Source organism: Carcharodon carcharias, chromosome 15, assembly GCF_017639515.1.
Source record: "Carcharodon carcharias isolate sCarCar2 chromosome 15, sCarCar2.pri, whole genome shotgun sequence".
Taxonomy (NCBI): domain Eukaryota; kingdom Metazoa; phylum Chordata; class Chondrichthyes; order Lamniformes; family Lamnidae; genus Carcharodon; species Carcharodon carcharias.
The window spans coordinates 30,518,324-30,657,458 of NC_054481.1; the positions used below are offsets into that span (position 1 = coordinate 30,518,324).

At 48.9% G+C, this 139,135-nt stretch overlaps 2 protein-coding genes across 4 annotated transcripts; one reads left to right on the forward strand and one right to left on the reverse strand.

Moving 5' to 3' along the window:
• Positions 1-1,136: 1,136 nt before the first annotated feature.
• On the forward strand, positions 1,137-121,022 carry mcrip2 (MAPK regulated corepressor interacting protein 2). Of its 3 annotated transcripts, none has more exons than XM_041206714.1 (5): positions 1,137-1,471; positions 1,547-1,607; positions 96,837-96,964; positions 114,753-114,863; positions 118,707-119,113. In XM_041206714.1, exons 1-5 carry the CDS (start codon positions 1,420-1,422, stop codon positions 118,853-118,855), a joined length of 501 nt encoding a protein of 166 aa, XP_041062648.1. In that variant the 5' UTR covers positions 1,137-1,419; the 3' UTR covers positions 118,856-119,113. The 3 variants fall into 3 exon arrangements, with proteins under 3 accessions (XP_041062648.1, XP_041062650.1, XP_041062649.1); XM_041206716.1 differs by lacking the exon at positions 118,707-119,113 and adding an exon at positions 120,772-121,022 and having other exon boundaries at positions 1,144-1,471; XM_041206715.1 differs by lacking the exon at positions 118,707-119,113 and adding an exon at positions 116,016-116,317 and having other exon boundaries at positions 1,167-1,471.
• Positions 121,023-124,258: 3,236 nt separating this feature from the next.
• c15h8orf33 (chromosome 15 C8orf33 homolog) lies at positions 124,259-136,542 on the reverse strand. Its single transcript, XM_041207444.1, has 6 exons — positions 136,505-136,542; positions 133,333-133,423; positions 131,235-131,818; positions 126,529-126,619; positions 125,484-125,630; positions 124,259-125,229 (listed from the first exon to the last, which is right to left on the reverse strand). The coding sequence occupies exons 2-6, from the start codon at positions 133,406-133,408 to the stop codon at positions 125,036-125,038; spliced, it is 1,092 nt and encodes a 363-aa protein (XP_041063378.1). The 5' UTR covers positions 133,409-133,423; positions 136,505-136,542; the 3' UTR covers positions 124,259-125,035.
• Between the last annotated feature and the right edge of the window lie 2,593 nt (positions 136,543-139,135).

Sequence of the window (139,135 nt, forward strand, 5' to 3'; positions counted from 1 at the left end):
CAACATCGTGACTAATCAGAGTTGACTTCCCAACCAATCAGCACCCTTTTATCCTGCAGTATAAATTGTTGTGATAGTTTGAAGTCTGGCATTCTTGCATTTGTCCTGATGAGGGCAAGATGAAAAGCTTTGGTAACATGTCTCCCTTTCCAACAATATTCAAGTTCTGTCCTACCAAGCAACTGTTATTCAAAAATTATAACTGATACCTTTACAAGTGATGCAAACTCTTAATAGTTCTTTTCAAACAATTAAATTCACAAGGCATTTTAAAATCATTTCAAATTTTCCTCATTGTTACTGCTTCTGGGTCAAAGACCATCACAATATCACATGGAGTGGATGTAATTGGCTGAAGGGTATCATCTGTGATGTCGGAGTTCTGAGGAGGTGGCTAAGATGGGTCACACACACACACTTCTGGCTGAAGATGGCTGCAGACACTTCTGCATTGTTTCTTTAACTTGTGCTGGGTTCTGCCATCATTGACGATGGGATTGTTCATGGACCCTTCTGCCATTAGTTGGTTAATTGTCCAACACCATTCACGACAGAATGTGGCAGCACTGTAGAGCTTTGATCTAATCAGTTGGTCGTGGGATCACTTAGCTTTGTCTGTGACATGCTGCTTCCACTGTTCAACATGCATGTAATCCTGAGTTGTGGCTTCACCAGGCTGGGTTCTCGTTTTTTAGGTATGCCTGGTGCTGCTCCTGACATAATCCCCAACTCCTCTCATTGAAACAGTGTTAGTCCCCCACTTTGATGGTAATGGTAGAATGAGGAATATGCCAGGTCTTGAGGTTACAGATTGTGGTGGGATGCAATTCTGCTGCTGCTAGACCTGTTCTGAATGTATCCCACTTAGTGATAGTACCATACAACACACTGGAGTGTATCGTCAGTGTGAAAACAGGACTTTGTCTCCATAAGGGCTGTGCAGTGGTCACTCCTACCAATACTGTAATGGACAAATGGTCCTGGACTGATGGGTTAAGCCGAGGTGATGGATTTGATTGGGTTGGGTGGTGCCCAGGAACGAGAATTGGGGTTGGTGGTTCTGGGGGTTGGATTGGGTGCTCCTAAGGTGACGAATTAAATGGTTCCAGAACCTTGGATTGGATTGGGTGGTCCCGGAATAATGGGTTAGGTCGGGTGATCCGGGTTGATGGGTTGGGTGGCCCTCGGCGTTGGATTGGGTTGGAGTTTGGGGGGTCCCGGAAGGATGCGTTGGGTGGTCTCAGGGAGTGGAACTGAGCTGGGGTTAGGTGTTCTTCGGTTGACGTTTAGAGTTCCCGAGAGCTGGCTTTAGGGGCGGGTCTCGGTGAGGCTGGTCAGGGGGTGGGTCCCTGTCAGCCGGGGAGGTGCTGACTCTGTCCGGGCCCGGACTGCGTTGCAGTAGAGAGGCTGACGCTGACCATGTACACCATTACCCGGGGACCCAGCAGGCTGGCAACACAGCGTCGGACGGGTAAGAAGTCGCGCAGCACTCGGCCCAGCTCACAGGTCCGTCTCCGTCTCTCTCACTGTCTCTCCCTCTCCGCAGGTCCATCCCAGCAGATCGAAGCCAAATCCAGCTGCGACCTCAAGCAGAAGCCGGCGGGGAGGTGAGTTGAGTTGAGCTGCGGTTTGGAGTTTGGGCGGCCGCTGACAGTCCGGCTCGGTGACCTTGCAATGAAGGTGACACTTGGACTGTGGAGCGCGGCACGGGAGAGCCGGCAGCCTGGCCCCAGCTTTCCATTCCCTTGTGGGGAGGATTGCATATCAGAGACCATCAACCAGCCAGATGTGAACAGTGGTGTTGGTGTGTGTGTGTGTTGTATAATGTGGAGCAGTATATCCCTTGCCTGTTTTATAAACGTGGAGCGGTGTGCTTGTGTCTTCTAATGTGGAGCGGTGTGCTCAGGGTGTGTGTGTGTTGTACAATGTGCTCAGGGTGTATGTTGTATAATGTGGAGCGGTGTGCTCAGGGTGTGTGTGTTGTATAATGTGGAGCGGTGTGCTCAGGGTGTGTGTGTTGTATAATGTGGAGCGGTGTGCTCAGGGTGTGTGTGTTGTATAATGTGGAGCGGTGTGCTCGGTGTGTGTGTTGTATAATGTGGAGCGGTGTGCTCGGTGTGTGTGTTGTATAATGTGGAGCGGTGTGCTCAGGGTGTGTGTGTTGTATAATGTGGAGCGGTGTGCTCAGGGTGTGTGTGTTGTATAATGTGGAGCGGTGTGCTCAGGGTGTGTGTGTTGTATAATGTGGAGCGGTGTGCTCAGGGTGTGTGTGTTGTATAATGTGGAGCGGTGTGCTCAGGGTGTGTGTGTTGTATAATGTGGAGCGGTGTGCTCGGTGTGTGTGTGTTGTATAATGTGGAGCGGTGTGCTCAGGGTGTGTGTGTGTTGTATAATGTGGAGCGGTGTGCTCAGGGTGTGTGTGTTGTATAATGTGGAGCGGTGTGCTCAGGGTGTGTGTGTTGTATAATGTGGAGCGGTGTGCTCAGGATGTGTGTGTTGTATAATGTGGAGCGGTGTGCTCAGGGTGTGTGTGTTGTATAATGTGGAGCGGTGTGCTCAGGGTGTGTGTGTTGTATAATGTGGAGCGGTGTGCTCAGGGTGTGTGTGTGTTGTATAATGTGGAGCGGTGTGCTCAGGGTGTGTGTGTTGTATAATGTGGAGCGGTGTGCTCAGGGTGTGTGTGTTGTATAATGTGGAGCGGTGTGCTCAGGGTGTGTGTGTTGTATAATGTGGAGCGGTGTGCTCAGGGTGTATGTGTGTTGTATAATGTGGAGCGGTGTGCTCAGGGTGTGTGTGTTGTATAATGTGCTCAGGGTGTATGTGTTGTATAATGTGCTCAGGGTGTGTGTGTTGTATAATGTGCTCAGGGTGTGTGTGTTGTATAATGTGCTCAGGGTGTGTGTGTTGTATAATGTGCTCAGGGTGTGTGTGTTGTATAATGTGCTCAGGGTGTGTGTGTTGTACAATGTGCTCAGGGTGTGTGTGTGTTGTATAATGTGGAGCGGTGTGCTCAGGGTGTGTGTGTTGTATAATGTGGAGCGGTGTGCTCAGGGTGTGTGTGTTGTATAATGTGGAGCGGTGTGCTCAGGATGTGTGTGTGTTGTATAATGTGGAGCGGTGTGCTCAGGGTGTGTGTGTGTTGTATAATGTGGAGCGGTGTGCTCAGGGTGTGTGTGTTGTATAATGTGGAGCGGTGTGCTCAGGGTGTGTGTGTGTTGTACAATGTGCTCAGGGTGTGTGTGTTGTATAATGTGGAGCGGTGTGCTCAGGATGTGTGTGTTGTATAATGTGGAGCGGTGTGCTCAGGGTGTGTGTGTTGTATAATGTGGAGCGGTGTGCTCAGGGTGTGTGTGTGTTGTATAATGTGGAGCGGTGTGCTCAGGGTGTGTGTGTTGTATAATGTGGAGCGGTGTGCTCAGGGTGTGTGTGTTGTATAATGTGGAGCGGTGTGCTCAGGGTGTGTGTGTGTTGTATAATGTGGAGCGGTGTGCTCAGGGTGTGTGTGTTGTATAATGTGGAGCGGAGTGCTCAGGGTGTGTGTGTTGTATAATGTGGAGCGGTGTGCTCAGGGTGTGTGTGTTGTATAATGTGGAGCGGTGTGCTCAGGGTGTATGTGTGTTGTATAATGTGGAGCGGTGTGCTCAGGGTGTGTGTGTTGTATAATGTGCTCAGGGTGTGTGTGTTGTATAATGTGCTCAGGGTGTGTGTGTTGTACAATGTGCTCAGGGTGTGTGTGTTGTATAATGTGCTCAGGGTGTGTGTGTTGTATAATGTGCTCAGGGTGTGTGTGTTGTATAATGTGCTCAGGGTGTGTGTGTTGTACAATGTGCTCAGGGTGTGTGTGTGTTGTATAATGTGGAGCGGTGTGCTCAGGGTGTGTGTGTTGTATAATGTGGAGCGGTGTGCTCAGGATGTGTGTGTTGAATAATGTGGAGCGGTGTGCTCAGGGTGTGTGTGTGTTGTATAATGTGGAGCGGTGTGCTCAGGGTGTGTGTGTTGTATAATGTGGAGCGGTGTGCTCAGGGTGTGTGTGTTGTATAATGTGGAGCGGTGTGCTCAGGGTGTGTGTGTGTTGTACAATGTGCTCAGGGTGTGTGTGTTGTATAATGTGGAGCGGTGTGCTCAGGGTGTGTGTGTTGTATAATGTGGAGCGGTGTGCTCAGGATGTGTGTGTGTTGTATAATGTGGAGCCGTGTGCTCAGGATGTGTGTGTTGTATAATGTGGAGCGGTGTGCTCAGGGTGTGTGTGTTGTATAATGTGGAGCGGTGTGCTCAGGATGTGTGTGTTGTATAATGTGGAGCGGTGTGCTCAGGATGTGTGTGTTGTATAATGTGGAGCGGTGTGCTCGGTGTGTGTGTGTTGTATAATGTGGAGCGGTGTGCTCAGGGTGTGTGTGTGTTGTATAATGTGGAGCGGTGTGCTCAGGGTGTGTGTGTTGTATAATGTGGAGCGGTGTGCTCAGGGTGTGTGTGTGTTGTACAATGTGCTCAGGGTGTGTGTGTTGTATAATGTGGAGCGGTGTGCTCAGGGTGTGTGTGTTGTATAATGTGGAGCGGTGTGCTCAGGATGTGTGTGTGTTGTATAATGTGGAGCCGTGTGCTCAGGATGTGTGTGTTGTATAATGTGGAGCGGTGTGCTCAGGGTGTGTGTGTTGTATAATGTGGAGCGGTGTGCTCAGGGTGTGTGTGTGTTGTATAATGTGGAGCGGTGTGCTCAGGGTGTGTGTGTGTTGTATAATGTGGAGCGGTGTGCTCAGGGTGTGTGTGTTGTATAATGTGGAGCGGTGTGCTCAGGATGTGTGTGTTGTATAATGTGGAGCGGTGTGCTCGGTGTGTGTGTGTTGTATAATGTGGAGCGGTGTGCTCAGGGTGTGTGTGTGTTGTATAATGTGGAGCGGTGTGCTCAGGGTGTGTGTGTTGTATAATGTGGAGCGGTGTGCTCAGGGTGTGTGTGTGTTGTACAATGTGCTCAGGGTGTGTGTGTTGTATAATGTGGAGCGGTGTGCTCAGGGTGTGTGTGTTGTATAATGTGGAGCAGTGTGCTCAGGATGTGTGTGTGTTGTATAATGTGGAGCGGTGTGCTCGGTGTGTGTGTGTTGTATAATGTGGAGCGGTGTGCTCAGGGTGTGTGTGTGTTGTATAATGTGGAGCGGTGTGCTCAGGGTGTGTGTGTGTTGTACAATGTGCTCAGGGTGTGTGTGTTGTATAATGTGGAGCGGTGTGCTCAGGGTGTATGTGTGTTGTATAATGTGGAGCGGTGTGCTCAGGGTGTGTGTGTGTTGTATAATGTGGAGCGGTGTGCTCAGGGTGTATGTGTGTTGTATAATGTGGAGCGGTGTGCTCAGGGTGTGTGTGTTGTATAATGTGGAGCGGTGTGCTCAGGGTGTGTGTGTGTTGTATAATGTGGAGCGGTGTGCTCAGGGTGTATGTGTGTTGTATAATGTGGAGCGGTGTGCTCAGGGTGTGTGTGTGTTGTATAATGTGGAGCGGTGTGCTCAGGGTGTGTGTGTGTTGTATAATGTGGAGCGGTGTGCTCAGGGTGTGTGTGTGTTGTATAATGTGGAGCGGTGTGCTCGGTGTGTGTGTGTTGTATAATGTGGAGCGGTGTGCTCAGGATGTGTGTGTGTTGTATAATGTGGAGCGGTGTGCTCGGTGTGTGTGTGTTGTATAATGTGGAGCGGTGTGCTCAGGATGTGTGTGTTGTATAATGTGGAGCGGTGTGCTCAGGGTGTGTGTGTTGTATAATGTGGAGCGGTGTGCTCAGGGTGTGTGTGTGTTGTATAATGTGGAGCGGTGTGCTCAGGGTGTGTGTGTGTTGTATAATGTGGAGCGGTGTGCTCAGGGTGTGTGTGTGTTGTATAATGTGGAGCGGTGTGCTCAGGGTGTGTGTGTGTTGTATAATGTGGAGCGGTGTGCTCAGGGTGTGTGTGTTGTATAATGTGGAGCGGTGTGCTCAGGGTGTGTGTGTGTTGTATAATGTGGAGCGGTGTGCTCAGGGTGTGTGTGTGTTGTATAATGTGGAGCGGTGTGCTCAGGGTGTGTGTGTGTTGTATAATGTGGAGCGGTGTGCTCAGGGTGTGTGTGTGTTGTATAATGTGGAGCGGTGTGCTCAGGGTGTGTGTGTGTTGTATAATGTGGAGCGGTGTGCTCAGGGTGTGTGTGTGTTGTATAATGTGGAGCGGTGTGCTCAGGGTGTGTGTGTGTTGTATAATGTGGAGCGGTGTGCTCAGGGTGTGTGTGTGTTGTATAATGTGGAGCGGTGTGCTCAGGGTGTGTGTGTTGTATAATGTGGAGCGGTGTGCTCAGGGTGTGTGTGTTGTATAATGTGGAGCGGTGTGCTCAGGGTGTGTGTGTGTTGTATAATGTGGAGCGGTGTGCTCAGGGTGTGTGTGTGTTGTATAATGTGGAGCGGTGTGCTCAGGAGTGTGTGTGTTGTATAATGTGGAGCGGTGTGCTCAGGGTGTGTGTGTTGTATAATGTGGAGCGGTGTGCTCAGGGTGTGTGTGTTGTATAATGTGGAGCGGTGTGCTCAGGGTGTGTGTGTGTTGTATAATGTGGAGCGGTGTGCTCAGGGTGTGTGTGTGTTGTATAATGTGGAGCGGTGTGCTCAGGGTGTGTGTGTGTTGTATAATGTGGAGCGGTGTGCTCGGTGTGTGTGTGTGTTGTATAATGTGGAGCGGTGTGCTCAGGGTGTGTGTGTTGTATAATGTGGAGCGGTGTGCTCAGGGTGTGTGTGTGTTGTATAATGTGGAGCGGTGTGCTCAGGGTGTGTGTGTGTTGTATAATGTGGAGCGGTGTGCTCAGGGTGTGTGTGTGTTGTATAATGTGGAGCGGTGTGCTCAGGGTGTGTGTGTGTTGTATAATGTGGAGCGGTGTGCTCAGGGTGTGTGTGTTGTATAATGTGGAGCGGTGTGCTCAGGGTGTGTGTGTTGTATAATGTGGAGCGGTGTGCTCAGGGTGTGTGTGTGTTGTATAATGTGGAGCGGTGTGCTCAGGGTGTGTGTGTTGTATAATGTGGAGCGGTGTGCTCAGGGTGTGTGTGTGTTGTATAATGTGGAGCGGTGTGCTCAGGGTGTGTGTGTTGTATAATGTGGAGCGGTGTGCTCAGGGTGTGTGTGTTGTATAATGTGGAGCGGTGTGCTCAGGGTGTGTGTGTTGTATAATGTGGAGCGGTGTGCTCAGGGTGTGTGTGTTGTATAATGTGGAGCGGTGTGCTCAGGGTGTGTGTGTGTTGTACAATGTGCTCAGGGTGTGTGTGTTGTATAATGTGGAGCGGTGTGCTCAGGGTGTGTGTGTTGTATAATGTGGAGCGGTGTGCTCAGGGTGTGTGTGTGTTGTACAATGTGCTCAGGGTGTGTGTGTTGTATAATGTGGAGCGGTGTGCTCGGTGTGTGTGTGTTGTATAATGAGGAGCGGTGTGCTCAGGGTGTGTGTGTTGTATAATGTGGAGCGGTGTGCTCAGGGTGTGTGTGTTGTATAATGTGCTCAGGGTGTGTGTGTTGTATAATGTGGAGCGGTGTGCTCAGGGTGTGTGTGTTGTATAATGTGGAGCGGTGTGCTCAGGGTGTGTGTGTTGTATAATGTGGAGCGGTGTGCTCAGGGTGTGTGTGTTGTATAATGTGGAGCGGTGTGCTCAGGGTGTGTGTGTGTTGTATAATGTGGAGCGGTGTGCTCAGGGTGTGTGTGTGTTGTATAATGTGGAGCGGTGTGCTCAGGGTGTGTGTGTTGTATAATGTGGAGCGGTGTGCTCAGGGTGTGTGTGTGTTGTATAATGTGGAGCGGTGTGCTCAGGGTGTGTGTGTGTTGTATAATGTGGAGCGGTGTGCTCAGGGTGTGTGTGTTGTATAATGTGGAGCGGTGTGCTCAGGGTGTGTGTGTTGTATAATGTGGAGCGGTGTGCTCAGGGTGTGTGTGTTGTATAATGTGGAGCGGTGTGCTCAGGGTGTGTGTGTTGTATAATGTGGAGCGGTGTGCTCAGGGTGTGTGTGTGTTGTATAATGTGGAGCGGTGTGCTCAGGGTGTGTGTGTGTTGTATAATGTGGAGCGGTGTGCTCAGGGTGTGTGTGTTGTATAATGTGGAGCGGTGTGCTCAGGGTGTGTGTGTGTTGTATAATGTGGAGCGGTGTGCTCAGGGTGTGTGTGTGTTGTATAATGTGGAGCGGTGTGCTCAGGGTGTGTGTGTTGTATAATGTGGAGCGGTGTGCTCAGGGTGTGTGTGTTGTATAATGTGGAGCGGTGTGCTCAGGGTGTGTGTGTTGTATAATGTGGAGCGGTGTGCTCAGGGTGTGTGTGTGTTGTATAATGTGGAGCGGTGTGCTCAGGGTGTGTGTGTTGTATAATGTGGAGCGGTGTGCTCAGGGTGTGTGTGTTGTATAATGTGGAGCGGTGTGCTCAGGGTGTGTGTGTTGTATAATGTGGAGCGGTGTGCTCAGGGTGTGTGTGTTGTATAATGTGGAGCGGTGTGCTCAGGGTGTGTGTGTTGTATAATGTGGAGCGGTGTGCTCAGGGTGTGTGTGTGTTGTATAATGTGGAGCGGTGTGCTCAGGGTGTGTGTGTGTTGTATAATGTGGAGCGGTGTGCTCAGGGTGTGTGTGTTGTATAATGTGGAGCGGTGTGCTCAGGGTGTGTGTGTTGTATAATGAGCGGTGTGCTCAGGGTGTGTGTGTTGTATAATGTGGAGCGGTGTGCTCAGGGTGTGTGTGTTGTATAATGTGGAGCGGTGTGCTCAGGGTGTGTGTGTGTTGTATAATGTGGAGCGGTGTGCTCAGGGTGTGTGTGTTGTATAATGTGGAGCGGTGTGCTCAGGGTGTGTGTGTGTTGTATAATGTGGAGCGGTGTGCTCAGGGTGTGTGTGTGTTGTATAATGTGGAGCGGTGTGCTCAGGGTGTGTGTGTTGTATAATGTGGAGCGGTGTGCTCAGGGTGTGTGTGTTGTATAATGTGGAGCGGTGTGCTCAGGTGTGTGTGTGTTGTATAATGTGGAGCGGTGTGCTCAGGGTGTGTGTGTGTTGTATAATGTGGAGCGGTGTGCTCAGGGTGTGTGTGTTGTATAATGTGGAGCGGTGTGCTCAGGGTGTGTGTGTTGTATAATGTGGAGCGGTGTGCTCAGGGTGTGTGTGTTGTATAATGTGGAGCGGTGTGCTCAGGGTGTGTGTGTTGTATAATGTGAGCGGTGTGCTCAGGGTGTGTGTGTGTTGTATAATGTGGAGCGGTGTGCTCAGGGTGTGTGTGTGTTGTATAATGTGGAGCGGTGTGCTCAGGGTGTGTGTGTGTTGTATAATGTGGAGCGGTGTGCTCAGGGTGTGTGTGTGTTGTATAATGTGGAGCGGTGTGCTCAGGGTGTGTGTGTTGTATAATGTGGAGCGGTGTGCTCAGGGTGTGTGTGTTGTATAATGTGGAGCGGTGTGCTCAGGGTGTGTGTGTTGTATAATGTGGAGCGGTGTGCTCAGGGTGTGTGTGTTGTATAATGTGGAGCGGTGTGCTCAGGGTGTGTGTGTTGTATAATGTGGAGCGGTGTGCTCAGGGTGTGTGTGTTGTATAATGTGGAGCGGTGTGCTCAGGGTGTGTGTGTGTTGTATAATGTGGAGCGGTGTGCTCAGGGTGTGTGTGTGTTGTATAATGTGGAGCGGTGTGCTCAGGGTGTGTGTGTGTTGTATAATGTGGAGCGGTGTGCTCAGGGTGTGTGTGTGTTGTATAATGTGGAGCGGTGTGCTCAGGGTGTGTGTGTGTTGTATAATGTGGAGCGGTGTGCTCAGGGTGTGTGTGTGTTGTATAATGTGGAGCGGTGTGCTCAGGGTGTGTGTGTTGTATAATGTGGAGCGGTGTGCTCAGGGTGTGTGTGTTGTATAATGTGGAGCGGTGTGCTCAGGGTGTGTGTGTTGTATAATGTGGAGCGGTGTGCTCAGGGTGTGTGTGTTGTATAATGTGGAGCGGTGTGCTCAGGGTGTGTGTGTTGTATAATGTGGAGCGGTGTGCTCAGGGTGTGTGTGTTGTATAATGTGGAGCGGTGTGCTCAGGGTGTGTGTGTTGTATAATGTGGAGCGGTGTGCTCAGGGTGTGTGTGTTGTATAATGTGGAGCGGTGTGCTCAGGGTGTGTGTGTGTTGTATAATGTGGAGCGGTGTGCTCAGGGTGTGTGTGTGTTGTATAATGTGGAGCGGTGTGCTCAGGGTGTGTGTGTTGTATAATGTGGAGCGGTGTGCTCAGGGTGTGTGTGTGTTGTATAATGTGGAGCGGTGTGCTCAGGGTGTGTGTGTTGTATAATGTGGAGCGGTGTGCTCAGGGTGTGTGTGTTGTATAATGTGGAGCGGTGTGCTCAGGGTGTGTGTGTTGTATAATGTGGAGCGGTGTGCTCAGGGTGTGTGTGTTGTATAATGTGGAGCGGTGTGCTCAGGGTGTGTGTGTGTTGTATAATGTGGAGCGGTGTGCTCAGGGTGTGTGTGTTGTATAATGTGGAGCGGTGTGCTCAGGGTGTGTGTGTTGTATAATGTGGAGCGGTGTGCTCAGGGTGTGTGTGTTGTATAATGTGGAGCGGTGTGCTCAGGGTGTGTGTGTTGTATAATGTGGAGCGGTGTGCTCAGGGTGTGTGTGTGTTGTATAATGTGGAGCGGTGTGCTCAGGGTGTGTGTGTTGTATAATGTGGAGCGGTGTGCTCAGGGTGTGTGTGTTGTATAATGTGGAGCGGTGTGCTCAGGGTGTGTGTGTTGTATAATGTGGAGCGGTGTGCTCAGGGTGTGTGTGTGTTGTATAATGTGGAGCGGTGTGCTCAGGGTGTGTGTGTGTTGTATAATGTGGAGCGGTGTGCTCAGGGTGTGTGTGTTGTATAATGTGGAGCGGTGTGCTCAGGGTGTGTGTGTTGTATAATGTGGAGCGGTGTGCTCAGGGTGTGTGTGTTGTATAATGTGGAGCGGTGTGCTCAGGGTGTGTGTGTTGTATAATGTGGAGCGGTGTGCTCAGGGTGTGTGTGTGTTGTATAATGTGGAGCGGTGTGCTCAGGGTGTGTGTGTGTTGTATAATGTGGAGCGGTGTGCTCAGGGTGTGTGTGTGTTGTATAATGTGGAGCGGTGTGCTCAGGGTGTGTGTGTTGTATAATGTGGAGCGGTGTGCTCAGGGTGTGTGTGTTGTATAATGTGGAGCGGTGTGCTCAGGGTGTGTGTGTTGTATAATGTGGAGCGGTGTGCTCAGGGTGTGTGTGTGTTGTATAATGTGGAGCGGTGTGCTCAGGGTGTGTGTGTTGTATAATGTGGAGCGGTGTGCTCAGGGTGTGTGTGTTGTATAATGTGGAGCGGTGTGCTCAGGGTGTGTGTGTGTTGTATAATGTGGAGCGGTGTGCTCAGGGTGTGTGTGTGTTGTATAATGTGGAGCGGTGTGCTCAGGGTGTGTGTGTTGTATAATGTGGAGCGGTGTGCTCAGGGTGTGTGTGTTGTATAATGTGGAGCGGTGTGCTCAGGGTGTGTGTGTGTTGTATAATGTGGAGCGGTGTGCTCAGGGTGTGTGTGTGTTGTATAATGTGGAGCGGTGTGCTCAGGGTGTGTGTGTGTTGTATAATGTGGAGCGGTGTGCTCAGGGTGTGTGTGTGTTGTATAATGTGGAGCGGTGTGCTCAGGGTGTGTGTGTGTTGTATAATGTGGAGCGGTGTGCTCAGGGTGTGTGTGTTGTATAATGTGGAGCGGTGTGCTCAGGGTGTGTGTGTTGTATAATGTGGAGCGGTGTGCTCAGGGTGTGTGTGTTGTATAATGTGGAGCGGTGTGCTCAGGGTGTGTGTGTTGTATAATGTGGAGCGGTGTGCTCAGGGTGTGTGTGTGTTGTATAATGTGGAGCGGTGTGCTCAGGGTGTGTGTGTTGTATAATGTGGAGCGGTGTGCTCAGGGTGTGTGTGTGTTGTATAATGTGGAGCGGTGTGCTCAGGGTGTGTGTGTGTTGTATAATGTGGAGCGGTGTGCTCAGGGTGTGTGTGTTGTATAATGTGGAGCGGTGTGCTCAGGGTGTGTGTGTTGTATAATGTGGAGCGGTGTGCTCAGGGTGTGTGTGTGTTGTATAATGTGGAGCGGTGTGCTCAGGGTGTGTGTGTTGTATAATGTGGAGCGGTGTGCTCAGGGTGTGTGTGTTGTATAATGTGGAGCGGTGTGCTCAGGGTGTGTGTGTTGTATAATGTGGAGCGGTGTGCTCAGGGTGTGTGTGTGTTGTATAATGTGGAGCGGTGTGCTCAGGGTGTGTGTGTTGTATAATGTGGAGCGGTGTGCTCAGGGTGTGTGTGTGTTGTATAATGTGGAGCGGTGTGCTCAGGGTGTGTGTGTTGTATAATGTGGAGCGGTGTGCTCAGGGTGTGTGTGTGTTGTATAATGTGGAGCGGTGTGCTCAGGGTGTGTGTGTTGTATAATGTGGAGCGGTGTGCTCAGGGTGTGTGTGTGTTGTATAATGTGGAGCGGTGTGCTCAGGGTGTGTGTGTTGTATAATGTGGAGCGGTGTGCTCAGGGTGTGTGTGTGTTGTATAATGTGGAGCGGTGTGCTCAGGGTGTGTGTGTTGTATAATGTGGAGCGGTGTGCTCAGGGTGTGTGTGTTGTATAATGTGGAGCGGTGTGCTCAGGGTGTGTGTGTTGTATAATGTGGAGCGGTGTGCTCAGGGTGTGTGTGTTGTATAATGTGGAGCGGTGTGCTCAGGGTGTGTGTGTGTTGTATAATGTGGAGCGGTGTGCTCAGGGTGTGTGTGTGTTGTATAATGTGGAGCGGTGTGCTCAGGGTGTGTGTGTTGTATAATGTGGAGCGGTGTGCTCAGGGTGTGTGTGTTGTATAATGTGGAGCGGTGTGCTCAGGGTGTGTGTGTTGTATAATGTGGAGCGGTGTGCTCAGGGTGTGTGTGTTGTATAATGTGGAGCGGTGTGCTCAGGGTGTGTGTGTGTTGTATAATGTGGAGCGGTGTGCTCAGGGTGTGTGTGTTGTATAATGTGGAGCGGTGTGCTCAGGGTGTGTGTGTGTTGTATAATGTGGAGCGGTGTGCTCAGGGTGTGTGTGTTGTATAATGTGGAGCGGTGTGCTCAGGGTGTGTGTGTTGTATAATGTGGAGCGGTGTGCTCAGGGTGTGTGTGTTGTATAATGTGGAGCGGTGTGCTCAGGGTGTGTGTGTGTTGTATAATGTGGAGCGGTGTGCTCAGGGTGTGTGTGTTGTATAATGTGGAGCGGTGTGCTCAGGGTGTGTGTGTGTTGTATAATGTGGAGCGGTGTGCTCAGGGTGTGTGTGTGTTGTATAATGTGGAGCGGTGTGCTCAGGGTGTGTGTGTGTTGTATAATGTGGAGCGGTGTGCTCAGGGTGTGTGTGTTGTATAATGTGGAGCGGTGTGCTCAGGGTGTGTGTGTGTTGTATAATGTGGAGCGGTGTGCTCAGGGTGTGTGTGTTGTATAATGTGGAGCGGTGTGCTCAGGGTGTGTGTGTGTTGTATAATGTGGAGCGGTGTGCTCAGGGTGTGTGTGTTGTATAATGTGGAGCGGTGTGCTCAGGGTGTGTGTGTTGTATAATGTGGAGCGGTGTGCTCAGGGTGTGTGTGTTGTATAATGTGGAGCGGTGTGCTCAGGGTGTGTGTGTTGTATAATGTGGAGCGGTGTGCTCAGGGTGTGTGTGTTGTATAATGTGGAGCGGTGTGCTCAGGGTGTGTGTGTTGTATAATGTGGAGCGGTGTGCTCAGGGTGTGTGTGATGTATAATGTGGAGCGGTGTGCTCAGGGTGTGGTGTGTTGTATAATGTGGAGCGGTGTGCTCAGGGTGTGTGTGTTGTATAATGTGGAGCGGTGTGCTCAGGGTGTGTGTGTTGTATAATGTGGAGCGGTGTGCTCAGGGTGTGTGTGTTGTATAATGTGGAGCGGTGTGCTCAGGGTGTGTGTGTTGTATAATGTGGAGCGGTGTGCTCAGGGTGTGTGTGTTGTATAATGTGGAGCGGTGTGCTCAGGGTGTGTGTGTGTTGTATAATGTGGAGCGGTGTGCTCAGGGTGTGTGTGTTGTATAATGTGGAGCGGTGTGCTCAGGGTGTGTGTGTGTTGTATAATGTGGAGCGGTGTGCTCAGGGTGTGTGTGTTGTATAATGTGGAGCGGTGTGCTCAGGGTGTGTGTGTTGTATAATGTGGAGCGGTGTGCTCAGGGTGTGTGTGTGTTGTATAATGTGGAGCGGTGTGCTCAGGGTGTGTGTGTGTTGTATAATGTGGAGCGGTGTGCTCAGGGTGTGTGTGTGTTGTATAATGTGGAGCGGTGTGCTCAGGTGTGTGTGTGTTGTATAATGTGGAGCGGTGTGCTCAGGGTGTGTGTGTGTTGTATAATGTGGAGCGGTGTGCTCAGGGTGTGTGTGTTGTATAATGTGGAGCGGTGTGCTCAGGGTGTGTGTGTTGTATAATGTGGAGCGGTGTGCTCAGGGTGTGTGTGTTGTATAATGTGGAGCGGTGTGCTCAGGGTGTGTGTGTTGTATAATGTGGAGCGGTGTGCTCAGGGTGTGTGTGTTGTATAATGTGGAGCGGTGTGCTCAGGGTGTGTGTGTGTTGTATAATGTGGAGCGGTGTGCTCAGGTGTGTGTGTGTTGTATAATGTGGAGCGGTGTGCTCAGGGTGTGTGTGTGTTGTATAATGTGGAGCGGTGTGCTCAGGGTGTGTGTGTGTTGTATAATGTGGAGCGGTGTGCTCAGGGTGTGTGTGTGTTGTATAATGTGGAGCGGTGTGCTCAGGGTGTGTGTGTGTTGTATAATGTGGAGCGGTGTGCTCAGGGTGTGTGTGTTGTATAATGTGGAGCGGTGTGCTCAGGGTGTGTGTGTGTTGTATAATGTGGAGCGGTGTGCTCAGGGTGTGTGTGTGTTGTATAATGTGGAGCGGTGTGCTCAGGGTGTGTGTGTTGTATAATGTGGAGCGGTGTGCTCAGGGTGTGTGTGTTGTATAATGTGGAGCGGTGTGCTCAGGGTGTGTGTGTTGTATAATGTGGAGCGGTGTGCTCAGGGTGTGTGTGTTGTATAATGTGGAGCGGTGTGCTCAGGGTGTGTGTGTTGTATAATGTGGAGCGGTGTGCTCAGGGTGTGTGTGTGTTGTATAATGTGGAGCGGTGTGCTCAGGGTGTGTGTGTGTTGTATAATGTGGAGCGGTGTGCTCAGGGTGTGTGTGTTGTATAATGTGGAGCGGTGTGCTCAGGGTGTGTGTGTGTTGTATAATGTGGAGCGGTGTGCTCAGGGTGTGTGTGTTGTATAATGTGGAGCGGTGTGCTCAGGGTGTGTGTGTTGTATAATGTGGAGCGGTGTGCTCAGGGTGTGTGTGTTGTATAATGTGGAGCGGTGTGCTCAGGGTGTGTGTGTGTTGTATAATGTGGAGCGGTGTGCTCAGGGTGTGTGTGTTGTATAATGTGGAGCGGTGTGCTCAGGGTGTGTGTGTTGTATAATGTGGAGCGGTGTGCTCAGGGTGTGTGTGTTGTATAATGTGGAGCGGTGTGCTCAGGGTGTGTGTGTTGTATAATGTGGAGCGGTGTGCTCAGGGTGTGTGTGTTGTATAATGTGGAGCGGTGTGCTCAGGGTGTGTGTGTGTTGTATAATGTGGAGCGGTGTGCTCAGGGTGTGTGTGTGTTGTATAATGTGGAGCGGTGTGCTCAGGGTGTGTGTGTTGTATAATGTGGAGCGGTGTGCTCAGGGTGTGTGTGTTGTATAATGTGGAGCGGTGTGCTCAGGGTGTGTGTGTGTTGTATAATGTGGAGCGGTGTGCTCAGGGTGTGTGTGTGTTGTATAATGTGGAGCGGTGTGCTCAGGGGTGTGTGTGTTGTATAATGTGGAGCGGTGTGCTCAGGGTGTGTGTGTGTTGTATAATGTGGAGCGGTGTGCTCAGGGTGTGTGTGTGTTGTATAATGTGGAGCGGTGTGCTCAGGGTGTGTGTGTGTTGTATAATGTGGAGCGGTGTGCTCAGGGTGTGTGTGTTGTATAATGTGGAGCGGTGTGCTCAGGGTGTGTGTGTGTTGTATAATGTGGAGCGGTGTGCTCAGGGTGTGTGTGTGTTGTATAATGTGGAGCGGTGTGCTCAGGGTGTGTGTGTTGTATAATGTGGAGCGGTGTGCTCAGGGTGTGTGTGTTGTATAATGTGGAGCGGTGTGCTCAGGGTGTGTGTGTGTTGTATAATGTGGAGCGGTGTGCTCAGGGTGTGTGTGTGTTGTATAATGTGGAGCGGTGTGCTCAGGTGTGTGTGTGTTGTATAATGTGGAGCGGTGTGCTCAGGGTGTGTGTGTGTTGTATAATGTGGAGCGGTGTGCTCAGGGTGTGTGTGTGTTGTATAATGTGGAGCGGTGTGCTCAGGGTGTGTGTGTGTTGTATAATGTGGAGCGGTGTGCTCAGGTGTGTGTGTGTTGTATAATGTGGAGCGGTGTGCTCAGGGTGTGTGTGTTGTATAATGTGGAGCGGTGTGCTCAGGGTGTGTGTGTTGTATAATGTGGAGCGGTGTGCTCAGGGTGTGTGTGTTGTATAATGTGGAGCGGTGTGCTCAGGGTGTGTGTGTGTTGTATAATGTGGAGCGGTGTGCTCAGGGTGTGTGTGTGTTGTATAATGTGGAGCGGTGTGCTCAGGGTGTGTGTGTTGTATAATGTGGAGCGGTGTGCTCAGGGTGTGTGTGTGTTGTATAATGTGGAGCGGTGTGCTCAGGGTGTGTGTGTTGTATAATGTGGAGCGGTGTGCTCAGGTGTGTGTGTTGTATAATGTGGAGCGGTGTGCTCAGGGGTGTGTGTGTTGTATAATGTGGAGCGGTGTGCTCAGGGTGTGTGTGTGTTGTATAATGTGGAGCGGTGTGCTCAGGTGTGTGTGTGTTGTATAATGTGGAGCGGTGTGCTCAGGGTGTGTGTGTTGTATAATGTGGAGCGGTGTGCTCAGGGTGTGTGTGTTGTATAATGTGGAGCGGTGTGCTCAGGGTGTGTGTGTGTTGTATAATGTGGAGCGGTGTGCTCAGGGTGTGTGTGTGTTGTATAATGTGGAGCGGTGTGCTCAGGGTGTGTGTGTTGTATAATGTGGAGCGGTGTGCTCAGGGTGTGTGTGTTGTATAATGTGGAGCGGTGTGCTCAGGGTGTGTGTGTTGTATAATGTGGAGCGGTGTGCTCAGGGTGTGTGTGTTGTATAATGTGGAGCGGTGTGCTCAGGGTGTGTGTGTGTTGTATAATGTGGAGCGGTGTGCTCAGGGTGTGTGTGTGTTGTATAATGTGGAGCGGTGTGCTCAGGGTGTGTGTGTGTTGTATAATGTGGAGCGGTGTGCTCAGGGTGTGTGTGTGTTGTATAATGTGGAGCGGTGTGCTCAGGGTGTGTGTGTTGTATAATGTGGAGCGGTGTGCTCAGGGTGTGTGTGTTGTATAATGTGGAGCGGTGTGCTCAGGGTGTGTGTGTTGTATAATGTGGAGCGGTGTGCTCAGGGTGTGTGTGTGTTGTATAATGTGGAGCGGTGTGCTCAGGGTGTGTGTGTTGTATAATGTGGAGCGGTGTGCTCAGGGTGTGTGTGTGTTGTATAATGTGGAGCGGTGTGCTCAGGGTGTGTGTGTTGTATAATGTGGAGCGGTGTGCTCAGGGTGTGTGTGTTGTATAATGTGGAGCGGTGTGCTCAGGGTGTGTGTGTTGTATAATGTGGAGCGGTGTGCTCAGGGTGTGTGTGTTGTATAATGTGGAGCGGTGTGCTCAGGGTGTGTGTGTGTTGTATAATGTGGAGCGGTGTGCTCAGGGTGTGTGTGTTGTATAATGTGGAGCGGTGTGCTCAGGGTGTGTGTGTGTTGTATAATGTGGAGCGGTGTGCTCAGGGTGTGTGTGTGTTGTATAATGTGGAGCGGTGTGCTCAGGGTGTGTGTGTGTTGTATAATGTGGAGCGGTGTGCTCAGGGTGTGTGTGTGTTGTATAATGTGGAGCGGTGTGCTCAGGGTGTGTGTGTTGTATAATGTGGAGCGGTGTGCTCAGGGTGTGTGTGTTGTATAATGTGGAGCGGTGTGCTCAGGGTGTGTGTGTGTTGTATAATGTGGAGCGGTGTGCTCAGGGTGTGTGTGTTGTATAATGTGGAGCGGTGTGCTCAGGGTGTGTGTGTGTTGTATAATGTGGAGCGGTGTGCTCAGGGTGTGTGTGTGTTGTATAATGTGGAGCGGTGTGCTCAGGGTGTGTGTGTTGTATAATGTGGAGCGGTGTGCTCAGGGTGTGTGTGTTGTATAATGTGGAGCGGTGTGCTCAGGGTGTGTGTGTGTTGTATAATGTGGAGCGGTGTGCTCAGGGTGTGTGTGTTGTATAATGTGGAGCGGTGTGCTCAGGGTGTGTGTGTTGTATAATGTGGAGCGGTGTGCTCAGGGTGTGTGTGTTGTATAATGTGGAGCGGTGTGCTCAGGGTGTGTGTGTTGTATAATGTGGAGCGGTGTGCTCAGGGTGTGTGTGTTGTATAATGTGGAGCGGTGTGCTCAGGGTGTGTGTGTTGTATAATGTGGAGCGGTGTGCTCAGGGTGTGTGTGTTGTATAATGTGGAGCGGTGTGCTCAGGGTGTGTGTGTTGTATAATGTGGAGCGGTGTGCTCAGGGTGTGTGTGTGTTGTATAATGTGGAGCGGTGTGCTCAGGGTGTGTGTGTGTTGTATAATGTGGAGCGGTGTGCTCAGGGTGTGTGTGTTGTATAATGTGGAGCGGTGTGCTCAGGGTGTGTGTGTTGTATAATGTGGAGCGGTGTGCTCAGGGTGTGTGTGTTGTATAATGTGGAGCGGTGTGCTCAGGGTGTGTGTGTTGTATAATGTGGAGCGGTGTGCTCAGGGTGTGTGTGTTGTATAATGTGGAGCGGTGTGCTCAGGGTGTGTGTGTGTTGTATAATGTGGAGCGGTGTGCTCAGGGTGTGTGTGTTGTATAATGTGGAGCGGTGTGCTCAGGTGTGTGTGTGTTGTATAATGTGGAGCGGTGTGCTCAGGGTGTGTGTGTGTTGTATAATGTGGAGCGGTGTGCTCAGGGTGTGTGTGTGTTGTATAATGTGGAGCGGTGTGCTCAGGGTGTGTGTGTTGTATAATGTGGAGCGGTGTGCTCAGGGTGTGTGTGTTGTATAATGTGGAGCGGTGTGCTCAGGGTGTGTGTGTGTTGTATAATGTGGAGCGGTGTGCTCAGGGTGTGTGTGTTGTATAATGTGGAGCGGTGTGCTCAGGGTGTGTGTGTTGTATAATGTGGAGCGGTGTGCTCAGGGTGTGTGTGTTGTATAATGTGGAGCGGTGTGCTCAGGTGTGTGTGTGTTGTATAATGTGGAGCGGTGTGCTCAGGGTGTGTGTGTGTTGTATAATGTGGAGCGGTGTGCTCAGGGTGTGTGTGTGTTGTATAATGTGGAGCGGTGTGCTCAGGGTGTGTTGTGTTGTATAATGTGGAGCGGTGTGCTCAGGGTGTGTGTGTTGTATAATGTGGAGCGGTGTGCTCAGGGTGTGTGTGTGTTGTATAATGTGGAGCGGTGTGCTCAGGGTGTGTGTGTGTTGTATAATGTGGAGCGGTGTGCTCAGGGTGTGTGTGTGTTGTATAATGTGGAGCGGTGTGCTCAGGGTGTGTGTGTGTTGTATAATGTGGAGCGGTGTGCTCAGGGTGTGTGTGTTGTATAATGTGGAGCGGTGTGCTCAGGGTGTGTGTGTGTTGTATAATGTGGAGCGGTGTGCTCAGGGTGTGTGTGTGTTGTATAATGTGGAGCGGTGTGCTCAGGGTGTGTGTGTTGTAAAATGTGGAGCGGTGTGCTCAGGTGTGTGTGTTGTATAATGTGGAGCGGTGTGCTCAGGGTGTGTGTGTTGTATAATGTGGAGCGGTGTGCTCAGGGTGTGTGTGTGTTGTATAATGTGGAGCGGTGTGCTCAGGGTGTGTGTGTGTTGTATAATGTGGAGCGGTGTGCTCAGGGTGTGTGTGTTGTATAATGTGGAGCGGTGTGCTCAGGGTGTGTGTGTGTTGTATAATGTGGAGCGGTGTGCTCAGGGTGTGTGTGTGTTGTATAATGTGGAGCGGTGTGCTCAGGGTGTGTGTGTGTTGTATAATGTGGAGCGGTGTGCTCAGGGTGTGTGTGTGTTGTATAATGTGGAGCGGTGTGCTCAGGTGTGTGTGTGTTGTATAATGTGGAGCGGTGTGCTCAGGGTGTGTGTGTTGTATAATGTGGAGCGGTGTGCTCAGGGTGTGTGTGTTGTATAATGTGGAGCGGTGTGCTCAGGGTGTGTGTGTTGTATAATGTGGAGCGGTGTGCTCAGGGTGTGTGTGTGTTGTATAATGTGGAGCGGTGTGCTCAGGTGTGTGTGTGTTGTATAATGTGGAGCGGTGTGCTCAGGGTGTGTGTGTTGTATAATGTGGAGCGGTGTGCTCAGGGTGTGTGTGTTGTATAATGTGGAGCGGTGTGCTCAGGGTGTGTGTGTTGTATAATGTGGAGCGGTGTGCTCAGGGTGTGTGTGTTGTATAATGTGGAGCGGTGTGCTCAGGGTGTGTGTGTTGTATAATGTGGAGCGGTGTGCTCAGGGTGTGTGTGTTGTATAATGTGGAGCGGTGTGCTCAGGGTGTGTGTGTTGTATAATGTGGAGCGGTGTGCTCAGGGTGTGTGTGTTGTATAATGTGGAGCGGTGTGCTCAGGGTGTGTGTGTGTTGTATAATGTGGAGCGGTGTGCTCAGGGTGTGTGTGTTGTATAATGTGGAGCGGTGTGCTCAGGGTGTGTGTGTTGTATAATGTGGAGCGGTGTGCTCAGGGTGTGTGTGTGTTGTATAATGTGGAGCGGTGTGCTCAGGGTGTGTGTGTTGTATAATGTGGAGCGGTGTGCTCAGGGTGTGTGTGTTGTATAATGTGGAGCGGTGTGCTCAGGGTGTGTGTGTTGTATAATGTGGAGCGGTGTGCTCAGGGTGTGTGTGTTGTATAATGTGGAGCGGTGTGCTCAGGGTGTGTGTGTTGTATAATGTGGAGCGGTGTGCTCAGGGTGTGTGTGTTGTATAATGTGGAGCGGTGTGCTCAGGGTGTGTGTGTGTTGTATAATGTGGAGCGGTGTGCTCAGGGTGTGTGTGTTGTATAATGTGGAGCGGTGTGCTCAGGGTGTGTGTGTTGTATAATGTGGAGCGGTGTGCTCAGGGTGTGTGTGTTGTATAATGTGGAGCGGTGTGCTCAGGTGTGTGTGTGTTGTATAATGTGGAGCGGTGTGCTCAGGGTGTGTGTGTTGTATAATGTGGAGCGGTGTGCTCAGGGTGTGTGTGTTGTATAATGTGGAGCGGTGTGCTCAGGGTGTGTGTGTTGTATAATGTGGAGCGGTGTGCTCAGGGTGTGTGTGTTGTATAATGTGGAGCGGTGTGCTCAGGGTGTGTGTGTTGTATAATGTGGAGCGGTGTGCTCAGGTGTGTGTGTGTTGTATAATGTGGAGCGGTGTGCTCAGGGTGTGTGTGTGTTGTATAATGTGGAGCGGTGTGCTCAGGGTGTGTGTGTGTTGTATAATGTGGAGCGGTGTGCTCAGGGTGTGTGTGTGTTGTATAATGTGGAGCGGTGTGCTCAGGTGTGTGTGTGTTGTATAATGGAGCGGTGTGCTCAGGGTGTGTGTGTGTTGTATAATGTGGAGCGGTGTGCTCGGTGTGTGTGTTGTATAATGTGGAGCGGTGTGCTCAGGGTGTGTGTGTGTTGTATAATGTGGAGCGGTGTGCTCAGGGTGTGTGTGTGTTGTATAATGTGGAGCGGTGTGCTCAGGTGTGTGTGTGTTGTATAATGTGGAGCGGTGTGCTCAGGGTGTGTGTGTGTTTAATGTGGAGCGGTGTGCTCAGGGTGTGTGTGTGTTGTATAATGTGGAGCGGTGTGCTCAGGGTGTGTGTGTTGTATAATGTGGAGCGGTGTGCTCAGGGTGTGTGTTTGTTGTATAATGTGGAGCGGTGTGCTCAGGGTGTGTGTGTGTTGTATAATGTGGAGCGGTGTGCTCAGGTGTGTGTGTGTTGTATAATGTGGAGCGGTGTGCTCAGGTGTGTGTGTGTTGTATAATGTGGAGCGGTGTGCTCAGGGTGTGTGTGTGTTGTATAATGTGGAGCGGTGTGCTCAGGGTGTGTGTGTTGTATAATGTGGAGCGGTGTGCTCAGGGTGTGTGTGTGTTGTATAATGTGGAGCGGTGTGCTCAGGGTGTGTGTGTGTTGTATAATGTGGAGCGGTGTGCTCAGGGTGTGTGTGTTGTATAATGTGGAGCGGTGTGCTCAGGGTGTGTGTGTGTTGTATAATGTGGAGCGGTGTGCTCAGGGTGTGTGTGTTGTATAATGTGGAGCGGTGTGCTCAGGGTGTGTGTGTGTTGTATAATGTGGAGCGGTGTGCTCAGGGTGTGTGTGTTGTATAATGTGGAGCGGTGTGCTCAGGGTGTGTGTGTTGTATAATGTGGAGCGGTGTGCTCAGGGTGTGTGTGTGTTGTATAATGTGGAGCGGTGTGCTCAGGTGTGTGTGTGTTGTATAATGTGGAGCGGTGTGCTCAGGGTGTGTGTGTTGTATAATGTGGAGCGGTGTGCTCAGGGTGTGTGTGTGTTGTATAATGTGGAGCGGTGTGCTCAGGGTGTGTGTGTTGTATAATGTGGAGCGGTGTGCTCAGGGTGTGTGTGTTGTATAATGTGGAGCGGTGTGCTCAGGGTGTGTGTGTGTTGTATAATGTGGAGCGGTGTGCTCAGGGTGTGTGTGTGTTGTATAATGTGGAGCGGTGTGCTCAGGGTGTGTGTGTTGTATAATGTGGAGCGGTGTGCTCAGGGTGTGTGTGTTGTATAATGTGGAGCGGTGTGCTCAGGGTGTGTGTGTGTTGTATAATGTGGAGCGGTGTGCTCAGGGTGTGTGTGTGTTGTATAATGTGGAGCGGTGTGCTCAGGGTGTGTGTGTGTTGTATAATGTGGAGCGGTGTGCTCAGGGTGTGTGTGTGTTGTATAATGTGGAGCGGTGTGCTCAGGGTGTGTGTGTGTTGTATAATGTGGAGCGGTGTGCTCAGGGTGTGTGTGTTGTATAATGTGGAGCGGTGTGCTCAGGGTGTGTGTGTTGTATAATGTGGAGCGGTGTGCTCAGGGTGTGTGTGTTGTATAATGTGGAGCGGTGTGCTCAGGGTGTGTGTGTGTTGTATAATGTGGAGCGGTGTGCTCAGGGTGTGTGTGTGTTGTATAATGTGGAGCGGTGTGCTCAGGGTGTGTGTGTGTTGTATAATGTGGAGCGGTGTGCTCAGGGTGTGTGGTGTTGTATAATGTGGAGCGGTGTGCTCAGGGTGTGTGTGTTGTATAATGTGGAGCGGTGTGCTCAGGGTGTGTGTGTGTTGTATAATGTGGAGCGGTGTGCTCAGGGTGTGTGTGTGTTGTATAATGTGGAGCGGTGTGCTCAGGGTGTGTGTGTGTTGTATAATGTGGAGCGGTGTGCTCAGGGTGTGTGTGTTGTATAATGTGGAGCGGTGTGCTCAGGGTGTGTGTGTGTTGTATAATGTGGAGCGGTGTGCTCAGGGTGTGTGTGTGTTGTATAATGTGGAGCGGTGTGCTCAGGGTGTGTGTGTTGTATAATGTGGAGCGGTGTGCTCAGGGTGTGTGTGTGTTGTATAATGTGGAGCGGTGTGCTCAGGGTGTGTGTGTTGTATAATGTGGAGCGGTGTGCTCAGGGTGTGTGTGTGTTGTATAATGTGGAGCGGTGTGCTCAGGGTGTGTGTGTTGTATAATGTGGAGCGGTGTGCTCAGGGTGTGTGTGTGTTGTATAATGTGGAGCGGTGTGCTCGGTGTGTGTGTGTGTTGTATAATGTGGAGCGGTGTGCTCGGTGTGTGTGTGTTGTATAATGTGGAGCGGTGTGCTCAGGGTGTGTGTGTGTTGTATAATGTGGAGCGGTGTGCTCAGGGTGTGTGTGTGTTGTATAATGTGGAGCGGTGTGCTCAGGGTGTGTGTGTGTTGTATAATGTGGAGCGGTGTGCTCGGTGTGTGTGTGTTGTATAATGTGGAGCGGTGTGCTCAGGGTGTGTGTGTTGTATAATGTGGAGCGGTGTGCTCAGGGTGTGTGTGTGTTGTATAATGTGGAGCGGTGTGCTCAGGGTGTGTGTGTTGTATAATGTGGAGCGGTGTGCTCAGGGTGTGTGTGTTGTATAATGTGGAGCGGTGTGCTCAGGGTGTGTGTGTGTTGTATAATGTGGAGCGGTGTGCTCAGGGGTGTGTGTGTTGTATAATGTGGAGCGGTGTGCTCAGGGTGTGTGTGTTGTATAATGTGGAGCGGTGTGCTCAGGGTGTGTGTGTGTTGTATAATGTGGAGCGGTGTGCTCAGGGTGTGTGTGTTGTATAATGTGGAGCGGTGTGCTCAGGGTGTGTGTGTTGTATAATGTGGAGCGGTGTGCTCAGGGTGTGTGTGTTGTATAATGTGGAGCGGTGTGCTCAGGGTGTGTGTGTTGTATAATGTGGAGCGGTGTGCTCAGGTGTGTGTGTTGTATAATGTGGAGCGGTGTGCTCAGGGTGTGTGTGTTGTATAATGTGGAGCGGTGTGCTCAGGGTGTGTGTGTTGTATAATGTGGAGCGGTGTGCTCAGGGTGTGTGTGTTGTATAATGTGGAGCGGTGTGCTCAGGGTGTGTGTGTTGTATAATGTGGAGCGGTGTGCTCAGGGTGTGTGTGTTGTATAATGTGGAGCGGTGTGCTCAGGGTGTGTGTGTTGTATAATGTGGAGCGGTGTGCTCAGGGTGTGTGTGTTGTATAATGTGGAGCGGTGTGCTCAGGGTGTGTGTGTTGTATAATGTGGAGCGGTGTGCTCAGGGTGTGTGTGTTGTATAATGTGGAGCGGTGTGCTCAGGGTGTGTGTGTTGTATAATGTGGAGCGGTGTGCTCAGGGTGTGTGTGTGTTGTATAATGTGGAGCGGTGTGCTCAGGGTGTGTGTGTGTTGTATAATGTGGAGCGGTGTGCTCAGGGTGTGTGTGTTGTATAATGTGGAGCGGTGTGCTCAGGGTGTGTGTGTTGTATAATGTGGAGCGGTGTGCTCAGGGTGTGTGTGTTGTATAATGTGGAGCGGTGTGCTCAGGGTGTGTGTGTTGTATAATGTGGAGCGGTGTGCTCAGGGTGTGTGTGTTGTATAATGTGGAGCGGTGTGCTCAGGGTGTGTGTGTTGTATAATGTGGAGCGGTGTGCTCAGGGTGTGTGTGTGTTGTATAATGTGGAGCGGTGTGCTCAGGGTGTGTGTGTTGTATAATGTGGAGCGGTGTGCTCAGGGTGTGTGTGTTGTATAATGTGGAGCGGTGTGCTCAGGGTGTGTGTGTTGTATAATGTGGAGCGGTGTGCTCAGGTGTGTGTGTGTTGTATAATGTGGAGCGGTGTGCTCAGGGTGTGTGTGTTGTATAATGTGGAGCGGTGTGCTCAGGGTGTGTGTGTTGTATAATGTGGAGCGGTGTGCTCAGGGTGTGTGTGTTGTATAATGTGGAGCGGTGTGCTCAGGGTGTGTGTGTTGTATAATGTGGAGCGGTGTGCTCAGGGTGTGTGTGTTGTATAATGTGGAGCGGTGTGCTCAGGGTGTGTGTGTTGTATAATGTGGAGCGGTGTGCTCAGGGTGTGTGTGTTGTATAATGTGGAGCGGTGTGCTCAGGGTGTGTGTGTGTTGTATAATGTGGAGCGGTGTGCTCAGGGTGTGTGTGTGTTGTATAATGTGGAGCGGTGTGCTCAGGGTGTGTGTGTTGTATAATGTGGAGCGGTGTGCTCAGGGTGTGGTGTGTTGTATAATGTGGAGCGGTGTGCTCAGGTGTGTGTGTGTTGTATAATGTGGAGCGGTGTGCTCAGGGTGTGTGTGTGTTGTATAATGTGGAGCGGTGTGCTCAGGGTGTGTGTGTGTTGTATAATGTGGAGCGGTGTGCTCAGGGTGTGTGTGTTGTATAATGTGGAGCGGTGTGCTCAGGGTGTGTGTGTGTTGTATAATGTGGAGCGGTGTGCTCAGGGTGTGTGTGTTGTATAATGTGGAGCGGTGTGCTCAGGGTGTGTGTGTTGTATAATGTGGAGCGGTGTGCTCAGGGTGTGTGTGTGTTGTATAATGTGGAGCGGTGTGCTCAGGGTGTGTGTGTGTTGTATAATGTGGAGCGGTGTGCTCAGGGTGTGTGTGTTGTATAATGTGGAGCGGTGTGCTCAGGGTGTGTGTGTTGTATAATGTGGAGCGGTGTGCTCAGGGTGTGTGTGTGTTGTATAATGTGGAGCGGTGTGCTCAGGGTGTGTGTGTGTTGTATAATGTGGAGCGGTGTGCTCAGGGTGTGTGTGTGTTGTATAATGTGGAGCGGTGTGCTCAGGGTGTGTGTGTTGTATAATGTGGAGCGGTGTGCTCAGGGTGTGTGTGTGTTGTATAATGTGGAGCGGTGTGCTCAGGGTGTGTGTGTTGTATAATGTGGAGCGGTGTGCTCAGGGTGTGTGTGTGTTGTATAATGTGGAGCGGTGTGCTCAGGGTGTGTGTGTTGTATAATGTGGAGCGGTGTGCTCAGGGTGTGTGTGTTGTATAATGTGGAGCGGTGTGCTCAGGGTGTGTGTGTGTTGTATAATGTGGAGCGGTGTGCTCAGGGTGTGTGTGTTGTATAATGTGGAGCGGTGTGCTCAGGGTGTGTGTGTGTTGTATAATGTGGAGCGGTGTGCTCAGGTGTGTGTGTGTTGTATAATGTGGAGCGGTGTGCTCAGGGTGTGTGTGTTGTATAATGTGGAGCGGTGTGCTCAGGGTGTGTGTGTGTTGTATAATGTGGAGCGGTGTGCTCAGGGTGTGTGTGTTGTATAATGTGGAGCGGTGTGCTCAGGGTGTGTGTGTTGTATAATGTGGAGCGGTGTGCTCAGGGTGTGGTGTGTTGTATAATGTGGAGCGGTGTGCTCAGGTGTGTGTGTGTTGTATAATGTGGAGCGGTGTGCTCAGGGTGTGTGTGTGTGTATAATGTGGAGCGGTGTGCTCAGGGTGTGTGTGTTGTATAATGTGGAGCGGTGTGCTCAGGGTGTGTGTGTTGTATAATGTGGAGCGGTGTGCTCAGGGTGTGTGTGTGTTGTATAATGTGGAGCGGTGTGCTCAGGGTGTGTGTGTGTTGTATAATGTGGAGCGGTGTGCTCAGGGTGTGTGTGTTGTATAATGTGGAGCGGTGTGCTCAGGGTGTGTGTGTGTTGTATAATGTGGAGCGGTGTGCTCAGGGTGTGTGTGTGTTGTATAATGTGGAGCGGTGTGCTCAGGGTGTGTGTGTTGTATAATGTGGAGCGGTGTGCTCAGGGTGTGTGTGTGTTGTATAATGTGGAGCGGTGTGCTCAGGGTGTGTGTGTTGTATAATGTGGAGCGGTGTGCTCAGGGTGTGTGTGTTGTATAATGTGGAGCGGTGTGCTCAGGGTGTGTGTGTTGTATAATGTGGAGCGGTGTGCTCAGGGTGTGTGTGTTGTATAATGTGGAGCGGTGTGCTCAGGGTGTGTGTGTTGTATAATGTGGAGCGGTGTGCTCAGGGTGTGTGTGTGTTGTATAATGTGGAGCGGTGTGCTCAGGGTGTGTGTGTGTTGTATAATGTGGAGCGGTGTGCTCAGGGTGTGTGTGTGTTGTATAATGTGGAGCGGTGTGCTCAGGGTGTGTGTGTGTTGTATAATGTGGAGCGGTGTGCTCAGGGTGTGTGTGTGTTGTATAATGTGGAGCGGTGTGCTCAGGGTGTGTGTGTGTTGTATAATGTGGAGCGGTGTGCTCAGGGTGTGTGTGTTGTATAATGTGGAGCGGTGTGCTCAGGGTGTGTGTGTTGTATAATGTGGAGCGGTGTGCTCAGGGTGTGTGTGTGTTGTATAATGTGGAGCGGTGTGCTCAGGGTGTGTGTGTTGTATAATGTGGAGCGGTGTGCTCAGGGTGTGTGTGTGTTGTATAATGTGGAGCGGTGTGCTCAGGGTGTGTGTGTTGTATAATGTGGAGCGGTGTGCTCAGGGTGTGTGTGTGTTGTATAATGTGGAGCGGTGTGCTCAGGGTGTGTGTGTTGTATAATGTGGAGCGGTGTGCTCAGGGTGTGTGTGTGTTGTATAATGTGGAGCGGTGTGCTCAGGGTGTGTGTGTTGTATAATGTGGAGCGGTGTGCTCAGGGTGTGTGGTGTTGTATAATGTGGAGCGGTGTGCTCAGGGTGTGTGTGTGTTGTATAATGTGGAGCGGTGTGCTCAGGGTGTGTGTGTTGTATAATGTGGAGCGGTGTGCTCAGGGTGTGTGTGTTGTATAATGTGGAGCGGTGTGCTCAGGGTGTGTGTGTGTTGTATAATGTGGAGCGGTGTGCTCAGGGTGTGTGTGTGTTGTATAATGTGGAGCGGTGTGCTCAGGGTGTGTGTGTGTTTAATGTGGAGCGGTGTGCTCAGGGTGTGTGTGTGTTGTATAATGTGGAGCGGTGTGCTCAGGGTGAGTGTGTGTGTTTAATGTGGAGCGGTGTGCTCAGGGTGTGGTGTGTTGTATAATGTGGAGCGGTGTGCTCAGGGTGTGTGTGTTGTATAATGTGGAGCGGTGTGCTCAGGGTGTGTGTGTTGTATAATGTGGAGCGGTGTGCTCAGGGTGTGTGTGTGTTGTATAATGTGGAGCGGTGTGCTCAGGGTGTGTGTGTGTTGTATAATGTGGAGCGGTGTGCTCAGGGTGTGTGTGTGTTGTATAATGTGGAGCGGTGTGCTCAGGGTGTGTGTGTTGTATAATGTGGAGCGGTGTGCTCAGGGTGTGTGTGTGTTGTATAATGTGGAGCGGTGTGCTCAGGGTGTGTGTGTGTTGTATAATGTGGAGCGGTGTGCTCAGGGTGTGTGTGTTGTATAATGTGGAGCGGTGTGCTCAGGGTGTGTGTGTTGTATAATGTGGAGCGGTGTGCTCAGGGTGTGTGTGTGTTGTATAATGTGGAGCGGTGTGCTCAGGGTGTGTGTGTGTTGTATAATGTGGAGCGGTGTGCTCAGGGTGTGTGTGTGTTGTATAATGTGGAGCGGTGTGCTCAGGGTGTGTGTGTTGTATAATGTGGAGCGGTGTGCTCAGGGTGTGTGTGTTGTATAATGTGGAGCGGTGTGCTCAGGGTGTGTGTGTTGTATAATGTGGAGCGGTGTGCTCAGGGTGTGTGTGTTGTATAATGTGGAGCGGTGTGCTCAGGGTGTGTGTGTGTTGTATAATGTGGAGCGGTGTGCTCAGGGTGTGTGTGTTGTATAATGTGGAGCGGTGTGCTCAGGGTGTGTGTGTTGTATAATGTGGAGCGGTGTGCTCAGGTGTGTGTGTGTTGTATAATGTGGAGCGGTGTGCTCAGGGTGTGTGTGTGTTGTATAATGTGGAGCGGTGTGCTCAGGGTGTGTGTGTTGTATAATGTGGAGCGGTGTGCTCAGGGTGTGTGTGTTGTATAATGTGGAGCGGTGTGCTCAGGTGTGTGTGTGTTGTATAATGTGGAGCGGTGTGCTCAGGGTGTGTGGTGTTGTATAATGTGGAGCGGTGTGCTCAGGGTGTGTGTGTTGTATAATGTGGAGCGGTGTGCTCAGGGGTGTGTGTGTTGTATAATGTGGAGCGGTGTGCTCAGGTGTGTGTGTGTTGTATAATGTGGAGCGGTGTGCTCGGGTGTGTGTGTTGTATAATGTGGAGCGGTGTGCTCAGGGTGTGTGTGTTGTATAATGTGGAGCGGTGTGCTCAGGTGTGTGTGTGTTGTATAATGTGGAGCGGTGTGCTCAGGGTGTGTGTGTGTTGTATAATGTGGAGCGGTGTGCTCAGGGTGTGTGTGTGTTGTATAATGTGGAGCGGTTGTGCTCAGGGTGTGTGTGTTGTATAATGTGGAGCGGTGTGCTCAGGGTGTGTGTGTGTTGTATAATGTGGAGCGGTGTGCTCAGGGTGTGTGTGTGTTGTATAATGTGGAGCGGTGTGCTCAGGGTGTGTGTGTTGTATAATGTGGAGCGGTGTGCTCAGGGTGTGTGTGTTGTATAATGTGGAGCGGTGTGCTCAGGTGTGTGTGTGTTGTATAATGTGGAGCGGTGTGCTCAGGGTGTGTGTGTTGTATAATGTGGAGCGGTGTGCTCAGGGTGTGTGTGTTGTATAATGTGGAGCGGTGTGCTCAGGGTGTGTGTGTTGTATAATGTGGAGCGGTGTGCTCAGGGTGTGTGTGTTGTATAATGTGGAGCGGTGTGCTCAGGGTGTGTGTGTGTTGTATAATGTGGAGCGGTGTGCTCAGGGTGTGTGTGTGTTGTATAATGTGGAGCGGTGTGCTCAGGGTGTGTGTGTGTGTTGTATAATGTGGAGCGGTGTGCTCAGGGTGTGTGTGTTGTATAATGTGGAGCGGTGTGCTCAGGGTGTGTGTTGTATAATGTGGAGCGGTGTGCTCAGTGTGTGTGTGTTGTATAATGTGGAGCGGTGTGCTCAGGGTGTGTGTGTGTTGTATAATGTGGAGCGGTGTGCTCAGGGTGTGTGTGTTGTATAATGTGGAGCGGTGTGCTCAGGGTGTGTGTGTGTTGTATAATGTGGAGCGGTGTGCTCAGGGTGTGTGTGTTGTATAATGTGGAGCGGTGTGCTCAGGGTGTGTGTGTTGTATAATGTGGAGCGGTGTGCTCAGGGTGTGTGTGTGTTGTATAATGTGGAGCGGTGTGCTCAGGGTGTGTGTGTGTTTAATGTGGAGCGGTGTGCTCAGGGTGTGTGTGTGTGTTTAATGTGGAGCGGTGTGCTCAGGGTGTGTGTGTGTTTAATGTGGAGCGGTGTGCTCAGGGTGTGTGTGTGTTGTATAATGTGGAGCGGTGTGCTCAGGGTGTGTGTGTGTTGTATAATGTGGAGCGGTGTGCTCAGGGTGTGTGTGTGTTGTATAATGTGGAGCGGTGTGCTCAGGGTGTGTGTGTGTTGTATAATGTGGAGCGGTGTGCTCAGGGTGTGTGTGTTGTATAATGTGGAGCGGTGTGCTCAGGGTGTGTGTGTGTTGTATAATGTGGAGCGGTGTGCTCAGGGTGTGTGTGTGTTGTATAATGTGGAGCGGTGTGCTCAGGGTGTGTGTGTGTTGTATAATGTGGAGCGGTGTGCTCAGGGTGTGTGTGTGTTGTATAATGTGGAGCGGTGTGCTCAGGGTGTGTGTGTTGTATAATGTGGAGCGGTGTGCTCAGGGTGTGTGTGTGTTGTATAATGTGGAGCGGTGTGCTCAGGGTGTGTGTTGTGTTGTATAATGTGGAGCGGTGTGCTCAGGGTGTGTGTGTTGTATAATGTGGAGCGGTGTGCTCAGGGTGTGTGTGTGTTGTATAATGTGGAGCGGTGTGCTCAGGGTGTGTGTGTGTTGTATAATGTGGAGCGGTGTGCTCAGGGTGTGTGTGTTGTATAATGTGGAGCGGTGTGCTCAGGGTGTGTGTGTGTTGTATAATGTGGAGCGGTGTGCTCAGGGTGTGTGTGTGTTGTATAATGTGGAGCGGTGTGCTCAGGGTGTGTGTGTTGTATAATGTGGAGCGGTGTGCTCAGGGTGTGTGTGTTGTATAATGTGGAGCGGTGTGCTCAGGGTGTGTGTGTTGTATAATGTGGAGCGGTGTGCTCAGGGTGTGTGTGTGTTGTATAATGTGGAGCGGTGTGCTCAGGGTGTGTGTGTGTTGTATAATGTGGAGCGGTGTGCTCAGGGGTGTGTGTGTTGTATAATGTGGAGCGGTGTGCTCAGGGTGTGTGTGTGTTGTATAATGTGGAGCGGTGTGCTCAGGGTGTGTGTGTGTTGTATAATGTGGAGCGGTGTGCTCAGGGTGTGTGTGTTGTATAATGTGGAGCGGTGTGCTCAGGGTGTGTGTGTGTTGTATAATGTGAGCGGTGTGCTCAGGGTGTGTGTGTGTTGTATAATGTGGAGCGGTGTGCTCAGGGTGTGTGTGTGTTGTATAATGTGGAGCGGGTGTGCTCAGGGTGTGTGTGTGTTGTATAATGTGGAGCGGTGTGCTCAGGGTGTGTGTGTGTTGTATAATGTGGAGCGGTGTGCTCAGGGTGTGTGTGTGTTGTATAATGTGGAGCGGTGTGCTCAGGGTGTGTGTGTTGTATAATGTGGAGCGGTGTGCTCAGGGTGTGTGTGTGTTGTATAATGTGGAGCGGTGTGCTCAGGGTGTGTGTGTGTTGTATAATGTGGAGCGGTGTGCTCAGGGGTGTGTGTGTTGTATAATGTGGAGCGGTGTGCTCAGGGTGTGTGTGTGTTGTATAATGTGGAGCGGTGTGCTCAGGGTGTGTGTGTGTTGTATAATGTGGAGCGGTGTGCTCAGGGTGTGTGTGTGTTGTATAATGTGGAGCGGTGTGCTCAGGGTGTGTGTGTGTTGTATAATGTGGAGCGGTGTGCTCAGGGTGTGTGTGTGTTGTATAATGTGGAGCGGTGTGCTCAGGGTGTGTGTGTTGTATAATGTGGAGCGGTGTGCTCAGGGTGTGTGTGTTGTATAATGTGGAGCGGTGTGCTCAGGGTGTGTGTGTTGTATAATGTGAGCGGTGTGCTCAGGGTGTGTGTGTTGTATAATGTGGAGCGGTGTGCTCAGGGTGTGTGTGTGTTGTATAATGTGGAGCGGTGTGCTCAGGGTGTGTGTGTTGTATAATGTGGAGCGGTGTGCTCAGGGTGTGTGTGTTGTATAATGTGGAGCGGTGTGCTCAGGGTGTGTGTGTGTTGTATAATGTGGAGCGGTGTGCTCAGGGTTGTGTGTGTTGTATAATGTGGAGCGGTGTGCTCAGGGTGTGTGTGTTGTATAATGTGGAGCGGTGTGCTCAGGGTGTGTGTGTGTTGTATAATGTGGAGCGGTGTGCTCAGGGTGTGTGTGTTGTATAATGTGGAGCGGTGTGCTCAGGGTGTGTGTGTGTTGTATAATGTGGAGCGGTGTGCTCAGGGTGTGTGTGTTGTATAATGTGGAGCGGTGTGCTCAGGTGTGTGTGTGTTGTATAATGTGGAGCGGTGTGCTCAGGGTGTGTGTGTGTTGTATAATGTGGAGCGGTGTGCTCAGGGTGTGTGTGTGTTGTATAATGTGGAGCGGTGTGCTCAGGGTGTGTGTGTGTTGTATAATGTGGAGCGGTGTGCTCAGGGTGTGTGTGTGTTGTATAATGTGGAGCGGTGTGCTCAGGGTGTGTGTGTTGTATAATGTGGAGCGGTGTGCTCAGGGTGTGTGTGTGTTGTATAATGTGGAGCGGTGTGCTCAGGGTGTGTGTGTTGTATAATGTGGAGCGGTGTGCTCAGGGTGTGTGTGTTGTATAATGTGGAGCGGTGTGCTCAGGGTGTGTGTGTTGTATAATGTGGAGCGGTGTGCTCAGGGTGTGTGTGTTGTATAATGTGGAGCGGTGTGCTCAGGGTGTGTGTGTGTTGTATAATGTGGAGCGGTGTGCTCAGGGTGTGTGTGTTGTATAATGTGGAGCGGTGTGCTCAGGGTGTGTGTGTTGTATAATGTGGAGCGGTGTGCTCAGGGTGTGTGTGTTGTATAATGTGGAGCGGTGTGCTCAGGGTGTGTGTGTTTGTATAATGTGGAGCGGTGTGCTCAGGGTGTGTGTGTGTTGTATAATGTGGAGCGGTGTGCTCAGGGTGTGTGTGTTGTATAATGTGGAGCGGTGTGCTCAGGGTGTGTGTGTTGTATAATGTGGAGCGGTGTGCTCAGGGTGTGTGTGTTGTATAATGTGGAGCGGTGTGCTCAGGGTGTGTGTGTGTTGTATAATGTGGAGCGGTGTGCTCAGGGTGTGTGTGTGTTGTATAATGTGGAGCGGTGTGCTCAGGGTGTGTGTGTGTTGTATAATGTGGAGCGGTGTGCTCAGGGTGTGTGTGTTGTATAATGTGGAGCGGTGTGCTCAGGGTGTGTGTGTGTTGTATAATGTGGAGCGGTGTGCTCAGGGTGTGTCTGTTGTATAATGTGGAGCGGTGTGCTCAGGGTGTGTGTGTGTTGTATAATGTGGAGCGGTGTGCTCAGGGTGTGTGTGTGTTGTATAATGTGGAGCGGTGTGCTCAGGTGTGTGTGTGTTGTATAATGTGGAGCGGTGTGCTCAGGTGTGTGTGTGTTGTATAATGTGGAGCGGTGTGCTCAGGGTGTGTGTGTGTTGTATAATGTGGAGCGGTGTGCTCAGGTGTGTGTGTGTTGTATAATGTGGAGCGGTGTGCTCAGGGTGTGTGTGTGTTGTATAATGTGGAGCGGTGTGCTCAGGTGTGTGTGTGTTGTATAATGTGGAGCGGTGTGCTCAGGGTGTGTGTGTGTTGTATAATGTGGAGCGGTGTGCTCAGGGTGTGTGTGTGTTGTATAATGTGGAGCGGTGTGCTCAGGTGTGTGTGTGTTGTATAATGTGGAGCGGTGTGCTCAGGGTGTGTGTGTGTTGTATAATGTGGAGCGGTGTGCTCAGGGTGTGTGTGTGTTGTATAATGTGGAGCGGTGTGCTCAGGTGTGTGTGTGTTGTATAATGTGGAGCGGTGTGCTCAGGGTGTGTGTGTTGTATAATGTGGAGCGGTGTGCTCAGGGGTGTGTGTGTGTTGTATAATGTGGGAGCGTGTGCTCAGGGTGTGTGTGTGTTGTATAATGTGGAGCGGTGTGCTCAGGTGTGTGTGTGTTGTATAATGTGGAGCGGTGTGCTCAGGTGTGTGTGTGTTGTATAATGTGGAGCGGTGTGCTCAGGGTGTGTGTGTTGTATAATGTGGAGCGGTGTGCTCAGGGTGTGTGTGTGTTGTATAATGTGGAGCGGTGTGCTCAGGGTGTGTGTGTGTTGTATAATGTGGAGCGGTGTGCTCAGGGTGTGGTGTGTTGTATAATGTGGAGCGGTGTGCTCAGGGTGTGTGTGTGTTGTATAATGTGGAGCGGTGTGCTCAGGGTGTGTGTGTGTTGTATAATGTGGAGCGTGTGCTCAGGGTGTGTGTGTTGTATAATGTGGAGCGGTGTGCTCAGGGTGTGTGTGTTGTATAATGTGGAGCGGTGTGCTCAGGGTGTGTGTGTTGTATAATGTGGAGCGGTGTGCTCAGGGTGTGTGTGTTGTATAATGTGGAGCGGTGTGCTCAGGGTGTGTGTGTTGTATAATGTGGAGCGGTGTGCTCAGGGTGTGTGTGTTGTATAATGTGGAGCGGTGTGCTCAGGTGTGTGTGTTGTATAATGTGGAGCGGTGTGCTCAGGGTGTGTGTGTTGTATAATGTGGAGCGGTGTGCTCAGGGTTGTGTGTGTTGTATAATGTGGAGCGGTGTGCTCAGGGTGTGTGTGTGTTGTATAATGTGGAGCGGTGTGCTCAGGGTGTGTGTGTGTTGTATAATGTGGAGCGGTGTGCTCAGGGTGTGTGTGTTGTATAATGTGGAGCGGTGTGCTCAGGGTGTGTGTGTGTTGTATAATGTGGAGCGGTTGTGCTCAGGGTGTGTGTGTGTTGTATAATGTGGAGCGGTGTGCTCAGGGTGTGTGTGTTGTATAATGTGGAGCGGTGTGCTCAGGGTGTGTGTGTGTTGTATAATGTGGAGCGGTGTGCTCAGGGTGGTGTGTGTTGTATAATGTGGAGCGGTGTGCTCAGGGTGTGTGTGTTGTATAATGTGGAGCGGTGTGCTCAGGGTGTGTGTGTGTTGTATAATGTGGAGCGGTGTGCTCAGGGTGTGTGTGTGTTGTATAATGTGGAGCGGTGTGCTCAGGGTGTGTGTGTTGTATAATGTGGAGCGGTGTGCTCAGGGTGTGTGTGTTGTATATGTGGAGCGGTGTGCTCAGGTGTGTGTGTGTTGTATAATGTGGAGCGGTGTGCTCAGGGTGTGTGTGTGTTGTATAATGTGGAGCGGTGTGCTCAGGGTGTGTGTGTTGTATAATGTGGAGCGGTGTGCTCAGGGTGTGTGTGTTGTATAATGTGGAGCGGTGTGCTCAGGGTGTGTGTGTGTTGTATAATGTGGAGCGGTGTGCTCAGGGTGTGTGTGTGTTGTATAATGTGGAGCGGTGTGCTCAGGGTGTGTGTGTGTTGTATAATGTGGAGCGGTGTGCTCAGGGTGTGTGTGTGTTGTATAATGTGGAGCGGTGTGCTCAGGGTGTGTGTGTGTTGTATAATGTGGAGCGGTGTGCTCAGGGTGTGTGTGGTTGTATAATGTGGAGCGGTGTGCTCAGGGTGTGTGTGTTGTATAATGTGGAGCGGTGTGCTCAGGGTGTGTGTGTTGTATAATGTGGAGCGGTGTGCTCGGGTGTGTGTGTTGTATAATGTGGAGCGGTGTGCTCAGGGTGTGTGTGTGTTGTATAATGTGGAGCGGTGTGCTCAGGTGTGTGTGTGTTGTATAATGTGGAGCGGTGTGCTCAGGGTGTGTGTGTGTTGTATAATGTGGAGCGGTGTGCTCAGGGTGTGTGTGTTGTATAATGTGGAGCGGTGTGCTCAGGGTGTGTGTGTGTTGTATAATGTGGAGCGGTGTGCTCAGGGTGTGTGTGTTGTATAATGTGGAGCGGTGTGCTCAGGGTGTGTGTGTGTTGTATAATGTGGAGCGGTGTGCTCAGGGTGTGTGTGTTGTAATGTGGAGCGGTGTGCTCAGGGTGTGTGTGTTGTATAATGTGGAGCGGTGTGCTCAGGGTGTGTGTGTTGTATAATGTGGAGCGGTGTGCTCAGGGTGTGTGTGTGTTGTATAATGTGGAGCGGTGTGCTCAGGGTGTGTGTGTTGTATAATGTGGAGCGGTGTGCTCAGGGTGTGTGTGTGTTGTATAATGTGGAGCGGTGTGCTCAGGGTGTGTGTGTTGTATAATGTGGAGCGGTGTGCTCAGGGTGTGTGTGTGTTGTATAATGTGGAGCGGTGTGCTCAGGGTGTGTGTGTTGTATAATGTGGAGCGGTGTGCTCAGGGTGTGTGTGTGTTGTATAATGTGGAGCGGTGTGCTCAGGGTGGTGTGTGTTGTATAATGTGGAGCGGTGTGCTCAGGGTGTGTGTGTTGTATAATGTGGAGCGGTGTGCTCAGGGGTGTGTGTGTTGTATAATGTGGAGCGGTGTGCTCAGGGTGTGTGTGTGTTGTATAATGTGGAGCGGTGTGCTCAGGGTGTGTGTGTTGTATAATGTGGAGCGGTGTGCTCAGGGTGTGTGTGTGTTGTATAATGTGGAGCGGTGTGCTCAGGGTGTGTGTGTTGTATAATGTGGAGCGGTGTGCTCAGGGTGTGTGTGTTGTATAATGTGGAGCGGTGTGCTCAGGGTGTGTGTGTGTGTATAATGTGGAGCGGTGTGCTCAGGGTGTGTGTGTGTTGTATAATGTGGAGCGGTGTGCTCAGGGGTGTGTGTGTTGTATAATGTGGAGCGGTGTGCTCAGGGTGTGTGTGTGTTGTATAATGTGGAGCGGTGTGCTCAGGGGTGTGTGTGTTGTATAATGTGGAGCGGTGTGCTCAGGTGTGTGTGTGTTGTATAATGTGGAGCGGTGTGCTCAGGGTGTGTGTGTGTTGTATAATGTGGAGCGGTGTGCTCAGGGTGTGTGTGTGTTGTATAATGTGGAGCGGTGTGCTCAGGGTGTGTGTGTTGTATAATGTGGAGCGGTGTGCTCAGGGTGTGTGTGTTGTATAATGTGGAGCGGTGTGCTCAGGGTGTGTGGTGTTGTATAATGTGGAGCGGTGTGCTCAGGGTGTGTGTGTTGTATAATGTGGAGCGGTGTGCTCAGGGTGTGTGTGTGTTGTATAATGTGGAGCGGTGTGCTCAGGGTGTGTGTGTTGTATAATGTGGAGCGGTGTGCTCAGGGTGTGTGTGTGTTGTATAATGTGGAGCGGTGTGCTCAGGGTGTGTGTGTGTTGTATAATGTGGAGCGGTGTGCTCAGGGTGTGTGTGTGTTGTATAATGTGGAGCGGTGTGCTCAGGGTGTGTGTGTTGTATAATGTGGAGCGGTGTGCTCAGGGTGTGGTGTGTTGTATAATGTGGAGCGGTGTGCTCAGGGTGTGTGTGTTGTATAATGTGGAGCGGTGTGCTCAGGGGTGTGTGTGTTGTATAATGTGGAGCGGTGTGCTCAGGGTGTGTGTGTGTTGTATAATGTGGAGCGGTGTGCTCAGGGTGTGTGTGTTGTATAATGTGGAGCGGTGTGCTCAGGGTGTGTGTGTTGTATAATGTGGAGCGGTGTGCTCAGGGTGTGTGTGTGTTGTATAATGTGGAGCGGTGTGCTCAGGGTGTGTGTGTTGTATAATGTGGAGCGGTGTGCTCAGGTGTGTGTGTGTTGTATAATGTGGAGCGGTGTGCTCAGGGTGTGTGTGTTGTATAATGTGGAGCGGTGTGCTCAGGGTGTGTGTGTTGTATAATGTGGAGCGGTGTGCTCAGGGTGTGTGTGTGTTGTATAATGTGGAGCGGTGTGCTCAGGGTGTGTGTGTTGTATAATGTGGAGCGGTGTGCTCAGGGTGTGTGTGTTGTATAATGTGGAGCGGTGTGCTCAGGGTGTGTGTGTTGTATAATGTGGAGCGGTGTGCTCAGGGTGTGTGTGTTGTATAATGTGGAGCGGGTGTGCTCAGGGTGTGTGTGTTGTATAATGTGGAGCGGTGTGCTCAGGGTTGTGTGTGTGTTGTATAATGTGGAGCGGTGTGCTCAGGTGTGTGTGTGTTGTATAATGTGGAGCGGTGTGCTCAGGGTGTGTGTGTGTTGTATAATGTGGAGCGGTGTGCTCAGGGGTGTGTGTGTTGTATAATGTGGAGCGGTGTGCTCAGGGTGTGTGTGTTGTATAATGTGAGCGGTGTGCTCAGGGTGTGTGTGTGTTGTATAATGTGGAGCGGTGTGCTCAGGGTGTGTGTGTTGTATAATGTGGAGCGGTGTGCTCAGGGTGTGTGTGTTGTATAATGTGGAGCGGTGTGCTCAGGGTGTGTGTGTGTTGTATAATGTGGAGCGGTGTGCTCAGGGTGTGTGTGTGTTGTATAATGTGGAGCGGTGTGCTCAGGGTGTGTGTGTTGTATAATGTGGAGCGGTGTGCTCAGGGTGTGTGTGTGTTGTATAATGTGGAGCGGCTGTGCTCAGGGTGTGTGTGTTGTATAATGTGGAGCGGTGTGCTCAGGGTGTGTGTGTGTTGTATAATGTGGAGCGGTGTGCTCAGGGTGTGTGTGTGTTGTATAATGTGGAGCGGTGTGCTCAGGGTGTGTGTGTGTTGTATAATGTGGAGCGGTGTGCTCAGGGTGTGTGTGTGTTGTATAATGTGGAGCGGTGTGCTCAGGGTTGTGTGTGTTGTATAATGTGGAGCGGTGTGCTCAGGGTGTGTGTGTGTTGTATAATGTGGAGCGGTGTGCTCAGGGTGTGTGTGTGTTGTATAATGTGGAGCGGTGTGCTCAGGGTGTGTGTGTGTTGTATAATGTGGAGGCGGTGTGCTCAGGGTGTGTGTGTGTTGTATAATGTGGAGCGGTGTGCTCAGGGTGTGTGTGTTGTATAATGTGAGCGGTGTGCTCAGGGTGTGTGTGTGTGTATAATGTGGAGCGGTGTGCTCAGGGTGGTGTGTGTTGTATAATGTGGAGCGGTGTGCTCAGGGTGTGTGTGTTGTATAATGTGGAGCGGTGTGCTCAGGGTGTGTGTGGTTGTATAATGTGGAGCGGTGTGCTCAGGGTGTGTGTGTTGTATAATGTGGAGCGGTGTGCTCAGGGTGTGTGTGTTGTATAATGTGGAGCGGTGTGCTCAGGGTGTGTGTGTTGTATAATGTGGAGCGGTGTGCTCAGGGTGTGTGTGTTGTATAATGTGGAGCGGTGTGCTCAGGGTGTGTGTGTTGTATAATGTGGAGCGGTGTGCTCAGGGTGTGGGTGTTGTATAATGTGGAGCGGTGTGCTCAGGGTGTGTGTGTTGTATAATGTGGAGCGGTGTGCTCAGGGTGTGTGTGTGTTGTATAATGTGGAGCGGTGTGCTCAGGGGTGTGTGTGTTGTATAATGTGGAGCGGTGTGCTCAGGGTGTGTGTGTTGTATAATGTGGAGCGGTGTGCTCAGGGTGTGTGTGTTGTATAATGTGGAGCGGTGTGCTCAGGGTGTGTGTGTTGTATAATGTGGAGCGGTGTGCTCAGGGTGTGTGTGTGTTGTATAATGTGGAGCGGTGTGCTCAGGGTGTATGTGTTGTATAATGTGGAGCGGTGTGCTCAGGGTGTGTGTGTTGTATAATGTGGAGCGGTGTGCTCAGGGTGTGTGTGTGTTGTATAATGAGGAGCGGTGTGCTCAGGGTGTGTGTGTTGTATAATGTGGAGCGGTGTGCTCAGGGTGTGTGTGTTGATAATGTGGAGCGGTGTGCTCAGGGTGTGTGTGTGTTGTATAATGTGGAGCGGTGTGCTCAGGGTGAGTGTGTGTTGTATATGTGGAGCGGTGTGCTCAGGGTGTGTGTGTTGTATAATGTGGAGCGGTGTGCTCAGGGTGTGTGTGTTGTATAATGTGGAGCGGTGTGCTCAGGGTGTGTGTGTTGTATAATGTGGAGCGGTGGTGCTCAGGGTGTGTGTGTGTTGTATAATGTGGAGCGGTGTGCTCAGGGTGTGTGTGTGTTGTATAATGTGGAGTGTGTGCTCAGGGTGTGTGTGTGTTGTATAATGTGGAGCGGTGTGCTCAGGGTGTGTGTGTGTTGTATAATGTGGAGCGGTGTGCTCAGGGTGTGTGTGTGTTTAATGTGGAGCGGTGTGCTCAGGGTGTGTGTGTTGTATAATGTGGAGCGGTGTGCTCAGGGTGTGTGTGTTGTATAATGTGGAGCGGTGTGCTCAGGGTGTGTGTGTGTTGTATAATGTGGGAGCGGTTGTGCTCAGGGTGTGTGTGTTGTATAATGTGGAGCGGTGTGCTCAGGGGTGTGTGTGTTGTATAATGTGGAGCGGTGTGCTCAGGGTGTGTGTGTGTGTATAATGTGGAGCGGTGTGCTCAGGGTGTGTGTGTGTTGTATAATGTGGAGCGGTGTGCTCAGGGTGGTGTGTGTTGTATAATGTGGAGCGGTGTGCTCAGGGTGTGGTGTGTTGTATAATGTGGAGCGGTGTGCTCAGGGTGTGTGTGTGTTGTATAATGTGGAGCGGTGTGCTCAGGGTGTGTGTGTTGTATAATGTGGAGCGGTGTGCTCAGGGTGTGTGTGTGTTGTATAATGTGGAGCGGTGTGCTCAGGGTGTGTGTGTTGTATAATGTGGAGCGGTGTGCTCAGGGTGTGTGTGTGTTGTATAATGTGGAGCGTGTGCTCAGGGTGTGTGGTGTGTGGTATAATGTGTGAGCGGTGTGCTCAGGGTGTGTGTGTGTTGTATAATGTGGAGCGGTGTGCTCTGGGTGTGTGTGTTGTATAATGTGGAGCGGTGTGCTCAGGGTGTGTGTGTTGTATAATGTGGAGCGGTGTGCTCAGGGTGTGTGGTGTTGTATAATGTGGAGCGGTGTGCTCAGGGTGTGTGTGTTGTATAATGTGGAGCGGTGTGCTCAGGTGTGGTGTGTTGTATAATGTGGAGCGGTGTGCTCAGGGTGTGTGTGTGTTGTATAATGTGGAGCGGTGTGCTCAGGGTGTGTGTGTTGTATAATGTGGAGCGGTGTGCTCAGGGTGTGTGTGTGTTGTATAATGTGGAGCGGTGTGCTCAGGGTGTGTGTGTTGTATAATGTGGAGCGGTGGTGCTCAGGTGTGTGTGTGTTGTATAATGTGGAGCGGTGTGCTCAGGGTGGTGTGTGTTGTATAATGTGGAGCGGTGTGCTCAGGGTGTGTGTGTTGTATAATGTGGAGCGTGTGCTCAGGGTGGTGTGTGTGTTGTATAATGTGGAGCGGTGTGCTCAGGGTGTGTGTGTGTTGTATAATGTGGAGCGGTGTGCTCAGGGTGTGTGGTGTGTTGTATAATGTGGACGGTGTGCTCAGGGGTGTGGTGTTGTATAATGTGGAGCTGTGTGCTCAGGGTGTGTGTGTTGTATAATGTGGAGCGTTGTGCTCAGGGTGTGTGTGTGTTGTATAATGTGGAGCGGTGTGCTCAGGTGTGTGTGTGTTGTATAATGTGGAGCGGTGTGCTCAGGGTGTGTGTGTGTTGTATAATGTGGAGCGGTGTGCTCAGGTGTGTGTGTGTTGTATAATGTGGAGCGGTGTGCTCAGGGTGTGTGTGTGTTGTATAATGTGGAGCGGTGTGCTCAGGGTGTGTGTGTGTTGTATAATGTGGAGCGGTGTGCTCAGGGTGTGTGTGTTGTATAATGTGGAGCGGTGTGCTCAGGTGTGTGTGTGTTGTATAATGTGGAGGCGGTGTGCTCAGGGTGTGTGTGTTGTATAATGTGGAGCGTGTGCTCAGGGTGTGTGTGTTGTATAATGTGGAGCGGTGTGCTCAGGGTGTGTGTGTTGTATAATGTGGAGCGGTGTGCTCAGGGTGTGTGTGTTGTATAATGTGGAGCGGTGTGCTCAGGGTGTGTGTGTTGTATAATGTGGAGCGGTGTGCTCAGGGTGTGTGGTGTTGTATAATGTGGAGCGGTGTGCTCAGGGTGTGTGTGTTGTATAATGTGGAGCGGTGTGCTCAGGGTGTGTGTGTGTTGTATAATGTGGAGCGGTGTGCTCAGGGTGTGTGTGTTGTATAATGTGGAGCGGTGTGCTCAGGGTGTGTGTGTGTTGTATAATGTGGAGCGGTGTGCTCAGGTGGGTGTGTGTTGTATAATGTGGAGCGGTGTGCTCAGGGTGTGTGTGTTGTATAATGTGGAGCGGTGTGCTCAGGGTGTGTGTGTGTTGTATAATGTGGAGCGGTGTGCTCAGGGTGTGTGTGTTGTATAATGTGGAGCGGTGTGCTCAGGGTGTGTGTGTGTTGTATAATGTGGAGCGGTGTGCTCAGGGTGTGTGTGTGTTGTATAATGTGGAGCGGTGTGCTCAAGGGTGTGTGTGGTTGTATAATGTGGAGCGGTGTGCTCAGGGTGTGTGTGTGTTGTATAATGTGGAGCGGTGTGCTCAGGGTGTGTGGTGTTGTATAATGTGGAGCGGTGTGCTCAGGTGTGTGTGTGTTGTATAATGTGGAGCGGTGTGCTCAGGGTGTGTGTGTTGTATAATGTGGAGCGGTGTGCTCAGGTGTGTGTTGTTGTATAATGTGGAGCGGTGTGCTCAGGGTGTGTGTGGTTGTATAATGTGGAGCGGTGTGCTCAGGTGTGTGTGTTGTATAATGTGGAGCGGTGTGCTCAGGTGTGTGTGTTGTATAATGTGGAGCGGTGTGCTCAGGGTGTGTGTGTGTTGTATAATGTGGAGCGGTGTGCTCAGGGTGTGTGTGTTGTATAATGTGGAGCGGTGTGCTCAGGGGTGTGTGTGTTGTATAATGTGGAGCGGTGTGCTCAGGGTGTGTGTGTGTTGTATAATGTGGAGCGGTGTGCTCAGGGTGTGTGTGTTGTATAATGTGGAGCGGTGTGCTCAGGGTGTGTGTGGTTGTATAATGTGGAGCGGTGTGCTCAGGTGTGTGTGTGTTGTATAATGTGGAGCGTGTGCTCAGGGTGTGTGTGTGTTGTATAATGTGGAGCGTGTGCTCAGGGTGTGTGTGTTGTATAATGTGGAGCGGTGTGCTCAGGGTGTGTGTGTGTTGTATAATGTGGAGCGGTGTGCTCAGGGTGTGTGTGTTGTATAATGTGGAGCGGTGTGCTCAGGGTGTGTGTGTGTTGTATAATGTGGAGCGGTGTGCTCAGGGTGTGTGTGTGTTGTATAATGTGGAGCGGTGTGCTCAGGGTGTGTGTGTGTTGTATAATGTGGAGCGGTGTGCTCAGGTGTGTGTGTGTTGTATAATGTGGAGCGGTGTGCTCAGGGGTGTGTGTGTTGTATAATGTGGAGGCGGTGTGCTCAGGGTGTGTGTGTGTTGTATAATGTGGAGCGGTGTGCTCAGGGTGTGTGTGTTGTATAATGTGGAGCGGTGTGCTCAGGGGTGTGTGTGTTGTATAATGTGGAGCGGTGTGCTCAGGGTGTGTGTGTTGTATAATGTGGAGCGGTGTGCTCAGGGTGTGTGTGTTGTATAATGTGGAGCGGTGTGCTCAGGGTGTGTGTGTTGTATAATGTGGAGCGGTGTGCTCAGGGTGTGTGTGTGTTGTATAATGTGGAGCGGTGTGCTCAGGGTGTGTGTGTGTTGTATAATGTGGAGCGGTGTGCTCAGGGTGTGTGTGTTGTATAATGTGGAGCGGTGTGCTCAGGGTGTGGGTGTGTTGTATAATGTGGAGCGGTGTGCTCAGGGTGTGTGTGTTGTATAATGTGGAGCGGTGTGCTCAGGGTGTGTGTGTGTTGTATAATGTGGAGGCGGTGTGCTCAGGGGTGTGTGTGTTGTATAATGTGGAGCGGTGTGCTCAGGGTGTGTGGTGTTGTATAATGTGGAGCGGTGTGCTCAGGGTGTGTGTGGTTGTATAATGTGGAGCGGTGTGCTCAGGGTGTGTGGTGTTGTATAATGTGGAGCGGTGTGCTCAGGGTGTGTGTGTTGTATAATGTGGAGCGGTGTGCTCAGGGTGTGTGTGTTGTATAATGTGGAGCGGTGTGCTCAGGGTGTGTGTGTGTTGTATAATGTGGAGCGGTGTGCTCAGGGTGTGTGTGTGTTGTATAATGTGGAGCGGTGTGCTCAGGGTGTGTGTGTTGTATAATGTGGAGCGGTGTGCTCAGGGTGTGTGTGTTGTATAATGTGGAGCGGTGTGCTCAGGTGTGTGTGTGTTGTATAATGTGGAGCGGTGTGCTCAGGGTGTGTGTGTGTTGTATAATGTGGAGCGGTGTGCTCAGGGTGTGTGTGTTGTATAATGTGGAGCGGTGTGCTCAGGGTGTGTGTGTGTTGTATAATGTGGAGCGGTGTGCTCAGGGTGTGTGTGTTGTATAATGTGGAGCGGTGTGCTCAGGGTGTGTGTGTGTTGTATAATGTGGAGCGGTGTGCTCAGGGTGTGTGTGTGTTGTATAATGTGGAGCGGTGTGCTCAGGGTGTGTGTGTTGTATAATGTGGAGCGGTGTGCTCAGGGTGTGTGTGTGTTGTATAATGTGGAGCGGTGTGCTCAGGGTGTGTGTGTTGTATAATGTGGAGCGGTGTGCTCAGGGTGTGTGTGTTGTATAATGTGGAGCGGTGTGCTCAGGGTGTGTGTGTTGTATAAAGTGGAGCGGTGTGCTCAGGGTGTGTGTGTGTTGTATAATGTGGAGCGGTGTGCTCAGGGTGTGTGTGTTGTATAATGTGGAGCGGTGTGCTCAGGGTGTGTGTGTTGTATAATGTGGAGCGGTGTGCTCAGGGTGTGTGTGTGTTGTATAATGTGGAGCGGTGTGCTCAGGGTGTGTGTGTGTTGTATAATGTGGAGCGGTGTGCTCGGTGTGTGTGTGTGTTGTATAATGTGGAGCGGTGTGCTCAGGGTGTGTGTGTGTTGTATAATGTGGAGCGGTGTGCTCAGGGTGTGTGTGTTGTATAATGTGGAGCGGTGTGCTCAGGGTGTGTGTGATGTATAATGTGGAGCTGTGTGCTCAGGGTGTGTGTGTTGTATAATGTGGAGCGGTGTGCTCAGGGTGTGTGTGTTGTATAATGTGGAGCGGTGTGCTCAGGTGTGTGTGTGTTGTATAATGTGGAGGCGGTGTGCTCAGGGTGTGTGTGTGTTGTATATTGTGGAGCGGTGTGCTCAGGGTGTGTGTGTTGTATAATGTGGAGCGGTGTGCTCAGGGTGTGTGTGTTGTATAATGTGGAGCGGTGTGCTCAGGGTGTGTGTGTTGTATAATGTGGAGCGGTGTGCTCAGGGTGTGTGTGTGTTGTATAATGTGGAGCGGTGTGCTCAGGGTGTGTGTGTTTGTATAATGTGGAGCGGTGTGCTCAGGGTGTGTGTGTTGTATAATGTGGAGCGGTGTGCTCAGGGTGTGTGTGTTGTATAATGTGGAGCGGTGTGCTCAGGGTGTGTGTGGTTGTATAATGTGGAGCGGTGTGCTCAGGGTGTGTGTGTTGTATAATGTGGAGCGGTGTGCTCAGGGTGTGTGTGTTGTATAATGTGGAGCGGTGTGCTCAGGGTGTGTGTGTGTTGTATAATGTGGAGCGGTGTGCTCAGGGTGTGTGTGTTGTATAATGTGGAGCGGTGTGCTCAGGGTGTGTGTGTTGTATAATGTGGAGCGGGTGTGCTCAGGGTGTGTGTGTTGTATAATGTGGAGCGGTGTGCTCAGGGTGTGTGTGTGTTGTATAATGTGGAGCGGTGTGCTCAGGGTGTGTGTGTGTTGTATAATGTGGAGCGGTGTGCTCAGGGGTGTGTGTGTTGTATAATGTGGAGCGGTGTGCTCAGGGTGTGTGTGTTGTATAATGTGGAGCGGTGTGCTCAGGTGTGTGTGTGTTGTATAATGTGGAGCGGTGTGCTCAGGGTGTGTGTGTGTTGTATAATGTGGAGCGGTGTGCTCAGGGTGTGTGTGTTGTATAATGTGGAGCGGTGTGCTCAGGGTGTGTGTGTTGTATAATTGGAGCGGTGTGCTCAGGGTGTGTGTGTGTTGTATAATGTGGAGCGGTGTGCTCAGGGTGTGTGTGTTGTATAATGTGGAGCGGTGTGCTCAGGGTGTGTGTGTGTTGTATAATGTGGAGCGGTGTGCTCAGGGTGTGTGGTGTTGTATAATGTGGAGCGGTGTGCTCAGGGGTGTGTGTGTTGTATAATGTGGAGCGGTGTGCTCAGGGTGTGTGTGTGTTGTATAATGTGGAGCGGTGTGCTCAGGGTGTGTGTGTTTGTATAATGTGGAGCGGTGTGCTCAGGGTGTGTGTGTTGTATAATGTGGAGCGGTGTGCTCAGGGTGTGTGTGTTGTATAATGTGGAGCGGTGTGCTCAGGGTGTGTGTGTTGTATAATGTGGAGCGGTGTGCTCAGGGTGTGTGTGTTGTATAATGTGGAGCGGTGTGCTCAGGGTGTGTGTGTTGTATAATGTGGAGCGGTGTGCTCAGGGTGTGTGTGTTGTATAATGTGGAGCGGTGTGCTCAGGGTGTGTGTGTTGTATAATGTGGAGCGGTGTGCTCAGGGTGTGTGTGTGTTGTATAATGTGGAGCGGTGTGCTCAGGTGTGTGTGTGTTGTATAATGTGGAGCGGTGTGCTCAGGGTGTGTGTGTGTTGTATAATGTGGAGCGGTGTGCTCAGGGTGTGTGTGTTGTATAATGTGGAGCGGTGTGCTCAGGGTGTGTGTGTGTTGTATAATGTGGAGCGGTGTGCTCAGGGTGTGTGTGTGTTGTATAATGTGGAGCGGTGTGCTCAGGGTGTGTGTGTTGTATAATGTGGAGCGGTGTGCTCAGGGTGTGTGTGTGTTGTATAATGTGGAGCGGTGTGCTCAGGGTGTGTGTGTGTTGTATAATGTGGAGCGGTGTGCTCAGGGTGTGTGTGTTGTATAATGTGGAGCGGTGTGCTCAGGGTGTGTGTGTGTTGTATAATGTGGAGCGGTGTGCTCAGGGTGTGTGTGTTGTATAATGTGGAGCGGTGTGCTCAGGGTGTGTGTGTGTTGTATAATGTGGAGCGGTGTGCTCAGGGTGTGTGTGTTGTATAATGTGGAGCGGTGTGCTCAGGGTGTGTGTGTTGTATAATGTGGAGCGGTGTGCTCAGGGTGTGTGTGTTGTATAATGTGGAGCGGTGTGCTCAGGGTGTGTGTGTTGTATAATGTGGAGCGGTGTGCTCAGGTGTGTGTGTGTTGTATAATGTGGAGCGGTGTGCTCAGGGTGTGTGTGTTGTATAATGTGGAGCGGTGTGCTCAGGGTGTGTGTGTTGTATAATGTGGAGCGGTGTGCTCAGGGTGTGTGTGTTGTATAATGTGGAGCGGTGTGCTCAGGGTGTGTGTGTTGTATAATGTGGAGCGGTGTGCTCAGGGTGTGTGTGTGTTGTATAATGTGGAGCGGTGTGCTCAGGGTGTGTGTGTTGTATAATGTGGAGCGGTGTGCTCAGGGTGTGTGTGTTGTATAATGTGGAGCGGTGTGCTCAGGGTGTGTGTGTGTTGTATAATGTGGAGCGGTGTGCTCAGGGTGTGTGTGTTGTATAATGTGGAGCGGTGTGCTCAGGGTGTGTGTGTTGTATAATGTGGAGCGGTGTGCTCAGGGTGTGTGTGTTGTATAATGTGGAGCGGTGTGCTCAGGGTGTGTGTGTTGTATAATGTGGAGCGGTGTGCTCAGGGTGTGTGTGTGTTGTATAATGTGGAGCGGTGTGCTCAGGGTGTGTGTGTGTTGTATAATGTGGAGCGGTGTGCTCAGGGTGTGTGTGTGTTGTATAATGGGAGCGGTGTGCTCAGGGTGTGTGTGTGTTGTATAATGTGGAGCGGTGTGCTCAGGGTGTGTGTGTGTTGTATAATGTGGAGCGGTGTGCTCAGGGTGTGTGTGTGTTGTATAATGTGGAGCGGTGTGCTCAGGGTGTGTGTGTTGTATAATGTGGAGCGGTGTGCTCAGGGTGTGTGTGTTGTATAATGTGGAGCGGTGTGCTCAGGGTGTGTGTGTTGTATAATGTGGAGCGGTGTGCTCAGGGTGTGTGTGTTGTATAATGTGGAGCGGTGTGCTCAGGTGTGTGTGTGTTGTATAATGTGGAGCGGTGTGCTCAGGGTGTGTGTGTTGTATAATGTGGAGCGGTGTGCTCAGGGTGTGTGTGTTGTATAATGTGGAGCGGTGTGCTCAGGGTGTGTGTGTTGTATAATGTGGAGCGGTGTGCTCAGGGGTGTGTGTGTTGTATATGTGGAGCGGTGTGCTCAGGGTGTGTGTGTTGTATAATGTGGAGCGGTGTGCTCAGGGTGTGTGTGTTGTATAATGTGGAGCGGTGTGCTCAGGGTGTGTGTGTTGTATAATGTGGAGCGGTGTGCTCAGGGTGTGTGTGTGTTGTATAATGTGGAGCGGTGTGCTCAGGGTGTGTGTGTTGTATAATGTGGAGCGGTGTGCTCAGGGTGTGTGGTGTTGTATAATGTGGAGCGGTGTGCTCAGGGTGTGTGTGTGTTGTATAATGTGGAGCGGTGTGCTCAGGGTGTGTGTGTTGTATAATGTGGAGCGGTGTGCTCAGGGTGTGTGTGTTGTATAATGTGGAGCGGTGTGCTCAGGGTGTGTGTGTTGTATAATGTGGAGCGGTGTGCTCAGGGTGTGTGTGTTGTATAATGTGGAGCGGTGTGCTCAGGGTGTGTGTGTTGTATAATGTGGAGCGGTGTGCTCAGGGTGTGTGTGTTGTATAATGTGGAGCGGTGTGCTCAGGGTGTGTGTGTGTTGTATAATGTGGAGCGGTGTGCTCAGGGTGTGTGTGTTGTATAATGTGGAGCGGTGTGCTCAGGGTGTGTGTGTTGTATAATGTGGAGCGGTGTGCTCAGGGTGTGTGTGTTGTATAATGTGGAGCGGTGTGCTCAGGGTGTGTGTGTTGTATAATGTGGAGCGGTGTGCTCAGGGTGTGTGTGTGTTGTATAATGTGGAGCGGTGTGCTCAGGGTGTGTGTGTTGTATAATGTGGAGCGGTGTGCTCAGGGTGGTGTGTGTTGTATAATGTGGAGCGGTGTGCTCAGGGTGTGTGTGTTGTATAATGTGGAGCGGTGTGCTCAGGGTGTGTGTGTTGTATAATGTGGAGCGGTGTGCTCAGGGTGTGTGTGTGTTGTATAATGTGGAGCGGTGTGCTCAGGGTGTGTGTGTGTTGTATAATGTGGAGCGGTGTGCTCAGGGTGTGTGTGTGTTGTATAATGTGGAGCGGTGTGCTCAGGGTGTGTGTGTTGTATAATGTGGAGCGGTGTGCTCAGGGTTGTGTGTGTTGTATAATGTGGAGCGGTGTGCTCAGGGTGTGTGTGTTGTATAATGTGGAGCGTGTGCTCAGGGTGTGTGTGTTGTATAATGTGGAGCGTGTGCTCAGGGTGTGTGTGTTGTATAATGTGGAGCGGTGTGCTCAGGGGTGTGTGTGTTGTATAATGTGGAGCGGTGTGCTCAGGGTGTGTGTGTTGTATAATGTGGAGCGGTGTGCTCAGGGTGTTGTGTGTTGTATAATGTGGAGCGGTGTGCTCAGGGTGTGTGTGTTGTATAATGTGGAGCGGTGTGCTCAGGGTGTGTGTGTTGTATAATGTGGAGCGGTGTGCTCAGGGTGTGTGTGTGTTGTATAATGTGGAGCGGTGTGCTCAGGGTGTGTGTGTGTTGTATAATGTGGAGCGGTGTGCTCAGGGTGTGTGTGTGTTGTATAATGTGGAGCGGTGTGCTCAGGGTGTGTGTGTGTTGTATAATGTGGAGCGGTGTGCTCAGGGTGTGTGTGTGTTGTATAATGTGGAGCGGTGTGCTCAGGGTGTGTGTGTGTTGTATAATGTGGAGCGGTGTGCTCAGGGTGTGTGTGTTGTATAATGTGGAGCGGTGTGCTCAGGGTGTGTGTGTGTTGTATAATGTGGAGCGGTGTGCTCAGGGTGTGTGTGTTGTATAATGTGGAGCGGTGTGCTCAGGGTGTGTGTGTTGTATAATGTGGAGCGGTGTGCTCAGGGTGTGTGTGTTGTATAATGTGGAGCGGTGTGCTCAGGGTGTGTGTGTTGTATAATGTGGAGCGGTGTGCTCAGGGTGTGTGTGTGTTGTATAATGTGGAGCGGTGTGCTCAGGGTGTGTGTGTGTTGTATAATGTGGAGCGGTGTGCTCAGGGTGTGTGTGTTGTATAATGTGGAGCGGTGTGCTCAGGGTGTGTGTGTGTTGTATAATGTGGAGCGGTGTGCTCAGGGTGTGTGTGTGTTGTATAATGTGGAGCGGTGTGCTCAGGGTGTGTGTGTTGTATAATGTGGAGCGGTGTGCTCAGGGTGTGTGTGTTGTATAATGTGGAGCGGTGTGCTCAGGGTGTGTGTGTTGTATAATGTGGAGCGGTGTGCTCAGGGTGTGTGTGTGTTGTATAATGTGGAGCGGTGTGCTCAGGGTGTGTGTGTGTTGTATAATGTGGAGCGGTGTGCTCAGGGGTGTGTGTGTTGTATAATGTGGAGCGGTGTGCTCAGGGTGTGTGTGTGTTGTATAATGTGGAGCGGTGTGCTCAGGGTGTGTGTGTTGTATAATGTGGAGCGGTGTGCTCAGGGTGTGTGTGTTGTATAATGTGGAGCGGTGTGCTCAGGGTGTGTGTGTTGTATAATGTGGAGCGGTGTGCTCAGGGTGTGTGTGTGTTGTATAATGTGGAGCGGTGTGCTCAGGGTGTGTGTGTGTTGTATAATGTGGAGCGGTGTGCTCAGGGTGTGTGTGTGTTGTATAATGTGGAGCGGTGTGCTCAGGGTGTGTGTGTTGTATAATGTGGAGCGGTGTGCTCAGGGTGTGTGTGTGTTGTATAATGTGGAGCGGTGTGCTCAGGGTGTGTGGTGTTGTATAATGTGGAGCGGTGTGCTCAGGGTGTGTGTGTTGTATAATGTGGAGCGGTGTGCTCAGGGTGTGTGTGTTGTATAATGTGGAGCGGTGTGCTCAGGGTGTGTGTGTGTTGTATAATGTGGAGCGGTGTGCTCAGGGTGTGTGTGTTGTATAATGTGGAGCGGTGTGCTCAGGGTGTGTGTGTGTTGTATAATGTGGAGCGGTGTGCTCAGGGTGTGTGTGTGTTGTATAATGTGGAGCGGTGTGCTCAGGGTGTGTGTGTGTTGTATAATGTGGAGCGGTGTGCTCAGGGGTGTGTGTGTTGTATAATGTGGAGCGGTGTGCTCAGGGTGTGTGTGTTGTATAATGTGGAGCGGTGTGCTCAGGTGTGTGTGTGTTGTATAATGTGGAGCGGTGTGCTCAGGTGTGTGTGTGTTGTATAATGTGGAGCGGTGTGCTCAGGGTGTGTGTGTTGTATAATGTGGAGCGGTGTGCTCAGGGTGTGTGTGTTGTATAATGTGGAGCGGTGTGCTCAGGGTGTGTGTGTTGTATAATGTGGAGCGGTGTGCTCAGGGTGTGTGTGTGTTGTATAATGTGGAGCGGTGTGCTCAGGGTGTGTGTGTTGTATAATGTGGAGCGGTGTGCTCAGGGTGTGTGTGTGTTGTATAATGTGGAGCGGTGTGCTCAGGGTGTGTGTGTTGTATAATGTGGAGCGGTGTGCTCAGGGTGTGTGTGTTGTATAATGTGGAGCGGTGTGCTCAGGGTGTGTGTGTTGTATAATGTGGAGCGGTGTGCTCAGGGTGTGTGTGTGTTGTATAATGTGGAGCGGTGTGCTCAGGTGTGTGTGTGTTGTATAATGTGGAGCGGTGTGCTCAGGGTGTGTGTGTTGTATAATGTGGAGCGGTGTGCTCAGGGTGTGTGTGTTGTATAATGTGGAGCGGTGTGCTCAGGGTGTGTGTGTTGTATAATGTGGAGCGGTGTGCTCAGGGTGTGTGTGTTGTATAATGTGGAGCGGTGTGCTCAGGGGTGTGTGTGTTGTATAATGTGGAGCGGTGTGCTCAGGGTGTGTGTGTGTTGTATAATGTGGAGCGGTGTGCTCAGGGTGTGTGTGTTGTATAATGTGGAGCGGTGTGCTCAGGGTGTGTGTGTTGTATAATGTGGAGCGGTGTGCTCAGGGTGTGTGTGTGTTGTATAATGTGGAGCGGTGTGCTCAGGGTGTGTGTGTTGTATAATGTGGAGCGGTGTGCTCAGGGTGTGTGTGTGTTGTATAATGTGGAGCGGTGTGCTCAGGGTGTGTGTGTTGTATAATGTGGAGCGGTGTGCTCAGGGTGTGTGTGTGTTGTATAATGTGGAGCGGTGTGCTCAGGGTGTGTGTGTGTTGTATAATGTGGAGCGGTGTGCTCAGGGTGTGTGTGTGTTGTATAATGTGGAGCGGTGTGCTCAGGGTGTGTGTGTTGTATAATGTGGAGCGGTGTGCTCAGGGTGTGTGTGTTGTATAATGTGGAGCGGTGTGCTCAGGGTGTGTGTGTGTTGTATAATGTGGAGCGGTGTGCTCAGGGTGTGTGTGTGTTGTATAATGTGGAGCGGTGTGCTCAGGGTGTGTGTGTGTTGTATAATGTGGAGCGGTGTGCTCAGGGTGTGTGTGTTGTATAATGTGGAGCGGTGTGCTCAGGGTGTGTGTGTTGTATAATGTGGAGCGGTGTGCTCAGGGTGTTGTGTGTTGTATAATGTGGAGCGGTGTGCTCAGGGTGTGTGTGTGTTGTATAATGTGGAGCGGTGTGCTCAGGGTGTGTGTGTGTTGTATAATGTGGAGCGGTGTGCTCAGGGTGTGTGTGTGTTGTATAATGTGGAGCGGTGTGCTCAGGGTGTGTGTGTTGTATAATGTGGAGCGGTGTGCTCAGGGTGTGTGTGTTGTATAATGTGGAGCGGTGTGCTCAGGGTGTGTGTGGTTGTATAATGTGGAGCGGTGTGCTCAGGGTGTGTGTGTGTTGTATAATGTGGAGCGGTGTGCTCAGGGTGTGTGTGTTGTATAATGTGGAGCGGTGTGCTCAGGGGTGTGTGTGTTGTATAATGTGGAGCGGTGTGCTCAGGGTGTGTGTGTGTTGTATAATGTGGAGCGGTGTGCTCAGGGTGTGTGTGTTGTATAATGTGGAGCGGTGTGCTCAGGGTGTGTGTGTGTTGTATAATGTGGAGCGGTGTGCTCAGGGTGTGTGTGTTGTATAATGTGGAGCGGTGTGCTCAGGGTGTGTGTGTGTTGTATAATGTGAGCGGTGTGCTCAGGGTGTGTGTGTTGTATAATGTGGAGCGGTGTGCTCAGGGTGTGTGTGTTGTATAATGTGGAGCGGTGTGCTCAGGGTGTGTGTGTGTTGTATAATGTGGAGCGGTGTGCTCAGGGTGTGTGTGTTGTATAATGTGGAGCGGTGTGCTCAGGGTGTGTGTGTGTGTATAATGTGGAGCGGTGTGCTCAGGGTGTGTGTGTGTTGTATAATGTGGAGCGGTGTGCTCAGGGTGTGTGTGTTGTATAATGTGGAGCGGTGTGCTCAGTGTGTGTGTGTTGTATAATGTGGAGCGGTGTGCTCAGGGTGTGTGTGTTTGTATAATGTGGAGCGGTGTGCTCAGGGTGTGTGTGTGTTGTATATTGTGGAGCGGTGTGCTCTGGGTGTGTGTGTTGTATAATGTGGAGCGGTGTGCTCAGGGTGTGTGTGTTGTATAATGTGGAGCGGTGTGCTCAGGGTGTGTGTGTTGTATAATGTGGAGCGGTGTGCTCAGGGTGTGTGTGTTGTATAATGTGGAGCGGTGTGCTCAGGGTGTGTGTGTTGTATAATGTGGAGCGGTGTGCTCAGGGTGTGTGTGTTGTATAATGTGGAGCGGTGTGCTCAGGGTGTGTGTGTGTTGTATAATGTGGAGCGGTGTGCTCAGGGTGTGTGTGTGTTGTATAATGTGGAGCGGTGTGCTCAGGGTGTGTGTGTGTTGTATAATGTGGAGCGGTGTGCTCAGGGTGTGTGTGTGTTGTATAATGTGGAGCGGTGTGCTCAGGGTGTGTGTGTTGTATAATGTGGAGCGGTGTGCTCAGGGTGTGTGTGTTGTATAATGTGGAGCGGTGTGCTCAGGGTGTGTGTGTGTTGTATAATGTGGAGCGGTGTGCTCAGGGTGTGTGTGTTGTATAATGTGGAGCGGTGTGCTCAGGGTGTGTGTGTTGTATAATGTGGAGCGGTGTGCTCAGGGTGTGTGTGTGTTGTATAATGTGGAGCGGTGTGCTCAGGGTGTGTGTGTGTTGTATAATGTGGAGCGGTGTGCTCAGGTGTGTGTGTGTTGTATATGTGGAGCGGTGTGCTCAGGTGTGTGTGTGTTGTATAATGTGGAGCGGTGTGCTCAGGGTGTGTGTGTGTTGTATAATGTGGAGCGGTGTGCTCAGGGTGTGTGTGTTGTATAATGTGGAGCGGTGTGCTCAGGGTGTGTGTGTGTTGTATAATGTGGAGCGGTGTGCTCAGGGTGTGTGTGTTGTATAATGTGGAGCGGTGTGCTCAGGGTGTGTGTGTTGTATAATGTGGAGCGGTGTGCTCAGGGTGTGTGTGTTGTATAATGTGGAGCGGTGTGCTCAGGGTGTGTGTGTGTTGTATAATGTGGAGCGGTGTGCTCAGGGTGTGTGTGTTGTATAATGTGGAGCGGTGTGCTCAGGGTGTGTGTGTTGTATAATGTGAGCGGTGTGCTCAGGGTGTGTGTGTTGTATAATGTGGAGCGGTGTGCTCAGGGTGTGTGTGTGTTGTATAATGTGAGCGGTGTGCTCAGGGTGTGTGTGTTGTATAATGTGGAGCGGTGTGCTCAGGGTGTGTGTGTGTTGTATAATGTGGAGCGGTGTGCTCAGGGTGTGTGTGTTGTATAATGTGGAGCGGTGTGCTCAGGGGTGTGTGTGTTGTATAATGTGGAGCGGTGTGCTCAGGGTGTGTGTGTTGTATAATGTGGAGCGGTGTGCTCAGGGTGTGTGTGTTGTATAATGTGGAGCGGTGTGCTCAGGGTGTGTGTGTTGTATAATGTGGAGCGGTGTGCTCAGGGTGTGTGTGTGTTATAATGTGGAGCGGTGTGCTCAGGTGTGTGTGTGTTGTATAATGTGGAGCGGTGTGCTCAGGGTGTGTGTGTTGTATAATGTGGAGCGGTGTGCTCAGGGTGTGTGTGTTGTTATAATGTGGAGCGGTGTGCTCAGGGTGTGTGTGTGTTGTATAATGTGGAGCGGTGTGCTCTGGGTGTGTGTGTTGTATAATGTGGAGCGGTGTGCTCAGGGTGTGTGTGTTGTATAATGTGGAGCGGTGTGCTCAGGGTGTGTGTGTGTTGTATAATGTGGAGCGGTGTGCTCAGGGTGTGTGTGTTGTATAATGTGGAGCGGTGTGCTCAGGGTGTGTGTGTGTTGTATAATGTGGAGCGGTGTGCTCAGTGTGTGTGTTTTGTATAATGTGGAGCGGTGTGCTCAGGGTGTGTGTGTTGTATAATGTGGAGCGGTGTGCTCAGGGTGTGTGTTGTTGTATAATGTGGAGCGGTGTGCTCAGGGTGTGTGTGTTGTATAATGTGGAGCGGTGTGCTCAGGGTGTGTGTGTGTTGTATAATGTGGAGCGGTGTGCTCAGGGTGTGTGTGTTGTATAATGTGGAGCGGTGTGCTCAGGGTGTGTGTGTTGTATAATGTGGAGCGGTGTGCTCAGGGTGTGTGTGTTGTCTAATGTGTTGCGGTGTGTTCAGTGGGTGTGTGTGTTGTATAATGTGGAGCGGTGTGCTCAGGGTGTGTGTGTTGTATAATGTGGAGCGGTGTGCTCAGGGTGTGTGTGTGTTGTATAATGTGGAGCGGTGTGCTCAGGGTGTGTGTGTTGTATAATGTGGAGCGGTGTGCTCAGGGTGTGTGTGTTGTATAATGTGGAGCGGTGTGCTCAGGGTGTGTGTGTTGTATAATGTGGAGCGGTGTGCTCAGGGTGTGTGTGTTGTATAATGTGGAGGCGGTGTGCTCAGGGTGTGTGTGTTGTATAATGTGGAGCGGTGTGCTCAGGGTGTGTGTGTGTTGTATAATGTGGAGCGGTGTGCTCAGGGTGTGGTGTTGTATAATGGGGAGCGGTGTGCTCAGGGTGTGTGTGTTGTATAATGTGGAGCGGTGTGCTCAGGGTGTGTTGTGTTGTATAATGTGGAGCGGTGTGCTCAGGGTGTGTGTGTGTTGTATAATGTGGAGCGGTGTGCTCAGGGTGTGTGTGTTGTATAATGTGGAGCGGTGTGCTCAGGGTGTGTGTGTGTTGTATAATGTGGAGCGGTGTGCTCAGGTGTGTGTGTGTTGTATAATGTGGAGCGGTGTGCTCAGGGTGTGTGTGTTGTATAATGTGGGAGCGGTGTGCTCAGGGTGTGTGTGTTGTATAATGTGGAGCGGTGTGCTCAGGGTGTGTGTGTTGTATAATGTGGAGCGGTGTGCTCAGGGTGTGTGTGTTGTATAATGTGGAGCGGTGTGCTCAGGGTGTGTGTGTTGTATAATGTGGAGCGGTGTGCTCAGGGTGTGTGTGTTGTATAATGTGGAGCGGTGTGCTCAGGGTGTGTGTGTGTTGTATAATGTGGAGCGGTGTGCTCAGGGTGTGTGTGTGTTGTATAATGTGGAGCGGTGTGCTCAGGGTGTGTGTGTTGTATAATGTGGAGCGGTGTGCTCAGGGTGTGTGTGTTGTATAATGTGGAGCGGTGTGCTCAGGGTGTGTGTGTTGTATAATGTGGAGCGGTGTGCTCAGGGTGTGTGTGTTGTATAATGTGGAGCGGTGTGCTCAGGGTGTGTGTGTTGTATAATGTGGAGCGGTGTGCTCAGGGTGTGTGTGTTGTATAATGTGGAGCGGTGTGCTCAGGGTGTGTGTGTTGTATAATGTGGAGCGGTGTGCTCAGGGTGTGTGTGTTGTATAATGTGGAGCGGTGTGCTCAGGGTGTGTGTGTTGTATAATGTGGAGCGGTGTGCTCAGGGTGTGTGTGTTGTATAATGTGGAGCGGTGTGCTCAGGGTGTGTGTGTTGTATAATGTGGAGCGGTGTGCTCAGGGTGTGTGTGTGTTGTATAATGTGGAGCGGTGTGCTCAGGGTGTGTGTGTTGTATAATGTGGAGCGGTGTGCTCAGGGTGTGTGTGTTGTATAATGTGGAGCGGTGTGCTCAGGGTGTGTGTGTTGTATAATGTGGAGCGGTGTGCTCAGGGTGTGTGTGTGTTGTATAATGTGGAGCGGTGTGCTCAGGGTGTGTGTGTGTTGTATAATGTGGAGCGGTGTGCTCAGGGTGTGTGTGTTGTATAATGTGGAGCGGTGTGCTCAGGGTGTGTGTGTTGTATAATGTGGAGCGGTGTGCTCAGGTGTGTGTGTGTTGTATAATGTGGAGCGGTGTGCTCAGGGGTGTGTGTGTTGTATAATGTGGAGCGGTGTGCTCAGGGTGTGTGTGTTGTATAATGTGGAGCGGTGTGCTCAGGGTGGTGTGTGTTGTATAATGTGGAGCGGTGTGCTCAGGGTGTGTGTGTTGTATAATGTGGAGCGGTGTGCTCAGGGTGTGTGTGTTGTATAATGTGGAGCGGTGTGCTCAGGGTGTGTGGTGTTGTATAATGTGGAGCGGTGTGCTCAGGGTGTGTGTGTTGTATAATGTGGAGCGGTGTGCTCAGGGTGTGTGTGTTGTATAATGTGGAGCGGTGTGCTCAGGGTGTGTGTGTTGTATAATGTGGAGCGGTGTGCTCAGGGTGTGTGTGTTGTATAATGTGGAGCGGTGTGCTCAGGGTGTGTGTGTTGTATAATGTGGAGCGGTGTGCTCAGGGTGTGTGTGTTGTATAATGTGGAGCGGTGTGCTCAGGGTGTGTGTGGTTGTATAATGTGGAGCGGTGTGCTCAGGGTGTGTGTGTTGTATAATGTGGAGCGGTGTGCTCAGGGTGTGTGTGTTGTATAATGTGGAGCGGTGTGCTCAGGGTGTGTGTGTTGTATAATGTGGAGCGGTGTGCTCAGGGTGTGTGTGTGTTGTATAATGTGGAGCGGTGTGCTCAGGGTGTGTGTGTTGTATAATGTGGAGCGGTGTGCTCAGGGTGTGTGTGTTGTATAATGTGGAGCGGTGTGCTCAGGGTGTGTGTGTTGTATAATGTGGAGCGGTGTGCTCAGGGTGTGTGTGTGTTGTATAATGTGGAGCGGTGTGCTCAGGGTGTGTGTGTTGTATAATGTGGAGCGGTGTGCTCAGGGTGTGTGTGTTGTATAATGTGGAGCGGTGTGCTCAGGGTGTGTGTGTGTTGTATAATGTGGAGCGGTGTGCTCAGGGTGTGTGTGTTGTATAATGTGGAGCGGTGTGCTCAGGGTGTGTGTGTTGTATAATGTGGAGCGGTGTGCTCAGGGTGTGTGTGTGTTGTATAATGTGGAGCGGTGTGCTCAGGGTGTGTGTGTTGTATAATGTGGAGCGGTGTGCTCAGGGTGTGTGTGTGTTGTATAATGTGGAGCGGTGTGCTCAGGGTGTGTGTGTTGTATAATGTGGAGCGGTGTGCTCAGGGTGTGTGTGTTGTATAATGTGGAGCGGTGTGCTCAGGGTGTGTGTGTTGTATAATGTGGAGCGGTGTGCTCAGGGTGTGTGTGTTGTATAATGTGGAGCGGTGTGCTCAGGGTGTGTGTGTGTTGTATAATGTGGAGCGGTGTGCTCAGGGTGTGTGTGTTGTATAATGTGGAGCGGTGTGCTCAGGGTGTGTGTGGTTGTATAATGTGGAGCGGTGTGCTCAGGGGTGTGTGTGTTGTATAATGTGGAGCGGTGTGCTCAGGGTGTGTGTGTGTTGTATAATGTGGAGCGGTGTGCTCAGGGTGTGTGTGTTGTATAATGTGGAGCGGTGTGCTCAGGGTGTGTGTGTTGTATAATGTGGAGCGGTGTGCTCAGGGTGTGTGTGTGTTGTATAATGTGGAGCGGTGTGCTCAGGGTGTGTGTGTTGTATAATGTGGAGCGGTGTGCTCAGGGTGTGTGTGTTGTATAATGTGGAGCGGTGTGCTCAGGGTGTGTGTGTTGTATAATGTGGAGCGGTGTGCTCAGGGTGTGTGTGTTGTATAATGTGGAGCGGTGTGCTCAGGGTGTGTGTGTGTTGTATAATGTGGAGCGGTGTGCTCAGGGTGTGTGTGTGTTGTATAATGTGGAGCGGTGTGCTCAGGGTGTGTGTGTTGTATAATGTGGAGCGGTGTGCTCAGGGTGTGTGTGTGTTGTATAATGTGGAGCGGTGTGCTCAGGGTGTGTGTGTTGTATAATGTGGAGCGGTGTGCTCAGGGTGTGTGTGTGTTGTATAATGTGGAGCGGTGTGCTCAGGGTGTGTGTGTGTTGTATAATGTGGAGCGGTGTGCTCAGGGTGTGTGTGTTGTATAATGTGGAGCGGTGTGCTCAGGGTGTGTGTGTTGTATAATGTGGAGCGGTGTGCTCAGGGTGTGTGTGTTGTATAATGTGGAGCGGTGTGCTCAGGGTGTGTGTGTTGTATAATGTGGAGCGGTGTGCTCAGGGTGTGTGTGTTGTATAATGTGGAGCGGTGTGCTCAGGGTGTGTGTGTGTTGTATAATGTGGAGCGGTGTGCTCAGGGTGTGTGTGTTGTATAATGTGGAGCGGTGTGCTCAGGGTGTGTGTGTTGTATAATGTGGAGCGGTGTGCTCAGGGTGTGTGTGTTGTATAATGTGGAGCGGTGTGCTCAGGGTGTGTGTGTTGTATAATGTGGAGCGGTGTGCTCAGGGTGTGTGTGTTGTATAATGTGGAGCGGTGTGCTCAGGGTGTGTGTGTTGTATAATGTGGAGCGGTGTGCTCAGGGTGTGTGTGTTGTATAATGTGGAGCGGTGTGCTCAGGGTGTGTGTGTTGTATAATGTGGAGCGGTGTGCTCAGGGTGTGTGTGTGTTGTATAATGTGGAGCGGTGTGCTCAGGGTGTGTGTGTTGTATAATGTGGAGCGGTGTGCTCAGGGTGTGTGTGTTGTATAATGTGGAGCGGTGTGCTCAGGGTGTGTGTGTTGTATAATGTGGAGCGGTGTGCTCAGGGTGTGTGTGTGTTGTATAATGTGGAGCGGTGTGCTCAGGTGTGTGTGTGTTGTATAATGTGGAGCGGTGTGCTCAGGGTGTGTGTGTGTTGTATAATGTGGAGCGGTGTGCTCAGGGTGTGTGTGTGTTGTATAATGTGGAGCGGTGTGCTCAGGGTGTGTGTGTGTTGTATAATGTGGAGCGGTGTGCTCAGGGGTGTGTGTGTTGTATAATGTGGAGCGGTGTGCTCAGGGTGTGTGTGTGTTGTATAATGTGGAGCGGTGTGCTCAGGGTGTGTGTGTTGTATAATGTGGAGCGGTGTGCTCAGGGTGTGTGTGTGTTGTATAATGTGGAGCGGTGTGCTCAGGGTGTGTGTGTGTTGTATAATGTGGAGCGGTGTGCTCAGGGTGTGTGTGTTGTATAATGTGGAGCGGTGTGCTCAGGGTGTGTGTGTTGTATAATGTGGAGCGGTGTGCTCAGGGTGTGTGTGTGTTGTATAATGTGGAGCGGTGTGCTCAGGGTGTGTGTGTTGTATAATGTGGAGCGGTGTGCTCAGGGGTGTGTGTGTGTTGTATAATGTGGAGCGGTGTGCTCAGGGTGTGTGTGTTGTATAATGTGGAGCGGTGTGCTCAGGGTGTGTGTGTTGTATAATGTGGAGCGGTGTGCTCAGGGTGTGTGGTGTTGTATAATGTGGAGCGGTGTGCTCAGGGTGTGTGTGTTGTATAATGTGGAGCGGTGTGCTCAGGGTGTGTGTGTTGTATAATGTGGAGCGGTGTGCTCAGGGTGTGTGTGTTGTATAATGTGGAGCGGTGTGCTCAGGTGTGTGTGTGTTGTATAATGTGGAGCGGTGTGCTCAGGGTGTGTGTGTTGTATAATGTGGAGCGGTGTGCTCAGGGGTGTGTGTGTTGTATAATGTGGAGCGGTGTGCTCAGGGTGTGTGTGTGTTGTATAATGTGGAGCGGTGTGCTCAGGGTGTGTGTGTTGTATAATGTGGAGCGGTGTGCTCAGGGTGTGTGTGTTGTATAATGTGGAGCGGTGTGCTCAGGGTGTGTGTGTTGTATAATGTGGAGCGGTGTGCTCAGGGTGTGTGTGTGTTGTATAATGTGGAGCGGTGTGCTCAGGGTGTGTGTGTTGTATAATGTGGAGCGGTGTGCTCAGGGTGTGTGGTGTTGTATAATGTGGAGCGGTGTGCTCAGGGGTGTGTGTGTTGTATAATGTGGAGCGGTGTGCTCAGGGTGTGTGTGTTGTATAATGTGGAGCGGTGTGCTCAGGGTGTGTGTGTGTTGTATAATGTGGAGCGGTGTGCTCAGGGTGTGTGTGTTGTATAATGTGGAGCGGTGTGCTCAGGGTGTGTGTGTGTTGTATAATGTGGAGCGGTGTGCTCAGGGTGTGTGTGTGTTGTATAATGTGGAGCGGTGTGCTCAGGGTGTGTGTGTTGTATAATGTGGAGCGGTGTGCTCAGGGTGTGTGTGTTGTATAATGTGGAGCGGTGTGCTCAGGGTGTGTGTGTGTTGTATAATGTGGAGCGGTGTGCTCAGGGTGTGTGTGTTGTATAATGTGGAGCGGTGTGCTCAGGGTGTGTGTGTTGTATAATGTGGAGCGGTGTGCTCAGGGTGTGTGTGTTGTATAATGTGGAGCGGTGTGCTCAGGGTGTGTGTGTTGTATAATGTGGAGCGGTGTGCTCAGGGTGTGTGTGTTGTATAATGTGGAGCGGTGTGCTCAGGGTGTGTGTGTTGTATAATGTGGAGCGGTGTGCTCAGGGTGTGTGTGTGTTGTATAATGTGGAGCGGTGTGCTCAGGGTGTGTGTGTTGTATAATGTGGAGCGGTGTGCTCAGGTGTGTGTGTGTTGTATAATGTGGAGCGGTGTGCTCAGGGTGTGGTGTGTTGTATAATGTGGAGCGGTGTGCTCAGGGTGTGTGTGTTGTATAATGTGGAGCGGTGTGCTCAGGTGTGTGTGTGTTGTATAATGTGGAGCGGTGTGCTCAGGTGTGTGTGTGTTGTATAATGTGGAGCGGTGTGCTCAGGGTGTGTGTGTGTTGTATAATGTGGAGCGGTGTGCTCAGGGTGTGTGTGTTGTATAATGTGGAGCGGTGTGCTCAGGGTGTGTGTGTGTTGTATAATGTGGAGCGGTGTGCTCAGGGTGTGTGTGTTGTATAATGTGGAGCGGTGTGCTCAGGGTGTGTGTGTGTTGTATAATGTGGAGCGGTGTGCTCAGGGTGTGTGTGTTGTATAATGTGGAGCGGTGTGCTCAGGGTGTGTGTGTTGTATAATGTGGAGCGGTGTGCTCAGGGTGTGTGTGTGTTGTATAATGTGGAGCGGTGTGCTCAGGGTGTGTGTGTGTTGTATAATGTGGAGCGGTGTGCTCAGGGTGTGTGTGTTGTATAATGTGGAGCGGTGTGCTCAGGGTGTGTGTGTGTTGTATAATGTGGAGCGGTGTGCTCAGGGTGTGTGTGTGTTGTATAATGTGGAGCGGTGTGCTCAGGGTGTGTGTGTGTTGTATAATGTGGAGCGGTGTGCTCAGGGTGTGTGTGTTGTATAATGTGGAGCGGTGTGCTCAGGGTGTGTGTGTTGTATAATGTGGAGCGGTGTGCTCAGGGTGTGTGTGTGTTGTATAATGTGGAGCGGTGTGCTCAGGGTGTGTGTGTTGTATAATGTGGAGCGGTGTGCTCAGGGTGTGTGTGTGTTGTATAATGTGGAGCGGTGTGCTCAGGGTGTGTGTGTTGTATAATGTGGAGCGGTGTGCTCAGGGTGTGTGTGTGTTGTATAATGTGGAGCGGTGTGCTCAGGGTGTGTGTGTTGTATAATGTGGAGCGGTGTGCTCAGGGTGTGTGTGTGTTGTATAATGTGGAGCGGTGTGCTCAGGGTGTGTGTGTTGTATAATGTGGAGCGGTGTGCTCAGGGTGTGTGTGTTGTATAATGTGGAGCGGTGTGCTCAGGGTGTGTGTGTTGTATAATGTGGAGCGGTGTGCTCAGGGTGTGTGTGTGTTGTATAATGTGGAGCGGTGTGCTCAGGGTGTGTGTGTTGTATAATGTGGAGCGGTGTGCTCAGGGTGTGTGTGTGTTGTATAATGTGGAGCGGTGTGCTCAGGGTGTGTGTGTTGTATAATGTGGAGCGGTGTGCTCAGGGTGTGTGTGTTGTATAATGTGGAGCGGTGTGCTCAGGGTGTGTGTGTTGTATAATGTGGAGCGGTGTGCTCAGGGTGTGTGTGTTGTATAATGTGGAGCGGTGTGCTCAGGGTGTGTGTGTGTTGTATAATGTGGAGCGGTGTGCTCAGGGTGTGTGTGTTGTATAATGTGGAGCGGTGTGCTCAGGTGTGTGTGTGTTGTATAATGTGGAGCGGTGTGCTCAGGGTGTGTGTGTGTTGTATAATGTGGAGCGGTGTGCTCAGGGTGTGTGTGTTGTATAATGTGGAGCGGTGTGCTCAGGGTGTGTGTGTTGTATAATGTGGAGCGGTGTGCTCAGGGTGTGTGTGTTGTATAATGTGGAGCGGTGTGCTCAGGGTGTGTGTGTGTTGTATAATGTGGAGCGGTGTGCTCAGGGTGTGTGTGTTGTATAATGTGGAGCGGTGTGCTCAGGGTGTGTGTGTTGTATAATGTGGAGCGGTGTGCTCAGGGTGTGTGTGTTGTATAATGTGGAGCGGTGTGCTCAGGTGTGTGTGTGTTGTATAATGTGGAGCGGTGTGCTCAGGGTGTGTGTGTTGTATAATGTGGAGCGGTGTGCTCAGGGTGTGTGTGTGTTGTATAATGTGGAGCGGTGTGCTCAGGGTGTGTGTGTTGTATAATGTGGAGCGGTGTGCTCAGGGTGTGTGTGTGTTGTATAATGTGGAGCGGTGTGCTCAGGGTGTGTGTGTTGTATAATGTGGAGCGGTGTGCTCAGGGTGTGTGTGTGTTGTATAATGTGGAGCGGTGTGCTCAGGGTGTGTGTGTTGTATAATGTGGAGCGGTGTGCTCAGGGTGTGTGTGTTGTATAATGTGGAGCGGTGTGCTCAGGTGTGTGTGTGTTGTATAATGTGGAGCGGTGTGCTCAGGGTGTGTGTGTGTTGTATAATGTGGAGCGGTGTGCTCAGGGTGTGTGTGTTGTATAATGTGGAGCGGTGTGCTCAGGTGTGTGTGTGTTGTATAATGTGGAGCGGTGTGCTCAGGGTGTGTGTGTTGTATAATGTGGAGCGGTGTGCTCAGGGTGTGTGTGTGTTGTATAATGTGGAGCGGTGTGCTCAGGGTGTGTGTGTGTTGTATAATGTGGAGCGGTGTGCTCAGGGTGTGTGTGTGTTGTATAATGTGGAGCGGTGTGCTCAGGGTGTGTGTGTGTTGTATAATGTGGAGCGGTGTGCTCAGGGTGTGTGTGTGTTGTATAATGTGGAGCGGTGTGCTCAGGGTGTGTGTGTGTTGTATAATGTGGAGCGGTGTGCTCAGGGTGTGTGTGTTGTATAATGTGGAGCGGTGTGCTCAGGGTGTGTGTGTTGTATAATGTGGAGCGGTGTGCTCAGGGTGTGTGTGTGTTGTATAATGTGGAGCGGTGTGCTCAGGGTGTGTGTGTGTTGTATAATGTGGAGCGGTGTGCTCAGGGTGTGTGTGTGTTGTATAATGTGGAGCGGTGTGCTCAGGGTGTGTGTGTGTTGTATAATGTGGAGCGGTGTGCTCAGGGTGTGTGTGTGTTGTATAATGTGGAGCGGTGTGCTCAGGGTGTGTGTGTGTTGTATAATGTGGAGCGGTGTGCTCAGGGTGTGTGTGTGTTGTATAATGTGGAGCGGTGTGCTCAGGGTGTGTGTGTTGTATAATGTGGAGCGGTGTGCTCAGGGTGTGTGTGTTGTATAATGTGGAGCGGTGTGCTCAGGGTGTGTGTGTGTTGTATAATGTGGAGCGGTGTGCTCAGGGTGTGTGTGTGTTGTATAATGTGGAGCGGTGTGCTCAGGGTGTGTGTGTTGTATAATGTGGAGCGGTGTGCTCAGGGTGTGTGTGTTGTATAATGTGGAGCGGTGTGCTCAGGGTGTGTGTGTGTTGTATAATGTGGAGCGGTGTGCTCAGGGTGTGTGTGTGTTGTATAATGTGGAGCGGTGTGCTCAGGGTGTGTGTGTGTTGTATAATGTGGAGCGGTGTGCTCAGGGTGTGTGTGTGTTGTATAATGTGGAGCGGTGTGCTCAGGGTGTGTGTGTGTTGTATAATGTGGAGCGGTGTGCTCAGGGTGTGTGTGTGTTGTATAATGTGGAGCGGTGTGCTCAGGGTGTGTGTGTGTTGTATAATGTGGAGCGGTGTGCTCAGGGTGTGTGTGTTGTATAATGTGGAGCGGTGTGCTCAGGGTGTGTGTGTGTTGTATAATGTGGAGCGGTGTGCTCAGGTGTGTGTGTGTTGTATAATGTGGAGCGGTGTGCTCAGGGTGTGTGTGTGTTGTATAATGTGGAGCGGTGTGCTCAGGGTGTGTGTGTTGTATAATGTGGAGCGGTGTGCTCAGGGTGTGTGTGTGTTGTATAATGTGGAGCGGTGTGCTCAGGGTGTGTGTGTGTTGTATAATGTGGAGCGGTGTGCTCAGGTGTGTGTGTGTTGTATAATGTGGAGCGGTGTGCTCAGGGTGTGTGTGTGTTGTATAATGTGGAGCGGTGTGCTCAGGTGTGTGTGTGTTGTATAATGTGGAGCGGTGTGCTCAGGGTGTGTGTGTGTTGTATAATGTGGAGCGGTGTGCTCAGGGTGTGTGTGTTGTATAATGTGGAGCGGTGTGCTCAGGGTGTGTGTGTGTTGTATAATGTGGAGCGGTGTGCTCAGGGTGTGTGTGTTGTATAATGTGGAGCGGTGTGCTCAGGGTGTGTGTGTTGTATAATGTGGAGCGGTGTGCTCAGGGTGTGTGTGTGTTGTATAATGTGGAGCGGTGTGCTCAGGGTGTGTGTGTGTTGTATAATGTGGAGCGGTGTGCTCAGGGTGTGTGTGTGTTGTATAATGTGGAGCGGTGTGCTCAGGTGTGTGTGTGTTGTATAATGTGGAGCGGTGTGCTCAGGGTGTGTGTGTTGTATAATGTGGAGCGGTGTGCTCAGGGTGTGTGTGTTGTATAATGTGGAGCGGTGTGCTCAGGGTGTGTGTGTGTTGTATAATGTGGAGCGGTGTGCTCAGGGTGTGTGTGTTGTATAATGTGGAGCGGTGTGCTCAGGGTGTGTGTGTTGTATAATGTGGAGCGGTGTGCTCAGGGTGTGTGTGTGTTGTATAATGTGGAGCGGTGTGCTCAGGGTGTGTGTGTGTTGTATAATGTGGAGCGGTGTGCTCAGGGTGTGTGTGTGTTGTATAATGTGGAGCGGTGTGCTCAGGTGTGTGTGTGTTGTATAATGTGGAGCGGTGTGCTCAGGGTGTGTGTGTGTTGTATATGTGGAGCGGTGTGCTCAGGGTGTGTGTGTGTTGTATAATGTGGAGCGGTGTGCTCAGGGTGTGTGTGTGTTGTATAATGTGGAGCGGTGTGCTCAGGGTGTGGTGTGTTGTATAATGTGGAGCGGTGTGCTCAGGGTGTGTGTGTGTTGTATAATGTGGAGCGGTGTGCTCAGGGTGTGTGTGTGTTGTATAATGTGGAGCGGTGTGCTCAGGGTGTGTGTGTGTTGTATAATGTGGAGCGGTGTGCTCAGGGTGTGTGTGTTGTATAATGTGGAGCGGTGTGCTCAGGGTGTGTGTGTTGTATAATGTGGAGCGGTGTGCTCAGGGTGTGTGTGTGTTGTATAATGTGGAGCGGTGTGCTCAGGGTGTGTGTGTTGTATAATGTGGAGCGGTGTGCTCAGGGTGTGTGTGTTGTATAATGTGGAGCGGTGTGCTCAGGGTGTGTGTGTGTTGTATAATGTGGAGCGGTGTGCTCAGGGTGTGTGTGTGTTGTATAATGTGGAGCGGTGTGCTCAGGGTGTGTGTGTTGTATAATGTGGAGCGGTGTGCTCAGGGTGTGTGTGTGTTGTATAATGTGGAGCGGTGTGCTCGGTGTGTGTGTGTTGTATAATGTGGAGCGGTGTGCTCAGGGTGTGTGTGTGTTGTATAATGTGGAGCGGTGTGCTCAGGGTGTGTGTGTTGTATAATGTGGAGCGGTGTGCTCAGGGTGTGTGTGTTGTATAATGTGGAGCGGTGTGCTCAGGGTGTGTGTGTTGTATAATGTGGAGCGGTGTGCTCAGGGTGTGTGTGTGTTGTATAATGTGGAGCGGTGTGCTCAGGGTGTGTGTGTGTTGTATAATGTGGAGCGGTGTGCTCTGGGTGTGTGTGTGTTGTATAATGTGGAGCGGTGTGCTCAGGGTGTGTGTGTTGTATAATGTGGAGCGGTGTGCTCAGGGTGTGTGTGTTGTATAATGTGGAGCGGTGTGCTCAGGGTGTGTGTGTGTTGTATAATGTGGAGCGGTGTGCTCAGGGTGTGTGTGTGTTGTATAATGTGGAGCGGTGTGCTCAGGGTGTGTGTGTGTTGTATAATGTGGAGCGGTGTGCTCAGGGTGTGTGTGTTGTATAATGTGGAGCGGTGTGCTCAGGGTGTGTGTGTGTTGTATAATGTGGAGCGGTGTGCTCAGGGTGTGTGTGTTGTATAATGTGGAGCGGTGTGCTCAGGGTGTGTGTGTTGTATAATGTGGAGCGGTGTGCTCAGGGTGTGTGTGTGTTGTATAATGTGGAGCGGTGTGCTCAGGGTGTGTGTGTTGTATAATGTGGAGCGGTGTGCTCAGGGGTGTGTGTGTTGTATAATGTGGAGCGGTGTGCTCAGGGTGTGTGTGTGTTGTATAATGTGGAGCGGTGTGCTCAGGGTGTGTGTGTTGTATAATGTGGAGCGGTGTGCTCAGGGTGTGTGTGTTGTATAATGTGGAGCGGTGTGCTCAGGGTGTGTGTGTGTTGTATAATGTGGAGCGGTGTGCTCAGGGTGTGTGTGTTGTATAATGTGGAGCGGTGTGCTCAGGGTGTGTGTGTGTTGTATAATGTGGAGCGGTGTGCTCAGGGTGTGTGTGTTGTATAATGTGGAGCGGTGTGCTCAGGGTGTGTGTGTTGTATAATGTGGAGCGGTGTGCTCAGGGTGTGTGTGTTGTATAATGTGGAGCGGTGTGCTCAGGGTGTGTGTGTTGTATAATGTGGAGCGGTGTGCTCAGGGTGTGTGTGTTGTATAATGTGGAGCGGTGTGCTCAGGGTGGTGTGTGTTGTATAATGTGGAGCGGTGTGCTCAGGGTGTGTGTGTTGTATAATGTGGAGCGGTGTGCTCAGGTGTGTGTGTTGTATAATGTGGAGCGGTGTGCTCAGGGGTGTGTGTGTTGTATAATGTGGAGCGGTGTGCTCAGGGTGTGTGTGTTGTATAATGTGGAGCGGTGTGCTCAGGGTGTGTGTGTGTTGTATAATGTGGAGCGGTGTGCTCAGGGTGTGTGTGTGTTGTATAATGTGGAGCGGTGTGCTCAGGGTGTGTGTGTTGTATAATGTGGAGCGGTGTGCTCAGGGTGTGTGTGTGTTGTATAATGTGGAGCGGTGTGCTCAGGGGTGTGTGTGTTGTATAATGTGGAGCGGTGTGCTCAGGGTGTGTGTGTGTTGTATAATGTGGAGCGGTGTGCTCAGGGTGTGTGTGTGTTGTATAATGTGGAGCGGTGTGCTCAGGGTGTGTGTGTTGTATAATGTGGAGCGGTGTGCTCAGGGTGTGTGTGTTGTATAATGTGGAGCGGTGTGCTCAGGGTGTGTGTGTGTTGTATAATGTGGAGCGGTGTGCTCAGGGTGTGTGTGTTGTATAATGTGGAGCGGTGTGCTCAGGGTGTGTGTGTTGTATAATGTGGAGCGGTGTGCTCAGGGTGTGTGTGTTGTATAATGTGGAGCGGTGTGCTCAGGGTGTGTGTGTGTTGTATAATGTGGAGCGGTGTGCTCAGGGTGTGTGTGTTGTATAATGTGGAGCGGTGTGCTCAGGGTGTGTGTGTGTTGTATAATGTGGAGCGGTGTGCTCAGGGTGTGTGTGTTGTATAATGTGGAGCGGTGTGCTCAGGGTGTGGTGTGTTGTATAATGTGGAGCGGTGTGCTCAGGGTGTGTGTGTGTTGTATAATGTGGAGCGGTGTGCTCAGGGTGTGTGTGTTGTATAATGTGGAGCGGTGTGCTCAGGGTGTGTGTGTGTTGTATAATGTGGAGCGGTGTGCTCAGGGTGTGTGTGTTGTATAATGTGGAGCGGTGTGCTCAGGGTGTGTGTGTTGTATAATGTGGAGCGGTGTGCTCAGGGTGTGTGTGTTGTATAATGTGGAGCGGTGTGCTCAGGGTGTGTGTGTGTTGTATAATGTGGAGCGGTGTGCTCAGGGTGTGTGTGTTGTATAATGTGGAGCGGTGTGCTCAGGGTGTGTGTGTGTTGTATAATGTGGAGCGGTGTGCTCAGGGTGTGTGTGTGTTGTATAATGTGGAGCGGTGTGCTCAGGGTGTGTGTGTTGTATAATGTGGAGCGGTGTGCTCAGGGTGTGTGTGTTGTATAATGTGGAGCGGTGTGCTCAGGGTGTGTGTGTTGTATAATGTGGAGCGGTGTGCTCAGGTGTGTGTGTGTTGTATAATGTGGAGCGGTGTGCTCAGGGTGTGTGTGTGTTGTATAATGTGGAGCGGTGTGCTCAGGGTGTGTGTGTTGTATAATGTGGAGCGGTGTGCTCAGGGGTGTGTGTGTTGTATAATGTGGAGCGGTGTGCTCAGGGTGTGTGTGTGTTGTATAATGTGGAGCGGTGTGCTCAGGGTGTGTGTGTTGTATAATGTGGAGCGGTGTGCTCAGGTGTGTGTGTGTTGTATAATGTGGAGCGGTGTGCTCAGGGTGTGTGTGTTGTATAATGTGGAGCGGTGTGCTCAGGGTGTGTGTGTTGTATAATGTGGAGCGGTGTGCTCAGGGTGTGTGTGTTGTATAATGTGGAGCGGTGTGCTCAGGGTGTGTGTGTGTTGTATAATGTGGAGCGGTGTGCTCAGGGTGTGTGTGTGTTGTATAATGTGGAGCGGTGTGCTCAGGGTGTGTGTGTGTTGTATAATGTGGAGCGGTGTGCTCAGGGTGTGTGTGTTGTATAATGTGGAGCGGTGTGCTCAGGGTGTGTGTGTTGTATAATGTGGAGCGGTGTGCTCAGGGTGTGTGTGTTGTATAATGTGGAGCGGTGTGCTCAGGGTGTGTGTGTTGTATAATGTGGAGCGGTGTGCTCAGGGTGTGTGTGTGTTGTATAATGTGGAGCGGTGTGCTCAGGGTGTGTGTGTGTTGTATAATGTGGAGCGGTGTGCTCAGGGTGTGTGTGTTGTATAATGTGGAGCGGTGTGCTCAGGGTGTGTGTGTTGTATAATGTGGAGCGGTGTGCTCAGGGTGTGTGTGTGTTGTATAATGTGGAGCGGTGTGCTCAGGGTGTGTGTGTGTTGTATAATGTGGAGCGGTGTGCTCAGGGTGTGTGTGTTGTATAATGTGGAGCGGTGTGCTCAGGGTGTGTGTGTTGTATAATGTGGAGCGGTGTGCTCAGGGTGTGTGTGTTGTATAATGTGGAGCGGTGTGCTCAGGGTGTGTGTGTTGTATAATGTGGAGCGGTGTGCTCAGGTGTGTGTGTGTTGTATAATGTGGAGCGGTGTGCTCAGGGTGTGTGTGTGTTGTATAATGTGGAGCGGTGTGCTCAGGGTGTGTGTGTGTTGTATAATGTGGAGCGGTGTGCTCAGGGTGTGTGTGTGTTGTATAATGTGGAGCGGTGTGCTCAGGGTGTGTGTGTGTTGTATAATGTGGAGCGGTGTGCTCAGGGTGTGTGTGTTGTATAATGTGGAGCGGTGTGCTCAGGGTGTGTGTGTGTTGTATAATGTGGAGCGGTGTGCTCAGGGTGTGTGTGTTGTATAATGTGGAGCGGTGTGCTCAGGGTGTGTGTGTGTTGTATAATGTGGAGCGGTGTGCTCAGGGTGTGTGTGTTGTATAATGTGGAGCGGTGTGCTCAGGGTGTGTGTGTTGTATAATGTGGAGCGGTGTGCTCAGGGTGTGTGTGTTGTATAATGTGGAGCGGTGTGCTCAGGGTGTGTGTGTTGTATAATGTGGAGCGGTGTGCTCAGGGTGTGTGTGTGTTGTATAATGTGGAGCGGTGTGCTCAGGGTGTGTGTGTGTTGTATAATGTGGAGCGGTGTGCTCAGGGTGTGTGTGTGTTGTATAATGTGGAGCGGTGTGCTCAGGGTGTGTGTGTGTTGTATAATGTGGAGCGGTGTGCTCAGGGTGTGTGTGTTGTATAATGTGGAGCGGTGTGCTCAGGGTGTGTGTGTGTTGTATAATGTGGAGCGGTGTGCTCAGGGTGTGTGTGTGTTGTATAATGTGGAGCGGTGTGCTCAGGGTGTGTGTGTGTTGTATAATGTGGAGCGGTGTGCTCAGGGTGTGTGTGTTGTATAATGTGGAGCGGTGTGCTCAGGGTGTGTGTGTTGTATAATGTGGAGCGGTGTGCTCAGGGTGTGTGTGTGTTGTATAATGTGGAGCGGTGTGCTCAGGGTGTGTGTGTTGTATAATGTGGAGCGGTGTGCTCAGGGTGTGTGTGTTGTATAATGTGGAGCGGTGTGCTCAGGGTGTGTGTGTGTTGTATAATGTGGAGCGGTGTGCTCAGGGTGTGTGTGTTGTATAATGTGGAGCGGTGTGCTCAGGGTGTGTGTGTTGTATAATGTGGAGCGGTGTGCTCAGGGTGTGTGTGTGTTGTATAATGTGGAGCGGTGTGCTCAGGGTGTGTGTGTTGTATAATGTGGAGCGGTGTGCTCAGGGTGTGTGTGTTGTATAATGTGGAGCGGTGTGCTCAGGGTGTGTGTGTTGTATAATGTGGAGCGGTGTGCTCAGGGTGTGTGTGTTGTATAATGTGGAGCGGTGTGCTCAGGGTGTGTGTGTGTTGTATAATGTGGAGCGGTGTGCTCAGGGTGTGTGTGTTGTATAATGTGGAGCGGTGTGCTCAGGGGTGTGTGTGTTGTATAATGTGGAGCGGTGTGCTCAGGGTGTGTGTGTGTTGTATAATGTGGAGCGGTGTGCTCAGGGTGTGTGTGTTGTATAATGTGGAGCGGTGTGCTCAGGGGTGTGTGTGTTGTATAATGTGGAGCGGTGTGCTCAGGGTGTGTGTGTTGTATAATGTGGAGCGGTGTGCTCAGGGTGTGTGTGTGTTGTATAATGTGGAGCGGTGTGCTCAGGGTGTGTGTGTGTTGTATAATGTGGAGCGGTGTGCTCAGGGTGTGTGTGTTGTATAATGTGGAGCGGTGTGCTCAGGGTGTGTGTGTTGTATAATGTGGAGCGGTGTGCTCAGGGTGTGTGTGTGTTGTATAATGTGGAGCGGTGTGCTCAGGGTGTGTGTGTTGTATAATGTGGAGCGGTGTGCTCAGGGTGTGTGTGTGTTGTATAATGTGGAGCGGTGTGCTCAGGGTGTGTGTGTTGTATAATGTGGAGCGGTGTGCTCAGGGTGTGTGTGTTGTATAATGTGGAGCGGTGTGCTCAGGGTGTGTGTGTTGTATAATGTGGAGCGGTGTGCTCAGGGTGTGTGTGTGTTGTATAATGTGGAGCGGTGTGCTCAGGGTGTGTGTGTGTTGTATAATGTGGAGCGGTGTGCTCAGGGTGTGTGTGTGTTGTATAATGTGGAGCGGTGTGCTCAGGGTGTGTGTGTTGTATAATGTGGAGCGGTGTGCTCAGGGTGTGTGTGTTGTATAATGTGGAGCGGTGTGCTCAGGGTGTGTGTGTTGTATAATGTGGAGCGGTGTGCTCAGGGTGTGTGTGTGTTGTATAATGTGGAGCGGTGTGCTCAGGGTGTGTGTGTGTTGTATAATGTGGAGCGGTGTGCTCAGGGTGTGTGTGTTGTATAATGTGGAGCGGTGTGCTCAGGGTGTGTGTGTTGTATAATGTGGAGCGGTGTGCTCAGGGTGTGTGTGTGTTGTATAATGTGGAGCGGTGTGCTCAGGGTGTGTGTGTTGTATAATGTGGAGCGGTGTGCTCAGGGTGTGTGTGTGTTGTATAATGTGGAGCGGTGTGCTCAGGGTGTGTGTGTTGTATAATGTGGAGCGGTGTGCTCAGGGTGTGTGTGTGTTGTATAATGTGGAGCGGTGTGCTCAGGGTGTGTGTGTTGTATAATGTGGAGCGGTGTGCTCAGGGTGTGTGTGTGTTGTATAATGTGGAGCGGTGTGCTCAGGGTGTGTGTGTGTTGTATAATGTGGAGCGGTGTGCTCAGGGTGTGTGTGTTGTATAATGTGGAGCGGTGTGCTCAGGGTGTGTGTGTTGTATAATGTGGAGCGGTGTGCTCAGGGTGTGTGTGTTGTATAATGTGGAGCGGTGTGCTCAGGGTGTGTGTGTGTTGTATAATGTGGAGCGGTGTGCTCAGGGTGTGTGTGTGTTGTATAATGTGGAGCGGTGTGCTCAGGGTGTGTGTGTTGTATAATGTGGAGCGGTGTGCTCAGGGTGTGTGTGTGTTGTATAATGTGGAGCGGTGTGCTCAGGGTGTGTGTGTGTTGTATAATGTGGAGCGGTGTGCTCAGGGTGTGTGTGTGTTGTATAATGTGGAGCGGTGTGCTCAGGGTGTGTGTGTGTTGTATAATGTGGAGCGGTGTGCTCAGGGTGTGTGTGTGTTGTACAATGTGCTCAGGGTGTGTGTGTGTTGCACAATGTGCTCAGGGTGTGTGTGTGTTGTATAATGTGGAGCGGTGTGCTCAGGGTGTGTGTGTGTTGTAGCGGTGTGCTCAGGGTGTGTGTGCGGTGTGCTCAGGGTGTGTGTGTGTTGTAGCGGTGTGGAGGGGTGTGTGTGTGTGTGTGTGTGTTGTGTGTGTGGAGCGGTGTGCTCAGGGTGTGTGTGTGTTGTGGAGCGGTGTGCTCAGGGTGTGTGTGTTGTATAATGTGGAGCGGTGTGCTCAGGGTGTGTGTGTTGTATAATGTGGAGCGGTGTGCTCAGGGTGTGTGTGTTGTATAATGTGGAGCGGTGTGCTCAGGGTGTGTGTGTGTTGTATAATGTGGAGCGGTGTGCTCAGGGTGTGTGTGTGTTGTATAATGTGGAGCGGTGTGCTCAGGGTGTGTGTGTGTTGTATAATGTGGAGCGGTGTGCTCAGGGTGTGTGTGTGTTGTATAATGTGGAGCGGTGTGCTCAGGGTGTGTGTGTGTTGTATAATGTGGAGCGGTGTGCTCAGGGTGTGTGTGTTGTATAATGTGGAGCGGTGTGCTCAGGGTGTGTGTGTTGTATAATGTGGAGCGGTGTGCTCAGGGTGTGTGTGTGTTGTATAATGTGGAGCGGTGTGCTCAGGGTGTGTGTGTTGTATAATGTGGAGCGGTGTGCTCAGGGTGTGTGTGTGTTGTATAATGTGGAGCGGTGTGCTCAGGGTGTGTGTGTTGTATAATGTGGAGCGGTGTGCTCAGGGTGTGTGTGTTGTATAATGTGGAGCGGTGTGCTCAGGGTGTGTGTGTTGTATAATGTGGAGCGGTGTGCTCAGGGTGTGTGTGTTGTATAATGTGGAGCGGTGTGCTCAGGGTGTGTGTGTTGTATAATGTGGAGCGGTGTGCTCAGGGTGTGTGTGTTGTATAATGTGGAGCGGTGTGCTCAGGGTGTGTGTGTGTTGTATAATGTGGAGCGGTGTGCTCAGGGTGTGTGTGTTGTATAATGTGGAGCGGTGTGCTCAGGGTGTGTGTGTTGTATAATGTGGAGCGGTGTGCTCAGGGTGTGTGTGTGTTGTATAATGTGGAGCGGTGTGCTCAGGGTGTGTGTGTTGTATAATGTGGAGCGGTGTGCTCAGGGTGTGTGTGTTGTATAATGTGGAGCGGTGTGCTCAGGGTGTGTGTGTTGTATAATGTGGAGCGGTGTGCTCAGGGTGTGTGTGTTGTATAATGTGGAGCGGTGTGCTCAGGGTGTGTGTGTGTTGTATAATGTGGAGCGGTGTGCTCAGGGTGTGTGTGTTGTATAATGTGGAGCGGTGTGCTCAGGGTGTGTGTGTTGTATAATGTGGAGCGGTGTGCTCAGGGTGTGTGTGTGTTGTATAATGTGGAGCGGTGTGCTCAGGGTGTGTGTGTGTTGTATAATGTGGAGCGGTGTGCTCAGGGTGTGTGTGTGTTGTATAATGTGGAGCGGTGTGCTCAGGGTGTGTGTGTGTTGTATAATGTGGAGCGGTGTGCTCAGGGTGTGTGTGTTGTATAATGTGGAGCGGTGTGCTCAGGGTGTGTGTGTGTTGTATAATGTGGAGCGGTGTGCTCAGGGTGTGTGTGTTGTATAATGTGGAGCGGTGTGCTCAGGGTGTGTGTGTTGTATAATGTGGAGCGGTGTGCTCAGGGTGTGTGTGTGTTGCACAATGTGCTCAGGGTGTGTGTGTGTTGCACAATGTGCTCAGGGTGTGTGTGTGTTGCACAATGTGCTCAGGGTGTGTGTGTGTTGCACAATGTGCTCAGGGTGTGTGTGTGTTGTACAATGTGCTCGGGGTGTGTGTGTGTTGTACGGTGTGCTCGGGGGTGTGTGTGTGTTGTACGGTGTGCTCAGGGGTGTGTGTGTGTTGTACGGTGTGCTCGGGTGTGTGTGTGTTGTACGGTGTGCTCGGGGTGTGTGTGTGTTGTACGGTGTGCTCGGGGTGTGTGTGTGTTGTACGGTGTGCTCGGGGTGTGTGTGTGTTGTACGGATGTGCTCGGGTGTGTGTGTGTTGTACGGTGTGCTCGGGTGTGTGTGTGTTGTACGGTGTGCTCGGGGTGTGTGTGTGTTGTACAGTGTGCTCAGGGTGTGTGTGTGGTTGTACGGTGTGCTCGGGGGTGTGTGTGTGTTGTACAGTGTGCTCGGGGTGTGTGTGTGTTGTACGTGTGCTCGGGGTGTGTGTGTGTTGTACGGTGTGCTCGGGGTGTGTGTGTGTTGTACAGGTGTGCTCGGGTGTGTGTGTGTTGTACGGTGTGCTCGGGGTGTGTGTGTGTTGTACGGTGTGCTCGGGGTGTGTGTGTGTTGTACGTGTGCTCGGGGTGTGTGTGTGTTGTACGGTGTGCTCGGGTGTGTGTGTGTTGTACGGTGTGCTCGGGGTGTGTGTGTGTTGTACGTGTGCTCGGGGTGTGTGTGTGTTGTACTGTGCTCGGGGTGTGTGTGTGTTGTACGGTGTGCTCGGGGTGTGTGTGTGTTGTACGGTGTGCTCGGGGTGTGTGTGTGTTGTACGGTGTGCTCGGGGTGTGTGTGTGTTGTACGGTGTGCTCGGGGTGTGTGTGTGTGTGTACGGTGTGCTCGGGGTGTGTGTGTGTGTTGTACGGTGTGCTCGGGGTGTGTGTGTGTGTTGTACGGTGTGCTCGGGGTGTGTGTGTGTGTGTTGTACGGTGTGCTCGGGGTGTGTGTGTGTGTTGTACGGTGTGCTCGGGGTGTGTGTGTGTGTTGTACGGTGTGCTCGGGGTGTGTGTGTGTGTTGTACGGTGTGCTCGGGGTGTGTGTGTGTGTTGTACGGTGTGCTCGGGGTGTGTGTGTGTTGTACGGTGTGCTCGGGGTGTGTGTGTGTTGTACGGTGTGCTCGGGGTGTGTGTGTGTTGTACGGTGTGCTCGGGGTGTGTGTGTGTTGTACGGTGTGCTCGGGGTGTGTGTGTGTTGTACGGTGTGCTCGGGGTGTGTGTGTGTTGTACGGTGTGCTCGGGGTGTGTGTGTGTTGTACGGTGTGCTCGGGGTGTGTGTGTGTTGTACGGTGTGCTCGGGGTGTGTGTGTGTTGTACGGTGTGCTCGGGGTGTGTGTGTGTTGTACGGTGTGCTCGGGGGTGTGGTGTGTGTTGTACGGTGTGCTCGGGGTGTGTGTGTGTTGTACGGTGTGCTCGGGGGTGTGTGTGTGTTGTACGGTGTGCTCGGGGTGTGTGTGTGTTGTACGGTGTGCTCGGGGGTGTGTGTGTGTTGTACGGTGTGCTCGGGGTGTGTGTGTGTTGTACGGTGTGCTCGGGGTGTGTGTGTGTTGTACGGTGTGCTCGGGGTGTGTGTGTGTTGTACGGTGTGCTCGGGGTGTGTGTGTGTTGTACGGTGTGCTCAGGGTGTGTGTGTGTTGTATAATGTGGAGCGGTGTGCTCAGGGTGTGTGTGTTGTATAATGTGGAGCGGTGTGCTCGGTGTGTGTGTGTTGTATATGTGGAGCGGTGTGCTCAGGGTGTGTGTGTTGTATAATGTGGAGCGGTGTGCTCAGGGTGTGTGTGTGTTGTATAATGTGGAGCGGGTGTGCTCAGGGTGTGTGTGTGTATAATGTGGAGCGGTGTGCTCAGGGTGTGTGTGTTGTATAATGTGGAGCGGTGTGCTCAGGGTGTGTGTGTGTTGTATAATGTGGAGCGGTGTGCTCAGGGTGTGTGTGTGTATAATGTGGAGCGGTGTGCTCAGGGTGTGTGTGTGTTGTACAATGTGCTCGGGGTGTGTGTGTGTTGTACAATGTGCTCGGGGTGTGTGTGTGTTGTACGGTGTGCTCGGGGTGTGTGTGTGTTGTACGGTGTGCTCGGGGTGTGTGTGTGTTGTACGGTGTGCTCGGGGTGTGTGTGTGTTGTACGGTGTGCTCGGGGTGTGTGTGTGTTGTACGGTGTGCTCGGGGTGTGTGTGTGTTGTACGGTGTGCTCGGGGTGTGTGTGTGTTGTACGGTGTGCTCGGGGTGTGTGTGTGTTGTACGGTGTGCTCGGGGTGTGTGTGTGTTGTACGGTGTGCTCGGGGTGTGTGTGTGTTGTACGGTGTGCTCGGGGTGTGTGTGTGTTGTACGGTGTGCTCGGGGTGTGTGTGTGTTGTACGGTGTGCTCGGGGTGTGTGTGTGTTGTACGGTGTGCTCGGGGTGTGTGTGTGTTGTACGGTGTGCTCGGGGTGTGTGTGTGTTGTACGGTGTGCTCGGGGTGTGTGTGTGTTGTACGGTGTGCTCGGGGTGTGTGTGTGTTGTACGGTGTGCTCGGGGTGTGTGTGTGTTGTACGGTGTGCTCGGGGTGTGTGTGTGTTGTACGGTGTGCTCGGGGTGTGTGTGTGTTGTACGGTGTGCTCGGGGTGTGTGTGTGTTGTACGGTGTGCTCGGGGTGTGTGTGTGTTGTACGGTGTGCTCGGGGTGTGTGTGTGTTGTACGGTGTGCTCGGGGTGTGTGTGTGTTGTACGGTGTGCTCGGGGTGTGTGTGTGTTGTACGGTGTGCTCGGGGTGTGTGTGTGTTGTACGGTGTGCTCGGGGTGTGTGTGTGTTGTACGGTGTGCTCGGGGTGTGTGTGTGTTGTACGGTGTGCTCGGGGTGTGTGTGTGTTGTACGGTGTGCTCGGGGTGTGTGTGTGTTGTACGGTGTGCTCGGGGTGTGTGTGTGTTGTACGGTGTGCTCGGGGTGTGTGTGTGTTGTACGGTGTGCTCGGGGTGTGTGTGTGTTGTACGGTGTGCTCGGGGTGTGTGTGTGTTGTACGGTGTGCTCGGGGTGTGTGTGTGTTGTACGGTGTGCTCGGGGTGTGTGTGTGTTGTACGGTGTGCTCGGGGTGTGTGTGTGTGTTGTACGGTGTGCTCGGGGTGTGTGTGTGTTGTACGGTGTGCTCGGGGTGTGTGTGTGTTGTACGGTGTGCTCGGGGTGTGTGTGTGTGTTGTACGGTGTGCTCGGGGTGTGTGTGTGTTGTACGGTGTGCTCGGGGTGTGTGTGTGTTGTACGGTGTGCTCGGGGTGTGTGTGTGTTGTACGGTGTGCTCGGGGTGTGTGTGTGTTGTACGGTGTGCTCGGGGTGTGTGTGTGTTGTACGGTGTGCTCGGGGTGTGTGTGTGTTGTACGGTGTGCTCGGGGTGTGTGTGTGTGTTGTACGGTGTGCTCGGGGTGTGTGTGTGTTGTACGGTGTGCTCGGGGTGTGTGTGTGTTGTACGGTGTGCTCGGGGTGTGTGTGTGTGTTGTACGGTGTGCTCGGGGTGTGTGTGTGTTGTACGGTGTGCTCGGGGTGTGTGTGTGTTGTACGGTGTGCTCGGGGTGTGTGTGTGTTGTACGGTGTGCTCGGGGTGTGTGTGTGTTGTACGGTGTGCTCGGGGTGTGTGTGTGTGTTGTACGGTGTGCTCGGGTGTGTGTGTGTTGTACGGTGTGCTCGGGGTGTGTGTGTGTTGTACGGTGTGCTCGGGGTGTGTGTGTGTTGTACGGTGTGCTCGGGGTGTGTGTGTGTTGTACGGTGTGCTCGGGGTGTGTGTGTGTTGTACGGTGTGCTCGGGGTGTGTGTGTGTTGTACGGTGTGCTCGGGGTGTGTGTGTGTTGTACGGTGTGCTCGGGGTGTGTGTGTGTTGTACGGTGTGCTCGGGGTGTGTGTGTGTTGTACGGTGTGCTCGGGGTGTGTGTGTGTTGTACGGTGTGCTCGGGGTGTGTGTGTGTTGTACGGTGTGCTCGGGGTGTGTGTGTGTTGTACGGTGTGCTCGGGGTGTGTGTGTGTTGTACGGTGTGCTCGGGGTGTGTGTGTGTTGTACGGTGTGCTCGGGGTGTGTGTGTGTTGTACGGTGTGCTCGGGGTGTGTGTGTGTTGTACGGTGTGCTCGGGGTGTGTGTGTGTTGTACGGTGTGCTCGGGGTGTGTGTGTGTTGTACGGTGTGCTCGGGGTGTGTGTGTTGTACGGTGTGCTCGGGGTGTGTGTGTGTTGTACGGTGTGCTCGGGGTGTGTGTGTGTTGGTACGGTGTGCTCGGGGTGTGTGTGTGTTGTACGGTGTGCTCGGGGTGTGTGTGTGTTGTACGGTGTGCTCGGGGTGGTGTGTGTGTTGTACGGTGTGCTCGGGGTGTGTGTGTGTTGTACGGTGTGCTCGGGGTGTGTGTGTGTTGTACGGTGTGCTCGGGGTGTGTGTGTGTGGTACGGTGTGCTCGGGGTGTGTGTGTGTTGTACGGTGTGCTCGGGGTGTGTGTGTGTTGTACGGTGTGCTCGGGGTGTGTGTGTGTTGTACGTGTGCTCGGGGTGTGTGTGTGTTGTACGGTGTGCTCGGGGTGTGTGTGTGTGGTACGGTGTGCTCGGGGTGTGTGTGTGTGGTACGGTGTGCTCGGGGTGTGTGTGTGTGGTACGGTGTGCTCGGGGTGTGTGTGTGTTGTACGGTGTGCTCGGGGTGTGTGTGTGTTGTACGGTGTGCTCGGGGTGTGTGTGTGTTGTACGGTGTGCTCGGGGTGTGTGTGTGTTGTACGGTGTGCTCGGGGTGTGTGTGTGTTGTACGGTGTGCTCGGGGTGTGTGTGTGTTGTACGGTGTGCTCGGGGTGTGTGTGTGTTGTACGGTGTGCTCGGGGTGTGTGTGTGTTGTACGGTGTGCTCGGGGTGTGTGTGTGTGGTACGGTGTGCTCGGGGTGTGTGTGTGTGGTACGGTGTGCTCGGGGTGTGTGTGTGTGTACGGTGTGCTCGGGGTGTGTGTGTGTGGTACGGTGTGCTCGGGGTGTGTGTGTGTTGTACGGTGTGCTCGGGGTGTGTGTGTGTTGTACGGTGTGCTCGGGGTGTGTGTGTGTTGTACGGTGTGCTCGGGGTGTGTGTGTGTTGTACGGTGTGCTCGGGGTGTGTGTGTGTGTGTACGGTGTGCTCGGGGTGTGTGTGTGTTGTACGGTGTGCTCGGGGTGTGTGTGTGTTGTACGGTGTGCTCGGGGTGTGTGTGTGTTGTACGGTGTGCTCGGGGTGTGTGTGTGTTGTACGGTGTGCTCGGGGTGTGTGTGTGTTGTACGGTGTGCTCGGGGTGTGTGTGTGTTGTACGGTGTGCTCGGGGGTGTGTGTGTGTTGTACGGTGTGCTCGGGGTGTGTGTGTGTTGTACGGTGTGCTCGGGGTGTGTGTGTGTTGTACGGTGTGCTCGGGGTGTGTGTGTGTTGTACGGTGTGCTCGGGGTGTGTGTGTGTGTTGTACGGTGTGCTCGGGGTGTGTGTGTGTTGTACGGTGTGCTCGGGGTGTGTGTGTGTTGTACGGTGTGCTCGGGTGTGTGTGTGTGTGTACGGTGTGCTCGGGGTGTGTGTTTGTGGTACGGTGTGCTCGGGGTGTGTGTGTGTGTACGGTGTGCTCGGGGTGTGTGTGTGTGGTACGGTGTGCTCGGGGTGTGTGTGTGTGGTACGGTGTGGCTCGGGGTGTGTGTGTGTGTACGGTGTGCTCGGGTTGTGTGTGGTGGGGGGGGGGGGCGGTGTCGGGTGTGTGTGTGGACGGTGTGCTCGGGGTGTGTGTGTGTGGTACGGTGTGCTCGGGGTGTGTGTGTGTGGTACGGTGTGCTCGGGGTGTGTGTGTGTGGTACGGTGTGCTCGGGGTGTGTGTGTGTGTACGGTGTGCTCGGGGGTGTGTGTGGTGGTACGGTGTGCTCGGGGTGTGTGTGTGTGGTACGGTGTGCTCGGGTGTGTGTGTGTTGGTACGGTGTGCTCGGGGTGTGTGTGTGTGGTACGGTGTGCTCGGGTGTGTGTGTGTGGTACGGTGTGCTCGGGGTGTGTGGTGTGGTACGGGGTGCTCGGGGTGTGTGTGTGTGGACGGTGTGCTCGGGGTGTGTGTGTGTGGTACGGTGTGCTCGGGGTGTGTGTGTGTGGTACGGTGTGCTCGGGGTGTGTGTGTGTGGTACGGTGTGCTCGGGGTGTGTGTGTGTGGTACGGTGTGCTCGGGGTGTGTGTGTGTGGTACGGTGTGCTCGGGGTGTGTGTGTGTGGTACGGTGTGCTCGGGGTGTGTGTGTGTGGTACGGTGTGCTCGGGGTGTGTGTGTGTGGTACGGTGTGCTCGGGGTGTGTGTGTGTGGTACGGTGTGCTCGGGGTGTGTGTGTGTGGTACGGTGTGCTCGGGTGTGTGTGTGTGGTACGGTGTGCTCGGGGTGTGTGTGTGTGGTACGGTGTGCTCGGGGTGTGTGTGTGTGGTACGGTGTGCTCGGGGTGTGTGTGTGTGGTACGGTGTGCTCGGGGTGTGTGTGTGTGGTACGGTGTGCTCGGGGGTGTGTGTGTGTGGTACGGTGTGCTCGGGGTGTGTGTGTGTGTGGTACGGTGTGCTCGGGGTGTGTGTGTGTGGTACGGTGTGCTCGGGGGTGTGTGTGTGGTACGGTGTGCTCGGGGTGTGTGTGTGTGGTACGGTGTGCTCGGGGTGTGGTGTGTGTGGTACGGTGTGCTCGGGGTGTGTGTGTGTGGTACGGTGTGCTCGGGGTGTGTGTGTGTGGTACGGTGTGCTCGGGGGTGTGTGTGTGTGGTACGGTGTGCTCGGGGTGTGTGTGTGTGGTACGGTGTGCTCGGGGTGTGTGTGTGTGGTACGGTGTGCTCGGGGTGTGTGTGTGTGGTACGGTGTGCTCGGGGTGTGTGTGTGTGGTACGGTGTGCTCGGGGTGTGTGTGTGTGGTACGGTGTGCTCGGGGTGTGTGTGTGTGGTACGGTGTGCTCGGGGTGTGTGTGTGTGGTACGGTGTGCTCGGGGTGTGTGTGTGTGGTACGGTGTGCTCGGGGTGTGTGTGTGTGGTACGGTGTGCTCGGGGTGTGTGTGTGTGGTACGGTGTGCTCGGGGTGTGTGTGTGTGGTACGGTGTGCTCGGGGTGTGTGTGTGTGGTACGGTGTGCTCGGGGTGTGTGTGTGTGGTACAATGTGGTACGGTGTGCTCGGGGTGTGTGTGTGTGGTACAATGTGGTACGGTGTGCTCGGGGTGTGTGTGTGTGGTACAATGTGGTACGGTGTGCTCGGGGTGTGTGTGTGTTGTACAATGTGGTACGGTGTGCTCGGGGTGTGTGTGTGTTGTACAATGTGGTACGGTGTGCTCGGGGTGTGTGTGTGTTGTACAATGTGGTACGGTGTGCTCGGGGTGTGTGTGTGTTGTACAATGTGGTACGGTGTGCTCGGGGTGTGTGTGTTGTACGGTGTGCTCGGGGTGTGTGTGTTGTACAATGTGGAACGGTGTGCTCGGGGTGTGTGTGTTGTACAATGTGGTACGGTGTGCTCGGGGTGTGTGTGTTTTGATAACGTGGTGCAGTGTGCTCAATGCTTACCTGAATGTCAAGAATGTGGAGCAAGATGCATGGTATGTGTGTAACATGGAGTAGTATGCTCAGTGTTTTGGTTGTATAATGTGAATAATTTGACCTTCAGAATTGCTGCTGCTCACAGGCAAACTGTGCACGCTGGAAAACAGAAGATTGCAACATGTTACTGCATGCAATATGTTTCTAAGTGAGTCAGTGAGTAGAGGGGAGAGAGGGAGCTAGTTAGCCCCTTTGTGGGTTACACCCAAGCTGTAGATTTATCTTTTGAAAGGCAAATATTTTTCCATGCAAACAGATAATTTGGGAAGATTTGAAAACATGAGACTATACTCAGAGGCGCTTTTATAATATTTAAAGCACTTCACAATCTTTTCTTTCAAATTATGTTTTTATCATTGAACTGTTTGAGCTATAAGTGATAAAGAATAACTTGCCTTCACACTGCTGATTTCTCACTGTTCTTTTGGAGGTACAATGACAACTGCATGTCACTCTGTGTCCTTTACCTTTTGCTCACATACTGGTTAAGTTGGACTTCTCAATGGTGACTGAATTCCAAAATTAATGCTGACTGAAGGGCACTTTTTCACACAATGAGTAGTTCAGGTCTGGAATGCACTGCTTGCAAGTGTTGGTGGAGGCAGGTTCAATCGAAGCATTCAAGAGGACATTAGGTGATTATTTCTAATCAAATAACGTGCAGGGGTACGGGGAAAAGGCAGGGCAACAGCACTAGATCATAATACTCATTTCGAGAGCCAGTGCAGACATGACTGGCTGAATGGCCTCCTGTGCCATTAAAATTCTGTGATTCACTGATGGATACTGAAAATGCCACCCTTAAACCATTCCCACAGCCGTAATGCTGAAGGCCTTTTGCACATTGGGATATTCGTGGTGGAGAGTTTAGCTGATACTGGAAGGCCTGGATGTCTGCTGCCAACTGTATTCTTCTCATAGAAAGGCCCCTGTCGATCTGCCTCAGATCCAGGTTCTCGATCCTGGCAGTTGAGGCTCATATTACTTACGTCAAAAAGCAAGGACCCCTCTACACTGCTCATGGACATGACTGCCAGCCGCCTGACTTCAAGTCCAGCAGGCAGGCTGCTGTTGGTCTGCTGGATTAAAGGTTTGGGCTTCACTGATCTGTACACGCTGAACAGGGAAAATCTCCTGCTCCACATTATAAAAAACACCACCCATATCTCTCAAAACACAGGAGTGAGTGGGAGATAAAGGGATTGTTTTGTTTTTTAAAAGCATATGCAATCAAAAGTTGCTCATAAACTGATGAGTCCCCTTATGTTGTCTGCTGAGCATCTCCCGGGGCATCCTGAAGGGGGAGAGTGATAAGGCAGAGGTAGTGGTACATGTTGGTACCAATAACATTGGTAGAAAGAGGGATGAGGTCCAGCATCAAGAATTCAGGGAGTTAGGCAAGACCTCTCTGGATTACTCCCAGTGCCCCGTGCTAGTGAGCTCAGAAATAGGAGAATAGCGCAAATGAATTCGTGGCTTAAGAGTTGGTGCAGGAGGGATGGTTTTAGATTCCTGGATCACTGGGACTGTTTCTGGGGAAGATGGGACCTGTACAAGCGGGACGGTCTACATCTGAACCAGTGTGGGACTAACATCCTTGCGGGCGGGTTTGCTAGTGCTGTTGGGAGGAGTTTAAACTAATTCGGCAGGGGGAGGGGACACAGAATGTTAGCAGATTAGGGACACGTCATAATACAGTAAAACAATCAAATCAGAGGGAGTACAGCTGCATTAAGTTTTAAGGGAGTAAGGCAAGGCTGGATGGCCTCTAATTTATTGCCAGGAGTATTACAGGTACAACGGATGAGTTAAGGGTGAGGATTGACACGTGGAATTGTGATATTTTAGCCATCACTGAGACGTGGTTGAGGGAGGGGAAGGATTGGCAGCTCAACATTCCGGGATATAGAATCTTCAGGCAAGACAGGGGAGGGGGTAAAAGAAGAGGAGGCATTGCATTATTAGTTAAGAAGTCATTTACTGCAGTAAGGAGAGATGGTATTTTGGAGGGGGTATCAAATGAAGCTTTGTGGGTAGAGTTTAGGAATAACAAAGGGGTAGTCATATTGTTAGGCCTTTATTATACACCCCCAGATAGTCAGTGGGAAATTGAGGAGCAAATATGTGCACAATTTGCGGAGATGTGAAAAAACAATAACAATATTAGCTGATTTCAAATTTCCCAACATTAATTGGGATACTCATAGTGTTAAGAGCTTGGATGGAGTGGATTTCTTGAAATGTGTACAGGAGAACTTTTTAGGTCAATAAGTAGAGGGTCCAACAAGGGACGGTGCAGTGCTAGACCTAATTCTGGGTAATGAAGTCAGACAGGTGGGAGTGGGGGAACATTTTAGTGATAGCGACCATAACAAGCTTAAATTATACCATGTAATGGACAAAGAAATAGACAAATTGAACAAAGGTTTGGATTGGAGGAAAGCGGATTTTAGTAAAATAAGGTAGGATTTGGCCAAAGTAGACTGGGAACAGCTACTTGTGGGGAAATCTACAGAGGACCAGTGGGGGGGGGCGTTCAAAAAAGAAATGGGGAGGGTACAGGCTCAACATGTTCCCACTAGGGTGATAGGAAGAAGTAATAACCCAAAGAACTATGGATGACCAGAGATATTCAGGATACGATGAGAAGGAAAAGAGAGGCTTTTAGCAGGTACAAGGGAAGCAAATCAGCAGAGGCATTAATGGAGTACAGACAGTGCAGGGTGAAGCTTAAGAAAGCAATTAGGAGAGCAAAGAGGGGATATGAGAAAGCTGTGGCTGGTAAAAGTAGGGAAAATCTCAAGATATTCTATAAGTATATCAATGGGAACAGGATAACCAAGGAAAGAGTAGGGCCCATAAGGGACCAAGGGGGCAATCTATGGGTGGAGCCAGAGGACATCGCTAGAGTGTTGAACGATCCATCTTCACCCAAGAGTATGAAGAGGCTGAAGGTATCGAACTCGGGGAGAGAGACTGCGAGGTTCTTAAGCAAATTGATATAGGGAGTGACAAGGTATTGGAAGTGTTGGCAGGCTGAAAAGTGGACAGATCTCCAGGTCTGGATGATTTGTGTCCCAGACTGCTGAGGGAGGCAAGGAAGGAGATCGCAGGGACTCTGACCCAAATTTTTAATTAATCTCTGGCCACGGGGTAGGTGTCAGAGGACTGAAGAAGAGCTAAAGTGGTTCCGCTGTTTAAGAAGGGTTCTAGAGATAAGCCAGGGAACTACAGGCCAGTAGGGAAACTATTGGAGAAAATTCTGAAGGAGAGAATCTACCTCTACTTGGAGAGGTAAGGTTTGATCAGGGATAGTCAGCATGGCTTTGTCAGAGGGAGGTCATGCCTAACAAATTTGATTGAATTTTTTGAGGAGGTGACCAGGTGTGTAGATGAGGGTAGTGCAGTTGATGTAGTTTATATGGATTTCATCAAAGCCTTTGACAAGGCCCCACATGGGAGACTTATAAAGAAGGCAAATGCATGTGGGATACAGGGTAATTTGATAAGGTGGATTCAAAATTGGCTTAGTTGCAGGAGACAGAGGGTGATGACAGAAGGATGCTTCAGTGACTGGAAGCCAGTGTCCAGTGGCGTACCACAGGGATCTGTGCTGGGTCCTTTATTATTAGTCATTTATATAAACGACATAGATGGCTATGTGAGGGTAGGATTAGTTTGCAGATGACACAAAGATTGGCCGGGTGGTTAACAGTGAGGTTGAGTGTCTTGGGCTACAAGAAGATATAGATGGGATGGTCAAATGGGCAGATAAGTGGCAAAACAAAAACAGAATTACCTGGAAAAACTCAGCAGGTCTGGCAGCATCGGCGGAGAAGAAAAGAGTTGACGTTTCGAGTCCTCATGACCCTTCGACAGAACTTGAGTTCGAGTCCAGGAAAGAGCTGAAATATAAGCTGGTTTAAGGTGTGTGTGTGGGGGGCGGAGAGATAGAGAGACAGAGAGGTGGAGGGGGTTGGTGTGGTTGTAGCGACAAACAAGCAGTGATAGAAGCAGATCATCAAAAGATGTCAACAACAATAGTACAATAGAACACATAGGTGTTAAAGTTAAAGTTGGTGATATTATCTAAACGAATGTGCTAATTAAGAATGGATGGTAGGGCACTCAAGGTATAGCTCTAGTGGGTTTTTTTTTATTTTATATAATGGAAATAGGTGGGAAAAGGAAAATCTTTATAATTTATTGGGAAAAAAAAAGAAGGGGGAAACAGAAAGGGGGTGGGGATGGCAGATGGAATTTAACCCTGAAAAGTGTGAGGTGTTACACTTTGGAAGGAGTAATTTGATAAGGAAGTATTCAATGAATGGCATGACACTAGGAAGTTCTGAGGAACAAAGGGACCTTCATGTGTGTGTCCATAGATCTCTGAAGGCGGAGGGGCATTTTAGTGGGGTGGTGAAAAAGGCATAAAGGATACTTGCCTTTATCAATCAAGGCATAGATTACAAAAGTAGGGAGGTCATGTTAGAGTTGTATAGAACCTTAGTGAGGCCACAGCTGGAGTACTGTGTGCAGTCCTGGTTGCCACATTATAGGAAGGATGTGATTGCACTGGAGGGGGTGCAGAGGAGGTTCACTAGGGTGTTTCCTGGTATGAAACATTTAAGTTATGAAGAGAGGTCGGATAGACTTGAGTTGTTTTTGTTGGAGCAGAGAAGACTGAGGGGCGACCTGATCGAGGTATACAAGGTTACGAGGGGCATGGACAGGATGGATAGGAAGCAGCTGTTCCCCTTAGTTGAAGAGTCAGTCACAAGGGGACATAACTTCAAGATGAGGGGCAGGAGGTTTAGGGGGGGATGTGAGGAAAAACTTTTTACCCAGAGGGTGGTGACGGTCTGGAATGTGCTGCCTGGGAGGCTGGCGGAGGTGGGTTGCCTCACATCCTTTAAAAATTACCTGGATGAGCTCTTGGCACATCATAACATTCAAGGCTATGGGCCAAGTGCTGGTAAATGGGATTAGGTAGGTAGGTCAGGTGTTTCTCAAATGTCGGTGCAGACCGGATAGGCTGAAGGGCCTCTTCTGCACTCTGTTTATAAAAAATGGAAAACAGCAGTGCCAGAATTATATTGGTTAGTGGGTCAGTGTGCATCTGAAATACAGGTCAAAGTTTTGGGGAAGCATTACTTGGATTTTGTCCAAAAGACAAACCAGCTGTTCTCTTTAAGAACTAAAAACAGAAAATGCTGGTAAAACTCAGCAGATCTAGCAGTATCTGTGGAGAGAGAAACAGAGTTAACGTTTTGAGTCTGTTTGACTTCTTCAGAGCCCTGAAAAAGAGTCATACGGATTTGAAATGTTAACTCTGTTTCTCTCTCCACAGATGCTGCCAGACCTGCTGAGTTTTCCCAGCATTTTCTGTTATTTCGAATTTCTAGCATCCGCAATATTTTGCTATTATTTTACTGTTCTCTTTAAGATACTGAGAGACCTGAAGCCTTGTTCCAGCACTCAGGTTGTTTTTCCTTTTGTTGGATGTGCAATTTCAAAAGATCTGGGGCTGAGTTCAGCGATGCTGGTGTCCTCACTCAGACCAGTTTCCCCTCCACCCTTCAGCATTTTTTAAAAATTCATTCACGGGATGTGAGCTTTGCTGGCTGGGCCAGCATTTATTGTCCATCCCTAGTTGCCCTTGAGAAGGTGGTGGTGAGCTGCATTGAATCGCTGTGGTGTAGGTACACCCACAGTGCTGTTAGGAAGGGAGTTCCAGGATTTTGACCCAGCGACCGTGAAGGAACGGCAATATATTTCCAAGTCAGGATGGTGAGTGACTTGGAGGGGAACCTCCAGGTAGGAGGTGGTGTTCCTATCTATCTGCTGCCCTTGTCTTTCTAGATGGTAGTGGTCGTGGGCTTGGAAGGTGCAGTCGAAGGAGCCTTGGTGAATTCCTGCAGCGCATCTTGTAGATGGTACATACTGCTGCTACTGTGCATCGGTGTTGGAAGGAGTGAATGTGGTGCCAATCAAGCGGGCTGCTTTGTCCTGGATGGTGTCAAACGTCTTTAGTGTTATGGGAGCTGCACTCTTCCAGGCAAGCGGCGAGTATTCCATCACGCTCCTGACTTGTGCCTTGTAGATGGTGGACAGGCTTTGGGGAGTCAGGAGGTGAGTTATTCGATGCAAAATTCCCAGCCTCTGACCTGCTCTTGTAGCCACCATATTTATATGGCTAATCCAGTTCAGTTTTTGGTCAATGGTAACCCGAACATCAAGGGGCGACGGTCAGGTTTTCTGTTGTTCGAGATGGTCATTGCTTGGTACTTGTGTGGTGCGAATGTTACTTGCCAATTGTCAGTCCAAGCCTGGATATTGTCCGTGTCTTGCTGCATTTGGATATGGACTGTTTCAGTACCTGAGGAGTCATAAATGGTGCTGAACATTGTGCTATCATCAGTGAACATACCCACTTGTGACCTTATGATGGAAGGAATATCATTGATGAAACAGCTGAAGATGGTTGGGCCGAGGACATGACCCTGAGGAACTCCTGCAGTGATATCCTGAAGCTGAGATGACTGACCTCCAATAACCACAGCCATCTTCCTTTGTGTTAGGTATGAATCCAACCAGTGGAGATTTTTCCCCCTGATTCCCACTGACTCCAGTTTTGTTAGAGCTCGTTGATGCCACACGGTCAAATACAGCCTTGACTTCAAGGGTAGTCACTCACCTCACCTCTTGGGGTTCAGCTCTTTTGTCCATGTTTGAACCAAGGCTGTAATGAGGTCAGGAGCTGAGTGGCCCTGGTGGAACCCAAACTGGGCGTCACTGAGCAGGTTATCGCTAAGCAAGTTCTGCTTGATAACACTGTTGATGACCCCTTCCATTACTTTACAGATCATCGAGAGTAGACATGATGGGGCGATAATTGGCCGGGTTGGATTTGTCCTGCTTTTTGTGTACAGGACGTACCTGGGCAATTTTCCACATAGCCTGGTAGATGCCAGTGTTGTAGCTGTACTGGAAAAGCTTGGCCAGGAGTGCGGCAAGTTTTGGAGCACAAGTCTTCAGTACTATTGCCAGAATATTGTCAGGACCCATAGACTTTGCATTATCCAGTGCCTTCAGCCACTTCTTGATATCACATGGAGTGAATTGAATTGGCTGAAGACTAGCATCTGTGACGCTGAGGACCTCCGGAGGAGGCCGAGATGGATCATCCACTTGGCGCTTCTGGCTGAAGATTGTAGCAAATGCTTCAGCCTTATCTTTTGCACTGATGTGCTGGGCTCCCCCATCATTGAGGATGAGGATATTTGTGGTGCCTCCTCCTCAAGTGAGTTGTTTAATTGTCTGCCACCACTCACAACTGGATGTGGCAGGATTGCAGAGCTTAGATCTGACCCATTGGTTGCGTGGGATCGCTTAGCTCTACCACTTGCTGCTGATGCTGTTTGGCACACAAATAGTCCTGTGTTATAGCTTCACCAGGTTGACACCTCATTTTTAGGTATGTCTGATGCTGCTCCTGGCATGCCCTCCTGCACTCTTCATTGAACAAGTGTTGATCCCTTGGCTTGATGGTAATGGTAGAATGGGGGATATGCTGGGTCATGAGGTTACAGATTGTGTTTGAGTACAATTCTGCTGATGGCCCACAGAGCCTCATGAATGCCCAGTCTCGAGTCACTAGATCTATTTGAAATCTATCACATTTAGCACAGTGATGGTGGAGGGTATCCTCAATGTGAGGGCGGGACTTTGTCTCCACAATGACTATGTGGTGGTCACTCCTGCCGACACTGTCATGGGCAGATGTATCTGCAGCAGGCAGGTTAGTGAGGATGAGGTCAAGTATGTTTCCCCTTTTGTTGGTTCTCTCTCCACCTGCCACCGACCCAGTCTAGCAGCTATGTCATTCAGGACTCGGCCAGCTTGGTCATTAATGGTGCTACCGAGTCACTCCTGGTGATGGACATTGAAGTCCCCCACCCAGAGTACATACTGTGCCCTTGCCACTCTCAGTGCTTCCTCCATCTGGTGTTCAACATAGAGGAGCACTGATTCATCAGCTGAGGGAGGGCAGTACGTGGTCATCAGCAGGAGGTTTCCTTCCCTATGTTTCCTTCCCTAAAGGACGTTAGTGAACCAGATGGTTCACTTTACAACAATTGGCTATGGTTTCATGGTCATGAGACTTTTAATTCCAGATTTTTATTGAATTCAAATCCCACCATCTGCCATGGCGGGATTTGAACCTGGGTCTGCCAGTGAATGTTGCTCAAGAGTGGAGGCAGAGTTGAGGAGCTTTTAGAAATGATAATCTGGGACAAAATTAACATTTGGACAAGTGTGGATTAATTAAAGAAAACCAGCATGGATTTGTTAAAGGCAAATTGTGGTTTAACTAATTTGATTGAGTTTTTGATGAGGTAACAGAGAGGGTTGATGAGGGTAATGTAGTTGATGAGGTGTTAATAGACTTCTAAAAGGCATTTGATAAAGTTCCACATAATAGACTTGTTGGCAAAGTTGAAGGCCATGGGAGCATGGATACTAGTTGCCTGAAGGATAGGAAATAGAGAGTATTGGTGCACAGTTGCTTCTCAGATGAAAGAAGTTATATAGGGGTCGGTATTAGGATAATTGCATTTTGTGATATGTATCAATGACTTGGATTTGGGTGTATAGAGCACAATTTCAAAATTTTCAAATGACACAAAACTTGGAAGTGTTGTGAACTGTGAGGAGGATGCTCATTGACTTCAAGAGAACATAGATTAGCTGGTGGAATGGGCAGACACATGGTAGTTGAAATTTAATGTGGAGAAGTGCAAAGTGAAACATTTTGGTAGAAAGAATGAAGAGGCAATATAATCTAAAAGGTACTTTTCAAATGGAATGCAAGAACTGAGAGACATGGGGATATATGTTTAATAACCCTTGAAGATGACAGAGCAGCTTGGGAAAATGTTTTTTTTTAAAAAAAAAAGGGAAATGGGATCCTGGGCTTAATAAAGATAAGGCATAGAATACAAAAGCAAGGAAGTCATGATGAACCTTTATAAAACAACTGGTTCAGCAACAACTGGAGTATTGTGTCCAATGCTGGGCACCACATTTCAGGGAAAGATCCAAGATGTCCAATGTGATCCCATTTTCATGCTTGAAAATTAACATGACCCTAGATGCTAACAAAAAAACATCTTTGCTTCATCGTGTTGTTTTGAGAGGGGTGTATCTGTAAGTTTATTTGCCTCTGCCTCCCTTCAGTTATTTTAACTGTTGCAGTAGGTAAAGTAAAAGTTTCTGCAAACCTCTTTGCTTGTGCAATCTGATAACTCACTTCAGAAGATACTCTTTGAGTTGTATCCAACTCAAGCAATATCCAAGTATCGCTTAACCTTATTTGGCTTCACAGCCTCGCTGGACAGCACTTGGAGACAAATGGGACATTTTGGCTTTTCTTCGGATTTGGCAAAAATACTTGTGAAAGCCGTGGTTTTCAAAGCAAGTTGCTGTTAATTATCAAAATGACAGTCAGTAAAGCTGATGAGCTGCAGAACAGTGGAAGACTAGGCGAATCAGAAGCTCTGGAATTTTCTACAGTGGCTTTTTCTCAGTCTCTTTCTCAATCACAGCTTCACCCTCCACACCCCTCGCCCCAGTCACGGGTCCTCCAATCATAGGTCTCCTGCCAGTCGATTTTGATTGACCTACATGGCCTGCATGACTCCTGCGCAGCCCACCTACATTCCTCCCCCTCCCCCGACTCTAACATTTGCAGAAACCCCTGAATGTGCACCATGCAGAGGTAACAAAAGGACAGTCACCAGTCTCATGGCTTCGGAGTTGTTAGTCTGCTCATCCCAATTGCTCTTTCCAGTCCTCACCCACAGTTTTGGAACCACTGTCTCAGAGAGGGTACAGGAAATATTTACAAGAATGGTCCCAGGCTTGAGGGACTTCAGTTACTTTGATAGATAGGAGAAGCATGGGTTGCTCTCCTTAGGGCAGAGATGGTTGAAAGGATATTTGATAGAGGTGTTCAACATCATGAGCAGTCTAGACAGAGCAGATAGAGAGCAACAGTTCCCATGGGCGGAGGGATTGAGAACTAGCAACACCCATTTAAAGTGATTGACGAAAGAACCAAAGGCAACATTAGGAAAAATGTAGTGAGTGGTTAGGATCTGGAATGCACTGCCTGAAAGTGTGGTAGAGGCAGAGTATTTTGTGGCTTTCGGAAGGAAATTGGGTAAGTACTTGAGGGGAAAAAAACTTGCACAGTTATGGTGAAAGGACAGGGGAGTGGAACTAGTTGGATTGCTCTTGCAGAGAGCTGGCATGGACTCGACGGGCCAAATGGCCTCATGTGTGGTAACCTTCTATGAATCAGAAAGCAGCCCTGACATTAGTGGAATTGCTTAGCAGATATGAAGATGTGCACCTACAGAGGCTCACATTGTGGTTAGGTTTTAGCTCCCTGTGGTCAGATTGCCATATCTGACTTTTTTGGTGTTCTGATACTTTCCTCGGTTAGATCACACTTTCTAGCTAGCCACTAAGAGAGGGGAGCAGCACAGTAAATCTGTATCTTGGTTAATTAGAGTTAAATCATGGTGTCAGAGATGTACTATTGAACCATAGAAGGAGCCATAGGGCCCATGTTTAAAACTGTTCATTCAGGAGTTTGATATTCTGTAGTTTATTACCTTATGACCCAGTACAACATTGGTGGTACCATGCTCTTTGAACTATTGGCTTCTGCTTTGATTTGTGTTTTATGTCAGAGACTTCTTGAAACTCTTTCACAATGGTCCGCGATCTCTCCAGTTTGATGGTATTTTGAGTTCCACTCCTCACTATTTTGCCACTACAAAACAACAATATAGGAACTGGTGGGACAAAGGCTACAAACTGACCAGAACCAGCCTGTGCTAAATTACAGGTGGTATCAATTCAGAGGATCAGCTGCGTAATGCTGGCTCCAGCTGGAATTTTCACCAACAGGAATGGCCTTCAAATCAGTAAACACGGGAAGGACATGAATTGGGGAACAGAGCCCTCCATAAGTCTCAAGTAACAGTCTAATTTCCAAGTGTCAGCTGGTATTTGGCCGTTCCTATTGCCTGTCAGCCTACCGCTGCCTCATTGTCACCATCTCAGACGTTTCATTGAGCTATCTCTGCTTTCTTGACTTGGTGATTAATCAGTAATTCCTTGCTTGGCACTGGTAGCTTTCTTACTTTTTTTAAAATTTGATTGCATCTGTTGGCGCAAATACTTGTGGAAAATGATTAACTCCTAGAGTGTAGACATTCATGGAGTCCGTGTTATCTTTACCTGCTGCCTTTTGCAGAATATTTTGTTTTATTAACTTGGATCTTCAGCTGTTACAAGGTACAATGTGCTTGATTGGGAAAGGACATAGGTCCCGTCAAACATTCCCGGGAAAGATACAGCATAGCATGGGTTAGATACAGAGTAAAGCTCCCACTATACTGTCCCATCAAACACTCACAGGGCAGGTACATCGCAGGTTTAGATACAGAGTGAAGCATTTTCTAATGTTATCTTCCCTGGTTTAATTCCATCCCCTGAAAAATTCCTGGATTGTTTGGCTACCTCTAATCCAGAAATGAGTTGGAGAAGTTTACTTATTAAAAAAAAATTGCTTCATGGAGGAACAATCAGAAAATCCATTAGCAAAATCGCCAAATAGTCCCCAAAAGAAATATTATAATCGGCAAATATGATCACAGATTGAAGTGCATGTTATGTACCATTACAATGTCATTCTGTAGGAGTAATAATTAGCAGATATGCTGAGGTTGGTGTAAAAACCCTAACTGCAGACCGATAACTTATGACCCACTTTTTCAACTGACTTAATGTCCATGGTGACACACACACTGATTTGCTAACTAATTGAATGTATGTGACTCATTTACTGATTCATTCACTGGTTGGCTCATCAGCTCATTCATTGGTGCACTCATTCACTGACTGATTAGCTCAATAAAATAAAAGCAAAATATCGCAGAAGCTGGAAATCTGAAATAAAAACAGAAAATGCTGGAAAAGCTCAGCAGGTCTGACAGCATCTGTGGAGAGAGAGAAACAGAGTTAACTTCGAGCCCATATATGTCTCTTCTTCAGAGCTAAAGAGAAGTAGAAATGTGATGGAATTCATACTGTTTAAGGGGGGATGTGGAGCAGGTAAAGTAGGATAGAGGGTCAGCGATAGGTGGAGGCTAAGGAGAGATTGACAAAGATGTCATGGACACAAGACAAAAGGGAGTGTTAATGGTATTGGTGAAAACTAAAGAAGATGTACCATTATGCCACTATAAACACCTTTTTTAGTCTTAACTACCATTAACACTCCCTTTGTCTTGTGTCCGTGACATCTTTGTCAATATCACCTTAGCCCCCATCTTTCGCTGACCTATCCTGCTTTACCTGCACCACCTCCACTTAAACAGTATATATTTAATCACATTTCTACTTCTCTTTAGCTCTGAAGAAGAGACATATGGACTCAAGAAGTGTTAACTCTGTTTCTCTCTCCACAGATGCTGTCAGACCTACTGAGTCTTTTTCCAGCATTTTCTGATTAACTCAATGGCTGGCTCACTCATTGGTTGGCTTTGTGTCTATGTCGTTGACCGACTCTCTGATTCGCTGGCTCAGAGGAACCAGTTCACTCCTCAACTCACTCCTTGATTCATTGGCTCATTTGGTAACTGGTTAATTGCTTGGTGGTGTTGATGTTTAATAGCCCCATTCTGTGTTTAGATTAGTGTGACTGCTTGTGGATCTTTGGCCAGTGTCTGAATAGGGATATTTCCAGAAAATTGAATACTTGAGACTTTGGGGATTTTCAAACAGTTTATATTTTGATCTGGATCTAGGAGCATGTGGGGTTGGAGGATGTATTTGGGCAAAGGCTGACAGGCTCTGTAAATAGCTGTGACAACTGAACAGCCAAGTCCAATTGATTTATTCAGATCACCTTGAAGAGCACTGTACTAGGCCCAGCTGCTTGTAGTCCAAGCTTTCTGCTCTTGAAGGAGCTGCTGCTAGAATTATTTCTTTAAAATCAGAAGTTTTTCCACGTTCTTGCAGTAGTTTGGGCAATGAGAGTCGGCACTTGCCCTACTCAGTGTTTGTTAGGTGCACATTGGCTCCAGGGCCCAACTTTTCCATCGGGTATCTATCTGCCTCCCAATGGATTCTCGACTTATAACCTGCCTGGTTATTGGGTGTGCACGGGTTGCTGAATGGGTAACGGGTGAGGGATTGTTACTGATATTTTAGTCCCTCCAACATCACAGCTATGATGACCTATTCAAAGTCCAAGCACAGGTTAGGCAATTAAGTATTGATGCGTAGGTGACTTAATCAGTTTATTGAAGAAGTGGGGGAGCAGAGGAGAGGTTGTGAGCTGCTTGTAACTCTGGATCTAAATTCAGTTAGATATTGGGCTCATGACAGCAAACAGGATCAGCAGGAGACTTGACATTAGGTGGGCTTCTCCAGCTGGTGTTGATTGAACCTCCCTCCCTCGGGTTGAGGAGGTTTTCATATTAACAGATACACTTTAATGCTGAGCCCATGTGAGTAGCTGGGAACCCTGGATGATCTTATTTTAGCTCTCTGGGAAAATGTCCTTTCTCCTGCTGGATTGGACTTTCAAATGAGATTGTACGAAGGAGGGATGGTGTTTTGAAAGATTCAAGTTCTAGTGTGAATGCGCAGTATTTGGTAAATCTGAGATTATAGTTAATTTTGGAAATTTGGCAGACTAATTGTTCTGAATCTGCCCTCCAATTACTGCCTTATATCTAGCCTCTCTCTCTCTCTCTCTCTCTCTCTCTCCCCAGACCAACCTTCATATTTCTGGAGCACCCCATTGTCTTCACTCCTTGCCCAGCTCTCCCGTTACCTCCAGTATGAATTCCTCTAGCTCGCTGCACTGAATGTGCCTGGGTCATGGTTACCAACAGTACTCTGTGCGATTGCTATAGCTCCACCCTCCTGGATCATTCCATGTGGCCTCTGATGAAGTTGATTACTCTGTCCTCCATCCCTTCCTGTCTGTGACACAGTGCTGTGGCACTACTCTTCTATGACTGGTGTAGAGGCCCAGTATTTGCCCGGTGTCGCACACAGTTTGTACAGTCTGTCTTCCTTTTTTCCAGTTGCCCAGCACCGAAGCTGGTGTTTAACCGAGTGAATGGGAAACGCTGTCCAACACCAGGAATCACTGACACTCGGGAAGAGGAGCACACACCAGCTCATGAGGAGAATGTCCGGTTTGTTTACGAAGGTAAGGGGTTGACCCAAGTCAGGACCTAGGGCATTATATGCTGTGCAGATGAGAGGAATTATTTTTCTCTTTTTCTCTCTCTCTCTATCTGCCTGTCTCTCCCTGTTTCCCCCTCTGCCACTGCTCCTGCCTCTCCTCTCCACCAACCCCTCCCCCCACCCCTCAACCTCTTTCTCCCCCCCAGCCCAAATGTTGTCCTGTCTGGCTGGCTAGCTGCATGTCTCTCTCTCTCGCTTTCTCTCTTTCACATTCTGTGTGGTCATCTGTGTCTGTTTCTGCTCCATCTCCAAACCCCCACATCCACAAAATGCTGAGCAGTATTTCAGTGGTGCTCACAGTAACCTTTGGTCAGCCTGTCCATACTGCAGAAAGCAAATCTGCCGGCAGGGAGCTTTATTCCAACAGAAATGCTGGAAATACGCAGCAGGTTTGAAGCTTGTGAAAAAGAGAAGCACGAGGTTAATGTGTGGGACTCAGTCTCTGCATTGTGATTTCATGAAGGGCTTGCAGCAGGTTGTTTCTTCTCAATGCGCTGTCTCATGCTCATCTCTGCTGGTGTGGACTGTGGGTGGGTTAGAGTTCCACGGACTCCAGCATCCCATTCTCCCCTTCCCCCACTGTTGCCAGTATCCTGATGCACACCCACAGGCGTGTAATGATATTGGTTTTGAATGCAATGGCTCCAGTACCTGATAAAAGAGAACCATTTACAATGTTAGCTAGTGTGGTGGCTAGTAAGGGAAGTTGTCTAGCCAGCAGTTTATTGGGAATAGGGTTGAGAGAACAGGAGGTGGGTCTAATGGATGAGGTATTCCAGTCTTAATCTTGTGCTATAACATGTGACAGCGAGACTCCAAGAGCTGGCGCCTCAGGGAGCTGAGAATACCTGTTGTATATTAGTTTGTCCCTTGAATACTTGCTTATTCACAAGGACAAGCTGTTCAATGATTTTCAGTGAGATTCTGTACAATGTGCGCATGAGCCCATCCCCTTAATGATATCTAATGTGGGATTAGAGTGATATCCGAAAGTGTAAGATTGGTCATTACTGTGGGCTGACACTGGTTCTATCCAGTCAAATGTGTTGAGGTTGATTGTGTAGTAGAGGGTGGATCTTATTTGTGTTTTCCAGTGATATGCGAGTGTTTCGCCCTTTCTGACTTTCAGGGTTGTTTTATATTTGTGGTTGTTACAGACTTTAATCATTAACCATTTTGACTGTGTCTTATCGACTTGAGCTGATTCATTGTGAAAGTTTTGCCAGTTGTTTTATCTGTTTGATCTTCACAGACCTTCCAACTCTCTCTCATTTAACAAGGTCACAAGATGAAAGCTTTTTGGCCCATCAAGATTTACATGTTGTCTGTTTTTGTTCCTATGCGCTGCACTTTACATGTTCTTACATTAAATCCCACCTGCCTTTGCTGTGTCGCTTGCATATTTTGTCCGTCTAACTCTGCTGATTCAACTCCCTTTACTAGTTTGGAATTATGAGCAAACTTGATCACATTGTATTGAGTGTCTGAATCCAAGTAATGTGTATAAATTAGAAACAACAATGGTTCCAACATAAGCTCTAAAGTACCCCATTGGGTGGTTCTTCCCACTCACATGTAACTACTTTAAACAAGTACTTGCTGTTTCCTACCATTCAACCAATCCCATTGTTCAGCCTGAATCGTTCACAAATTTGAGTTTAATGAATCACCTTTCATGTGGAACTTTATGAAAAGTATTTTGCAAATTGAGGTGCATCTCGTCCTGGGGTTTACAGCTGTCTAACTTGGGTTGTCACTTCCTCGAAAAAGCAGAGAGGAAGGTCAGGCAGGATTTTCCCCTGTGTGAATCCTGTGCTGACTGTTCTAACTAGCTTATTGTTGTACAGGGATAATCCATAAATCTGATGATCAGTTCCAATACTTTATGTGAAATGAAAATCAGGGTGATGAGTCTGAAGTTGTATTAAGTTCAGTAGATGAGAGGGCAGTGCTTGACCTTCAGCAGCACCTGATTCTCCTCCTTGCCCCAGCCCCATACTGCCTCATCTAAGAAAATGTTTGACAGTGTGTTCCAGTCAGTGCTGCCAAGTACATCTGAAGGTTAGCTGCTGTTTGGATATTGATATTAAAGGGACAAGCCTGTCTTCTGGCTGCATACATGAACAGGGTTAAGGTTAGTTATTGCCAGCTGTTCTCTGCAACATGACAGTCTGGCTAATACTTGCACCAAGGCCAAAACACAAACTGGCATAGGCCTCAACAGCAATGACTTGTATATAGTGCCTTTAACATAGTAAAATGTCTCAAAACATTTCACAGGAGTGTTATAAAACAAGATTTGACACTGGAAGGAAGGTGGGTTGTAGTACTGATTAGGGAGGACATTGTAGTGTTGGAAAGAGAGGATGCCCTTGAGGGGGCAAGGACAACATTTGTTTGGTTAGAGCTGAAAAACAAAAAGGCTATAAATTACACTTTCTAGGGGTATTCTATAGACCTCCAAATAGTGAGAGATATAGAAGAGCACTCTGCAGAGAAATCACAGGGATAGAATCACAAGAACCATAGAGTGGTGAAATTGGGGACTTTAATTACCCAAATATTGATTGGAATGGTGGTTAGAGTAAGGGGTAATGAGGGAGAGGAATTTCTGAAATGTGTTCAGGAGAACTTCCTTGACCAGTATGTTCTCAGTTCGAGGGTGCGTTGAAAGGAAGCATTGATGGTTCTGATGCTAGGGAATGAAGTGGGCCAAGTGTCTGTGGGGGAACACTTTGGTAAGAGTGACCATTGTATCATAACGTTTAGACTATTAACGCAAAAGAGCAAGGAACAAGCTCAAGTAGAATGCTTAAATTGGAAGAGGAGATGCTTCAAGTTAAGGAAGGTTACATTTCAGCAAGGGTGGAAGATAGGGGAACCATAGCCAGGGCTCATTGGATGATGAGGGAGATGGAATATATAATGAAACAAAAAGAAGAGGATGTTTGACGTCTGTCGGATGAATTCTTCAAGTGAGAACTGGCTGAAATAAAGTAGGTTGAGAGGGAAAATTAAGAGGAAAATAAGACTGGCATAGGGAGAAAATGAGAATTGCATGGCAGTTAATATAAAAGGGACCCAAAAATCTCTTCTGGCATGTAACTATTAAATGGATAGTAAGAGGTGGAATGGGTCCTATTAGGGGGAAAGAGTGTGATATATGCTTGGGGGCACAGGACAAGGCTGGAATACTTGATGAGTACTTTGTATCAATGTTTACTAAGGAAGAGGAAGCTGACAAAGTATCAGTAGAAACAGAGGTGGTAGAGGTAATGGATGGATGGGTGAAAATTGAGACAGGAGGTATTGAAAGACTGGCCATGCTTAGATTGAACTAGTTACCTGATTCAGATGGGTTTCATCCCAAGATGCAAAAGGAAGTGTGGTTGGAAATAATGGATGGACTTGTCATAATCTTCCATTCTTCCCTGGAGACAGGGGTGGTGCCAGAGAATTGGAGAGTGGCAAATGTGAAATCCAAATTCAAGGGTGCAGGACTATCCTAGTAACTACAGGCAAGTTAGTTTAACACCATAGAGTCATTTTATGGCACAGAGGGAGACCATTTGACACATCAAATTCATGCCTGCTCCCTGCGGAGCAATTCAGTTAGTCCCACACCCCTTCCAATCCCTGTATCCCTGCAAGTTTATTTCCTTCAAGTCCCCATCCAATTTCCTTTTGAAATTGTTGATTGTCCACGAGGGTGGTGGAAGAGGGAACAGAGAGTTCCAGGTCATTACCACTCACTGTGTCTAAATTACGCTGACGACCAATTTAAGATTGTCAGTCGGACTCGCCGTGTGGTGCATTAATGTGTACTGGAAGCTACATATATTAATACACAGGGCTCTGTTCTTTGCAGACAGAAAGAACACATACACACATTGCACCTGTTTCAGCTAAACAAAATAAGTGACAGCCATTTGCTGACTCATTCCTCAGGGCAATGTCTTGACCAATCAGGGTCAAGCTGCCTGGTTTAAATTTCAAACAATGCTTGGTAGTTAACTGTCAGTTACCATCACTGGTGCATTCTCCATGGCAACACCACTTGCCAACGAATCAGTACTCTCTTCACATACAGTATAAATCGTTGTTTTCCCCTGATATTGGTATTCTTGTGAAATGTCCTGATGAGTGCAAGATCAAAAGCTTAGACATGTCTCTTTTTGTCAGCAATAAAATAAAACGTTCTTCCTGACATTTCCCCTCTGCATCTGTTGCCTAGAATCTTAAATCTGTACCCCCTCCCCACCCCACCCCACCTGCCAGTCCTTGTAACATCAGCTAATGGGAAGAGTTTTTTTTTCTTGTCTTCCTTATCTAAACCAGTCATAATCTTTTACACCTGTATCAAATTGCCCCTCAAACTCCTTTACTCCAAGGAAAACAACCCCAGCCTTTCCAGCCTAACCTTGTAGCTATAACCCCATTATCCATGGAACCATTCTGATAAATCCCCTCTGCACCCTCACAAAAACCTTTGCAGCTTTCCTAAAGTGTAGCGACCAGAGCTAGATGCAATCCTCTAATTGGGGCCTAACTAGAGCTTTATAAAGGTTCAGCATAACTTCCCTGCTTTTGTACTCAGTGCTTCTAATTATGAAATCCAGGACCCCATATGGTTTGCTAACCACTCTCTCAATGTGTCCTGCCATAGAACCATAGAAAAGTTATGGCACAGAAAGAGGCCATTCAGCCAATTATATCTGCGCCGGCCAAAAAAGAAACTAGCTGTCCATTCTAATCCCAATTTCCAGGGCATCGTTCCGAGCCTTGCAGTTATAGCACTTTAGGTGCAGATCCAGATACCTTTTAAATGAGTTGAGAGTTTTTGCCTCCGCCACCAATTTAGGCAGCGAATTCCAAACACCCACCACCCTCTGGGTGAAGAAGTCTTTCCTCATGTTCCCGTTAATCCTTCTACCAATCACCTTAAATCTATGTCCCCAGTAGGGGAAACAGGGTATCCCTGTCTACTTTAGGCCCTTGTAATCTTGTACACCTCAATCAGGTCACCCCTCAGCATCCTCAGTTCCAAGAAAAACAAACCCAGCCTATTCAATCTTTCCTGCAATTTTCAAGCCCTGGCAACATTCCTGTAAATCTCCTCTGTACTCTCTCCAGAACGGTACACAAAATTCCAGCTGTGGCCTAACCAGCCTTTTATACAGTTCCATCCTTACATCCCTGCTTTTGTATTCTATACCTCGTCCAATAAAGGAAAGCATTCTATATGCTTTTAGGAAGGATGTGAACGCATTGAAGAGAGTGCAGAAGAGGTTTACAAGAATGGTTCCAGGGTTGAGAAACTTCAGTTATGAAGATAGATTGGAGAAGTTGGGACTGTTCTCCTTGGAGAAGAGGAGATTTGATAGAGGTGTTCAAAATCTCGAGGGGGCTGGACAGAGCAGATAGAAAGAAACTGTTCCCACTCATAAAATGATCCAGAACGAGAGGGCACAGATTTAAAGTAATTTGCAAAAGAAGCAAATGTGATGTGAGAAAAAACTTTTTCACACAGCGAGTGGTTCAGGTCTGGAATGCGCTGCCTGGGGGTATGGTGGAGGCAAGTTCGATTGAGGCATTCAAGAGGACATTATTTGAATAGAAACAATCATCTGATGTGCAGGGTTTCAGGGAAAAGGCAGGAGAATGGCACTAAGTCATGGATGTTCATTCATGACCTGGTGCATGAGCTGGGCTGAATGGCCTCCTGTACTGTAACAATTCTGTGATTCTGTTATCCACCTGTCCTGCCACCTTCAGGGGTCTGTGGACATGCACTCCAAGGCCTTTCACTTCCTCTACCCCTTCCAATCTCCTCCCGTTTATTGTGTATTCTCTAGCTTTGTTTGCCCTCACCAAATGCATTACCTTACACTTCCTCAAAAAATTTGATTAAATTAGTAAGACATGACCTTTCCCTAATAACTGCTGACTAACCCTGATTAATCTGTTCCTTTCTTGGTGACAGTTTATCCTGTCTCTCAGAATTGATTCTAATAATTTGCCCACCACCAAAGTCAGACTGACCGGCCTATAATTATGTGGCCTAACCCTTGCATACTTCTTAAATATTGGTACAATGTTAGCAGACCTCCAATCCTCTGGTATCTTGCCTGTATCTAGTGAGAATGGGAAAATGATCCTCACAGCATCCGCTATTTCCTCTCTGGCTTCCATTAATAACTTGGGATACGATCCATCCGGCCCTGGTGATTTATCCAGCTCCAAGGATGTCAGTTCCTCCAGCACATCATCTCTCACCATGCTGCTTATATCAAATATTTCACACTCCTCCTCTTTAGAATACTTGCATCATCCCTCTCCTTAGTGAAGACAGAGACAAGGTCCTCATTGAGAACCCTGCCCACATCTTCAGCATCAGTGCACAAGTTACCATGTATATCTCTGAAAAGCCCTACCCTTTCCTTATTTATCCTCTTGCTCTTATTGTCCTTGTAAAACATTTTTGGATTTTCCTTGGTTTAACTTCCCAATATTTTCTCATATCCTCTCGGAGCTTTCCTAATTACCTTTTTTACTTCACCCCTGTACTTTCCATACTCCTCTAGGCTTTCTACAGCATTGAGATTTTTGTGACTGCCATAAGCTTTCTTTTTCTGCTTTACCTTACCTGGTATGCTTCTAGATAACCAGGGGTTTCTAGATTTGGCAGTGCCACCCTTTTTCTTTGTGGGAACATGGCCACACGGTCCCTATAGAATCTCGCTTTTGAATGCCTCTCACTGGTCTGTCACTGATTTCCCTTCAAGGGGGTTGGGACAGGCAGAGCTGGATACCTGAAAAATACCTGGAAAACTCAGCAGGTCTGACAGCATCTGCGGAGAGGAACACAGTTAACGTTTCCAGTCCATATGACTCTTCAACAGAACTAAGGAGAAATAGAAAAGAGGTGAAATATAAGCTGGTTTGTGGGGAGGTGGGGTAGTAGGACAGGTAGAGCTGGGCTAAATAGGCTAAAAACCGAAATAGGCGGTGCCACTTCATGCTCTTGTCTGGATCTGGAAAAATTTATTAATTTTGCTTCCAGTTTCCACCCCTCCATTATTTTCACATGGTCGGTCCATCACTGACACTTCCCTTCCCTTCCTTGACCTCTCAATCTCAATTTCTGGCGATAGACTGTCCACCAATATTCATTACAAGCCTACCGACTCCCACAGCTACCTCGACTACAGCTCCTCACACCCCGCTTCCTGTAAGGACTCCATCCCATTCTCTCAGTTCTTTTGCCACCATCGCATCTGTTCTGATGAGGCCACTTTCAAAAACAGTTCTTCTGACATGTCTTCCTTTTTCCTTAACCGAGGTTTTCCACCCACGGTGGTTGACAGGGCCCTCAACCATGTCCGGCCCATCTCCTGCGCATCCCCCCCTCACACCTTCCTCTCCTCAAACCACGATAGGGTCCCCCTTGTCCTCACTTATCACCCCACCAGCCTCCACATTCAAAGGATCATCCTCCGCCATTTCCGTCAACTGCAGTATGATGCCACCACCAAACACATCTTCCCTTAACCCCGCAGCAGCATTTCGCAGGGATCGTTCCCTCCGGGATCCTGGTCCACTCCTCCATTACCCCCTACACCTCAACCCCCTCCCACAGCACCTTCCCATGCAACTGCAGAAGGTGCAACACCTGCCCCTTTACTTCCCCCCTCCTCACCATCCAAACACTCCTTTCAAGTGAAGCAGCATTTCACTTGCACTTCCCTCAATTTAGTCTACTGCATTCGTTGCTCCCAATGCAGTTTCCTCTACATTGGAGAGACCAAATGCAGACTGGGTGACTGCTTTGCAGAACATCTTCGGTCTGTCCACAAGCATAACCCAGACCTCCCTCTCACTTGCCATTTCAACACTCCACCCTGCTCTCGTGCCCACATGTCTGTCCTTGGCCTGCTGCAATGTTCCAGTGAAGCTCAATGCAAACTGGAGGAACAACACCTCATCTTCTGACTAGGCACTTTACAGCCTTCCGGACTGAATATTGAGTTCGACAAGTTTAGATCATGAACTCTCTCCTCCATCCCCACCCCCTTTCCGATCCCCCCACTTTTCCAATAATTTATATATATTTTTCTTTTCCCACCTATTTCCATTAATTTAAAATTTATTTCCATCCATTGTTTTATCTCTACCTTTTAGCCTATTTCTATTTCTCCACCCCCACCCCACTCCCAGTAGGGCTATCTGTAACTTGCTTGTCCTGCTTTCTACCCTTAATGTCCCTTTTAGCACATTCCTTAGATAATATCACCACTGTCAATAACTCTTTGTTCTTTTGTCTATGACACCTTTTGGCTATCTCTCCACCTATCGCTGTCCCTCTATCCAGCTCTACCTGTTCTCCTCACCCCCCCCCCCCCCCCCCCCACCCCGCCACCTTTAAACCAGCCTGTATTTCACCTCTTTTCTATTTTTCCTTAGTTCTGTTGAATACGTTAACTGTATTCCTCTCCGCAGATGCTGTCAGACCTGCTGAGTTTTTCCAGGTATTTTTGTTTTTGTTCTAGCCTTATTTGATGATTCATTTAGTATATCATTCCTCCTTACAGCTGTAATTGGTTCTTTAACCAATAATGCTACACCCCCACCTTTTTGGCCCCCTTTCTATCCTGCCTGAAAACCCTATATCCAGGGATGTTGAGCTGCCATTATTTCCCCTCTTTAAGCCAAGTTTTCGTTATAGCAATGATATCACGCTACTATGTGTCTCTGTGCCCTCAGCTCATTGGCTTTATTTGTTATACTCTTTGTATTTAAATAAATACTTTTAACATGGCCAAATTCCTGTGCTGCAAGCCTTTTAACCTTTACTTCTTCTGTCATTGAGTTACTTGCTAATTTTCTGTCTCCCAGTCCCTGCTATGAATTTGTCTTATCTGAATCTGCCTTCAGGTTCCCATTACCCACCAATCTAGTTTAAAACCTCCCCAACAGCAGTAGCAAATCTCCTGCAAGGACATTCGTCCCAATCCTATTCAGGTGTAGACCACCCAGTTTATACAGATCCCATCTTCCCCAGAACTGGTTCCAATGCAGCAGAAATCTGAAACCCTCCCTCCTGCACCACCTCTCTGGCCATGCATTCATCTGGTGTATTCTCCTATTTCCATAGTCACTAGCACTTGGCCTTGGAAATAATCTGGAGATTACTACCTTTGATGTCTTGTTTGCTAATCTCTTTCCTAACTCTCTGAATTCAGCCTACCATCTTCAAAGATTGATGCGCATGTACCCCCAGGTCCCTCTGTTCCTGCACATTCTTTAAAATTGTACGATTAGGTGTATATTGCCTCTCCCTATACCTTCTATGCAAATGTATCACTTCACACTTCTCCATTCCATCTGCCACCTGTCTGTGCATTCCGCTAGCCTATCTATCTCCTGTTGCATGTGATTTGTATTGTCCTGCTGTTTGTCTCTACTCCAAGTTTGGTATCATCAGCAAATTTTGAAATTTACCTTGTATTTTCAGATCCAAGTCATTTATATATAGCAGAAAAAAACAATTGTCCTAGTATTGACCCCTGGGGAACACTGCTGTCTACCACCATTCAGTCCAAAAAGCAACCATCTATCATGACTCATCATTTTCTGCCCTTAAGCCAATTTTTTATCCAATTGGATACTGACCCTCCTATTCCATAAACTTCAGTTTTATTAACCAGCCTTTTATGTGGTACTTTGTCACTTTCCTAAAATCCACATAGTTGACATCCACTGTATTCCCTTCAACCTTCTGTTACTGCAACAAAAAAATCAATTATATTAGTCAAGCACAATCTGCCTTTTATAAATCCATGCTGTCTCTCTAATCAAACCTCTCCAAGTGCTGATTGATTTTTCCCTGATTATAGTTTCCAAAGCCGTACCCACCTCTGATAAACTAACTGGCCTGTAGTTGCTGAGACTGTCCCTTTCTTAAATATGGGTTACATATTTGCCACTTTCAAATCCTCTGGCACCTCCCCCATATCTGGGGAAGATTGAAACACAAATTCAAGGCATTCCGCTATTTCCACCCCTACTACTTTTAGCAACTTGGAATGCGAGTCATCCAGACCAGGTGACGTATCTACCTTATGCATAGCCAGCCTTACCTCCTCCCTTTCAATTTCTTACACTATTAATTGCCTCCACTATCTCTGCTTCTACTAATATTTTGTCAGAACCCTCTTCCTTAGTAAGCGCCGATAAGTATTCTAGACTAGCCCTGCGCCCCTAAGCATGTATCACCCTCTTTTTCCCTAATAGGACCCACTCCTCCTCAAATATCGATTTGAGATAATGTTAGAGTAAAGGGTAAGGAGGGAGAAGAATTTGTGAAATGTGTAAAGGAGAACTTCCTAAATTAGTACGTTCTTGGCCAACTAGAAAGGAGCACTGCTGGATCTGCTGCTGGGAAACGAGGTTGGACCAAGTTTCTGTGGGGGAACATTTAGGTAAGAGTCATCAGCGTAACATCCCTGATGCTCTGCAGTGACTGCATCTTCCCCTCAAACTTGGAAATTCTGAGCTTGTGCTGGAGCAACTGGAGCAAGAGGCATCAAATGTCCTGAAGTTCCCACATGGCGCAGGAATCTCAAGCAATAGGTCTCAGATGCCCATCCATGATGTTTAAAATAAACTCTGTTCCTAGTTAGTACCCTGCATAAACTCTTAATTTTAATGAATACCTCTAGACCTACTCGGTGTTTATACACTTATTAATTTACTTACTGTTATATGAACCCTGATTGAATATTTTTAATTTCCCGGCACCTAATTTGAATGAATACTTAATTTAGAGAAAGTAAAGAGAAAAATGCTCAGCAACCAATCATTTACCTACTTTGGCGTTGCACTAAGATTTTTTCGAATGCAGCCAGTGGGCTCCAAACCTGCACACCTGCTGTCGCCCAGTGGTCTCACAGAGCTGCAAAAGAGACTCCAGGATGGTATATTGCCTTCCTGGTGCTAGGATCAAGGATATCTCAGAGAGGCTGCAGGGCATTCTGAAGGGAAAGGGTGAACAGTCGGTGGTCGTGGTACATATTGGTACAACAACATAGGCCAAAAAAAAAGGATGAGGTCCTTCGAGCTGAATGTAAGGAGTTAGGACATAAATTAAAAAGTAGGAAATCAAAGGTAGTAATCTCAGGATTACTACCAGTGCCACATGCGAGTGAGAGTAGAAACAATAGGATATATCAGGTGAATATGTGGCTGAAGAAATGGTGTAGCGGGGAGGGATTCAGATTTCTGGGACATTGGGACCGGCCTTGGTAAGATTTAAAAAGAGCGGGAGCTGAAAGTCAGAGCGGAGATTTAAAAAGAGCGGGAGCTGGACTAGGGGCTGAAAGTGGTGCGAAGACATCACGGTTCAAAAAGTGACGTAATGCAGGGGTCAGGTGAGTACTTCTACTTCTTTTTCTACTAATTAAATTGCTGCAGTGAGGACTTAGGACTGTATAGTGGGAGTGTTTGGAGTGGAATAAGGCCCATAGCATAATTAGTATTCTCTAAAGGGAGTAACTAACGAGTTTAATCTAAAGGAAAGTCATGGAAGCAGAGCTCGTACACATTATATGCTCCTCCTGTGCTATGTGGGAAGTCATGGACAGTTCCAGTGTTACTGGCGACCATGTGTGCAGGAAGTGTGTCCAGCTGCAGCTACTGGATAACCGCATTTCGGAGCTGGAGCTGCGGGTGGATTCACTGTGGAGCATCTGCGATGCTGATATTATCATCAACAGCACATTCAATGAGGTAGTCACATCGCGGGTAAAGACTGAACAGGCAGAGTAGAGGAAGGCAGGCAGGCAGGACAGGAGCTCCCTGTGGCCGTCCCCCTCTCTAACAGATATACTGTTTTGAATACTGATGGGGGAGACAACTTCTTGGGGGAAAACAGCAGGAGCCAAGTCCATGGCACCACTGGTGGCTTTGCTGCACAAGAAGGGAGGAAGAAGAGTGGCAGGGCTATAGTGATAGGGTATTCAATAGTAAGGGGAACAGACAGGCATTTCTGCAGCCGCAAAAGAGACTCCAGGATGGTATATTGCCTTCCTGGTGCTAGGGTCAAGGATGTCTCAGATAGGCCGCAGAGCATTCTGAAGGGAAAGGGTAAACAGTCGGTGGTCGTGGTACATATTGGTACAACAACATGGGCCAAAAAAAAAAGGATGAGATCCTACGAGCTGAATGTAAGGAGTTAGGACATAAATTAAGAAGTAGGAAATCAAAGTTAGTAATCTCAGGATTACTACCAGTGCCACGTGCAAGTGAGAGTAGAAACAATAGGATATATCAGATGAATATGTGGCTGAAGAAATGGTGTAGCGGGGAGGGATTCAGATTCCTGGGGCATTGGGACCGGTTCTGGGGAAGGTGGGACCAGTACAAACAGGACGGGTTGCATCTGGGCAGGACTGGGACCAATGTCCTCAGGCGGGGATGGGACGGGACAGGGAAGGTGTTTGCTAGTGCTGTCGGGGAGGATTTAAACTAGAATGGCAGGGGGATGGGAACCTGAGGAGGGAGAAACAAGGATAGAAACAAAAGAAAGAAGCAAAAGTGGAAGACAGAAAAACAAGGGCAAAAAACAAATGGGGTCATAGTGAAAAATAAAGCTAAGATGACTAACAAGGTTAAAAAGACAAGTCTAAAGGCATTGTATCTTAATGCGCGGAGCATTTGCAATAAGGTAGATGAATTAACAGTGCAAATAGATATAAACAGTTATGATATAGTTACAATTACAGAGACATGGCTGCAGGGTGACCAAGGATGGGAACTGAACATCCAGAGATATTCAGTATTTAGGAAGGACAGACAAATAGAGAAAGGAAGTGGTAGCATTATTAGTAAAGGAGGAAATCAATGCAATTGTAAGGAAGAATATTGGTTCGGAAAATCATGATGTAGAATCTGTTTGAGTGGAGATAAGAAACACCAAGGGGCAGAAAACCTTGGTGGGGGTTGTCTATAGGCCCCCAAATAGTAACGGAGATGTAAGGGAAGGCGTTAAAGCAGAAAATTAGAGACACGTGCAATAAGGGTACAACTGTAATCTTGGGTGACTTTAATCTACATATTGATTGGACAAACCAAACTAGCAATATACTGTGGGGGAGGATTTCCTGGATGTATACGTGATGGTTTCTTAGACCAACATGTTGAGGAACCAACTGGAGAGCAGGCTATCCTAGACTGGGTATTGTGCAATGAGAAAGGATTAATTACAGTCGTGTTGTGCAGGGTCCCTTGGGGAAGAGCGACCATAAAATGATAGAATTGTTCATTGGGATGGAGAGTGAAGAAGTTGAATCCGAAATTGAGTCCTGAATCTAAATAACGGGAACTACGAGGGTATGAGGCGCAAGTTGGCAATGATGGATTGGGGAACCCTACTAAAAGGACTGACAGTGGATAGGCAATGGCCAATATTTAAGGAACGTATGCATGAATTACAACAATTATTCATTCCTGTCTGGTGCAAAAATAAAACAGTAAAGGTGGCTCAACCTTGGCTTACAAAAGAAATCAGGGCTGGTATTAGATACAAAGAGATATATAAAATTGCCAGAAAAAGCAGCAAGTCTGAGAATAGGAAGCAATTTAGTATTCAGCAAAAGTGGACAAAAAGATTGATCAAGAAGGGGAAAATGGAGTATGAGAGAAAGCTTGCAGGGAACATAAAAACTGACTGTAAAGCTTCTATAAGAATGTGAAGAGAAAAAGATTAGCAAAGACAAATGTAGGTCCCTTACAGTCAGAGACGGGGGAAATTATAATGGGGAACAAAGAAACGGCAGAAGAATTGAACACATATTTTGGCTCTGTCTTCACAAAAGAGGACACAAATAATTTCCCAGAAATGTTAGGGAACCAAGGGTCTAATGAGAGGGAGGAGTTGAAGAAAATCAGTATTAGGAAAAAAACATGGTGCTAGAGAAATTAAAGGCTGAAAAATCCCCAGGGCCTGATAATCTACATCCTAAAGGAAATGGTCCTTGAAATATTGGATGCATTGGTGGTTATCTTCCAAAATTCTATAGACTCTGGAGTAGTTCCTACAAATTGGAGGGTGGCAAATGTAACCCCACTATTTAAAAAAGGATGGAGAGAAAAAACAGAGAATTGCAGACCCGTTAACCTAACATTAGTAGTGGGGAAAATGCTAGAGTCTATACTAAAAGATGTAACAGAACATTTGGAAAGCATTAACGGGATTAGACAAAGTCAGCATGGGTTTATGAAAGGGAAATCAAGCTTAACTAATCTACTGGAGTTTTTTGAGGATCTAACTAGTAGGATAGATAAGGGAGAACCAGTGGATGTGGTGTATTTGGATTTCAAGAAGGCTTTTGATAAGGTCCCACATAAGAGGCTAGTGGGCAAAATTAAAGCACAGAGGATTGGGGATAATATACTGACATGGATTGAGAATTGGTTGACAGACCAGAAACACAGAGTGGGAATAAATGAGTCTTTTTCCCGGTGGCAGGCAGTGACTAATGGTGTACCGCAGGGATCAGTGCTTGGGCCCCAGCTATTCACAATATATATAAATGACTTGGATGAGGGAACCAAATATTTCCAAGTTTGCTGATGACACAAAACTGGACAGGGTTGTGAGGAGGATGCAAGAAAGCTTCAGGGTGATTTAGACAAATTGTATGTGGGGGAAAACAAATGGCAGATGCAGTATAACGTGGATAAATGTGAAGTTATACGCTTCGATGTGAAAAACAGAAAGGCAGAGTATTATTTAAATGGTGATATATTGGGAAATGTGGATGTACAAAGGGATCTGGGTATCCTTGTCCTCCAGTCAATGAAAGTAAACAGGTGAGTGCAGCTAGCAATTAGGAAGGCAAATGGTATGTTGGCCTTCATTGCGAGAGGATTTGAGTTCATAAGCAGGGATGCCTTACTGCAGTTATACAGGGCCTTGATGAGACCACACCTGGAGTACTGTGTGCAGTTTTGGTCTCCCTACCTAAGAAAGGATATACTTGCCAGAGAGGGAGTGCAGTGAAGGTTCGTTAGACTGATACTGGGAATGGCAAGACTGTCGTATAAGGAGAGATTGGTTCAACTGGGGCAGTATTCACTAGAGTTCAGAAGAATGAGGGGGAATCTGATTGAAACGTATAAAATTCTATCAAGGCTAGACAGACTGGATGTAGGGAGGATGTTTCCACTGGTTGGGGAGTCTAGAACCAAGGGCCACAGTCTCAGGATGTGGGGCAGGCCATTTAGGAATGAGATAAGGAAAAATTTCTTCACTCAGAGGGTGAAATTCTCTGCCACAGAAGGCTGTGGAGGCTGGGTCACTGAGTATATTCAAGAAATTGATAAACTTTTGGATATTAGGGGCATCAAGGAGTATGGAGAGAAAGTGGGAATATAGCATTGAGATAGAGGATCAGCCATGATCATATTGAATGGGGGAGCAGGCTCGAAGGGCTGAATGGCCTACTCCTGCTCCTAGTTTCTATGTCACTGCTTTTTTATCCTCCCTGCTAGTTGGTCTTTCTCATTCTTGCTGCTGGCACCGCTTTTACATGGTGGATAAAGTTTAGAAACAATAATTGGGGAAAAAAATCAACAGGCACTTAGAGAAATTTGATTAATTAAGGATAGCCAGCAGGGATTTGTAAAGGGCAGATTTATCAAGCATGATCTAATTGAATTTTTTGAAGTAACAGAAAAAGTTGATGAAGGAAATGTGATGGATGTTGTCTCTGTAGATTTTAAGAAAGTATTGACAAAGTACCACATAACAGACTGGTTAACAACATTATGGTTCACTCAATAGGAAGTCACACTCAAGAGGCCTGTCAGACTTGTTGTGTTTTTCCAGCATTTTCTGTTTTTATGACAAGGTTTCTCTATTTGATTCCTGGACTGACCAATTGGATATTGGGCAGGATTGTAGGGGACATGAGGTCTGCTTATGGGAGTGATCAGTGACGCTGAACTTGAGGAAAACATCTAAGAAAAATATTACAATCAAGCAATTGAACTAGAGCACCTGTGTCATTAATTACAGATTCTCAGTTTAATTATTAAACCTTGAGCAATAAATAATTTTATTTAGAAGTTTAATAGGTCACTGGTAATTCTGGTAACAGAGGAAAGTCATGTGGGTTTTTTTCATTTTGAGTGCTCGTTGTTTTATACTGGAAGATAGATATGAAAATACAGACTTAAAAAATTCTCTGTTATAGAGCCTGCCTGGGGCTATCTGTCCTGAACATCTCACTGATAGGGAGGAGTCCAAGTATTTGGGAGCATCTCTGATTATTGCAACTGGAGCAGCAAATTCAGAACAGACTGGGACATAGCAACAGGAAGAGGCCAATTAACCCCTCAAGCCTCTCCGCCATTTGGTGAGATCATGGCTGATCTGCATTCTAACTCCATGTGCCCGCCTTTCCCTCCTATCCTGTGATATCTTTGAATAACAAGTCTATCAATCTCAGATTGAAATTTACAATTGATCATCATCCATTGCTATTTGCAGAAGAGTGTTCCAAACTTCTATCACCCTTAGTGTGTAGAAGTCTTTCTAAATTTCACTCCTGAATGATCTGGCTCCAATTTTTAGACTTGCGTGCCCTGGTCCTAGACTCCCCAAACAGTGGTAATAGTTTCTATCTACCCTAACAGATCCCCTTCGATATCTTGAAAATTTACCAAATCAATTCTTAACCTTATAAATTCCAAGGAATATGACCCTATATTGTAATATTCTCATAATTTAACCCTTGGAATCCAGATATCGTTCTGCTAAACCTGGGCCACACTTTCAATGCCAATATGTCCTTACTAAGGTGTGGTGCACAGTCCTTGGAAGTCTGGTTCTCAGAAGTCCCAGAAGCTGGCTGTCCTTGAAGGATCTTTCACAACATTGGAAGGTTCCAGATATCACTAAAAGACATTACAGTTAGGAGACTTGAATGCACAAGTGAGAAATAAACAGAGCCTGTGTAACTTGCAGGACTATTGGGAGAGTGGGACAAGCTGAATAGATCTGCCAAAGAGCTGGCATGATGGGCTGAATGGCCTTCTCTGCTGTGTCATTCTAATCTGGACATTTGCATGGTTGTCATTTTTGGGAGCTGCTCTGATTTGAGAGTGCTCAAGTCAGTCTCTCTCTCTCCCGTTCTCTCTCCTCGGTGCTTTACTTCAGTGTCAACCTTGGCTCAGTCAGTAACACTCACACGAGCATCAAATCGATGCGGATACTTCAGTGCGGTATGAAGAGAATGCTACATTGCCTAAAGTGCCGTTTTTTGGATGAGACGTTAAACCAAAGTCCCATCTTCTCTTTCAGATGGATGAAAAAGATCCCACGGCAATATTTAAAAAAACAGCAGGGAAGTTCTTCATGGTGCTTAGATCAATATTTATCCCTCAGCCAACATCATGAAATCAGAATGCTTATCTTGCTGCTGTTTGTGGAACTTTCTGTGTGAAAATTGGCTCCTGCAACAGTGACTGCAAATCAAAAAGTACTTAATTAACTCTAAAGTCTTTGGGATGGTGAAAGGTGCTATTTAAATCCAAGTTTTTTTTCTTCCTTTCTTTGTCCTGTAGATCACAGCTATGTCATGTATCCTGGGTATATAGATATCCCACTTCTGTTTCGCGTAATATTGCCTCCCACCATTTGTGTGTAATTCTCAGTGATTGAAATCCTGTCCTTTTCTCTTTCCCAGCATGGCAGCAGGTGGAAGAAGAGCTTGGAGCCAGTCAGCAACTGGAGAATGGGCAGTGCGCTCATGGGCCGGTGCAATACGTGGAGAAAACACCAAACCAGAACTTGAAGAGTAGGTTCTAGTGGTAACTTTGAATATATAGACTTTTTTTATAGAGGGGTGGATGTTTGTCCAGGCTTTGCCAACCCTCCAGGATTGTCCTGGAATATCCAGGATTTATAAAAATATTCCTGAGCATTGTAAGCATCACTGGTAAGGCCAGCATTTATCACTGATCTCTAATTTCCCCTGAGGTGGTGGCGGCGAGCTGCTACCTCGAATTGCTGCAGTCCATGAGGTGCAGCTACACCCACAGTGCTGTTAGGGCAGGAGTTCCAGGATTTTGACCCAGCGCCAGTGAAGGAATGGCAATATAGTTCCAAGTCAGCGTGGCGTGTGACTTGGAGGGAAACTTGCAGGTGGCGGTCCTTTAAAGATTCATCTCTTGGTCACTAACATCTGATCTAAAGACGGCACCTCCAACAGTGCAGGACTCCTTCAGTACTGCACTGGAAGTGTTAGCCTGGATAATGGGCTCAAATGTCGAGAGTGGGACTTGAACACAATCTTCTGACTCAGATGAGAGTGCTACCCATTGAGCCATGACTGGCACAAGAATTAAAATGGATTGTGTTTTATTCCAATTTGTTTTAACACTTAATGTTTATTAGTTATAAAACTATTGGAGACAGCTTAAATAACAAGATGAGGTCATGTAATAAAATCTTGAGGAATAATTCCATTGAGAGTTAGTGGCCCCTTAGCTAGTTTATCCAGCCTGTAGCTGAAACATAGCCCAGGACCACCCTGGTTGAAGTCTGCAGTCTGTGCTGAATTAGCTGATCTGAGCTGGGGTTGCAGTAGGGGTGGAGAGGGGAAATTTTGGTTAGGGTAATCCTGATTGTGATAGTGGCCCTAGCTGGGAATGTGCATGCGCAAAGCCACTGCACTGAATCAGGTGTGGCTTTGCTGCCCTCTGTGGGCAATTTGCTGAATTCATGACCCATGGAGCTTACAAGTGAAGAATGGTGATTGTGATGAATTATTAGTGATCAGAGCGCTGCTATCTAATCCGTGCTGTACCTGCTCTGGGAGTGTTGATATAAATGAAAAAATATCATGAAAGTGTAAGTGAGGGGTTACTTGTGCACACAAGTCTCCTGGGATCCCTGCACTGTTTCAGGAGGTGCTCTGCGTTAAAATGTTGCCCGCTTTGTTTCCCAGACTTTGTCCCGATCGATCTCGAAGAGTGGTGGGCAAAGCAGTTCTTGGCCAATATCCAGAACTCGTCCTAAAGTCAGTCAGGAACGGCCTCCTTTTACAGGGCAGAGGGTCAGCAGCCAGTTAACACTTGGACTTCTTCAGATCTCTCCCTACTCTGTGATTCGTGCACAGTGAAGACATTTTTTTTGTAAAATCTGGATCAACTGGGACTCTCTACAGTGACCGTTGACCTTTGACTTCTCAGCTTCGAATGGATGAAATTCTCTCACCTTTGAGCAATAAAGCAGCAAGTCTGTAAGCAAGACCACCAGAAATGTCTTTACATAATGTTTCAGAAGATATTTTTCATTTTATTCTTAAAGGGTCATTATGTGCTCTGTCTGTACCAGCATACATTGAATGACATCCTGGAGTACCTAGGCCCAAGATACAGCTACCCACCTTGTGACTTGAGTGGAATGGAGAAAAGCACCAAAAAAACGTGCCCGGGGCCATTAATTGGTTATCTCACAGGCCCTTGATTGGGAATGCATGCTCCCATCTCACTCAGGGCAGATCAAGGAACAGCAGCTACTTAAAAACTGCACCCCTCCCCCAAGGAGACGACATGCCACTAAAATTCATCCTTCCTCTACAGGAATTTAGTTTTCATTTTCCAACCTGTTTTGTGCTATCTCAAGATCAGCAGCAAGCAAGAAATTCCAGTTTTGCTTATGCTACAGTATAGAGTGGTTTTGAAATGTGAAGTGTTTTCAATGAATCATGTTTACTTCTTCTGCCACCCCCTCCCCCAATACACATCCAGCGAGCATCAGGTGATTTTAAGCACACTGCCTGTGTTGCTACAGAGGTGAGAGCAGATTTGCAGCCCACCCTTGCCATGGTAACAGCTTCCTCTATGACAAAGGGTTTCACACTCCTCTCACTACCATCTTGTTATCAAGTCGTTGAGGACTGGAATTGAAGTAGTGGCAGTTGGTCACCCTTCATCACTGCTCCAGCAGAACAACCTTCTTCTGTCACCTCAATTCCTTGGGGGCAGTGTCTATGGGGAGAGGGGACAGAAGGACCTGTCTGTCTCCAGGGTGGAGGGTTGGGGATGGGAGGGGGTGGTGGTTAACCTCTCTAATGCCAGTCCATAGAGAAGTAGCTGTCAGTCAGTTAGTAGTCACCCTCGAACAGGTCTCAAATGTGAGCTATAAGCAGGCCTCTTGCATGCTTGTAATAAGCATTAGTGAACAGCACACACTCGAACAGGTAACTGTTCTTCACAAGGATCTGTATTCAAACAAGGCCCCCGCTGGGGGCAAGATTGGGGGCCATCTTATTATTCCTGATGATACAGGAAGAGCATTATCAGATAGGAGGATTTTGTCCTGTGTGGTGCTGGCACTTGCTATGCAGAGGGTGGGTGACACTGAGCAGACTGGGAGGGGCTGTTTAAAAGGACACCTATCATTGATAAAATGATTCAGAAGCACTGGTGGACTCGTCAGAAACTATTTAGGAATGTTAAAACTCTTGAAGCCTCAGTTAATGAGGCAGTGTCAGTTTGTTGCTGATTGTAAATGCAGACAGATCATCCATTATCTAGTGCAATATGAGCTTAATCAGATCTTGGTCTCTCTCAGGTCTCACTCTTCCTTCATTTTAATGTACAGATTCAGTTCTCTGCACTCCTGTTCTTGAGCATGTGGTTCAGATGCTCCAAGCAACTGAAGCTATATTTGGGAGATGTTTACAGTATTCTGGGAGTTCCAATGTTAGTAAATGAGGGTGGTAAATGTGATTTTAAAAGGCACCTACTGTGGCAAACACTTTTTGATGTACTAATATCACCTTATTCACCCCTGCCTTAATGCCCAGTCAAGCTGAGGAGCCAATGACAGACAGCATTCTGGGTAGACAGCTCAACTAGCACTTCAAACTACCAATCACAACATGGCTTTCTGATAGCATTCATAAGACTGCAGACCAATCAAGGGAAGTGGTGGCTCAGCCCCACTCATAGGGGGTTTATTTTTAGATTTTAGATGTCCCCTTGCATATGGGCCTGATGAGCTTCTTAGCATGTCGTACTTAACAAAGAGAACATTTAAACAGCCCACTTATCCCAAGCCACCTCCTCAGGATGTTTCTTGCTTTCCTTCCATTAGCCTCCTGCTTTATTTCTGTAGTCTTCCTGAGTGAACAGAAAGTAGCTGCAAGCAGGCCTCTGTTTAGATAATATTTACATTTTCACTTTCTAAAACAACCTCCAGTGGGGTGCTCTGCTGTGCTGGGGGGAATGAGTGTGATTTTTCTAGAATCCTAGTCAAGCTATTCAATTTCTTTGACATCTCTGTTTCCAGCCCTGTAGTTTTGCCTTTAAAGCCTGGGGTTGAATGCACAGCCCCAGCCCACACCAATGACACTAATCCACTTCAGCTGGGTTCAGTTCAGGGTTTTGCTTCATCACCACTGCCCTATGAGATGATCATTAATTGGGATGTATGGCCTGCTGCCTTTGGCATTCCTGGCACTGGGCTGTCTAACAGGAAGAATCCCAGCTCTGAACCAAAGGAGCTAAACTGTAGAAAATGGTACAGAAACCCCCCATGTTACCACTTGTTTGCACTATGGTGTGATGAGATAACTCTTCACAAAAGAAACAGGGCATCATTTTAATTGGGATTTTCATTTGCTTAATAGATGCTCTGTCAAAATACAGTACAGGATCCCTTAAATGTGTCTGTGGGACGGATGGTGTACCCTTAACCATGTCGGATTGGACACAAACAGAAAATGTTGGAAAAACTCAGCAGGTCTGGCAGCATCTGTGGAGAGAGAGAGAGAGTTAACATTTCGAGTCCATATATCTCTTCAGAGCTAAAGAGATGTAGAAATGTGATTAATTTAATACTGTTTAAGAGGGGGTACAGCAGATGGAGCAAAATAGGTTAGGGATAGGTAATAGCCCAGAGATTGACAAAGTTGTCATGGACACAAGACAAAGGGAGTGTTAATGACTAAAGAAGGTGCTGATAGTGGCATAAAGGTAAGATAGCAGAATGTGTTAATAGCAGAACAAGGGTCAACACTCTGTGAAAGCACAACTTAGAAACAAGTAACAGATGGTCCTGTTTGGGGAAAAAGGATTTTTAAAAAAATTAAAAATATAAAAAAAAATAAAACTTTTAAAATTGGATAAAAAAAGGATAAAGACGGAAGACAGAGTTCATGATCTGAAGTTGTTGAATTCAATGTTAAGTCCGGAAGGCTGTAAAGTGCCTAATTGTAAGATGAGGTTCTGTTCCTCCAGTTTGTGTTGGGCTTCACTGGAACATTACAGCAGGCCAAGGATGGACATGTGGGCATCAGAGCAAGATGGTATGTTGAAATGGCAAGTGACAGGAAAGTCTGGGTCATGCTTGCAGACTGAGCAAAGGTGTTCTGCAAAGCGGTCACTCAGTCTGCGTTTAATCTCCCCAATGTAGAGGAGACTGCATTGAGAACAGCGAATACAGTAGAGCAAACTGAGTGTTGCTTCATCTAAAAGGAGTGTTTGGGACCTTGGAAGGTGAGGAGGGAGGAGTTAAAGGGGCAGGTGTTAACCCTCTGTGATTGCATGGGAAGGTGCTGTGGGAAGGGGATGAGGAGCGATCCCTACAAAATGCTGATGGGACGGGGTGGAGGGAGGATGAGGGGGAGGGTGTGTTTGATGGTGGCATCATGCTGGAGTTGGCAGAGAATGATCTTTGCAATGTGAAGGCTGGTAGGGTGAAAAATGAGGACAAGAGGGACCCTATCGTGGTTCTGGGAGGGGAAGGGGTGAGGGCAGAGGTACGGGAGATGGGTTGGACACGGTTGAAGACCCTGTCAACCACAGTGGGGGGGAAACCTCGGTTAAGGAAAATGGAAGATGTGTCAGAAGCACTGTTCTGGAAGTTAGCATCATTGGAACAGATGCAATGGAGCTGGAGGAACTGGGAGAATGGGATGGGGTCCTTACAAGAAGCAGGGTGTGAGGAGCCGTAGTCAAGGAAGCTGTGGGAGTCAGTGGGATTGTAATGGATATTGGTAGACAGTATCACCAGAAATGGAGACAATGGTGTCAAGGAAGGGAGTGTTAGAGATGGACCATGTGAAGATAAACGGTGTGTGGAAATTGGAAGCAAAATCGACAAATTTGTCCAGGTCCAGACGAGAGCATGAAGCGGCACTGATACAGTCATTGATATACTGAAAAGAGTGTTGTGGGAGGGGGCCTGAGTAGGACTAGAACTAGGAATGTTCCACATAATCCACAAAAAGACAGGCAGAACTGGGACCCATGCAGGTATCAATAGCCACAGCTTTCATTTGGAGAAAGTGAGACAAATTAAAGGCAAAATTGTTCAATGAGAGAACAAGTTCAGGCAGGCGGCCTCTGTTCAAGGAAGAAGCGGAAAGCCCCCAGACCATCCTGGTGGAGGATGGAGGTGTAGAGGGACAGGGCATCCACAGGAAAAAGGATTAGATACCCTTCTTAGGACATAACATAACGTGGCAACGGATGAAGATTGCACCTAGTTTTAATTTTTAAGGTGGACAGAAGATTAAATGAATTCTAAATCTTCCACTGCCACAGTAGGTGGGGTACTGTATTCAGTGTGTACAGGGTCAGTGTGGGGATTTGGCTGGGTGACTGAATCATCCTCGTAGCAAGCTGAGCAGTGTGTCATTAATGTTTTTCTAACTATGCAACGAGTTCTATTTTCTTACACCATAACTAAAGGTTGGAAAAGGGAAGGATTGCAATGGTTAAATCAGTGAACTGAATGAGACAGAACTCTGGAGAGAGGTCCAGTGTTTGAAAACTCGCCCTGTCCTGACTGGAAGCCAGAGGACAAGAGTGTGACCAAACCACAGTCCAGGTGTGACTCTTAAAAGTGAACTTGCATCTCTTCTGAGCCTGTGTATGTGTAAAAATAAATCAAGCTGGATGATTAAGCTGAAAGGAAATAAAATAAAAAAAATCCAAGTGTTTACCCAGTCTTTTCTTTCAAGCAGCTTTTGATCTCTGGGTGTTGGCTGGGTGGATACTGGTCTGTACCTCTCTGGGGAATATTTGATGAAATATTTCAGAAGGAGCTTTACTCTATCCCTTGATAGAGATGGTGTAGAGCAGACCAGGGTAAACAATAACACACGGCCCACTGCAGCTGCACCAGGGAAAGCACACAAGGTACACAGTGTGAGCTGAGTGCACATGTGCAACTTCCTGGCACCAGGAGTTGTGAAAACAAATTGCAGATCTTGCAGAGCTTCAAGGGACGTACAATGAGAGTACTTCAGGATAAGTTGGAGTTGGCCAATGGATTGGAGGCTGGAGGCAGGCTTTTCTTGGGGAGTATGTGTGGCCACCATGCTAAGATAGATGAAGGTACATGCAACAGCAATGAGAGCAACACAAGGTAAGTGGGCATTAAAGGTACTATTAGATTACTGCAGTTTTTATTTTCATTTTGGATTTGCAAGTATGTACACTAATTTCTGAACTTCAAATTATTTTACAATTAAGCATTAATACACTTTATGAAAAGTCAAGTCAACTCATATTGTTTTGTTTCCCCATTTTTCTCATTCCCTCACTGAAGGGACTGATCCTTGCTAAGGTCTGGTGCCATGGTGCTGGCAGTCCAGGATTTGAACCTAGGAACTTTTCAGGTGTGCACTGGCGTAGTAATACACTGAAGAGTGCTTTCACCCATTAGAATAGTTATATATCTAGAATTTATTAAGAAAATTTGCATCCGTGTGTATGTCCTGTCAACTTTTTACACTATGAATTCCTATAGCCATATATTGGTGCCAGAGAGGTGGACTTTCAGTTAAATGGGGAGATGAGAATTGCTGGTTTTGTTTTAGAGGTGTTCAAAATCTTGAAGGGTATTGATTAGGTAAATAAGAAGAAACTGTTTCTGGTGCAGAAGGTTTGTTAACTAGAGGACACAGATTTAAGGTAACTGGCAAAAGAACCAGATGGTAACAAATTTGTAACCCAGCAAATTCATAACCCCTAGGTCTAGATTCTCCCACAAGAGGAAACATCCTCTCCACATCCATCCTGTCAAGACCCCTCAGGATTTTAAAGGTTTCAATCAAGTCACCTCTTATTCTTCTAAACTCCAGTGGATAGAAGTCTAGCCTGTCCAACCTTTCCTCATAAGACAACCCGCCCGTTCCTGGTATTAGTCTAGTAAACTTTCTCTGAACTACTTCTAATGCATTTACATCCTTCCTTAAATAAGGAGACCAATACTGTACACAGTACTCCAGATGTGGTCTCAGCAGTGCCCTGTGCATAACCTCCCTACTTTTGTATTCAACTCCCCTCACAAACAAAATTCTATTTGTTTTCCTAATTATTTGCTGTACCTGCATACTAGCCTTTTGTGATTTATGCACTAGGACACCCAGATCCCTCTGAATCCCAGAGCTCTGCAATCATTCATGATTTAGATAATATGCTTTTTTATTCTTCCTGCCAAAATGGACAATTTCACATCTGCCTACATTATATTACATTTGCCAGATCTTTGTCCATCCACTTAACCTTTGTAGCCTCCTTATGTCCTCTTCACAACTTACTTTCCTACTTTGTGTCATCAGCAAATTTAGCAACCATACATTCGATCCCTTCATCAGTCATTTCTATAAATTGTGAAAGTTGAGGCCCTGGCAGTGATTCCTGTGACACATCATTTATTATATCCTGCCAACCAGTAAAAGATCCAGTTATACCTACTGTTTCCTGTTAGCTAGCCAATCTTCTACCCATGCCAATAAGTTACCCCCTACACCATGAGCTTTTATCTTCTGTAATAATCTTTGATGTGGCACCTTATCAAATGCCTTCTGGAAATCTAAGTACAGTACATCCACTGGTTGCCCTTTATCTACAGCACGCGTGACTCCTTCAAAATACTCCATTAAATTGATTAAACGTGATTTCCCTTTCACAAAACCATGTTGACTCTGCCTGATTGCCTTGAATTTTTCTAAGTGCACTGCCATAACATCTTTAATAATAACTTCTAACATTTTCCTTATGACAGATGTTAAGATAAGTGGCCTGTAGTTTCCTGCTTTCTGTCTCCATTTTTGAATAAAGTAGTTCCATTCACTATTTTCCCCAAATCTAGGGAAGTTTGGAAAATTAAAGCCAAAGCATAACTATCTCACTAACGTTCTCCTTATCAGTGAGAATGTGAAAATGTAACTGATAACAGAGCAAATGGAAATCAATAGTGTGTGGAGAAAGTGAACAGTAAACCTGGTTTCTGCAGCAGCCTCATTAGCAAGACAAAAGCAAATGCAGGGAGGCGGTGACATTGTGGTGTTGTCACTGGACCAGTATTCCAGAGACCCAGGGTAATGCTCTGGGGACCCAGGTTTCAATCCCACCACGGCAGATGGTCAAATCTGAATTCAATAAAAATCTGGAATTAAAAGTCTGATGATGACCATGAAACCATTGCCATCTGGTTCACTAATGTGCCATCCTTACCTGGCCTGGCCTGCATGTGACTCTAGACCCACAGCAATGTGGTTGATTCTTAAATGCCCTCTGAATAAGGGCAATTAGGGATGGGCAATAAGTGCCAGTCTAGGCAGCAATGCCCACATCCCATAAACAATTTTTTTAAAACTCCAGATACTGGAAATCTGAACTAAAAACAGAAAATGCTGGGAGCACTCCAGTCAGGCAGCATCTATGGAGAGAGAATAAGAATGAATTGGACTTTGGTGCCCTTGTAAAGAGGGATGACCAACTGCATTGTTCACATTAAGCCAAGAAAGGGTGCAAGAGTTTGTTATGTGATTGTATTGTATCATTATGATGGCATCATTAGAATAAAGGTATATGCTTATTTGTACCAAAATTTATCTTTATAATTGTTGGTTTCTTGAGTGTTTATAGCCGCTCTTCCCCTGTACAATTTCCATATTCAGATGTGGCCCTCAGACCGAAAAGTTTGTCCACCGCTGATGTAGAGAGAGCTTCACTCTGTATGTAACCCACGCTGAGAGTGTTTTATGGGACAGTACAGTGGGAGCTTTACTGTGTATCTAACCTGTGCTGTTGGTGCCCTGGGAGTGGGTGATGCCCTATGTTAAAGGTGATAAGCATCTGATCCACAAGGTTGCAGTGCTTCACTTTGGCTGCTCAGATTTGTGCCACAAATAACATGAAGTGCAGTGAATGCACCAGAATTAACTTTACAGGTCAAAAAAATGTTCATTTATTCACCTTTAGCACATGAATACAGACAGGCAGAGGCTTCTGGGCTGCCACAGGAGTGAACACACCGCTCAACTCAAAACAACTTAAAAATAAGGGCTTCAAGTGCAACATCCTTTTATGTCTATATGGTTAAAACAAGGTTCCAGCTTGAGTTCACTTTACTGGAGAGACAGTCACATTCCTGCCTGTTAACAGAGCAAATGGAAATCAACAGCAATGGCAGCATGTGGAGAAAATGAACAATAAACCTGGGTTCTACAGCAACCTTCTCAACACACCCCTACCCTCACTAATTCTCTCTAAATATAAATGGTGACACTAGCTTGGACTGGTCAGAACTTGGAGCTTAAGGAGAGTGGGGGTCAGCAGAGACGCTGATCCAGAAAGACCAGTTTCCAAATACATCCCCTAACTCTCATTTAAATGATCTGGCAGAAACTGAGGCTGAAACCATTCATCAAAGCTTTTAACAAGGCTGCTTAACTGGGAGAGTGGCAATATCCCAACACGTCATTTGCTGACTAGAAATTGATCAGTTCAAAGCCACACAATCAGATTCCTGGACCTACCCAAATCTGCAGCCCAAGAGCATCTGACAAAGGGGAATAGATGTGTCCATTTGTGAAGAGAGTTTTCAGCCCGAGGTTTGAGCAGAAAACTCCATGAAAGGGATACTCAGGTGCAGGCTTCCCAGCCCAGGTCCATGACGCAAAGATTTTCATCACTCACACTTCAAATACCATACCATGACTCAGAAGAAATTAAATCGGAAGTGATTTTGGTGGTCTTGGTCACACTCGCTCACACATTGAATTGTGCTCCTCTCCAAATTCATGGAGTCAGATTCAGGGAAATCCCCACTCTTCGTCAATTTGCTCACTGATTTTCGGAAGATTTTGCTCTTTGTCTGCCTTCCAACTGGTTTGATTTTGGCAGATTTTGTAGCTGGAAGAAGTGAGAAAAGTAAGTTACTATTAGCCCAATGAACAGCCCAATCATGGTCAATCCTATCCCTCAATCTCAGTCAATACCATCGCACGATGCAATCCACGGTCGGTCTCATACACACAACACATGCATTCCAACTCAACCATTAGTCCCCCCCACCGCACAAATCTGCTCACTTCTCCCACTTATTACCCTTCCCATTGGAGCTGTGTGACCACATCTCCTGACTGCACCTGGGTAGCCCCTCTGACCTGCAAGCATCAATCTGAACTGTTTCTGCCTCTCCTCCTCCATCTTTTTCCTGTAGTCTCCAAAAATGGACCTCATCACCTGCCGCTTCTTCACAAGTGGTGCTTTCTCACTGCGGAGGGTTCTCAGTGCATGAAGGGCCCCATCAGCTGTAATACAAAAAGCATCACAGTATCCATTCTCTGGCCTTACACATCACCATCGTCTATTCTACCCAGTACAGTGGGTGGCCTGTGAAGCAGATGGTTACCTGACAAATCATCAGTCTAATTTTTACTCTGTGTTGCACCTTTGGAGAATGAGAGCAGCAGAAAGGAATGAGGAAGTGACCAAGTTAAAGGATGATTTTAAGCAACTGCTTTCTCTGTTGTTCTTTGACTGGTCAACAGGCAAGGTGGCTGTGTACCTCTCTCCAACATGGAACCCTTGCTATCTGGTATCCTTTATCTGAAGGCTTCACTAACAATGACAAATTGCTTTCTATCATGACAGGAGCATTTGAAATAGGAATAAACCCATAGAGCGGAGAAGGCTAAGAGGAGTTTTGACAGCAGTGTTTAAAAAGAGTTTAGGTAGAGTAAATAAAGTGAAACTGTTTCCAATAGCTGAAGTTCCAATATCCATAGGGCACAAATTTAAGGTGATTGGCAAAAGAACCAGAGGCGACATGAGAAACTTTTTTATGCAACGAGTGGTTAATTTCAGAATGCAGACTGACAGGGTGATGGAAACAGATTCAGTAGTAACCATCAAAAGGAAATTGGAAAAATACTGGAAGGAGAAAGAATTGTAGATATGGAGAGGGAGGGGTTGCTCTTTGAAAGTTGATGTAGACTCGATGAGCCAAATGGCCTCCTTCTGTGCTGTACATTGCATTATTGTATCTATCCTGCTGCATGTCAGTAACAGCCTGTATTGTTGGGTAATGTATATGATTTTAGTTGGATACCTCACCTCTTAGAGGGCAGTTTACAGATGAAGAAAGGAATTGGAAAAGGCCACTGACACAAAAATCCCATTCAGAGTACTGCAGCCCCTACAACACACCTTGTTTCTGTTTGACTTTCTGAGTGCGCAGCCCAAGTTCCAGCTGCTCAATGCACCAATCCACTTCCCGCCGCAGTTGTTCATCTGAAGACTGGAGAAGATATTAGCAAGTTAAAGCAACACACTGAGCTCAGGCTGAGACATCCTAACAAGGAATGCGCCAATAAGCATGTACATCAAGACAAATGGTACAACCCACATATGGAGCAAAGTCACTGTGTGGCAAAGGTTGCGTGAGATACCAGGGTGCTTCTTTTATCCACTGCACCGGCTCTGAACTCCTGGTAGCTGTTCCTCTCCCACATGTTAGATCCAGAGTAATGAAACGGCTGAAAGCACTGGATACAGCAAAAGCTACGGGCTGTGGCAACATCCCCCATAACAGCACTGAAGACTTGTGCTTGCCACTTATCAGCCCAAGCCCAAATATTGATCAGGTCTTGCTACAGCTGTTCCAGGACAGCTAGAACATTGGCATCTAGCCCACAATGTGGAAAATCGCTCAGGTAAGACATGTCCACAAAAAGGACAAATCCAATCCAGCTAATTGCCACCCCATCAGTCTACTCTCAATGATCAGCAAAGTGATGGAAGGTGTTGCTGACTGTGCTATCATTTGGTACAGCAATAACACACTCAATGATGCTCAGTTTAGGTTCTGCCAGGGCACTTGGCTCCTGACCTCATAACAGCCTTAGTCCAAACATGGTCAAAAGAGTTTGATGTCATGAGGTGAGGTGGGAGTTTCTCCTCTTGACATCAAGGCAGCATCATTTGACCGGTGCCACATCAAGGAGCCTTAGCAAAATTGAAGTAAATGGGAGTTAGGGGGAAAACTCTCCTCTGCCTGGGGTCATACCTAGCACAAAGGAAGATTGTTATGTCTGTTGGAGGCCAATCATCTCAATCCTATGTCATCCCCTCAGGAGTTCCTCAGTAGTGTCCTAGGCCCCAGCATCTTCAGCTGCTTCAATGACTTTTTATTCATTTACAAGATGTGGACTTCGCTGGCTAGTAGCTGTTCCTCTCCCACATGTTAGATCCAGAGTAATGAAACGGCTGAAAGCACTGGATACAGCAAAAGCTACGGGCTGTGGCAACATCCCCCATAACAGCACTGAAGACTTGTGCTTGCCACTTATCAGCCCAAGCCCAAATATTGATCAGGTATTGATCACCTCATGACATCAAACTCTTTTGACCATGTTTGGACTAAGGCTGTTATGAGGTCAGGAGCCAAGTGCCCTGGCAGAACCTAAACTGAGCATCATTGAGTGTGTTATTGCTGTACCAAATGATAGCACAGTCAGCAACACCTTCCATCACTTTGCTGATCATTGAGAGTAGACTGATGGGGTGTACATCCCTAATTGCCCTTGAGAAGTGGTGGTGAGCTGCCTTCTTGAACCACTGCTGTCCCTGTGGTGTAGGTACACCCACAGTGCTGTTAGGAAGAGAGTTCCAGGATTTTGACCCAGTGACAGTGAAGGAACAGTGACATATTTCCAAGTCAGGATGGTGAGTTACTTGGAAGGGAACTTCCAGATGGTGGTGTTCCCCTATGTTTGCTCCCCTTGTCCTTCTAGATGGCAGTAGTCATGGGTTTGGAACATGATGCCAATGGAGCCTTGGTGAGTTTCTGCAGTGCATCTCGTAGATGGTACACACTGCTGTCATTGTCCGTCAGTGATGGAGGGAGTGAATGTTTGTGGAAAGGGTGCCAATCAAGCAGGCTGCTTTATCCTGGATGGTGTTAAGCTTTTTGAGTGTTTGAGTGTTGTTGGAGCTGTACTCATTCAAGCAAATGGAGAGCATTCCATCCCACTCCTGACTTGTGACTTGTAGATGGTGGACAGGCTTTGGGGAGTCAGGAGGTGACTTACTTGCCACAGGATTCCTAGCCTCTTACCTGCTCTTGTAGCCACAGTAGTTATATGGCTCGCCCAGTTCAGTTTCTGGTCAATGGTAATCCCCAGGCAGTTGAGAGTGGGGGTTCAATGATGGTAATGCCATTGAAGGTCAAGGGGTGATTGTTGGGTTCTCTTTTGTTGGAAATGGTCATTGCCTGGTACTTGTCTTCCACGAAGGTTACTGCCACTTGTCAATCCAAGCCTGGATATTGTCCTGGTCTTGCTGCATTTGGGCATGGACTGCTTCAGTATCTGAGGAGTCATGAATGTGCTGAACATTGTGCGATCACCAGCAAACGTTTCCACTTCTGACCTTATGATGGAAGCAAGGTCATTGATGAAGCAGTTGATGGTTGGGCCTAGGACACTACCATGAAGAACTCCTGCAGTGAAGTCCTGGAACTGAGATGATTGACCTCCAGCAACCACAACCATCTTCCTTTGTGCTAGGTATGACTCAAACCAGTGGAGAGGTTTCCCCCTAATTCCCATTGACTCCAGTTTTGCTAGGGCTCCTTGATGTCACACTTGGTCAAATGCTCCCTGATGTCATGGACAGCCACTCTTACCGCACCTCTGCAGTTCAGCTCTTTTGTCCATGTTTCCTCCACAAAGGTCAGAGTGGGGTTGCTCACTAATGATTGCATATAATGTTTGGTACCATTCACAACTCCTCAGATACTGAAGCAGTCCAAGTCCACATGTAGCAAGACCTGATCAATATTTGGGCTTGGGCTGATAAGTAGCAAGTAACATTCATGCCACAAGTGCCAGGTAATGGCCATCAACAAAAAGAGGGAATCTAAACATCTCCCCTTGATATTCAATGGCATTAACATTGCTGAATCCCCCACAATCAACATCCTGGGGTTACCACTGACCAGAAACTGAGCTGGACCAGCTATATAAATACTGTGGCTACAAGAGCAGGTCAGAGGCTAGGAGTCTTGCATCGAGTAACTCACCTCCCCAAAGTCTGTCCACCGTAAGGCACAAGTCAGAAATGTGATCAAATCCTCTCCACTTGCCTGGATGAGTGTGGCTCCAATAAAACTCAAGAAGTTCAACACCATCCAGGCAAAGCAACCCGCATGATCAGCATCCCATCACACCCTAAACATTCATGCCCTCCACCACCGATGCACAGTGGCAAAAGTGTATATCATATTCAAAACACACAGCAGAGCAACTAGCCAAGCTTCCTTCATCAGCATCTTCCAAATCTGGAACCTCTACCACCTAGAAAAACAAGGGCAGCAGATGCATGGGAACACCATCATCTGCAGGTTCCCCTCCAAGCCACATATCATTCCTGACTTGGAACGGTATCACTGTTCCTTCACTGTCACTGGATCAAAATCCTAAACTCTCTTAACAGCGTTGTTGTCATATTTGCACCACATGAACTGCAGCAATTCAAGAAGACGGCTCTCCACTACCTTCTCAAGGGCAAATAGGGATGAGCAACAAATGCTGGCCTTGCCAGTAACACCCACATTTCATGAAAGAATGGAAAAAGAACTCTCTCTACTCCCAGGGCAGGTACAGCACAGGTCAGATACAGAGTAAAGATCCGTCTACACTATCAAAAATTCCCTAGATTCTGAAAAGGTCCCAATGGATTGGAAAACTGCAAATGCAACACCTCTATTCAAGAAAAGGAAACAGAAAGCAGGAAACCATGGGTCAGTTAGCTTAACATCTGACATTGAGAAAATGCTAGAATCCATTATTAAGGAGGTGGGAGCAGGACATTTAGAAAATGATAATACAATCAGAGTCAACATGGTTTTGTGAAAGCGAAATCGTCTTTGACAAATTTCTTAGAGTTCTCAGGATTTAACAAGCAGGGTGGATAAAGGGGTACCAGTAGATGTAGTGTATTTGGATTTTCAAAAGGCATTCAATAAGGTGCCACTTAAAGGTTACTGCACAAGATAAGAGCTCATGGTGTTGGGTGTGGTTTATTAGCATGGATAATGGATTGGTTAACTGACAGGTAACAGAGTCGGGCTAATTTTCAGGTTGGCAAACTGTAATTAGTGCAGTGCAATTGGGATTAGTGCTAGGGCCTCAACTATTTACAATCTATATTACTGATTTGGATGCGGGGAACCAGATGTATTGTACCCAAATTTGCTGATGATGTAAATATAGGTAGGAAAGCAAGTTATGAGGATACAAAGTCTACAAAGGGATATAGGTAGACTTCTTATCTCAGAGTTGTTAAGTCTTTGGAATTCTCTTCCACAGAGAGCAGGGGAGGCTGAGTCATTGAATATATTCAAGGCTGAGTTAAGACAGATTCTAGAACTTTAGGGAAGTCAAGGGTTATGGGAAGCAGGCAGGAAAGTAGAGTTATGGCCACAATCAGATCAGCCATGATCTTATTGAATGGTGCAGCAGGCTCAATAGGCCGAATGGCCTAATCCTGTTCCTATTTCTTATGATCTTATCCATCAAACACTCCCAGGGAAGATACAACATAGCTCAGATACAGGTGGCTTCCTCTACACTGTCCCATCAATCCATCTGAACTCTAGTCAAGAAGTGCCCTTATTGCACTAACATTTCTCACAACAAAATGAGCATGCCTGTTGAGCAGGAGCTATTTTACGCTGTGGGGCTTCTGTTCTATGAAGCAGGAGCCTCAGACCATGCTGAACTAACTCATTGATCTGATTGTTCAGTATGTGATTTCAACCTGGAAATCAGAATGTGCCTCCCTCCCCATAACCTGTAACCCTTGGCCTATCAATGATCAGTGTTCCCCCAGAGTTGCCTGTCTCTCCTTACCAGGCATTGTCCTTCTCCATGAGCTGCAGAGTTCCTCTCTCTTCCATTGCTCTCCCCGCTCTGCATCTCTCCACCTCTCGCAGGTTCAGCTGTGTGTTTACTGCTCCGCACTTTATTTTTTTTTTTCTGTGAGGGTTTGGAAGCCATGACCTGTTTGGCCTTTTGATGGCTTAGCAGGATGGGATCTGCCTTTGCCTCTGCATTCTGAACTACAGACACAGGTCGTCCTGTACAGTTTGCCTGCTGCAATTCAGCGTCTGCCTCAGGGATTGCAAAATTAAACTTAAAATCAGACTCTTGGCTTTTAGTTCCCGCAAAGATTTTTAGCTTCTCCTTCTCCAAAACTCGATCAGAATCTTCATTTACAGCATCACCACTCCCAGCTTGTGGCTGATGGCTGGAGTTGGAGGTGTCAAAATTCAGGTGGCCACAAGCTGGATGTGTTTCAGTGGGATCATCACTCGTTCCCTTGGGTACAGTGAAACTCTGTGACTGATTGAAGCTCCTGGAACATTCCTCATGTGCTACATGCCCAGAGTCTGTGGAATTAGTTTGCTGAATTGCTGCTGGGGTCAGGTTCAGAGCTGTTGTAATAAGAACAATTGGTCATTTAGCTACAAGATATTTTAAAAAGGAAAACGTCCCAGAAACAATGCCACATTTATCCTGCATTTATTTTCAATTATCTCTAAATCTCATTTTCTGATAAATTACTCCATTTGTCTAACACACTTTTTGTGAAATAATATTCCGAGTTCCCGATTTATTAAAATCCACCCCGTGGTTAAACCCTCCAGCAGAGGGAATACTCCCTCTCCCTCAATGAGCTTTTTTAATTCCCTTCAATATTTCGAAAAGGAGCATTACGTGTTTGGAATTCTATTCCACAGAGAGCAGTGAAGGCTGGTTCAATGAACATATTCAAGGCTGAGTTAGATAGATTCTTAATTGACAAGGGAGTCAAGGGTTATAAAGGTCAGGCAGGAAAAGTGGTGTTAATGCCACAGTCAGATCAGCCATGAACTTCTTGAATGGCAGTTCAGGATTGATGGGCTGAATGGCCAATCCTGCTCTTCACCCGCCCCCACCCCCACCCACATGAGGGTCAACGGGGGTGGGGGGGGGATGCGAAGGTGGACCGGGTGGGGCGACACAAGGCGGACTGGGGGGGAGGAACGGAGGGCGGACCGGGGTCGGGGGGAACAGGGCACGTGAGGATGGACTGGGAGGGAACAGGGTGCACGAGGGTGGACTGGGGTGGTGGGTGGGGGGAAAACAGGGCACAAGAGGGAGGTCTGGAGGGGAACAGAGTGCGAGGGCGGAATGGGGCACGCGCCAGGGCAGATCTGGTGAGGGGGGGAGGAAACAGAGCACGCAAGGGCAGACTTGGTGGGGGGGAGACACAGAACTCACGAGGACAAATGGGGAAATACTGTGATGCAAAGAGTGATGAACAACAGAAGGAGCAGCTGCCTGAGTATCTGGGATGAGGAGTCCTGAACTCAGGGGAGAGCCTCTGGTCTCTCAGTAGCCAGCTATGACCCTCACCTACTCTCTGGGAGATGTAGCTCAGTGGATTCCTTCCCAGTGGCCATAGCGCTACTTCCCACCATGTACCTGTTTCCTGTAGCATCTCCTGTTTATTCACTCTCTCATTATGGTAATCACCAAACACATGCTTGGTCGTCTGTCCCTTCTGCATTACTGGTACGTACCTGGACTGCAGAATCTCACTCATTTCTTCCAGTGCATTTGAGACAGAGAATCCAACACTAAAATGATTGTCTAAAGTGCATACAGCAGGTGAAAGCAACACAAAATTCTAAAGATTGGATCTCCTCCATACCATATTGTACTGTTTACCTGCTGCAACATCACAAGATTTTAGCACAGATCTTACATAAGAAACAACATCCAGGATCATGCCAGGGGTTGAGGTTAATGGGGGAGGGGGTGTAGGTGGAATTGAAGAAGGGCAGATAGGTGATCAATGACACACCCCATGAACAGGATCTGTTGCTGAAGTATCAATGCCAAGGCCCCCTCACCACTCACTAGCCCTGGGCTGTATGCCAGGCCCACGGCCCTGACTGCTTACCTTGTCCTGGTGACAATTTGAGCTGGAAGACCCCAGTCTGCATCTGCTGGACACCACAATCCAGCTCCTCCTGCATGGTCCTGTTGAGGGCCTGTAACAGACAGAAAAGCTTTAGCAAACCAAGCTGTGGGCAACAAGTAGAATGGAGCTGAAAGGAGAGACTGTTCACCTCAGTTACTCTCACCAACCTGAGCAGCAGCTTTGCGGGACCCATAGGAGAACTGGCAAGAGAGAGAGCTGGTGAGAGCCAGACTCCTACCCATGTGCAAACTCATTTCACAAAGGATCATTATGGCCTGGGGAGATTTCCTCCCATCATGCTGGGCTGGATACGACCACAGGTCCTGAGTGAAAGGTCTAACCCATTACGCTACCCAGTTAGTATTGAGCCATGAATGCATAACGTCAGAGGCACCATGTCACATCAAGATATGATGGTGTAGTGGTAATGTCACTGGACATCCAGAGAAAGACTAATGCCCTGGGGATTTGGCAGCTGGTGGACTTTAAATTCAATTAATAAAATCTGGAATTGAAAGCTAATCTCAGTAATGGTGACCATGATACTTTGATCAATTGTCATGAAAACCCATCTGGTTCACTTATGTCTTTTAGGGAAGAAATTCTGCCATCTGGATCTGGCCTACATGTTGACCCCAGACCCACGGCAGTGTGGTTGACTCTTAACTGCCCTCTGGAATGGCCTAGCAAGTCAATGAGCTCAAGGGCAATTAGGGATGAGCAACAAATGCTGGCCTCACGAGCGATACCCACATCCTAAAGAACTCTTTAAAAATCACAACCGACATTCAACCTGAGCAATCAGTAATGGTAAACATAATCTGTGTGCTGTGACCTTAGAATAAAACCATCCCTTATTTAACACTCCTAATATGTTCCTAAATGGTGTGCTAAGCAAAAATCACTTTCCCATAAGAAAGTAAGTACGGTGGGTTATGTTCCTGACCTGTAATTTTTACATTAAAAACCTATTGGCTGCCTTGAATCTAACTGGCCCAAAAATCTTCCTATTTACCACTCTCAACTTACCTCCTGCTCACCACTTCCCTCTCACTTGCTGTCGCCTGCTTGCCACTTACCTCTCCCGACCCACCCATTTGCCACTTCTCTCTCCTGACCTCCCCTTCGTCTGCTTCCCACTTCCCTCTCCCAAGCCTCCATTTGCTGCCTTTCTCTCTCCGACTGGAAGCGCCCCCTTGCTTACTTCCTCCCACTTGCCTTCCCACTTCCCTATCTTGAACCCCTTGCTCACACAAGGGTTCAGGAGATAGGCGGTGGGCCAGGAGAGGGAGGAAGCAGCGGGTTGTGGGAGGGAAGAGGCAGGTCTTGAGGGGGAGGGGGAGGGGGAGGAGGTGGTGTGTCGGGAGGGGGAGGGGGAGGGGGCAGGCCAGAGTGGGGGGAAGAGGGAAGGGGGGGGGGGGGGGGGGGGGGGGGAGAAGAGGGAAGGGGGGGGGGGGGGGGGGGGGGGGGGGGGGGGGGGAGGGGGTATGGGACGAAGACGGAGGGGTGGGGGGTGTCAGAGCAGGGGAAGAGAGGGGTCTGGGGAGGGGAAGGGAGGGGTCTGGGGAGGGGAAGGGAGGGGTCTGGGGTCAGGGGAGGAGAATGGAAATTGGCAGACAGGAAGGTGCAAGGGAAGCTGAGAGACGGAAGCTGAGAGCAGGAAAAAGAGGAATGTCCCAGCCCCCCACCTCCCCTCACCTTTCCTGTCCACCAGCCCTCTCCCCACCGTCTCCTACCTACCCCCACACTTCCCACCTATCCCCTCCCACCCTCAGCCCTCTCCACACCCTCTCTACCTACCCCCACCCTCTCCCCTGCCACCCCTATCCCCATACCCTCCCCCTGCCACCCCTACCCCACCAACCCCCTGTCACCCCCACCCAGTCACCCCTACCCCTTCCCCCACTACCCCTATCCCATTCCTTTTTTGCATCTCCGCCGTACCTCTTATGTCCCTCTTCCCCACCTCTCCCTCCTGCCACCCCAACCCCACCACCTCTCCCCCACCCCTACCCTCATCCTCTCCCCCCTCGCCGCCCCCTACTCCTACGAGCCAGACCCTCTACCCCTACCATTCCCCCATTCCTTTCCACCCATCCACCATTCCTCTTCTACCCCTCCCCCATTCTTTTACCCTTCCCACATTCCTCTTCCACTCTCCCCCACATATCCTCTTTTACCCTCCCCCCAAATATTCCTCTTTTACCCTCCCCCCAAATATTCCTCTTTTACCCTCCCCCCAAATATTCCTCTTTTACCCTCCCCCCAAATATTCCTCTTTTACCCTCCCCCCAAACATTCCTCTTTTACCACCCCCCCCCCAACAGAATCACACAGTGCAGAAGAGGCCCGTCGGCCCATCGACTCTGCACTGAGACGTGAGAAACACCTGACCCACCTACCTAATCCCATTTACCAGCACTTGGCCCATAGCCTTGAATGTTATGACGTGCCAAGTGCTCATCCAGGTACTTTTTAAAGGATGTGAGGCAACCCGCCTCCACCATCCTCCAGGCAGCACATTCCAGACAGTCACCACCTTCTGGGTAAAAAAGCTTTTCCGCACATCCCCCTAAACCTCCTGCCCCTCACCTTGAACTTATGTCCCCTTGTGACTGACGCTTCAACTAAGGGGATCAGCTGCTCCCTATCCACCCTGTCCATGCCCCTCATAATCTTGTACACCTTGATCAGGTCATCCCTCAGTCCTTGTCAAAGGCTTTGCTGAAATCCATATAAACAACATCAACTGTACTACCCTCATCTACACATCTGGTCACCTCCTCAAAAAATTCAATCAAATTTGTTAGGCATGACCTCCCTCTGACAAAGCCATGTTGACTATCCCTGATCAAACCTTGCCACTCCAAGTGGAGAGGGATTCTCTCCATCAGAATTTTTTCCAAGTTTCCCTACCACTGACGTGAGACTCACTGGCTTGTAGTTCCGTGGCTTATCTCTACATCCCTTCTTAAATAGCGGATCCACATTGGCTGTTCTCCAGTCCTCTGGCACTTCCCCCATGGCCAGAGACCCAGATTTGGGTCAGAGCCCCTGCGATCTCCTCCTTTGCTTCCATCAGCAGTCTGGTACACAAGTTATCTGGACCTGGAGATTTATCCACTTTTAAGCCTGCCAACACCTCCAATACCTTGTCACTCGCTATATCAATTTGCTTAAGACCCTCGCAGTCTCTCTCCCCGAGTTCGATACCTTCATCCTCATTCTCTTGGGTGAAGATGGTTGTGAAGTATTCATTCAACACTCTAGTGATGTCCTCTGGCTCCACCCATAGATTGCCCCCTTGGTCTACTCTTTCCCTGGTTATCCTGTTCCCATTGATATACTAATAGAATATCTTGGGATTTTCCCTACTTTTACCAGCCACAGCTTTCTCATATCCCCTCTTTGCTCTCCTAACTGCTTTCTTAAGCTCCACCCTGCACTTTCTGTACTCTACTAATGCCTCTGCTGATTTACTTCCCTTGTACCTGCTAAAAGCCTCTTTTCCTTCTCATTGTATCCTGAATATCTTTGGTCATGTTACTCCTTCCTATCAACCTAGAGAGAACATGTTGAGCCTGTACCCTCCCCATTTCCTTTTTGAACGGCCCCCCACTGTAGATTTTGCCACAAGTAGCTGTTCCCAGTCTATCTTGGCCAATCCTGCCTTATTTTACTAAAATCCGCTCTCAAATGTTCCTTTTATACCCTCCCCCCCAAATATTCCTTTTATACCCTCCCCCCCAAATATTCCTCTTATACCCTCCCCCTCAAATATTCCTTTTACCCTCCCCCCAAATATGTCTTTTACCCTCCCCCCCAAACACTCCTCTTAAACCCCCCCCAAATATTCCCCTTTTATCCTCCCCTCCAAATATTCCTCTTATACCTTCCCCCCAAATATTCCTTTTGCCCTCCCAAATATTCCTCTTTTACCCTCCCCACCCCCAAATACTCCTCTTATACCCTCCCTCCAAATATTCCTCTTTTACCCTCCCCCAAATATTCCTCTTTTACCCTCCCCCCCGAATATTCCTTTTACCCTCCCCCCAAATATTCCTCTTATACCCTCCCCCCGAATATTCCTCTATTACCCTCCCCCCCAAATATTCCTCTTATACCCTCCCCCCCAAATATTCCTCTTATACCCTCTCCCAAATATTCGTCTTTTACCCTCCCCCCAAACATTCCTCTTTTACCCTCCCCCCCGAATATTCCTTTTACCCTCCCCCCCGAATATTCCTCTTATACCCTCCCCCCCAAATATTCGTCTTTTACCCTCCCCCACAAACATTCCTCTTATTACCCCCCCCCCAAATATTCACCTTATACCCTCCCCCAAAATATTCCTCTTTTACCCTCCTCCCCGAATATTCCTCTTTTACCCTCCCCCCCCAAACATTCCTCTTATACCCTCCCCCGAAAATATTCCTCTTTTACCTTCCCTACCCCCAAATACTCCTCACAGTCTGTGTTCTCACGCAGCCACCGCCGGAAGTCCGTCCGTGTCCGCCGCTGGTTTCATCCCCCCAGTGCCGGTGATGGACCACTTTCCAATGACGTTAGTGGCACACTTCCGGTAGCTGCCATTGCTCCGGTGACAGCTAATCACTTCAAACGTCAAATAAAAACAGAGAATGCTGGAAATACTCAGCAGCTCTGGACACCTCCGTCTGCCCTGCTGACTATTTCCAGGACTTTCTGTTCTTACATCAAATTTCCAGCATTTGTTGTATTTTGCTTTAGTTTTACTTCGATATCACAATCCATTTGGCTGAAACTGGGAAACCAATATATAAAAAATGAAATCGGGCCCCACTGTTAAATTCTGCAGAACCTCCAGGAAACTTTGGAGACACTAAATCTTGCATCCTGCCTCAGAGTTATTATCGTGGCCATTGTCTACTTTATACCCGCTTGCAATCCATTCCATGGTAAAATTAAAGCAGGATGTGCTTCGGGAAGGCCGTTAGGTTGGTCCTGCCTTAGCGTATTTGGGAGAAATACCAGGGTTTATTTCGTGTGTTGCATAGAACCCTTTGTTGAATCCTTCCGGAAAGATCCGGACACAAGAGGACTGATGATCCCAGGCAGTGGAAGCACTCAGCTCAAAGCCTCCCTATACAACATCGCCATCTTCTGCTCAGATCCACAGTCAGTGGGCAGACTGATTAGCATCTGCAACCAGTTTGAACTGGGCTTGGCAGCCAAAGTAAATTGCGGAAAGAGCAAGGCCATGTTCTTTGGGAACTGGGCTGATTGATCCTTTGTCCCCTTTACCATCAGGTCACACTGGCTGCAGGTGCTGGAGATATGATTCAGAGGGACCAGGGCATGCGCTAGAAACTGGAGTGAGTGATTAGCTATAGTTAAACAAAAACCGGGTATGTGGGAGCGACGGTCCCTCTCCATTGCAAGTAAGAACCTGGTCATCAGGTGTGAGATGCTCTTGGCATTGCTGTACGTGGCACAGGTCTGGCCCATTCCTCACCCCTGTGTCATGGCATACCTGAGCCATCTTCCGTTTTAGCTGAAGGTTGAAAATGTACTGTGTTCACAGGGACAGGATATACAAACATGTAGATAAAGGAGGAAAAATGTGCCCAAACATTGCCCTCATCCTGATGACCACCTTTGTATGTAGCTGCATCAAGCCATGCGTGGACCCTCAGTACGCAAATACCAAGTGTCACTATGTGCTGAGGTTCTACCTGTACCCGGTGTTGTGAAGGTTGGGTCTGGCTATGTTGCCGCAGAATACTCCAAGTAGTTTATGCAG

Bases quoted from the DNA above. Each gene is read 5' to 3' on its own strand.
- c15h8orf33 (XM_041207444.1), bottom strand. From the start codon at position 133,408: ATGCAGGAGGAGCTGGATTGTGGTGTCCAGCAGATGCAGACTGGGGTC. The intron at 126,620-131,234 runs GTAAGGAGAGAC...TATCTTCTCCAG, and splicing joins ATGGAGAAGGACAATGCCTG to TCTTCAGATGAACAACTGCG. The intron at 125,631-126,528 runs GTGTGTTGTAGG...TTTGTATTACAG, and splicing joins GAAAGTCAAACAGAAACAAG to CTGATGGGGCCCTTCATGCA.
- mcrip2 (XM_041206714.1), top strand. From the start codon at position 1,420: ATGTACACCATTACCCGGGGACCCAGCAGGCTGGCAACACAGCGTCGG. The intron at 1,608-96,836 runs GTGAGTTGAGTT...CCTTTTTTCCAG, and splicing joins AAGCAGAAGCCGGCGGGGAG to TTGCCCAGCACCGAAGCTGG. The intron at 114,864-118,706 runs GTAGGTTCTAGT...TTTGCTTAATAG, and splicing joins ACCAAACCAGAACTTGAAGA to ATGCTCTGTCAAAATACAGT.